The sequence below is a fragment of the Drosophila kikkawai genome, chromosome X, assembly GCF_030179895.1.
Source record: "Drosophila kikkawai strain 14028-0561.14 chromosome X, DkikHiC1v2, whole genome shotgun sequence".
Lineage (NCBI taxonomy): Eukaryota > Metazoa > Arthropoda > Insecta > Diptera > Drosophilidae > Drosophila > Drosophila kikkawai.
Window position 1 is genome coordinate 32,406,903 of NC_091733.1, and position 143,742 is coordinate 32,550,644.

General features: G+C 39.3%; 9 protein-coding genes and 1 long non-coding RNA gene across 18 annotated transcripts; 5 read left to right on the forward strand and 5 right to left on the reverse strand.

Annotated features, from left to right (window-relative positions):
• Positions 1-14,365: 14,365 nt before the first annotated feature.
• Positions 14,366-17,249, reverse strand: LOC108071083 (uncharacterized). 4 transcript variants are annotated; one of them, XM_017161773.3, is made up of 3 exons: positions 17,145-17,249; positions 14,696-15,094; positions 14,366-14,624 (listed from the first exon to the last, which is right to left on the reverse strand). In XM_017161773.3, the coding sequence occupies exons 1-3, from the start codon at positions 17,222-17,224 to the stop codon at positions 14,519-14,521; spliced, it is 585 nt and encodes a 194-aa protein (XP_017017262.1). In that variant the 5' UTR covers positions 17,225-17,249; the 3' UTR covers positions 14,366-14,518. The 4 variants fall into 4 exon arrangements, with proteins under 4 accessions (XP_017017262.1, XP_017017269.1, XP_070144385.1 ...); XM_017161780.2 differs by lacking the exon at positions 17,145-17,249 and adding an exon at positions 15,503-15,581; XM_070288284.1 differs by lacking the exon at positions 17,145-17,249 and adding an exon at positions 15,268-15,492.
• A 39-nt stretch (positions 17,250-17,288) lies between these two features.
• LOC108071077 (serine-rich adhesin for platelets) lies at positions 17,289-32,800 on the forward strand. Of its 4 annotated transcripts, none has more exons than XM_070288280.1 (6): positions 17,289-17,327; positions 17,635-17,844; positions 20,417-23,542; positions 23,610-23,697; positions 26,753-26,840; positions 29,690-32,800. In XM_070288280.1, exons 3-6 carry the CDS (start codon positions 20,842-20,844, stop codon positions 30,767-30,769), a joined length of 3,957 nt encoding a protein of 1,318 aa, XP_070144381.1. In that variant the 5' UTR covers positions 17,289-17,327; positions 17,635-17,844; positions 20,417-20,841; the 3' UTR covers positions 30,770-32,800. The 4 variants fall into 4 exon arrangements, with proteins under 4 accessions (XP_070144381.1, XP_017017247.1, XP_070144383.1 ...); XM_017161758.3 differs by lacking the exon at positions 17,289-17,327 and adding an exon at positions 17,336-17,435; XM_070288282.1 differs by lacking the exon at positions 17,289-17,327 and adding an exon at positions 17,336-17,435 and having other exon boundaries at positions 20,423-23,542.
• Positions 32,801-55,774: 22,974 nt separating this feature from the next.
• LOC108070842 (metaxin-2) lies at positions 55,775-57,163 on the forward strand. The gene has a single exon (XM_017161475.3). The coding sequence runs from the start codon at positions 55,887-55,889 to the stop codon at positions 56,892-56,894; it is 1,008 nt and encodes a 335-aa protein (XP_017016964.1). The 5' UTR covers positions 55,775-55,886; the 3' UTR covers positions 56,895-57,163.
• A 6,187-nt stretch (positions 57,164-63,350) lies between these two features.
• LOC108070885 (uncharacterized) lies at positions 63,351-64,380 on the forward strand. Of its 2 annotated transcripts, none has more exons than XM_070288200.1 (3): positions 63,351-63,615; positions 63,793-63,972; positions 64,076-64,155. In XM_070288200.1, exons 1-3 carry the CDS (start codon positions 63,588-63,590, stop codon positions 64,084-64,086), a joined length of 219 nt encoding a protein of 72 aa, XP_070144301.1. In that variant the 5' UTR covers positions 63,351-63,587; the 3' UTR covers positions 64,087-64,155. The 2 variants fall into 2 exon arrangements, with proteins under 2 accessions (XP_070144301.1, XP_017017023.1); XM_017161534.3 differs by having other exon boundaries at positions 63,367-63,615; positions 64,103-64,380.
• Positions 64,381-72,388: 8,008 nt separating this feature from the next.
• Positions 72,389-82,904, reverse strand: LOC108070779 (uncharacterized). Its single transcript, XM_041774966.2, has 2 exons — positions 82,523-82,904; positions 72,389-72,846 (listed from the first exon to the last, which is right to left on the reverse strand). Exons 1-2 carry the CDS (start codon positions 82,762-82,764, stop codon positions 72,510-72,512), a joined length of 579 nt encoding a protein of 192 aa, XP_041630900.1. The 5' UTR covers positions 82,765-82,904; the 3' UTR covers positions 72,389-72,509.
• A 7,270-nt stretch (positions 82,905-90,174) lies between these two features.
• On the forward strand, positions 90,175-90,812 carry LOC108085253 (barrier-to-autointegration factor-like). The gene is made up of 2 exons (XM_017181804.3): positions 90,175-90,371; positions 90,552-90,812. The coding sequence occupies exons 1-2, from the start codon at positions 90,240-90,242 to the stop codon at positions 90,696-90,698; spliced, it is 279 nt and encodes a 92-aa protein (XP_017037293.1). The 5' UTR covers positions 90,175-90,239; the 3' UTR covers positions 90,699-90,812.
• A 3,192-nt stretch (positions 90,813-94,004) lies between these two features.
• LOC108085243 (glutamic acid-rich protein-like) lies at positions 94,005-95,009 on the reverse strand. The gene is made up of 2 exons (XM_017181793.3): positions 94,894-95,009; positions 94,005-94,700 (listed from the first exon to the last, which is right to left on the reverse strand). The coding sequence occupies exon 2, from the start codon at positions 94,691-94,693 to the stop codon at positions 94,187-94,189; it is 507 nt and encodes a 168-aa protein (XP_017037282.1). The 5' UTR covers positions 94,694-94,700; positions 94,894-95,009; the 3' UTR covers positions 94,005-94,186.
• A 24,065-nt stretch (positions 95,010-119,074) lies between these two features.
• On the reverse strand, positions 119,075-119,775 carry LOC108085236 (uncharacterized). Its single transcript, XM_017181779.1, has 2 exons — positions 119,170-119,775; positions 119,075-119,083 (listed from the first exon to the last, which is right to left on the reverse strand). The coding sequence occupies exons 1-2, from the start codon at positions 119,773-119,775 to the stop codon at positions 119,075-119,077; spliced, it is 615 nt and encodes a 204-aa protein (XP_017037268.1).
• Positions 119,776-135,434: 15,659 nt separating this feature from the next.
• LOC108085061 (uncharacterized) lies at positions 135,435-136,455 on the forward strand. Of its 2 annotated transcripts, XR_001771082.3 has the most exons (5): positions 135,435-135,600; positions 135,865-135,979; positions 136,054-136,110; positions 136,182-136,242; positions 136,331-136,455. It is a non-coding gene; the product is annotated as an uncharacterized lncRNA (long non-coding RNA). The 2 variants fall into 2 exon arrangements; XR_011445670.1 differs by lacking the exon at positions 135,865-135,979.
• Positions 136,456-140,205: 3,750 nt separating this feature from the next.
• Positions 140,206-141,534, reverse strand: LOC108085059 (uncharacterized). The gene is made up of 2 exons (XM_017181521.3): positions 140,983-141,534; positions 140,206-140,908 (listed from the first exon to the last, which is right to left on the reverse strand). Exon 2 carries the CDS (start codon positions 140,905-140,907, stop codon positions 140,467-140,469), a length of 441 nt encoding a protein of 146 aa, XP_017037010.1. The 5' UTR covers position 140,908; positions 140,983-141,534; the 3' UTR covers positions 140,206-140,466.
• Between the last annotated feature and the right edge of the window lie 2,208 nt (positions 141,535-143,742).

Below are 143,742 nucleotides of genomic sequence, written 5' to 3' on the forward strand. Positions count from 1 at the left end.
CATATATATTCTTGATCAGCATCACCAGGCGAGTCGATCTAGTCATGTTTCGAAGAAAACCAAATTTTTAATTTTTTTTTTTAATTTCATGTCTTAAAAATGTTTTAAAATGGTAAACAAAAGGTCAAAAATTTGAATCTCTGGAAATATTAAATTTAGTAAGCAGCTGTGTTAGCCTATTAAAAATAAGCATAAAAAAGTTTACCGAATTGAATTCGGTGCTTTTTTGGCTTAGTTATGATATTTTTAAAATTAAAATTGTCTACAAATTAAGACATACAAAAACATTACAATATTTAAGGTCTTTGTGAAGGGTTTTATAATTTTTTTTAGTGAAGGAGTCATTTCCGACCCCATAAATCATATATATTCTTGATCAGCATCAACAGCCGAATCGTTCTGGCCATGTCTGGAGAAAAAACATTTTTTAGCCCTTTTTCCAAAAAATGATAAGGGGTTACATCGTTGAAATTCTCAAAAATGTACAAAAAAATTAAAATCTTTAAAATGTTATACGAAGTAAGCAGATTTGTTAACCCCAAAAAAACCAACACAAAACAGTTTTCCGAATTGAATTTAATGAATTTTTGGAGGAGTTGCAGATTTTTTAAGTTTGGATTTTAGTCAAAAAAATTGCTCAATTTTTTGTTTAATTTTATAAGAGGTACAAAAAATTCCCTTACCAGTTTCCTTTCCTCTTCCATAAATATAAATAATAATTCGCAGTGTCTTGCTGTCCATCTCTGAGCTGGTAAGTGGACCAATTTGGAGAAGAATTCCTCTATTGGTACCTGGTCTTACCTGGTCTTACCTGCTGCGGCTGCTGCTGCTGGCGAGATGTGGACCTGGAACTGGACGCAGTGGTGGATGTGAACGTTGCACAATGCCTTGGCGGCGGAGGCGCATTTGCATGCCACACGAACGGGGCGGAAAGTAAGCCAAATGGTCAGGAAACTGGCACAAAATCCAGATTCATGGATGCACTGCAGCATCTTTTAGCTGCTATTTTTTGTGCTCTCTCTCTCTCTGTGTCTCTATTTCTTCCAACGCACATGTGACACATGTGGGCCAAATGCAAAATGCAAAATGGTCCAGCTATATGCTAATGATCATCGTGAGCTGCCCAAGAGCTGCCAAGAGGCTGCAGGCCAGAAACCCGATCGAACCAGGTGACATCGAATTGGGTTGCGAGCAAAGTGCAGTCGGGCATTCCACACGATCTGGAAAAGAAGTGGTGAGATGATGGACCGGTATGGACAGACCTGACAGCATGGCCACTGGCAGGCAGCTTTGGGCGATGGAAGCAGGTACGGATTGATGGAAACGTGTACGGAGGTTCAGTGACAGAAAGATATATAGATAGAAAGATGGATAGATAGGTAGACAGATATACTGCATATAGAAAGATAGATAGTTAGATAGTTAGATAGAAAGAAAGATAGAAAAAAAGATAGATAGATACACAAAAAGATAGATGGAAAGATAGATAAATCTACATACATAGAAGGTGAGAAAATAATTAAACAGAAAGGTTTTTCTTTGCAATTTCCGTGCTTAAATTAAAATTTAAAAATTATTTTGTGAGAAATTTCTATATATTTCGTTTGTTTTTTATACCCTTTCCCAAATTCAACATAAAAATTCGCTTAAATTTCGGGCCTCAGAAGCCGCCAGCTGTTGCTATTTGTGTCACCTTGATCGCCACCTTGGGGACCTCGCAAGCGAGAAACCTGCAATTTTTTCGGTCATGTCAAAGCGTCGGGTTCACGGATTGATCCATGTTCGATCTTGCCAAACAACGAACACGGCTAACAGCCCTCGCCCTCCTCTTCTCCCGCGATTGTTGTTAGCCAACAGCGAAAACAGGCAGTTGGCAGTTGGCTTGTGGCAACATTTAATTAGAAAATCGCTGGTGCAAGTGGCTGGGAACGGGATCGGGAATGGAAATGGGAACGGGAATGGGGATGTGAATGTGAATGTGGTTGTGGATGTGGATGTGGATGCTCGATGGGCTTGGCCATGAAGCTTCTTCGGCCACGTCTTGAGCTTCAGCTCCTCGGCTGCCCATTGTTACGCTTGCTTGACTAGGCAGTGGGCTAGTATAACTAGTAAAGACACCGAGAGAAATCTAGGTGAGTTGTTAATTATTTTAGTTTACTAAAAAAACAAAAATAAAGCAACTAAACGATAATTTTAATATTTTGTAAACCAGTTAAAGCTGGAACTTAATAAATAAATTAATATATTTTATATATTATAAATATAATAAATAAAATAAAAAATATAATTAATATTTAAAATAATCTAATTATATTTTGTACTTGTAAAATATATAGAAAGTACTCTTTAAGCAAAGATTTGATCAATTTTCTTGAAAGAAAGTCTTCAAACCTTTTTTTTTACTGTGCATCTCAAATGGCCACGTGCTGGTGGCTCCGTCCGTCTCCTCCTCCAAAGCGACGCCCACCAGGTAACTAGTGGCCAGTGTGGAGTGACCACAACAAGGAAATCAACTCGGCCAGGCGGGCAGGCAGGCAGGCACACGCAACAAGTTCGGCGGAAAAGCTGGGAAAAGCAGGGAAAAGCTGGGCCCACTGCTGGGAGAATTTAGGACGCAGCCAAGCAGAGCAAATTGCTGCATTTGATGCTGCTGTACGATCCCGGGAAAGCAGCCAATTCCATCCCAGTCCACACACCAAGCCACAGCTCGCTTCATTTTCCATTTAGTGCTTTATTATTTTTAATTTCCAGCCCAGGTCCCGAGATTAATGTTCTGAGTCGCTGCTGCCTCTGGGGAGATTTACTTACCTTCCGGATTTCTGTTTTCCTTCTCCCTTCATGCCAGAGGCTTTTCCCCCCTCCGGGAAAATCTTGGGGCCCTCGTGCTCCAGTTTGAGAATTGCTTTCCCGAAAATCAATGGGAAACCCGTCCGTCTCGATGATGAGGTTTTGATTATGACAAAATGAAGATTAATTCAAAGTGATTTCCGATATTAATGAACTGCTGACCCAGTAAATCGTTGGCTTCGATGTGATATAATGAAAAATGAACCGAGATAAGCGATATTTAAGCGAGTAGTTGGGAAGGGGATGCCAAGGGAATAGGATAATTGATTGCGAGTAGAATCGGTAGATTAAACCAAAGAAATTTAATAGTAAAAATATTTTAAATTCAATTTTATTGATTGAAAACTCTCAAAAATTACTTGGGGCAAACCACAAATTGTAGGGAAACTCCGTCAAGTGTTTTCGTTTTCGTAATCTTTTTTTTGCAACAATTACGCATTGGATAACATCCGACTTGCCTCCTCCTCCGCCTCCTTTGGCGGTTGCACATGCTTATGATTGCGCAATCAGGAGGCGCACACAGAAAGTGATTGCAGCGTGCTACTGGAGAGGGGGCGTGGCAGGTTGCGCTGGCCAACGCAAGGGTTAGGTTCTCCACCCTCCTGGGGGAGCTAGGTAACAGTAAGAGAAATAAACAAAAAGCGTAGACAAAAGCCCAGTGAAATGTGTGGCATGAAACGAAAGTAAAACTCTTGTCTTTCGTGGGGAGGTCTGTCTGGGAGGGAATGAGGTAGGAGGTAGGAGGATAGGAGCAGAGCGGAGCGGAGCCAACCACCCACCAGATCCTACAGTGGGCACTTGTGCCCCACTGACAAGTGGAGTGCTCTTTTGTTGCGCTTTTGATATTTGCAATCATTTCATTTTTGGACACTAATGACGGTGATGAATGCAACCGCCGCCGCCGTCGGATGATGTCCAGAGCGGCGGGCGAGAGAATCCAGGGCTTACATAAGCCAGTAGTGACTGTGTGACAGTGGCAACAATAAACATTGCAGAAACAGAGAAAAGCAAAATCACCAAAAGGGGGAAAAACAAAGCAATTGACGCTGGCGAAGAGAGGGCAGCTGCCGTGCACTCAAAATAATCCGAAACTGAATAAAAGGTGAGGAAAACAGGCCATGATTTATCTATAAAATGTATGTATAAAATTTCGAAAAAGGTTTTAAAAGTCACCTTTTAAAAATCTTAGAAAATTTACAAAAAGTAATAAATGCCAAGAATCATTTTTTAGTCGTTGAAAAACAAAAAAATAATACAGAAAAGACAAGTATGTCGTGTTTTTTATATTAGAATTTTCATTTTAATTTATTACATATTTTATTTATCAATTTATATACCTAAAACAAGAAATACATATCTAAAAATTATTTATAAAATCTATTATTAAATTGATTTATTATTAAAAATAAACCTCTTAGTGTAATATCAGTTTTGAGCCTCCGTTGGGGCTCTGCTACTAACAACTAGATCAGGTCGCTCTGGACAGAGCCAGCGTTGTGGATTGTGTCACCTTAATGGAGCAACCGCAGCAGCTCATTTGGAGCAGAGGCTGAAAGGCTGAAGAAGAAAAAAATGCCATCGAGATGACATGTTTCATCTGCCTTGGAAAACAATCATTTGTGGCATTAGCACACACCGCTGTCTGATCCGCGCGACCCCTGTCGGGTCTGGCCCTAATCATTCCATGCCGCCGCGAGTTCGTTGCCTGAGTCTTTCGATTCCACATAGAGAAAGAGAGAGAAAGAGAGAGAGAGATAGTGAGAGAGTTCGGGAGAACGAGGGGCAAATGACCGGAGAAATTTGCATTTAATTGCTTCTTCACTCCCCCACACACTCAATAAGAGTTCAAACTTTTGGCATTTGTGTATTCTGACCACGAAAACGAATGCCTCTGCTCCTCCTCCCGGGCGCCTTGCCAATTTGACAATTTTATTGATGGCCCAGCAGTTACGTGCCCATTGCCCATCGCACGCACCAGCCACCAGCGCTCCAACTTTCATTTTGATAATGATAATTTAATGAAGAAAGAGTTAAAGAGTGCTGAAAGCCAGCCAAGAGATGGAATGCCTTCAGAACTTGGGAAATTGCCAAAATTGTGGAATGCTTAAGAAATATATAAAATAATATATGATCAAATATAAAATATTTAATATAAAAGTTATATAAAATTTTATTATATTTAAATTCAGAAAATAATATACATAAAACCTCAACTAAGTATTAGATTATTTTAAAATATAAGGAAACTGCAGCAACCTCTACATTTTTATTATATTTTTCTATAATATTTTAACAAAGACACTTTAAGTTTAATAATTTCTTTAGACTTGACATCTCTTTAATATATTTTTTTGCCCATACTTTATACCTATATGTATAAACCCATTAACAACATTATTATTTCTCCTTTTTTTCACAACTTTCGGCGTATCAATTTCATTTAGAAATTCTCGAGATTCTTTTATGGCCGCACAGCCCATTCAATGGCTATGTGGGTCTCCTCCTCCTCTCCCTCTCCCTCGCCATCTCCGATGAGCTTCACTTTCGATCCGGACAGGTGTCAAGTGCCCTTTGCTGCCATAGCAGCAGCAGTAGTAGTTGGAGTTCGAGGCAGTGACGCCTCGTTAGGCTGCTAAGCGGTGCCCATCAGCGGCGCGGCAGGTGAATTATTAGAGACCAAAGAACGAAAGCCGGACCCCAAACATGGCTAACTGTTTGCTCAGTAGGCTGCCTGCCTGCCTGCCCGGCCAATTAACGCATTCCGGAGCCGACTGTTTCTCTGCGAGAATTATGCAAATAAATTTCTTGGGACTCGCCTCCTCCTCTACTTATGATTATGGCTTTGCCGAAAAGTTTCTAAAACAAAAAAAGAAATACGGAAATTTCAGTGTCTCGGCTGCTTCGACTGCTGATGATTCAGCGGGTCAATAGACGCCCAAAAATCAAAGTTACACTGGAAAATAAAATGGTTGAAGTTGGGAAAAAGTGTTTTTCACATTTTTCCTTTATTAAGTTTGTGGTTTGTTCAGAAAAAGGTGTAAAAAAATTAACGCCTTTGAAAAGACTTTAAAAAAAGGCTCTTATTCACATTTTCATCTCTATTTGAAATATTTTTTTATTGTTTTGTAGATATTAGCCGTTTTATTATTTTTTTTTGTGTGCATCTTTGACCAAAAACAGAAAACGAAAACAACGCCACGGCAATTTCTGTGTCAATAATTTATTTTAGGAATTGGAATTGGAATTGGAACTAAACGAGGTCGGGAGAAAGTTACCACTGCACAGAATCGGGCTGAATGGCAAACGAAAAAGAAGCACTTGTCGCTGTTTGTTGCTAAATTGACTGAAATTATGATTAGCCGCGAGGATTGCGATTGTTGTCAGCGAATCGAGCCGTGTGACGATTGGCCTGAAAGTGCACTGAGTGCAGCCTAAAAATCCAGAGCTTGCATTTGCCATTTCCGCATCGCAACGCAGCAGCAGCAGCAGCAGCAGCTGCCACTACCTGCTGCAACGTGAAAGCCATTCGCCGAGATGTGCCACAAGGTCAGCCAGCTGACAATCGGGATGTGTCAATTGGCCAAAAACGAAAGAAACGTGTCTGGGAATGGGAAAAGCAGGCAGGCACAATGGCGGCAAATAGCAGCAGCAGTGCTGCAACGCTTATCTCTCGAAAAATCAATAAAAAACCAACAACTTGACGTTGAGGAAAACGAAGTTGGTTTGCCCTTTCAGGCAAATATTTGGGGGAAAGTTAGCACCAGCTTGGGAAAGGTAAAGCTAAGCTAAAATGTGAGTTTTTATATTTATGAAAAAATATTCATTTAAGGCTTAAGCCAGATGTTGTAACTAAAAGCAGTGATTCACAGCTTGGTTACTATTTCTCATCCCCCCTCTATTTCTGCAAAATATTACCAAACAAGTTTGTGTCTCAAGTCTTTTGATTAGACCATGACTCATAGAGTATGAAAAGAGCCTCTTAAAAATAATATAAAATATATATACAACAATAATAATTATTTTAAACCAATAAAAATGCAATTTTGAATTCGGGGAGACTGAAAATTGTGCAATGTCCCTGCCAAATGCAGTTAATATAATTTACAGTGCCGTCCAAAAACTGTCAGCGTTGATGACCCACTCATTAAAAGAGAGGCTACAGATACAATACAGAAACAAAAAATAGATATACACCGAAGAAAAACCCCTTGACAAATGCGTGAGAACCCCTCACTAGCGGAGTGGCTGTGAAAATTGGCCAAAAGCTAAATGCAAAGACTGCAGTCAACAGGGAAAACAAACAAACAAACAACAAAAAATGTTGCCAAGACAACCTTGTGACTTATGACACTGCGAGGTGTAAGACACAGATGAAAATATTAAAAAATAATATTTTTTAGAAGGGGAAAAGTATTTAAAAATAATATTACATATTTTTAAAGAGGGGAAAAATATTAAAAGATTAATATTACATATTTTTAAGTAGAGAAAAAATATAAAAAAATAGCCTTATATATTTTTAAAGAGGGGAAAATTATTAAAAAATAATATGAAACATTTTTAGAGAGGGGAAAATTATTAATAAATAATATAATATATTTTTAAGAAGGAGAAAAGTATTAAAAAATAATATTAGATATTTTTAAGTAGGAGAAACCTATTAGAAAATAATATTACACAATTTTAAGTAGGGGAAAAATATTAAAAAATAATATTGCATATTTTTAAAGAGGGGAAAAGAAGATAGGAGTGTAGCTGGTGAAGGAGTTGAGGTCCTTTCAAGATTATTTCAGACAAAGAATTTATCAAAGTAATTAAAAATATATCATCACGATTGCCTTTACCCTCTGAAACTCAAAAAGAGAACCCTCCAGATTGCTCGCTGGGAGGAGAAAGTGCTCAGAAATCAAGATCCGAGGTTGACTTTGATGTGACCCGCCGCAAGATGCGAGCGGGGATAAAGGCAGTTCTGTTGACAAGCCAGCCAAATGAGACACAGAAATCTAGTCTAGCCTGAAATTGGCTCATTTATGCTGCCTGCCGATGGCTATCATATCGCCGAGGCCAAAGCTGGATTGAACGCTGTTTGTGCCCAATGTGCAGCCAAGAAAGTTTCGTTCTCGCTGTCACTTTTGTGCTATCAGCCCACATGCATCTCCGAATGAGAGAAACAGAAAGAAGAAGGGCTTAAAAAACCGATTCGGCACATTCCCTGAATTTTTGCTTTGGCTTTCCACCGACTGTATCTTAGTATCTAAGTATCTTTTGCCTCCCCTTGCCTCATGCCTCTTGCCTCTTGCCTCTTGCCATTGACAAGTGTCACTCTCTGAAATTACTTAATAAAAGTGAAATTATTCGTATCTCGCCTCCTCTGCGAACAAGAAACAAGTTTTATGAGCCACAACACAACTCTTTTTAAGCCCAGGTTGTAGTCATTTCTATGCAGAAAACGAGAGTGAAATTTGTAGTTAAACCAAGTCCACAAATAGCGGAAGTGGTGGGGGGTTTGGAGGTGTTTTCCAAAGAGTAATTAGTTGGCTTAGTGCGTCACCTGGCATTCTTCGGCTTTCGTTTGGTCTGAAGATGTAAATAAACAAAACGAGTTTGTGAAATTAAGTTGGATTATCCCCCTTTGATTACCAAAAATGTATTTTATAATATTTTATATTTGTATATATATTTTTTAGCATTATAATTTATAATGTTCGTGTGTTTTCTTTCACGAAACCCCTTATATTCTCCTCTTCATTTCAATTACGCTCAGGTATTTTTTGTTTTCTTATTTTTGGCGGAATGTTTGACTTTTAGGGCTACTCGAAAGAGGTCAGCGGACGCACAGAAGACACTGGGGAATATATATATATATTTTTTTTTGAAGAGGATTCGGGGTAACTTTCACTCCGCACAAACGCGACGCGGACAGGGAAATTGAAATTTATTAGCGAATTATGATTTCTGTGCACACAAAACCTCGGCCCAACTTGGTTCAGGCCAAGTTGGCCGTTTAACAGGCCAGAAATATGAAAACAGAAAGAAATATGCGCCTAGAAAAAATGTTAATAACTCAAGAAAATCAAAAAAGTTAAGGGAATTGTACTAAAAATAAATATATATTAATTACTCTACCTATAAAATTTCTATATATTTTTTTTTCCAGTGCTGGGCCACCAACAATTGCGGCAAATGAACTCTGAGCAATTGAGGGCAGGCCAAGGAACGTGACTGAGAAGCCGAGCGGCCTTAGCCAGAATCGAGGAGCGGATGAAGGAAAGTTGCTGCACATTTCACCCCCCCCTCATGACACAAGGTATGAAATGAAATGAAAACGAAAACAACAACTGTGCAAATACGCAGCACAACACAATTTTCTCGAATTTCTCGCTACAGGTTTTTTTTTGTTTTTTTTTTTTTTGGCCGAAAAAGAAAAATATTTGCTTAACAATTTCTACTGTAACAAATAAATAAACGCGGGCTCCGCTCCGCTGGCTGTCCCCCGACAATAATGCACATTAATTGTTGCGATGGATGATGATGAAACTCGGAACATCGGAACAGAGCCAAGCCATTGTCTACGGAGGCTGTGGACGGACTGAGGCGATGCTGCAATCGTTGTCACCCACGTAAATGGAGTCATAAAGAAGTCGCAGGTCCAATGAGGATGACTCAAAAGAAAGTGAAATTTTTGGTAGGAGAAAAATACAGAAAAAAAACAGGGAAAAAACTAAAGAAATAACCAGAAAAAAAGACAACAAACAAAAACAAAAACAGAAACCAAAAACGCAGGCATGAAAAGAAATTGTGCGATGACAAGAAGCGAAAGTGAAATGCTTTCGCGGCCATTGATGATTCAATCTGCCACGCCCTCCCTGGTTGACCACTGGCCAACGCCTTCCCAAAAACCCGGCTTGTGAATCAGTTAACACCCGAAAAAATGCGAAAGTTTTTGTCTGTGTGTTATCAATCCCGCAAGAAATATTTCTCATACATAAAACCATCATAAAACCTAAGCAGGGGATGTAGTATCTTCCCCGGGTATTTTACAATTCCGATGAGGACCCAGCGATGACAAGCATCTCTCGATTGCATAAGTCTAGGCTGAGATTTCGGTTTGAAATTGGAGATCAAGAGATTTCATTTTGGATAAACGAGATGCGATTGTTTAGGGATTTTTGTGCTGCAAGTTGGGCATACTTTTTTACGAAGGGCAAGTTATTATTCTCTTGGCAATTTCTTGGAATTTTATCAAGAGACATAATTTGGTTCTTTGTAAAATATTTAATAATTAACTTACTTCGGGAATCTCCCGACTCAGGCTTCAATTACAGCTAGCTGGAGTTTGGCTCTCCTCCAGAGCCTCCAGTGCCTCCCGTCTTGGCCATAATCCCCTGCAGGAGTTTGGCTTATTTACAGGTTCAGTTTCTGCTATTGATTGGCTCTAACAGTCTCTCAGCCAAGCGGATTTGGACTGGGTTCGAGATTGGCACCAGGATCGCTGTTGGCATGCCGGGCACGTCGTCGTCGTCGTCGGAAAGGCTGAGCATTTAAGTCGACGCCAGGCGCAGTCATGGCCATGGGCGTCCAAATGGCCAACTGTCAGCTGCCAATTTCCAACCGTTGTTTGCAGCCGCCAGCAGCGGATGGATTGCATTACCATAGGCCAAACGGCACACAAAATTAAAATAAGCCGTTAAGATGCGGCCAAGATAGCTGATTTCAGTTTGCAGTTTTGCAGTTTGATGCCACATTAACCCCGAAATGCAAGAGACGCTTATGGTGTTTATTGGGTACAGAAAATATTACAGAATTTATTTAAATTACCTAAATTACAGGCTCAATGAAATAGAAATTAAGTCTAATGTCTTGACTTGAATATAAACTAGAAAGCCTTCGATTTATATATTTTCGAGTTACACATTTATTTAATTTTATTCTTATTTTTTTCAGATAACCAAAGGCCAAAGGTCAGACGTTTCACGCATTTCAGGTCTCAATCGCTTTTCAGCAACAGCTTCAACTCCACGCTGTGGATTTGTGTGTTAATGGGTCTCAATCCAAGATGACTGCGTCTTCGTCTGCGCACTCATTACGCTCGATAAATGCGAACGGCCTCGGAGCGTACTGATTCCATTCGATTCACGGCAAAGAAAGCGTTCCGCCGAATGCCGAACTCCATAAAAGGGCCACAAAAACAAACAAACCTGGCAAATGGATCTCTTTGAGGTCAGCAATTGGAGTGTGGCCAATGGGCAGGCAAGGCTCTTCCTCTCCGGATTCAATTAGGTTGTCCAGGTGTCCAGGTATGCGCATTATTAATTTGTGAAAAGTGCGAATAAGAGCCAAAAATGTAGAGCCTCTGTCACAGACTTTGTTAAGAGCACTGAGCGAAAATAATTAAAAAGAAATATTAAAAGAATTATTAAAAGTATTATTTAAAGGTATATTTAAATAAATACTATTTAAAGAATTATTAAAAGAATTTCACAGCTTTAAAAATCAAGCATCCTTTCATCTACTCTCACCTATAAATATGCAAAATAATATTAATTTAATACATGTTTCTGTACTTTGCAGTGTATCCAAGAAACAAAGCCGCAATACCCAATTGACAGATGTCCGTTCCAAAGTCGAAGTCAGGGTTAAATTTAAAGTGCAACGCATCAAACGAAAAGACCAAGACCAAGTCCAGCTGAAATCCGAAGACCAAGACATTTTGGGAGTGTCGCCCGAGGGGACTCGCCTCGAATTCCACCGCGTAGACAATTCCACAGAAGAAAGAGCCAGCAGAAAGAGGAGAAATGCTTACATAATCTGGACAACTGGCATTCGTTATTTATGCGAATTATCGTGCGTGTTGCATGATCAAATGAATTGAAAAAGATTTGGCAGGCAGAACAGGTGAGTCGAAGCTAAATTCAACGAAAGTCGAAGTCTGAACTCCCTTGAAGAATCTTTCGATCGAACACAACTTACTCAGAACAGCCTTAGTTTCACTTACCTTTACAAATAATAATTAAGTATATGATAACAAAACTGCTTACTTAGTTTTGTTTAAATACTTTAATATAATTTTAAGTAATTTTTTAAACACTAATTGGCAGAAAACTAATTTTTCAAAATCCCATTACTCAGCCAAAAATGCATGAAACTTAATTTGGAAAGCTGTTCTGAGTTAGTTTTTATAAGCCTAACAAAACTGCGTACTTAATTTAATTTAATTAAATACCTACCAATAATTTCTATAATTTTAGGATCGGCAGAGATGAAGCTGGAGGAGCGAGCAGCTGGCAGGACAGACCTCAACCGGATGGCAGTAGAGGACGGTGATCGGATCGGATTTTGGCTCCGGGCTATGTGAAACCCTGCAGCAGGCGTAAATAATTAAAATATTTATAAATACAATTTAAATATGCATATGTAATTTAAGGAACACACAAATATAAATCAATAAAAGAACGTGAAATCCATGTGAAAGGTTTGTTGAAGTCGGCATTTATTTGGGGGCCTTGGGATAGTTTTGGGTAAAAATCCAACTGTTTTAAACGCAAAATCAAAATTTTTTTAATTTGTTTCTGATTTTTTTACATTTTTTTTCGAATTTTTTATAATTTTTTTAAAATTTTAAATTTTTTTCTAATTTTTTAAGATTTTTCTGAATTTTTAAAGTTTTTTTCTGAATTTTTAAATTTTTTTTCAGATTTTTTAGAGTTTTTTACATTTTTTTAGAATTTTTTAAATTTTTTTAAATATTTTAACTGCCAAATTTGAATTTGAATTTAACTGCCAAATTTGAATTTGAATTTAACGACGATCAGTTGCAGTGTGCCCAGGTGCAGTTGTAAAATATCAACTAAATTTGGATTCAAAAGGTTTAAGTCTCCGCTTACTTGCGCCGGCTCCTAAATGGTTTGAAACTTGGACTTTTTATAACAGTTTATACCAGTTTTCAGTTGCTTGCTGCTGGTTTCTGTTCGCCTGTTACCCCAATTTGCGAAACGGACAATTTGTATGGAAAATTTCAGAAATTTGGATGGGCTGTTTTAGGGATGTTGTTGTAAAGGGGTTGTTGTTGCAATCAAGTGGTTGTTGCCGGCAGAAAAAAGGTATAAATGCATAAAATCAAATATAACAGTTTATACCAATTATTATTTCTGACCAAAAGTTTTTATAACAGTTTATACCAGTTTTCAGTTGCTTGCTGCTGGCTTCTGTTCGCCTGTTACCCCAGTTTGGGAAACGGAATGGAAGTTCCAAACTTTTACAGTTTGACAAGCACTGGTCCAAGTGAGATTCTATTTTTACAGTTTGACAAGCACTGATCAGAAACTGTCCAGTGGCTCTAAAACTGTAAAAATCGAATCTCACTTGGTCCAGTGCTTGTCAAACTGTAATCTGAACTTCCGCCTAAAAGATGCCACATTTTTAAAAGAAATCCCCAAAAGTATGCTTTAATTTTTTAATTTTCCTATTTTCACTGCAGTTATATATATGTATTGCAATATTGGGAGAAAAATTCATCTTACGTTCCATCCGTGATGCCCACCCAGCTATACAATAAATAAATAAATAAATACAGTATAATGGGCATACTTTCCACCATATTTATTCAATTTTCATAAATAAAATTGTACAAAAATCGTAAAAAAATAGTAATATTATTGCATATGTATAATTTATAATTTACAGTAGGGCTGGTAAGGATCCCTCGAAGCAGCCACTGCTGGCAGCTTGATACTGGAGCCCTGTTCCGCCGCAGCAGCCGCCGCAGCAGCCGCCGCAGCCGCCGCCGCAGCCGCCGGCGCCCTGCTCCTACTCCGCCGCAGCCCTGCAGCCCTGCTTCGCCGCCGCTGCCCTGCAGCCCTGCTCCGCCGCGGCTGCCCTGCTCCTGCTCCTGCAGCAGCCCTGCTCCGCCGCCGCTGCCCTGCTCCTGCTCCTGTAGCAGCCCTGCTCCGCCGCCGCTGCCCTGCTCCTCCTCCTGCAGCAGCCCGGCTCCGCCGCCTCCGCTGCCCTGCTCCTGCTCCTGCAGCAGCCCGGCTCCGCCGCCGCCGCTGCCCTGCTCCTGCTCCTGCAGCAGCCCTGCTCCGCCGCCGCTGCCCTGCTCCGCCTCCTGCAGCAGCCCTGCTCCGCCGCCGCTGCCCTGCTCCTGCTCCTGCAGCAGCCCTGCTCCGCCGCCACTGCCCTGCTCCTGCTCCTGCAGCAGCCCTGCTCCGCCGCCGCTGCCCTGCTCCTGCAGCAGCCCTGCTCCGCCGCCGCTGCCCTGCTCCTGCTCCTGCAGCAGCCCTGCTCCGCCGCAGCTGCCCTGCTCCTGCTCCTGCAGCAGCCCTGCTCCGCCGCCGCTGCCCTGCTCCTGCTCCTGCAGCAGCCCTGCTCCGCCGCCGCTGCCCTGCTCCTGCTCCTGCAGCAGCCCTGCTCCGCCGCCGCTGCCCTGATCCTGCTCCTGCAGCAGCCCTGCTCCGCCGCCGCTGCCCTGCTCCTGCTCCTGCAGCCCTGCTCCTGCTCCTGCAGCAGCCTGGCTCCGCCGCCGCCGCCGCTGCCCTGCTCCTGCTCCTGCAGCAGCCCTGCTCCGCCGCCGAAATCCCTGCTGGCGCGGATCCTTCGGAGAAGCCACTGCTGACAGCAGGCTGGAGCCGGTGGCTGGCGAGGATCCCTCGGAGCAGCCACTGCTGGCAGCAGGCTAGAGCCGGCAGCTGGCGAGGATCCCTTGGAGGAGCCACTGCTGGCAGCAGCCTGGAGCCGGCGGCTGGCGAGGATCCCTCGGAGGAGCCAGTGCTGGCAGTTTGCTGTAATTAAATTTAAAAAAAAGGTCAAACTTTTGAGGAAAAATTTAAATTTCGAAAATCTTTAACTTAACTGAAACAAAATCGAAAAAATTAAATCGTTCTCCGTCTCGCTATTGGCATCCGCTTCCAGTTCCTGGCTGTGCCTTTCGATGTGCCGAGCCGCCGGCTGTGACTCCGAAGATGGAGCTGTGATGGCGGCCAGCGGAGGCGCTGTGGCTGCTGCTGCTGAAGGAGAAGCGGCCGAGACGACACTGGGCACACTAATGGGACACATGCAGGGCACGATCTGGATGCGAGTGCCCCTGGCGCCCTGCTCCGCCGCCGCTGCCGCCATCATGTTCTGTGGCGCCTGGTAATTAAAGTAGTCCGGATACGGATACTGCAGCCGGGCGTTGTACAGGTTGCTCACCCGCCGGCTGGAGGCGGCGGCTGGCGAGGATCCCTCGGAAAAGCCACTGCTGGCTGGCTTGCTGCAATTAAATTTTGAAAAAAAGGTGGAGAAAAATTAAAATCAGCCCATAAAAGATGCATCCCCTTCAGCTTAGGAAGCCTTGGTATCGCCTATGGCTTTGTCAGCGTCGGCTTTGGTTGCATTTTAAAGAAGCAACAAAAAAAAAAATAATAAATTTTTGAAAAAACAAACCAAAGGCAATTTAGCAGGAAATTCTAAGGGTTAGCTGTGAATAAAGTTAATTCTGGGAAAATATTTCAAGTACAGCGAATTTGTTTGATGTGAATTTGCAGGAGCTAAAAGAGACTCTATGTACAAATCAATGCCTAGCCAACAATAATAAAAATATCTTGTCAGGAACAGCTCGGACATCAGGGGAGAAGCAAGACCTAGAGAAACTTTTTACAATTGCTAAAAGAACTTGTACTTATCCAGCGAAACGGTACTCTTCCAGGGGTCTGCCAGATGAGGTGACATACACGCGCTATTGTTAAACCGAACACGAGGGAGAGCGCGCACTGACTGAAGCTGCGGCGGCAGCTGTACGTGTATATCAGGTAGCCAGAGAAAGCTTGAGCGAGAGAGAACTTGATCGACTGATACACACTAGCGGCGAGAGCGAAGCTGATAAGCTTAGCTCAGCTCTCAGTGTGTGCGCTCTCATACAAGCAGGTGTGTGTGGGTGTGTGTTCGCGAGCTGGGCTCGCTTATCAGCTCTGCTCTCAGCTCTGCTCTCAGCTCTGCTCTCAGCTCTGCTCGTAGCTTTGCCTCAGCTCAACCTCTCTCCCTTGTGCTCAACTGTGAGGGAGAGGTAGATCGAGTGGGAGGGAGAGGTAAGACTTAGGGAGAGAGAGCATTCCTGGCCATGCATTTATGGATAATTCATCAAAACACGCATGAAATGCAATTCGGAAAGCTGTTTTGAGTTGCTTTTTCCAAGCTTAACAAAACTGCATACTACGTTTTCAATGTAATTTTTTATCAATTTTTGAGAATTTTAATGATGGTACTTTACATATTTTTGCAAAATTGGATCGATTTATTTTGACATTTTGACTAATTTTCAAATGTTCATAATTCATCCAAAAAAACGTGAAATTTAATTCGGAAAGCGGTTCTGAGTTCGTTATTCTCCGCTTAACAAAACTGCTTACTCAGGTTTACTGAAATTTCTACCTGTAATTTTTAAAGAATTTTTTAAACAATAAGAAGCAAAAAACTAATATTCAAATTCAGCCAGAAAAAGACCTCATTTTCAAATGTTCATAATTCATCCAATAACGCTTGAAATTCAATTCGGAAAGCTGTTTTTAGTTGCTTTTATTCATTTCAAAATTTGTTTTAAAATATTTAATTTAAATTGAATACGCATATTTATTAACCTTTTAAAAATGAATTGAATTTAAGGCATTTTTAGCCGAGTTACATATTTTTTTAAAGGATTTCGTTTGCATTGCAAACTGTTCCCAGTCTAAATTCAGCGTAAAAGTATGCTTTTTATTGATACTTGCGCTTGTTGCTAATTAATTCAGCCCAAAAGATGCAGCATGATATGACTTGCGCTTGTTGCTAATTAATTCAGCCCAAAAGATGCAGCATTGCAAACTGTTCCCAGTCTAAATTCAGCGTAAAAGTATGCTTTTTATTGATACTTGCGCTTGTTGCCAATTAATTCAGCCCAAAAGATGCAGCATGATATGACCAGAAAATTCTCAATTGCATACTTTCGCGGTGCACGTACTTTGCTTTGTCGGTATGAAACCAGGCTATTGTTTATCTAAGGTTCAACGAAATACCGACTGGTGGCGCCACAGTGAAGCACTTCGCTTGTTCTCCATGAAAAGTTTTAGCCGGGTTACAAGCCGCCAAAACTCTCCACTGGCAGGCGCGTGTCCTTGCCAACACTGGCCAGGGGTTCGTTAAAGGGAATTCATGCCGTTTTTTTTTTATGGTGACTATCGATGATGTGACAACCTCGATAAATAAGCATAAACATAAAACTCGCTTACTTACACAATAATTAATTAACCTCTCCCAATTTTTGTTGATAATTAAATAATAATATTTACCTTAATTTCCAAACGTCGTTGTTTATTCGCGGTTTCTTGGAAAACATCGGAAACATTAATCGGAACATCGTCGTGAACATCGATGTTGCTTCATCTCTAATGTGCCGAGTCCTTTAAGCCAAAGGATGCTACGAGTTTTGCGCAGTTTGCGTGCGGTTTTCTGAGCAAAAGGACGCAGCAGCGGTAAAGGCAGAGGCAGCAGCAGCAGCAGTAGAAACAGCGGCCGTCAAAAGAAACACAGCCTGAAACGAATCAAAATACCAAAAAGGATATAGGATAAGGAGGAGTGTTGTGAGTCCTTAGCGTCCCTCTTACCATTCCTTGCCCCGCCACATCCTGCATCCTTTTAGCCCCGTTTCCGTTCCAACATTTGGCGCCTTTTTGCGGGGCGTTTCTTGGCTTTTAAACGAGCTCAGCTTCCGGTTTCTCTCAGTGTTTCTATCGGTGAACCAATGCTGTTTTTTTTTTAGCTCTACCTTTTTTTTTGCAGTGAACATACAAAATACAAAATAAATACAAATTAAACAAACTGTATTGGTGAAATCGCAGACACTCGCAGTTCAAAGTGAGTGGAAAATTTCAAAAATAAAAACAAAAATATTTTTGTTTTGCCGAAGTTTTGGGCTCTGCAAGGACCCTTGGATTACCTTGCGGGGCGGAATCAGGATTCGGTAACGGCTTTGTAATCGCAGGAGCACCGGTGAGTGTCTATGAAAAACCATAAACAAATGGGAGATGGCCTGAAAATAAAAGAAACAAACGCTGTTTTTATTTTATATAATTTTTAAGTTGAACCATAAATAATTAAATAAGTTAAGGAAAAATATAATTTAATTATTTATATATATTAGTGTAAATACTTTATTTGAATAAATTGTCTGTCCTCGATGAATGTTTTCTGATTTATTTAAATTTATTTATTCATAGCTTTTGTTTATTTTTAGTAATTTTTTAACCATATTTCCTTAGAATTTCTTATTTTTATTGATTCCATTTTTTCTTATAATTATTTCCTGGTAAATTTATCTTATGGCTTATGTTGAGAAATCTCTTATTTCGTTGGGTGTTATAATTTATTTTTTCCAGTTTTAATTGTAAAATAATGTGAATAGTATTCTTGAAAAAATAAAAATAAAAATTTACCAGTGAAAGAAACATTACTTTAGAAACAAGAGTGTAACTATATAAATACAAAAATCCGATAAAAGAAATAATTCAATTAAATACTAATATAAAGACCTTCAACTCACAAGAAAGTGTTTTTTAAAGTATAATTGTATACCATAAATTGCCGTTTTCAGGCATAAATAAATGTAATTAAACTATTATAAGCAAATTGTTTAATTTAAATAAATACAGAGTTCGTTATAAAGTCTAGTCTGAGAAAAGCTTAAGAATTTTCAATTAAGGGGGGGGTAAGGTATTTAATTTTTTTTTTCGTAAATTTTTTTTTATTTTTTATTTTAAAAGTTCAATATTTTAAGAATATTGTGTCCAAGTTTTACATCAATCATAGTAAAATTGACGAAGTTATGCGGAGCTGAACGAAGGTCGGTAGGTGTTCAATGCATGAGAATCACAAAGTTTAAAGCGCTCTCCTGAAAAATGACATTTTGAAAATCGGTGTACACGATAACTAAAAATATACTGAACCAATCGGTTTGAAATTTGGAACATAACTTCTTTAGATAATTCTACAGGTATTCTCGTCGAGCTTTTTTTAATTTTTAATTTTCTTATATTTTTTATTTAACAAATTAACTTAATTTTTTAGTCAAAAATCGGGGTTTTGACTTCAAATTTTGATAAAAAATAGGGAAAAAATTTTAAAAATAAAAACGCTTCGAGAATACCTCGGGACACTTATCCTTTAACGAATGAGGTATAATTTTTGTAGATCGGATGATTCTGTGGACAGTTAGGATGTACACCGCAAACCAACTTTTTTTGGAGGCGACTCGGGAGATTCCCTATAACTCCTCTACCTCTAAATATTTTTCAATACAAAATTTATCACAAACTGTTCAAATGTTGTGTTATTATATGGTATTTAATTCGTTAAGCTAGCTTTAGCCGTTTCGCCACATTTTTTTGAAAAGTGGGCATTTTTGCACCGAATTAACCTTACCCCCCCCTTAAATAAACCCTTTTACCATATCTAACGTTTAAATTTGGTTTAATCATCCTTAAAATATATGTATTTTTTATACAAGCCATCATTAAAAAATAAAAATTTTAAGGAACTTTAAAATTGTAGCAAAGAAGCTTACCCTGAATTAGTATACTTCACGACACCTCTTTTATGACAAATAAAAAAGTATCCCTATTCCTCACACACCCATACCTGGATTTATTATTTATTATTATTTCCCCGCTTTTTGTGGCAGTGTATTTGTGGATTTATAGATTTCCCTGCCATATCATTACGGCCTGCCATTATCAGCGCCTTTATTGTGCTTCCGCTTTTATGTGGCGCCGATTCGTTGGTATTTGTTTTCCCTCCGCCGCAAACTTTTCCCTTTTTCCGTTGCGGCCTTTGATGTTTTATTTTGTTTTTTTATTTCCAACAATAGTTGGCAAATGAAGGGGTCAAGAGAGCGAGCCTGGGCGATGATAAGCGACTGGTTACGATGACCACGATGATGATGAGCGAATTGAAAGCCCTTCTGTCTGTGCCTGTGCCTGGCCCTGCGGTTTTTGGCCCATTTTCTAGGGCCCAAAGCGACCTTTTTTCCCACACACACCCACACACACACCGAGAGTGGGCCAGGAATCGAATCATTTTGCAAGGCTTTATATTTAATTTGCATGCTTTTTGGCCACGGCCAAGGAAGGGTTCAAAGGAGCGCTCATCCCTCATCCTGGGTCCTGGCCGCTGCATGCTTGGGTTTTGAAAGTTGACTAAATTAAATAAAAGCGGAAAAGGGGCGGCAGTTTTGCGGTTGGAAGATAGAGAGTCCTGGCCTCGCAGTCCTGGATTCCGAGTCCCAAGTCTCGCGGAAGCTGTGCAATCTGTGCCGTGCGCAGAACTACCCAGGGAAAGGGAGAAAAACCCTAGAGAAATGTTCAATAAAATCTGCTGTTCAAGGCCAGGATTTTTCTGTTTGCCTCTCTCTATTTTTTGTATATTTTATTTTAGCCTTGAGTATTATCCTTTCTTGTTCCTTGCTGTCCCTTTATTTTCCCATTTATTCCCCCCTTTCATAACACTTTTGCCACTCCCGAGTTGCTTCATTAGTTTCATTGTTTTAAATTTCCATTTCATTCCGAAGGAGCAGCAGCTGCCCCCACAAGGATACGAGCCATTAAAGCGTGAACCGATAATAATAAAAAAACAAGCAGGAACACAGCACAGAATGGCTGCCACAGCAGCAGCAGCGGCTGCAACAGTGCGGCACAAATGAATGCAACCTGCCACAGCTGCGGCGCAAGCTGCTCGAGATTCCAAGGATGCCGGCGATGATGCTGCTGCGGCAGATGATGACGGTGATGCTGCAGCCGATGCCCAGTGCCAACCACAAGGGATTCAACTAAGTGCCAAAGGCCACACACACAGTAGCGAAACGCAACAGGAGCCACTAGCCAGCAGCCAGGACTCTGCTCTCTCTCTCTTCTCTCTCCGCAGAACCAAAACTAAATATTAACTGGGAAATCCTCCAGATATCCTTTTTTTAATCTCGCAAGTGGCGCAGCCAACATGAACGCCTTTTGGCTGCTGTTCCTGCTGGCCAACGGCGGCTGGGCAGCTCCCCCCGCCGCAGGGGGTAGCCATCACCAGCATCACCACCTGGAGATTGGTGTAGAGGGTGATATGCCCACCCTGGTGGATGCTCCACTGGATAGCAAAATATTACGGACCACCAGCGCCAGCACTAGCACTAGCACTTCCCCAGGATTAGAGCTCGGCTTGAGTAAGACTTTAGAGAGCAGCTCATCCACCACCGAAGGGATAGGCACCTCCCCGGAGAGCAGCACTGAAAGGAGCAGCCAGAGGATCACAACTCCAGAGATCGGCACTTCTGAAGGAAGCACTCAGAGGAGTTTCCCCGTGAGGAGCAGCATCGAAAGCAGCTCCGAGAGAAGCACCACTGAAGGAAGCATGGCCATTCCACAGAGCAGCACTTCACCAAGTAGCATCTCCGCCAGGAGCACCTCTAATCCACCGCCAGCCACGAGCAATGCCACCAGCAATGCCACCACAGTAGCCACCACTCAGAAGGCCCAGACAGAGCTCCCAGCTGGACAGCTTCCGGCGATGCAGCTGCTCGATCTGGAGCACACGGCGGCTCCACCGCCTCTGGACAGTGGACACGATGGCCTCAAGCTCACCCGCAAGAAGCAGCTGCAGCAGCAGCACTTTCTCCCGGCCACTACAGCCACCACGGCACCCAGGAGCCTCGAGACGGAGATGGAGCGAATACCCACCACTAGCACCACTAGCACCACTAGCACTACTAGCAGCACCACCAAGGCGCCGCACAGCCACCACAGCGGCTACCTGGGACCCATTTTCATGGGTGAGAAGACCTTTAGCGTGGTGCATCCGCTGAAGAAACCTCAGCCGGGAAGCAGGAGCCACCAGCATGTGGCCTCCATTGAGAACCAGCTGAGAAATGGCCAGCTGGTGGAGATTCTGGCGCCCACGGCTCTGCTAGAGCAGCAGGAGGCGATCTCGAGCACGGCCATGCCGGCTCAGGGACAGGGACAAGGACAAGGATCTGGTGGAGCGGCTGAAGCCAGCTCGGTGTCCACTACCGTGTTCCAGGTGCCCGAGCTGCAGACCAGCACCACTCGCCTGCCCATTAGCGGCGAGCGCACCGAGTCCAAGATCTCCGACATCCAGATCGAGGTCTACGACTCCACGGTGGACTCCATTGTGGCCTCGACGAATTTCCGCGACAGCGAGGGCTTCTATCCGCCGCCTGCCCAGCCCCTGGAGGTGGTCACCTCCCGGCCAGAGTCGGTGCCAGCACGGCAGGAGCTGCCCCAGGAGAGGTTCACCCAGTATGTGATCGATCGGGCGGATGTGTCCACTCAGCCGGCCTCTGGTGGGGGCCTGGCTTCTCCGCTGGGCCAGCCGGAGCCGGCGGCCATCGAGATTCACATCAATGTGTCCGAGGCCTTTGGCAGCGAGAGCGAGGACCTTGAGTTTTCCTACCGGCAGCCCGAGAAGCCCAGCAAGCTGAGCGACGAGATCTTGGTGGTGGAGATCATCGACAGCGGGGCGGACAACAGTAGTCAGGAGTCGGGAGGAGGAGGAGGATCTACCTCCTCTTTATCCGGTTCCTCCGATCCGATTTTCACCTTCCGCAACTCGGATGCGGCGGCTGGTGCTCCGCCAGCGGTGCGTCCGCCGCAGCAGTCCTCCGTACAGGATGCGGACGAGCTGTTCATGGCCGATCTAAAGGATCTCAAGGAGGGCGTGGGCTCGGTGCCGCGGCCACCGCCACCACCGCCGCCGCCGCCGCTGCCCAGGAAGCCCAGCATCGACCGCGACTCAGACACCATCTTCTACATCTCCAACACGGAAGTCAAGGTGGGCGAGAGCCTGCCCACCAGCCTGCCTGACCAGCAGCGCAAGTTCCAGCTGGAGAACCAGTTCTTCCCCGCAAGCTACGTGATGGATCAGTCGCCGAGATCCTCGCCGGCGGCCCAGGAGGAGGACATCATCCTGTCGCCGCACCACAGCTCCGACTCGCTGAAGATCTATCGCTCGGACGATGGCGCCCCGCCGCTGGATGTCACCTACGTGGGCGAGTCGGTCATCGAGGTGGAGCAGCAGCCGGCGATGGGCTGGAGCAGCAGCTCCTCGACGTTGTCGCCGCCGCCTCAGCAGCAGCAGCAGCAGGACATAGTTATCCAGCCCGCAGTGCTTCCTGACCTGGCCATTGGCGTGCCCGTAATCGGTGAGCTGCCGCCACAGATCGAGCTCAAGGAGATCGACTACATGCCCGGCGAACTGGGCATGGGCGTCTACGAGAACGACATTCAGGGCAACAGCATCGACAGCGAGCCGGATGTGATCGAGAGCTCCATTCAGTACGGCGGAGATCTGATAGACGATGGCGCTGGCGGGGGCTTCGATGGCGTCGAGGGCTCCTATCCCTTCGAGAGCCCCGCCCACCGACAGCAGCAGCAGCAGCATCAGCAGGGATCCGGCTCTGGCCTGAGTCGCCTGCCCAGCCGCCACTCGGCCAGTCATCTGCATCGGGAGCAGCTGCCGGTGGCCGAAATGGTGAATGCCACGCTCCTCCAAAGGCTGGACTCCGGCTCAGGATCCGGTTCCGGTTCGGGTTCAGGATCAGGCTCTGCCTCGGCCATGGCTCCTTTACTGGCTAGTGGCAGATCCTCCTCCAATGCCACAGCTCTGTCGGAGGATCCTTTGGCTGATTATGAAGGTGAGTTGGCGGGAAATCCTGTTCTCAAGGAGTTCTCTTTGATGATGATACATTTCCTTGCTTGCAGGTTTCTTCAATCTGTTTGCCGTGTCCATTGGCCTGGTTATAGTAATCTTGCCGTCGGCTCTGCTGGTGTCTATGTACTGCGCCATCAAGTGAGTAGAAACCTTCTCAAAAATCTCATATGTATTGCAAGGACCTTGCGAACTTTAAAGCTCCTTTGGGCATCATTTCCTCCCCAAGGAGTGTCTTATCCCCCTGTTAGTTATCGAACTCTGGCTCTTAATTAGAAGCTAGGAGTCCTCCCTCCCTGGAAATCTTTCGTCCTGGCTAATTGGTTACGCCTCGTGTGGCGCTTAATCAGCTTAGACGTCGGCCATGTTCCACACAAATCAAAAATAATTGCGGGAAATTGCCAGGCCAGCAGCCAGGATGCCTGCCAAACAAAAGGAGTGGAGGGGGAAGAAAGGGAAGGGGAGGATGAGCCGCCTTTAAGTAGAAGCCAGGGAAGAAACCACCCTGGCAGCCGCAACCCTTCTCTGGTAAAGGATTTCAAGGATTTTTTTTTTTTTGGCGAAATTTGTTGCCTACTTTTCCGGGCAACCCCACCCACGCATGGCATTCCACAGAATGCACTCAATCTAAAGCAATTTGCCGAAGCCACCACCTGACCTCCAACTCCTGCCACACCCACACCCACATCCCATTCCATCCTCCCCAGTCGCTGGCAGGGCGTGGCAAATCGCATTTATCAGCCTCATTCGTGGCATTTTATTTCTCATTCGCATTTGCCGGCGACAAACAGACAGTCAGACGGGGGCAGGAATAGCAACAAAACATTGACAAATCTGTGACGTAGTGAATGGGGGAAGGGGAGAGGAGGGGGGAGTGAAGCAAGTCCTTGGGTGAGAGCGCACAGCCTTTATCGCCCGCAGTCTCTGGCCCATACATAAATCTTGGCCACGCCAACGAATTTCGCTGAAAGCTGATGGGGCAAAGCTGCTGCGGGTGCTACAGCCAAGCAATTGTATATGTACAGAGAGATCTATACATATATAATATATAATATATACTATATATATTTATATATTTAAAAATAGAAATATATACTACATTATTTTATATTATATATTATTTTTTGTGTTGGTAACAAATATTTAAAGACGGAAATATCCTCTTTAAGGTTTTCCCTTTAACAAAAAATATTATTAGAAAAATTAGTTTATTCTTTTCAAAGGTACTTTTACCTAGATTTTTTTGAACTTAATTAATTAATTAATTTTTGTGTTGTAAAAATGTATATAAATACGGTTCTTAACTCCTTCAAACTTGAAGTTGTTTTAAAATATTATACGAAAATTACTTTTGGTTTTTGAAGGGTAATTTTCAGTACTTAATTCCCTCAGTGTACTCACATGCTAGCTGGGGACCAAAACCAAATGCCAAACAAAATGAAAGCAGAGTGCTATCTGCCAGCAGGTTGAAGTGAAGTCTTAGGGCAACCTCGCGACGTCTGCCAAGGAAACCAAAGGCGCAACAAATCAAGGCGGCTGGAAAACGGAAGTCACATTCCCATTCCCTCGCCCTTTCACAGCCACATCCTCGGATGATGTAGATGCCAGGCAGCTAACAAGGCAGGCGCTGTTTTGGGAAGGTGATCCCTGGGCCGCAGGAAAAACGCATAAAACGGAAAATGGCAGCCGCAAACGTTGCCACCTCGCAGCACCACACCCACCCACCACATCCACCGCCGCACAGAGAGTCAAAATAAAAAGGGAAACGCACAATTTATTTGCCTTATTCTTCGTCCTTTCTGGCTGGCCAGGACACTGGGCGCGTGTGTGCGAGTGTCTGGGAGGAAATTGCACAATAAACTCTTGAGACGAGAAATTAGTTGTGCGTGTGGCTCGTTTCGGCGGCTTCCCAACTCGAAATTTGTTGAGTGCCAATGGCATTACGAGAGTTACGACACAGGACGCAGGCTCGCAGGACGAGGCCCTAGCAACCACAATGCCTATACACTCGCCCTCGCGAGTGGCGACCGACTTTTCCCATGGAAATGTTTAATATTTATGGAGCGAAATTCATTGTAATTTCCATAGTCGGTGGGGTGAGAGGGCGGACACTTGAAAGGCAAACATTATTCTTACGGGAAACCAGGACATTCCGGCAGAAAAATTATAATGAAGCCGGGCGATTTCCTAGACAATCATTTGTAATGTTTTTCTTTGAATTCCACAGTCATACATTTAATCTAAACTCGAAGGCATCAAGTTAATGATAGGGAGAAAGGAAGTTAAATATTCATCTAATATATTTATAAAAAAAATATAATAAATAAAGTATATTAATGCAAAATTTAATGTTAATATAATAATAATAGATAGATAATAATAGATAAATTATATAAATCAATATTTATACAACTTTTAATAATTTCTTCGGTAAATTTCTTAGTTTTCCACCCTAAATAAGTATAGGTTCAAATAATAGTACAGAAAAATGAAAATTAAATGTTTATAATTAATAAATTAATAAAAAATAGCAATTTAATGTGGATAAATATATTCTTTGAGTAAATTAATAGATAAACTTCTTGGTAATTAATATTTAAACAATTTTATACCATTTTTTCGATTAATTCCTACGTTTTCAACTCGAAACCTTCAAGTATAGGTTAAAATCAATCGAATTGAGCTCACTTGACGTGCTACACACACACACACAGACACAGTGGGGTCCTCGTAACCGTAACTTTGCCAACTGAGGGCATCGTCTGGGTAATTGCAGTCAGCCGCAAAGTAGGCAACAAAATGTTAATTTGAGTCGCGGCATCATTAGAAATGCATTGGATTTTGAAACTCTGAGCCCGAGAGCGAGCTCGCTGGAGCTCAGCTCGACTGCTTAACAACTTTGGCACCTACAGCAGCCGCAGCCTTTGCCTCAGACTCAGACTCAGTCTTAGCCTCGTGTTTTCGTTTACACTGTGGGAAAAGTGATGCAAAATATTTGTTTAAAAAACACTTGAAAATGTGACATCAAATATAAGCTAAGATTTTTTACTTTAAGATAAAGGAAATATCTTTTTTAATTTCGAATTTTCAATTAAAACATTTAAAATTTGAGATTTATTTACATTTAAATTAATATATGTTATAAATATTACCTCAATTCCTACAATTTTTTACCAGTGTCCTTCTCCCCTTGCAGGTATGTGCTAAATAAGAACTCGATGGCGGGCGCGGGTGGCGCCCCAGGCGACGACAGCGAGCAGGGCCAGGACTCTGCCAAGCATGAGGTAAGTTCGCTGTTCGAAAAGGATGAATGGGACAACATCCCTCCAAAGCCAGCACCCAAGACCCCCCTACCCCCCCTGTAACACCTGACCTGAGCTAACCCTCCCACCAATGCGCCAACACCCACCCCCTATGCGTGAGCTTCGCCAGAAGAAAACTGTGAAAATTGTGAAAATTGTGAAAATTTAAAAGCAAGCTTTGTGAATGCACTTTGTGCTGCTGCTTTCAAGATTAAATTAAACAATTTTATTATTAGCTAACTGGGAATATTCACGTATATCTGAATATATATTGTACATATATAAATATAAATATATCTGTTGGCTCTCAAAGAACATCTTTTAAGGAGTTTTTAAAAAGTCAAAACTGTCATTAAAAATTGAATTATTTAAGTTTTTTTTTGTTTAATTCAATTCTTTGCCAATTTAAAAATTTTGAATCAAGGGTACATTTTTTAAAATCATTTTTGGGACTATCAAAATTTTAAAAAATCTATAAGTAAGCCTAAAATGCATTTAATTCACTTCGGAAAGGTGTTCTGAGTTAGTTTTTTTCGAGGTTAATAAATCTGCATATAAAGAATAAATATTTAACCAATTTAAAATTTTTCGATTTTTCTTTACCTCCTTAGACAATAAAATTAAACATAAAATTAAAAAAAAAAATTAAAATTTTTAATTTTCTTGCAAACATGTCTAGATCGATTCTGTTTTTAATGCTGATCAAGAATATATATGATTTATAGGGTCGGAAATGAGTCCTTCACTGATTTTTGGGCTTCGGGCTGAAATTATTATACCCCTTAAGGTGTATTAAATTTTAAATATTTATTCCTAATTTTATATGATCATTTTTGGGCTTAAAAATTCAATAACTAAGCCAAAAATGCATTAAATTCAATTTGGAAAGCTGTTCTGAGTTAGTTTTTTTATGGTTAATAAATCTGCATATAAAGATTACAAATTTAACCAATTTAAAATTTTTCGATTTTTCTTTACCTCTTTAAACAATAAAATTAAACATAAAATTAAAAAAAAAAATTAAAATTTTTAATTTTCTTGCAAACATGTCTAGATCGATTCTGCTTTTAATGCTGATCAAGAATATATATGATTTATAGGGTCGGAAATGAGTCCTTCACTGATTTTTGGGCTTCGGACTGAAATTATTATACCCCTTAAGGTGTATTAATTTTAAATATTTATTCATAATTTTATATGATCATTTTTGGGCTTAAAAATTCAATAACTAAGCCAAAAATGCATTAAATTCAATTTGGAAAGCTGTTCTGAGTTAGTTTTTTTATGGTTAATAAATCTGCATATAAAGATTACAAATTTAACCAATTTAAAATTTTTCGATTTTTCTTTACCTCTTTAAACAATAAAATTAAACATAAAATTACAAAAAAAAATTAAAATTTTTAATTTTCTTGCAGAAATGGCTAAATTCACTTAGCTTTTAGTACTGATCAAGAATATATATGATTTATGGTGTCAAAAATGAGTCCTTCACTGCTTGGCGAGCTTCAGACTAATTTAACTTAATTTAATTAATTTAAAATATCTAAAAAAAAAAAAAACGGTAATCCAGTTTTCAGTTAAAGTTCTGGCTGATCTTGGGGCTACGTAGACATGTGAAATATGGGGCTTCTTAGTCAGAGTGCACAGCCCGGCGAACGCCTTTTGAATGCCAAGTTGAGTTGACATTTAAATGAATTCCCTTTTGCCGGTAATGAAATTTCTGTGCCCCAGTGTGTGTGTGTTGTGCCTGGATGTGTGTGCGGGTGTGCGTGTGTGGGTTGCATTCCTTTTTTTAGAATACTGAACACCCGGCTCTCTGCCGCCCGTCTCTTGCAGTCCTCTGCCGCCTCTTCTGCCTCCTCCTCCTCCCCGTTCTCATCGTCATCTGGCGCTGCATTCGCCTCCGCCAGCGCCACCACCAGCACCACCATTACCGCCACCTCGACGGGCTGTCCGCGGAGGCATCCACAGCCAGAGGACCACCCTCCCACCCGAGCTGCTCCCCTCGGCAGTCAAGGCCGCTTTCTGGAGTGCCTCCAGTTTCGATTCGACGGGGGGGATGGGAATGGGGATGGGGATGGGGATGGGGATGGGGATGGTGGTGGTGGTGGCGAGGTGGTGGCTCCCAGAGGGTCCGTCACCAAGATGACGCTCAAAGATAATCATCTGATTGTTGTCACCGAGGAGCGCCACGTAAGTTCGTTAGTCATCCGATCGGGCCGAGGTCCGAGGTCCTTGGATGTGTGTCCTTGTCGCTTGTCTGTGTCGCTTCGCTCGTCAGGATGTCGCCTGGTTGTTGTCGTAGTTTGGTGCCTGTTCCTGCCTCTCAAAACCTAATCTCAGCCTGGCTTCCTCTCTGTCTCTGTCCTGTCTCTGTGTGCCTCTGCATCATCTTCTCTGCCTGCGGTACTGCTTGGGAAATTGCATTCGGAAAATGTTGTTTGTGTTAGCCACTAAAACCTGCCATAGATGTAAGCCTTAGCCCTAAGCCTTGAGCACTGTCTTGAAAGTTGAACACAGCCTGATTTTTAGTTAATGTCCTTTTTGGTTATTTGGGTAATAAGGAGGAGACTCCTCCAGTGCCGGGAGTGTGTTTCCTTTGCCTGTGTGAGTGAGAGCCTCTGGCGTGTATGCAAATTTCGACACTTGTCTGCTCTATCGCCTCCTCCTTTAACCACCTCTCTCTTGTATTCTTGTATCCTTGTTTCCTTGATGTTGTTGTCGTAGCCAATTATCTGTGTGTGTTCTCACTTGCTCACCCGCACCCCTGCTCCCCCATCTCCATTTCTATCTCTCCCTCTCAATATGTGCTCCTCTCGTCCCCGCAGGACATCTCGCGCAACGCCCGGGAGACCAAGATGCACACGGACAAGGACGGCGTCTTCGTTGTGGAGGTGGCCCGCGGCATTGACTCCGGCTCCAAGCAGCCCGCTGAGCCAAATGTCACCGGACTGGATGCCACCGAGCTGCCCTTTGACACCAAAATGACCGGCAATGGGGTGCATCTCCTGGCCGAGCACTCGCTGCCGCCGAGCCATGAACAGGTGCAGATCCATGCTCCTCCCCAGGACTTTGCCGGCGGCCATGCCGCTGCCCCGCTGCATCTCATCGAGGAGGCCGAGGAGCAGGTCATTGAGGAGCAGGCAGGACCTCCGGCAGCCGAGATTCGTGCCTGCACTGGCCTCTCGCAGTCGGACCTAAGTTCAACCTCGTCGGGTGATTCCAACAAGCGCTACTCCTACGGCAACCAGGAGCTCTATGTCATCGAGCAGCCCGGCTATGCCACCAGTTCGCCCACAGCTCAGCCCATCCTAGCCAGCCCAAGGCCCGAGCAAGACCAGGAGATGGAGCAGTCACCCGAGCACGAAGAGAATCCGCCAGAAAAGCAGTCTGCAGGCGAAAGTAACGCAGAGATTCCACCAGCAGAGCAGCCGGAAAAGTCACTTGACCTCCCAGAATATACAGACACGCAGCCGCAACTCAAGGTGGCAAGGAATGAGCCCACCAAGGAGCAGCCAGAGCCAGAGCCAGAGCCAAAGCCGGAGTCCGACATCGAACCTGAGGCCAACTACGACAGCCTGATGAGCCTGCCTGCGCCACCATCCACGGACGAGATCAACTCGGAGCTCGGCGACTACGCGCTCCTGGAGTCCAATCAGCTGGACAGCCTGCCCCCGCCGCCGCCGCCACCTTCGCAGGAGCAGCTCATCACCACCACCACCAAGCCAGCAGCGGAGGAGGAAAAGCCCCTTATCAGCAACGGGAAGGTGGAGGCCGAGGAGCCGGCCACCTTGACGCCACCAGCATCCCCGCCAGCTTCGCCGCCGCCGTCGCAGAGCGGGATCTACGGCAATGGCAATGGGCTGAGCAACGGGATGCACTCCATGGTCGATGTGAATGGCAGTTAAGAAAGGCGGCCAAGTGAAAAGGTGAGCGATTAGCGGCGTTTTTTTTTTTCTTATAGGGGACCTCAGAGAGGTCGAAGGAAAAGAGTTCTTAAAAACACACACACACACACTGAGCAGAAACTTTTTCCACTTACTGTTTGTTGATTTTCCAAATATATCGAGATAAAAATAATATAATAATAGTAATTAAAGAGCGATTAATGCGAGTCATAATTAATTGTTTATTGTCTATTTGCGGCTGGCAGCCTCTCCCCACCTGCATCCACCATCTAACGAGTACTTCAATGTCTATAACTACCATTAACAGTAACGAGTAATAGTAACAGTAACGAGTCGAGCAAAGAAGTGGCAAGTAGCCAAGGAAAATGAATAGCAGTAATAAGTAAAGCGAAAAAGTAACGAGTTAAAGTAAAGCGAAAAAGTAACGAGTCAAAGTAAGGAGGAATACAATTAATACCAGCAAACCACAAACAGTTATATGTAATGAAGCGTATTTAATTAGGCTAATTATTTACACACAAAAGCCAAAAAATAAGAGAAAACATCCACAAGGAGCAGACATTGCATGGACATTAAATTACAGCCAAGAGTGTGTCCTATGTCCTGTGTCCGGAAGGTTAATTGGCACAGCATACGTGGGTTTCAAAACGTTGAATTGAATATGGCCAATTTCCAGTTGTTCATCAAGTGAAAAATACATTCAAAAATCATTAGATTTCCTGGAAGAACTGTACTTTTCCCTGGGTAAGGGATTCAAGTTAAGCCCGGACATGGATTAGTACACTCAAAATAATAATAAATAAAATTATAATAATAATAATTCGCAAATATTACAAACACAGACACACACAATTCACAACTTGACAAAATCAAATGTGCCGAACTTTTGTAGCAAGCCAAAAAAACAAAAAAAAACAAAACAGAGAAACACAATTTACAAGAAACGAACAATTTATACAATGCCAATATGGTGATTACAGCAGAATATATATACCTTTTAAACCGTAAAACCCAAAGGAATAGTAATAGTTCTAGTCAATATATATTATACATATATTTTTTCTTGTGTGCGAGGACTCGAGCTCCCGGGCTAACGATAGACCTAAGCGATTAGAAAAATGCTAAAAACGAAAAGAAAATATTTCCGTATATTTGCCCCACATTAAAATACAAATACATACACATATACATCTATATATATATATGTATACCCCTATATATATAGGTATATATGGTATATACACACCAATTGATAAAGCATAGAAAAAACTTAACTCTCTTAGCATTAATAAATACAAAAATAAAGTCAGACCCGCGCACTGCAAGTGGCGCGTAAGTTGTAAGTAGTAGGAATTATCCAGCGCCCCGATTTCTTCGATTAATTCCGATAACTTCGATAGACGGGCGGCACGCGTTTAAAGGTGGAACGATTGACCACTGTTTTTGTTGTTTTCGTTCACGTTTGTTCCAATTGTTTTATTGACAATTTTAGCCCCACGGAGAGAGGGATGAGATGCCAATGGGAAAGGAATATTAAGAATATTAATTAAACTATAAAGAAAATAATGGATAAAGAACTTACACTACTCGTAAATCAAATATAAAGGTTAGGAAGAGCGTGAAAAACTTTTTTTTGGGTCGAAAGAAAACAAAAGAAAAATAAGTAAATGTGATTGTTATTTAACCTTAAGTTATTATTAAACGAAAATGAGAAAAACTTAACTTAAACTGAATATGTGTGTGTGTGAAAAAGAAAACAAAATGGAAAAAGAAAAATAAAAATAAATAGAAACCAAAAAGGCCAAACGAAATGAAGCGAAACAAAACGATACGAATGGCAATGGAACGCTCAAAGGCAGAGGCACGCGATTAACGATTAACAATTAACGATTAGCGATAGCTGGCAACTAGAGCGGGGCATAACCCGATCAAGAAAATCGATAAAAAACGATAAATGGTAAATGAAATTCAATATTAAGAAAGATTGCAACCGAAACAAAACGAGAAATACACACACGAAAGCAAAGTCAATCGAACGCCTTTTCCTGGGTCTCTTTTTTGGTTGGGGTTTTTCCTGGAATTTTTCATTTTGTATCTTCGACGACTCCTCCCCCAAAACTATGACTGCAATGCGGGAGGGACCAAGGGAGCGAAAGGATCCAGGGAAAGGAGCTCCTACTGGAATGGCAACACAGCACTTGGCTGGACGTTTTGAATTTCAGCCGGGGCCAAGCGATGGCTACAATCGCCATCGCCATCGCCCACACCTAGACAGCACCTACAGCTGGCCACCAGCCGGGGAATGCTACCCTGCAGATGCCAAGACTACGTTTCGATGGGTATGTATCCTCGGTAAGGACTTGTGTTTCTATTCCGTGTTTTAAGGGGGAATATACATCAGCTTCCAGGGTATCCTTCAGGCTGCTCCTCGCTCACAGGACTCTACTCTCCTCGGCTTCGCTTCCACTTAATTGCGGGCCAGCTCATGTTGTCTTCTCGTTCCGTTCGGGCTTTAACTTTTCACTAATTTTAAATGGCGCTTCCGAGCGGACTTTGAGTGTGCTCTGGCTAGGATAGAAGTGGAGGACCAGGACCTGGGATCTGCTGCTGCTGGTGGCGGCTCTTGTTGTCAAGTGCTGTGTCCTCCTGTGTGTGCTCGAAAGTTGAGTCGACTTGAAATTTTAATGAAATGCGCTGCTGCTGCTGCTGCTCTCGAGGTGGAGCTGGAGCTCCCATCTATGTCGCCCGTCTGCATTTCAAATTATTTTTAATTGTCATTTTCTGCGGCAACGATGGCGGGGCCTCATTTTCGGGGGCCAAAGTACTCGCAGAGCCCAGCCCGAGGCTCTCTCAGTGTGGTTGGTATGCGGTGCCGTTGGTCCTGTCAAAGGCAATGGCCTGGGCGCATTTGCGGCAATCAAAATATTTATGCCATGGACAGTTGATTAACCGCAAACAGGCAAACGAGCCTGCTTCTGCTGCTGCTGCTGGTCGCGTTCTCGTTCATAATTAAAATCAAATTAACCCGCACACAGGAGGAGCAGAAGGAGGAGCAGGAGCAAGAGCAGGAGTAGGAGGAGCAGAACCCCCTGTCGGCTGTGGTTCGTTATGGGGTGCTGACTATTGCCATAATTTTACATTTCGGTGGGCATTATGCAATTTGTTGAGCCCCCAAAATTCCCTTTCTGTTCCCCCCACCCGTCAAGTGTCCTTTTCGTTTCCCCCACCCCCCAAAAACAGCGGCAAAACCAAAGCCAGGCTGCAATCAGTGCAATCGACGAACTGGATACAATTTATTCAAGCCGCAGGGCGGCCCAAAATGAAATTGACATTTGGACGGGCCCAAAAGCTAATGGTGGCCCTGCCCCGGAACGGTGCCAGGCAGCTCAAAGCTGGGACACAGGATCATTAATCAAAAAACAGGATAACCATTGACAGATTTGGCAACGAAGCTTAAGTACCTCAAAAAGTAGCCCTAAGAAATAAGTTAAATAAAATATCCTAGAGCCTTTAAACTTGTTTAAATTTAATGACAAAAAAAAACAGCAACAGAGTTATTATTTATTTAAATAAAAACCTTTATTTTTTTCAGAGTGAATCCGATCGTTGACTGGGCAACAAAAACATAAATGCATTTTAACTGCGCTTAAATTGATGAAATTAGTGCGACAGATTGGTTTTTGGCACGCCGCTCTGAGTGATTGACTAAATGATTGATTGATGGCCAGCCGAGAATTTCGATAAATTTACGGGCCAGTGGTCACTGGGAGCATAATTGAATTTAATATGTTACACCTCCCTCCCACTCCCACTCCCACATATGGATGTGTGTCCTATATATCGCCCCCCTAATGGCTGGCCGGGAATTAACTTCATCTCGACGCTCCTCCGATCAGTTCGGGCTTTTCGATTCAATTAACTTTTATTAATTCCGGGAAGCGCACAGACACGAAACCCGAATGCGACAAGAGCAATATTAAATAAATCAAAATAGCTCGCTAAAGCCGATGCGTGGCCAGAAATTTAATTGATTCGAACAATTCAAACGATTTGCACATTAAAAACACCGCTCGCGGCGATGGCCGGCCGGCAAATCAAATTGAAATGCCAATTGGAATGCGCGTCCCCGAAACTCTGTCCGGCATGAATTTAATTTTGATTTTTATTTGGATTTTTATTTGGTTTTAAAACGACGAGCGGAGCGATTTAATTGAATTGCTCACGGTCCAGTCGAGTCGGGGTCCTCTCTCTGTCCTGTCCTGTCCGGGTTATTATGCAAAGTGGAGGCGGAGGCGGAGGCGGTGCTAATTTCATCGCCGACCACGTTCCCTCCGGCCAGAAATCAAATTAAGCGAGTGGCAGGAGCAGGAAGAGGAACTAGACTCGGACTCGGACTCGGACTGAAACTGGAACCGGAACCGGAAAGGGTCGAGTTGCTGGTGCCTTGCCTTTTTCATGTTGCCGCAAATTGAACAAGCCGGATGCGGGCTATTTCGAGTGTACGTACGGGTGTATTTATGGCACACAAAGTGCATGTATGCATGCCACTCTCCACCCTCCACCCACTCTTGCGACTTTAAGTGGCGTCCTTAAAGCCAACATCCGGCTGCCGACATGCCAAGATGTCCAGCCGAGTGTCCACTTCCGTCAAACGGTCGCCATTTCAATGGAAATCTCAGTTTCAACTTCTGCCTCGTGTTGATTTGCCTAATTAAAATGGCTCGCTCGAGTGGAAACTTGAGAACGGACATACACAGGGATGTGTCTCTAAGGGTGTATTCAAATATCTGTGTTTTTATTTTTTACAAGAGTTTTGAAATCGCTGTAAAAAGAGGTCAGCAGGAGGGTAATATTTAAATATTTTATTTTATTCCTAATAATTTGTTGAGCTCTGTTTAAAGTAGATTTCAGATCACTAGATATTTTATTTAAATTATTGTAAAGAAGATTTGAGCCACTTCAACTGTAAATCAACATTTTCAGCTACATATGTGACGTACCTTTGGAAATAGCCTTAGACAAGTCAACATAATTCCAACAATCGTGTGTTTGTTCTGACCAATCAGCTGCAAGAATGTGGCAAATTGAGGATTTAAGAAAGCATGGCCAAGACATAACAAAATTTAAATAAAATAATAAAGCCAGGGAACAACTGAAGATAACTCTAAAATAATGAAGAAACAAGAAAAGCTCTACTTAAGCGACAAAAAAATAATATTGAACAAGAAATGTAAATGAAAGGACTCTTAAGAGCTACAAAAGCTACTGAAGTGAAAGCAAAAACATGGCAAAATGATAAAATTGAACAAATTAAATGGAAGTTATGAAAGAAAAATGAAATCAATTAAATGGAAAGTAGTCAAAGAGCTGGGCAATGCTTTTCTTTGGAATGTAAAGTTGTATATATTGTAATAAAATTGCAAAAAATGTACAAAATGTATCTAAAATATATAGAAAATATATAGAAAATGTATAGAAAATATATAGAAAATTTATAGAAAATATATACAAAATATATACAAGATTCAAGACTTTACAGCATCTGCTTCCTGCCTCCACCGATTTGAATAACATATCCTATTCCGTATTATATCTCGCTTAGCCTCGAACTCAAACCAATTAGTCAAAGCCCCTCGAAGCCCCTGAACAGCTGATGTATGTACATTACCGCCCACACACATTACTTAACAGGCTGAGCGACAGGCAGGAGCAGCTGGGGGATCCGAAAAAACCAGCAGGACCAAGCAGAGATGTCCTGCGTATGTGTATGTCCTTTGTCATTTATCATTTGGTCCTGGCCCCGGCAACAGCGAATCCTTTTTGCACTCGCCAAGTGCCTCCGTGCCCCTCCTTGTCCTTGATGCGGGTCAACGGAATGGGCGCAGTGTCACTGCACTGCAGCCACGCCCTCAGCTGCAGGACACACACATGGCAGCAGCCAGCAGCCGGCAGCCGGCAGCTTCCTTCCACACCCCTTGATCGGCTCGCACAACAAGCTATATTACCCTGTTCACACACACACACATACACCCTGCCCCTCGTCCGGCTGTTGTTTAATCGAAACCTTCTGTCATTTTCTTGTCGCTGTTTGTTCGCTGCTGCTGTTCTTTCTTCGTCCTTTTTTTTCTTTTTTGGTCCTTACTGCGTTTTTATAACTGCTCGATGGCTGCAGGGTGGGCATTGCGTATACGACTAGTGTGACACATTAAGAACAACATTTCTTCTGAGAGCTTTACTGTCCCGAAATTTGTAACAGGAGTTAAATATTTGTTTTCAAAAATTTATATATAAAATAAATGTATATTTTACGGATTTCATAGGACACTAAGTTATATTTTTAAGTTATTTAATTTTTTGTCCCAAAACTAACTCTTTCCAAAGGGTTTTACTAGTCCTAAAATTGTTTAACAGAAGAAAAAAATTTATTTAAATAATCTATACCCATATTTTCGAATATCTTAATGTTTTCATTAGACATTTAGTTATATTTTCAAGTTATTTAATTTATTTTGTTGCCCCTAAATTAAAGGGTATGAATAGTCCTTAGTTCTCTCCCCTTCCATCCTTGTTTTGTATTCATTTCCAGTTTTGTTTTTAATGCCAACGTCGGGCATTATTGCATCGTGACCAGCGCGGCGTATACGCAATTTGTGATGGCAAGGGAGAGAGGGGAGGGCGAGAGCGGACCTCCACCTGACTGCCCATTGTTGTTACATCCTTCTGCCAGTTTTTTTGTTGCCTTAATGCACCAAAAAATGTCACAACAAGCAAAAAAGTACAAAAAACACAATAAAATGGGGAAAAACGGTAGGGAAAAGCAGAAAAAAAAAAGAGAAAAACGATCGCCAGCAGCCAGAAGCGAACGGAAAAGGGGAACTGACCTCATTTGTGAGAAAAACACACATACATACAAACACAGAGACTCCCAGCATTAGTGGGCGTGGCTCTTGCCTGGCATTTAATTGCAAATTTTACGCTCGCTCTAAATTTGTTGCCGGAAAGCTGGCGAAAAACCCAGTCATAATTGCAAAATGCACTAAAAGGCAGCCCCACCCCCTCCCCCCCATCGATGGCAGAGACCTGTTCATTAGCCATCCTTTTTATCCTGTTGGCCACCTCCCTTCCTCTTCTTTCATTTTTTGACAAACATTTCCAGCAGCCGCGCACAAAAGCGGTTTTACTCGTCTTCCTGCTTCCGGTTGGCTCATGGAAACCCATGATTTTTCCACCCAAACAATAACAACAACAACAGGGGCATAAGAGTGACAAAAAACCAAACAAAGGCGACACTCCAATCGCACAGGGGTTCCAGTGGCCATAATGGTTAAATGGCAAATTGTTGAGTGCGTCGGGAGGAGAAGCCCCATTTCGGAATTATTGGTATTAAGAGGAGAGGAGGAGAGCAGGAGGGATGAGGACTTGCCACCCGGATGCGATTCATCATTCTGGAAGCATTACCAAAACACATTTGCAATTGAAAATCCAGCACAGGCACTGGTTCCCCATTTGTATAATTATCGGGAGGGAATCGGAGAGAGGGGTCTGAGAGGGGTTAATGTGGTAAAAAGTTTGCAAATAATTTTCCACATAGTGTGTGCACTTCAATCATGGATGCTGTAATTAAAATATGGTTTATCAACGACACAATAAATAAATTAATCATTTTTCTAGGCTTTTGTATAAATTAATGGATCTTCTTTGCACTCGTGAAAATGTTTACCTAAGAAAATTGTATTTTGAGGGCATTGTCTTGATTTTAAAATAAATAAATAACCCAATAAATAGCTTTTTTCTTTTAGGAGATTTTTCGTAAATATAGAAAAATATTTTTATAAATGCCAGACAATCATTCAATTTAAATTAAACTAAAATAATTGAAAACAGTTGTATCTTAGGGTTAAAAAAAAAAACACACAACGAAGAGAGATATCTTCTAGCATAAGACATCCTCCACTTGAGGAAAACATTTCCCCTGGAAAAGCGAAACTAAATAATCGATGAACTGTAAGCAATGCCGAGCGATTGCTGTTAATTAAACATTGATGTTGGCAGTTGAAGCGACACAATCGAGGAATAACAATGGCTATGCAAGGACTCGGATCTCGGAGCTCCGACTCTCCGTTGTTTGCCCAACGTGAGTCCTGTGAGTCCTGTCCTCCCCTGGCCCGGGCCGAGTCAATTACACAGCTCGAGAGCTTGACTTTAATTGGAGCCTCCATCGCTTCTAATAAGCAAATAAATTTCCAGTTCAAAGGCCTCTCTTCGCAGAGCATAGAAAATATGCAGCTCGAATCTAATCCAATTGGATGTTGTGTGTATTTTGATATATGTATATGTTTAGGGAATGGGGGGGAGAAGGGCGAAGAGTGCGGAATCTGGGAAGATGAAAAGCAAACACAGGGACAGGCATAATTGCCGGCGGGGGAGGGACGAAATTCCGTATGCCAAATTCCAAAATTCCTGCCAAAAAGAAATGCAAGCTGAGGCAATGCCGAAATGAAAATATTCCGCATCCGCTGCACTCGCATCAGCATCCCCATCCCCCTGATGCGGGTTTGTGTATCTAATAGATATGCAGTGACAGCACCTGTATTTATGTGTCTGCATTTGTATCTGTTGCCTGTATCTGTAGCTGGCACTCGGCATATGTAGCTATATCTGCATTCCAATCTGCATTCGCATTCGCATTTGTATCTGTATCTGTTTCTGTCTATGTACATGTATCTGTGCCTGCATATGTATCTGCATCTGCATCTGCATCTGTATCTGTATCTGTGCATGAGTTTGCATAGAAATTAAATAAATATTTGCGTGCAACTAAATTGGAATTGGAATGCTGTGGATTCGGTTTTGGATTCGGTTTCGGATTCTGATTCTGATTCAGATTCCGGCTAGCCCCAGAACGATTGCGAATCGAATTTGCATCGATGCAAATTCCTGGCCCTGTCATAATTATTATCAGCAGCAGCAGCCAGGATATCACTTCTAATTGCCAACCGCAATAAATACGAATAATAATATGCACATTTTTCATTGCATTTTGACTTGACAACAAAAGGAACTTGCAACGCAAAATGGTAATTCGTTTGGAAATAAATCCAGGGATATTTGCATGCTCCTTTTTTTCCCCGCACAATGCCCGGCGGATTATGGGTTAATCATGCTGACCAGGACTAAGCACTCTCCAAAGGATTCACCAGCATTTGGCGTGTCAAGTGGTCGGTCGACCATTGTTTGTTTAGTGGCAGGCAGGACACCCGAAGGACCCGACACAGCCAATGACGTTGTCAAAGGTTTCAATGTGGAATTATGCGCAATTATTGACATTTAAACGCGGATTGACAAAGGGGGCTTAAGCACTTATCGACGTGTAATCACACACACGAGCTTATTGGGGTTTTTTTTCTAGCCGGGTTATTGCCCTCTGACCCGCTTTCGGTATTTATTTTGCTATTTTATTCAGCAGGGCTCAGCACTAATAACTTATTTTTGTGCCATCCGCCGGACTGCATACAAATTACACCTTCGGGGTGGATATATATGTTGAATTTTTAATTCGGTATTTATTTATAAAAACGAACGGGATGCGATCCATTAAGCCCAGCACTTAAAACATTAATACAGTGTCATAACTGCAGCTTTCTTACTTGCTCAGTGTGCATTTAACACTGCAAAATACATTTATTTAGTGGTTTCATTTATTTATAATTAAATGTGCTCAATAATTGTAAATTAAATTATAAATTAATTAAACCATAAATTAAATAATTCAGTGTTTAATTTATTTATAATTAAAAGTACAATAATAAAGAGCATTAAATTATAAATAAATTAAACCATATATTTAGACGTTATATGTTATATATATTTTAATATATTTCTGTACTTAAGGCAAGTACTAAAGAAACTGCAGCTATGACAGTTTAGTTACATAGAAAGACCCTAGAAATAATGAATACGTTTCTTGCCTCATTCTATTCATTCAATAAACTTTAAAAACACCATTAATACCCATATAAACTATATGAATCTGTCATAAATCCGTTTCCAGAACCCCAACAAAAGCACTTCCCTTTAAAGTTCCCTTTCAAAGAAATTAATAACCATATCTATGGCCCTGGCCGAAGGGATTTCCAAGGAGCTGCTGGCCAAAGGAAGCTGCCCCGAAGGCAAATGAAAACGTAAAGCAGCGTATTTAGCCAAATAAGAATGTGGCCAGCAGAATTGAATGAATTAGGAGAATGTGAAAAATGGGGAAAATGAGACCGAGAAAGGGAAATCGTGCTGGCCCATGCACGGCTGCCTGTGAAGCATCCCAGAATGCGTGTCTCATGCCCGGACGGACCTTTGCTGCCTGGCAATTTCCCGGCTTTTCTTTCCCCGCCCCCTTTGCCTGGCTTTCTCTAGCCTTTCTTCCGGTCTTCCGCCGCCTCTTCCTCCATTTGCATGCTTCGAGAGCCCAAAAATTGCTCTCCAATGCGTGACAAAGCCAAAGGCAGAATGGAAAACTAGCGAAAGCCGACTCGATAAAAGAAAAGTCTAGCAGGAGACAGGAAGGGGTGGGCTGAGGGGCTGTTGGTGGGTGGTGCTTTCGGGGTGAATGCCTGGCATGCTGCCCTAACGATCTATTCACCGTCGAGAGGCGTCTCGAGGCGTCTCGAGATTCCTGGCGACGACAACGAGAACTATTGAAGCGTATTAATTCTTTTTAATGCCAAAATAATAACGACGCCATTATGCCGGGCAACGGCAATGTATTCACCCCTCGGAAAATACCACCTACCCACCCCCACCCCCCTTTCTGTTTTTCTCTTTTTTCTGCCTTTCTGCTTTTCGGTGGCGCCCGGCGGTTTGGCGAGCGAGACGGCGACCAAAAGTCTGCAACGAAATGTTTTCCAATTGACCAAACAACGCAAAAATAAAAGCCAGCCAACATCAGGCTGAAAACAGCAAAATTTGGAAAATTAAAGGCTGTGGTTAGGAGAAGCTCTAGATACCCTACAAAAGGAAGCCATCAAAATTATTTTAATGAATGAGAACTGTAAACATTTGTAATCTTTTTAATAATTATGAAATATAACAAAATCTTTGAATAGAAAAACAAATATATTGGTAAAGGTTCTATGAGATTTAAGAGTTTTTAGATATACAAAAAAGTGTATATTTAAATTGATTAAATTGGGGAACTTTAACTTAAATTAAACTCCCTAAAAATATTAAAAAATATTATTAAGAGACCTCTAAGTTCCCCAAAATGTTTCTAGCCATGTCCTGTATAAAGAGTGAAATTCTGCTAAAAACTATTATTTTAATAACAGAAAATTGTTATAATTTTAATAATTATATAATATAATATATTTGTAATAATTTTTAAATAAAAAAAAATATATTTGTTAAGGGTTTTATATGAGATTTATGAGTTCTTAGCTATGAACTAAATTAATTAAATCCAATTTTTTCTCTCAGAAAGCCGTAACTGGAATTTAACTCCTCACAAAAAAAAAATAATAATAATAATAATACACCAAGAAGCTTCCCCAAAATTTTCCAGATTTTCCTTATATATATAGACACTAAATTCTGCTAATACTGTACTCTAAAACCCAACGAATTAATTGAGTTTGAGAAGGAAAGTGTATTTATCGGCAGGGCAGAAATGCGGAGGAGTGCTTGTGTGCATGTGTCCGATGCTTATAAACATAAAAACTGATAACGAAATCAAAACGTCGAGCCAAACGATTTGGAAATACTCGGACAGGAGCAACAACAATGCGAAAGGCAGGACAACAATGGCCGTGGCCGTAGTCGTAGCCGTAGTCCTTCTGTCCGGCCGTAACATCAATGTAACGGCCATACAACATTATTATCATCGCAAATGGCAAGTTAGACAAACACATTGAGTGCCCATTTAATGGCCCCCATCCGAGACGGGGCCTCCTGCTCCGGCTCCTGCTCCTGCTCCTGCTTCCAAGTCCGGACCCAACTCAGGGGAGGCAGTGAATCAGCACGGGATGGTTATGGGTCTAGGCACATAATGACCAAGCTAAACAGCAAATGAACTTTTAAACGTATTGAATTGACGTTCCACAGACAGAGGTTCCCCCTACCCCCGTCCCCTCTCCGAATGAGGCGTCAAAAGCACCGCCGGCAAATGGGATGCTGGAAGGGGATGCTGGCCAGGAGCTGGAGGAGGAGGCATTAATGGGTTGCCATGGACAGGCCCTCCGATATAATGTCTGCTCTGGCCAAGTGTGTAAGCCCACGGCTGATGGCTGCATTGAAGGCGGCTCAGCAGAAATCCCCAAAAGGAATACACAAATGGGGGGAGTATGTGGAGTAGGGAGTACGGAAGGAGTCCACAAAAGGACACAATCAATAAAGAAGAATGCAGGGAACACTAAATGCCAAACCAAAAATCTGTGAAAATTGTTAAGTAAATAAAAGGAAGGTTAACTTTATCCCAAGTTAAAATTTAATAAAATATTTTCATAATCAAGAACTTCAATTAGGCGGCAAAATAATTTAAATAAAAAATCAAACTGCTTTTATTATAATATATAATTGTTAAAAATTAACAAAACAGTCAGAATTCAGATTTATTTACCTTAAAAAAACTAACTAACGGATTTATAAGGCTTTATTAACCCCCTTAGAACCGTCTGGCATAAATCTGGCCCCTTTTGGCACGCACAAGTGGAAAATGGGGCTGGTGAGAGGGGAGAGGAAAGAAAGAGAGCCTTGACCACTGAATAGACATGGGTAAATGGGTAACAAGGGGAAGGGTATGGGTAGCTACCAGAATTAGGAAAGGTTTGAATGGATTCCAGGCAGAGTCAACTCAATATATTAATATATATATCCTTAAAACTAATAAAAAATGTTTTCCCTTCATCAAGAAGCAATCAGTTTCAGCAGTTAACTGTTCTACACAGATCGCTGTTACGTCACTTTATATAGAATATATAGAACAATAAATAGTCTTGGCTTGGACTTACCCGCAGTAGAGGACACTTAGTTGCCTCTCATCGCCACCGCAGACTTGGCTGAGTTGCATCGATAATTAACTCCCTTGATTGCAGGGTTTCTTGGAGTATTTGCAGAATTTTAGTATCAATTCCAATATTCCGGCGATCATCCAAATGGGTTTACATCCGCAGGTGAATAATTTACACAACTCTAGTGACTCGGCACTTTTCCGGCGATCATACGACGATTTGTAGACATTCACACGCGCACGCGCACAGATGACCGCGAGGGGAGGGGCGAACACATACTGAGGCAGCGGCGGTAGGCGTGCCTCTATTTACAGGCAGCTGGAGGGAGAGAGGTAGATCGAGAGGGAGAGAGGTTGAGAGAGAGTATTAGAGTGAGGCCTTACTTAAAGCAATGATGTGAGCAGAGGTGAGCGAGAGCTGCGAGCAGAGGTGCGAGCAGAGCTGAGGGCGGAGCTGATAAGAGAGCTGATAATGTCAGAGAACACGAACGAACACTCACCCACAAACACATACACTACGTGTACGGTGAGCAAGAGCTGCGAGCAGAGGTGTGAGCAGAGCTGAGGGCGGAGCTGATAAGAGAGCTGGTAAGAGAGCTGATAATGTCAGAGAAACAAACACACACACAAACACAGACTCTAAGTGTATGCTCTCATGAGAGCGCCCACACAGAGAGCTGAGCTGAGCTGACTAATTCGCTCTCATATTATTGCTTATCATCATCGCTCTATGCTCTGCTCTCAGATTAGAAGTTATATATGTACATATATATGTATATGTATTGATCTATAGATGTTAATATATCTAAATTAATGCTTGTCATCTGCGCTCTCAACTCTGCTCCCAGACTAGGAGTTCGAGTATTTATGTACATACGTATGTATATATTTATATATATTGATGAATAGATGTTAATATATGTAAAATGAATGTGTTTATTTAATTAAATAAAATACATCGGCACTTGTAATATATTTGATATATTAAGTTGAAGACTTTATTTTAATTATTATAAATATATATATAAATTGATATACATATATATATTATATATAGGTACACACAATATATTAATATATATATCCTTAAAACTAATAAAAAATGTTTTCCCTTCATCAAGAAGCAATCAGTTTCAGCAGTTAACTGTTCTACACAGATCGCTGTTACGTCACTTTATATAGAATATCATATATAGAACAATAAATAGTCTTGGCTTGGACTTACCCGCAGTAGAGGACACTTAGTTGCATCTCATCGCCACCGCAGACTTGGCTGAGTTGCATCGATAATTAACTCCCTTGATTGCAGGGTTTCTTGGAGTATTTGCAGAATTTTAGTATCAATTCCAATATTCCGGCGATCATCCAAATGGGTTTACATCCGCAGGTGAATAATTTACACAACTCTAGTGACTCGGCACTTTTCCGGCGATCATACGACGATTTGTAGACATTCACACGCGCACGCGCACAGGTGACCGCGAGGGGAGGGGCGAACACATACTGAGGCAGCGGCGGTAGGCGTGCCTCTATTTACAGGCAGCTGGAGGGAGAGAGGTAGATCGAGAGGGAGAGAGGTTGAGAGAGAGTATTAGAGTGAGGCCTTACTTAAAGCAATGATGTGAGCAGAGGTGAGCGAGAGCTGCGAGCAGAGGTGCGAGCAGAGCTGAGGGCGGAGCTGATAAGAGAGCTGATAATGTCAGAGAAACAAACACACACACAAACACAGACTCTAAGTGTATGCTCTCATGAGAGCGCCCACACAGAGAGCTGAGCTGAGCTGACTAATTCGCTCTCATATTATTGCTTATCATCATCGCTCTATGCTCTGCTCTCAGATTAGAAGTTATATATGTATATATATGTATATGTATTGATCTATAGATGTTAATATATCTAAATTAATGCTTGTCATCTGCGCTCTCAACTCTGCTCCCAGACTAGGAGTTCGAGTAAGAGATATATTTATGTACATACGTACATATGTATATATTTATATATATTGATGAATAGATGTTAATATATGTACAATGAATGTGTTTATTTAATTAAATAAAATACATCGGCACTTGTAATATATTTGATATATTAAGTTGAAGACTTTATTTTAATTATTATAAATATATATATAAATTGATATACATATATATATTATATATAGGTACACACAAATATAAATATATATGAACTTAAATTTTTTTTTTTTTTAATAAATCTATATATAAAAACACCTACATTTAATTTGCAAATTTAATAACATTATAAGATAAAAGCCCTTTGGATTTAGTTATGATAAATTTCTACATCGATGAAATGATTTATTTTTAATTTAATTTCCTTTATTTTTAATTGCCTTAAATTATTATTGCAAAAGATATATGTACATACCAGCAGCAGAGCTCCCTTTCTTGTTTAGAAATCAAATAAGTCATCGATTCTGGTCATAAATTAATTCCTGAAAAAAAAATCAATATGCAATTAGAGATCATATATCAATGATATATTTTATGTGTTCAATTTATGACTTTAATTAAGCTAGAAAATATGATATGCAAATTTAGCCTATGAAAGATGGCTCCGTGATTAGGATTTTGTATGAATAAATAAAAAAAAATTAAATAAAATCCTGAAAAGAAATTGAGCATGCCTGCCTAAAGCTGTAGGATATTATCCTCAGATTCAGGATCTGCCCTGGACCCCAAGAAAAAACCCACTCAAAGCCAACATAAAACGCATATTTGTCTGGCGACTGATAACTACTGCAATTTGGAAACGTCAATTTCCACGCCCCTTTGTGTATGGAGAGAAAATGGGGAAAAATGCCGACAACAAATCACAGTTTAAGCGCCACTATTCCCTCGAATTGAAAAGAATGAAAGCCTCGTCCTGGTCCTGGTCCTGGTCCTCTCTCTCTGGCAATTTATTATGGTCACGATCGTTCGTCACCTCGTTCGCCCGCTTTATGGTCGAAAATAACAAAACAGCAGCACATGACCCGCCGCTTTGTTTAGTTTTTTTCTATTTTATTTTTTCCATTTTTATTTTCCATTTTTGCATTTTTATTTATTTTTTTCTGCTCTCTTTTTTGAGATTTTTAAGCGGCACTAACCTCTTGATGGCAGGACGTGACCGGGCAGCTGTGGAAGCTCCGAGCTCGAGCTCGAGTTCGAGTTGATTTAAACGATCCAGCAACATGCAGATGAGTTTTTGATTTTCCATTTTGTGCGTTTGCAGTTCTGTGTTTCCCGCTGTTTGTTTTTACGAGCTGACAAACTGACGGGCGGCGGCGGAAAAGCGGAAAAGCCGGGGCGCCGGGACGCCGGAGATAGTGCCAGGGGGCCACGCATAATTTAACATTCGACGGGGGGAGGGGGAGGCTGGCTCTGTCTGGGCCGTGTTTGTGTTTACATTTCGTCTTAAGCAGCGACAAGATGCCGCCATATATTTGTCACATGGACGCCACTTTTACGGCGGCCTGCCGAGGGGGTGCCAGAGGGTTGCAAGGACAACAATCGACGAGTGGATATCGCCAGGCACTGGCACAACAAAGGCGCACAAGGCGCAGGGCCAAGAGGGCCACGAGGAGTTGTGTGCAAATAACCTTAAGCCGGAAGCTCGTCAAGTGACTTTGCTGCCTTCCTGCCATTCAGCCAAAAAAGGAAGTACAGGAAAAAAATTCTTCAGCCACTACAACCTCCAGTTGCACAGGAAAAAAATATTGGAGATTAAATAATAGTCCTAATTTATGTTAATATTTTATAAATAACAAGAATGAAAGCTAACTTTGGCCAGCCAAAGTTTGTATACCCTTGCAGGTAACAATTGAAATATATCATAACTCAGCCAAAAATGCATTAATTTCGATTCGGAAAGCAGTTTTGTGTGAGTTTTTATTAATTTAAAAAAACTGCATACCAAATTTAAAATTTTAAGAAATCGAAATTTTTGGCCATTTTTGCTAATTTTAATGATGTAACCCCTTATCAAATTTCGCAAAAATGGCCAAAAAATCGATTTCCTTCTGACATGTCTAGAAAGATTCGCATGTTAATGCTGATCAAGAATATATATGGTTTATGGGGTCGGAAATGGTTCCTTGACTTAGAAAATTATTATTTTGTATTATAAAATCTGATTTTTTGTATTAAAAAACTTCTTGATTTTTTAAAATTAAAAATATCATAACTCGGCCAAAAGAGCATTAATTTTAAATCGGAAAACTGTTCTGTGCAAGATTTTCTACAGTTAATAAATCTGCATACTTCATTAAAAAATTTTGAAATCAAAAATTTTAATGATGTAACCCCCCTTATCAAATTTCGCAAAAATGGCAAAAAAATCGATTTCTTTCTGACATATCTAGAAAGATTCCCCTGTTGATGCTGATCAAGAATAAATATGGTTTATAGGGTCGGAAAGGTCTCCTTCACTGCGTTGCAAACTTCTGACTGAAATTATAATACCCTGCAAGGGTATAAAAACCTAATATTACCTTTCATATTTTAATATATTTATAATAAATAATATTTTCATGCTAAAAAATATCATAAAGCATTTATAAACTAATAAAACAGATTTAAAAACTATTCCAGTCAAGATCTTGGCTTTTTTGTTACATTAAAATTACTTTTAAATATCTACAATAGATTCTATTTTTAAAATATATATAATAAAATTATTATAATAAACACTATTAAATCCTTAAATTATGTAGCATTTCCTCAAGAAATTTCCCAATTATTTAATAGATTTTTTCCTCAGTGCAATCCAACCCGCAAATGCTGCTCCATCATCAACGTATCCAAAGTATTTGCATTTTGTATCACTTAAGCAGCAGCTTTTCCATTGTTGCCACTGGTCACAGGAGACATTTATAGTCGAGCACACACACGCACACACACACACACACACACACTCTCATACGGTGGGGCATAAAACTTGCCCTTGGTTTTTCTTTTCGTCGACTTTTCCCCATTGCGTGCCTTATTTGCGACTCAAATGTTAAGTAATGGAATTATTCGTGTGCTCAAGTGTAGGCTCCATTTGACCAAGAAACCAAAGACGTCGAAGCCCGAGTTTCCAACAGAGTTTTCCCAGGCGTTTTCCCCGGCATTTTCCCCAGTCTCCACCCTGTTTGACAATCAAATTTTGCTTGGCAACAAATTTCGGACAGCGCCGAAGGAGGCGCGTGTAATTGCCAAGACAAACATTGTGTTAAGTGGGCGCCCCACACAAACAAGCGGCTCATACGCCGCCGAAATTGTGGCCAAGACAGCTGTGCTAGTCTCTCTCTGTGTGTGTGTGTGTGTGCGTAGTGTGTGTGTTTTGGTCTATTTGCCTTGGCTGCGCTGACTTTGACTTTTTGGCGGCCAGCTTGGCTCCTCATATATGATGTGCAGATTTTCCTGGTTTGGCAGATTTTTCTTTAAATTTAAATATATTTTAAAACATTTCTTAGATGCTAAATTTGAATTGAAGGTTTATTAATAATATATTAATGATATAAAGGGTAGAGAGCAGGGCTTAAGTATTTCAATTTTAATTATTTTTGATAAATTTGATTCCTCAAATTTTCCTTAAAAAATTCTAGTGATTTTTTTCTATATCCTAGATGTTTCCTTAATTTTTTCTTGATAATTTCCCAACAATTCTGTGATTTTCCTTAAAGATTCCTAATTTTTCCTTGACTTTTTCCTAACATTTACTAAAATATTTATTATATTCAACCTTGACTTGAACTTTAAACGAAAATATCTTTTGCTTTATATTTTTATTAAATTAACTCCCTTTTTTCCACCTCTTTCACTTTATTTTTCCCTTGGTCTCCCTTTGGCTTTCTGTCGAAATTTTGACTTGTTTCGCCTTTGATTAGTTTCCCCTAAAAACTAATTTCCTAATGGCTTCTAATGGGTTTCTAATTGATTTTGATTGACTTGATGGTTTTCCTCCTGCATGTGAGTTACATTTTCTGCAAGCTTATCAATCGATTTGTTGAATTTTTCTGAACAAGAAAACTTTACAGAACTTGCAAGAGCAAGAAGAAAAAAACAACATCCTTTGTTATGAAAGTAGTTGCACTCTTTTTTTGCGATTCTTTTCATTCTTCAACTCCTCGTTATTGTTTTCCCTACTTTCCGTTCGTTCGCTCATTATCCTGCCGGCCTCCTTAATTTCCGCCACTCCATTTTCCTCGGTTTTCCATTTCCCTCTCCCTCCCTTTTTCCCCTTTCCCCCCTTTTTCACCATTTTATTTTCGGACATACCTACTTATTTTAATTTAACCTTCACTTGTACTGGGAGGCTGGGCAGGGGGCGGGACGGCGTCCTGGCTCAGAGGGATACGGTCGAAGTGTTAAGCCATTGTCGCCATTGTGTTGGCATCTGCTCGGCGCTCTGCCACGCCCCGTGCCCACGCAACTTTTACGCCTCCGCACAATGGGAAAATATGTAAGGAAATAATGGGATGAGTTCAAGGGGAGAGGAGAGAGTGCACTGCAAAAAAAATAGCCAGCACTGAAAGATTACTACAAGTTAAATTTAATCCTGTTCTGATTTTCTTTTCGGTCTCTTTTTGTTGCAGTGTAGACAGAGAAAGCCCAGACGAGGGCACAGAATTTCGCAATTAATCACAATTAAAAACGGCCCGAAGATCCTTTCTGCTGCCATGTACACCTCAACTCCTGGACACACACACACATATATTCGCCTTTCCTGCACCCTTTTGGCCACGTCATCCGCATTTAATTATGGAAATGTTAATTTGCTTAGCACTTCAGGCCAGGCCGCCACCTCCCCCTGTATTTTCACCACTTTCTCCCGCCAATTTCCCCGCTGGTCATCCATTTTCCCGGCGTCACCTGGCCGCGAGTCAGCGAAAATGTTCATGTTTAGTTTTTTCTCTTATTTTTTATTATTTTCTTTTTGTGTTGCCATCGCGCCATTAATTTTCAATTAACACTATGCCAGCAGCAGACGCCGTGGACACAAGATCACGGTCTGCCGGGGGAGGGCAGCTCCTGCTCCGTCTGGGTCAGCGTTAGTCAATGGCACACAGTCCTAATCAGGACGCCGCCAGGATAAGTGGAAGTGTAAGTGCAAGTGCTAAGCTGCCGGAGACGGCGCGTCAAAATTGATACCCTGTAGGGGCTTTCTTAGGGGGTTTATGGGAACGAGTTCTGTCTCTCTAACTCTTTTTCAAATATTTCAAAACTCTCTCGAATAAATCCCACACAAAATTAAATCCATTCATTTTGCATTAAAAATAAAAAATAAAATAACCAAAATGAAAACCTATATTCTGTTCAATTAAAAATAATAAACAAGAGCATCCTTAAATATATAAAATATATAATAATTCCCAGGTAACTGCCAGTCTTAGCCTCTTGCCCGCCAGTGTTATTTCTTATTTATTGCCTCGTTCGTGCTCTCATTGGCACCCAACTTAACCCTGGCCAGGCCAAGCCCAGACCCAATCCCGAACCCGAACCCCAACCTGGTCCCAGGTACCACCTGTAGTTCATTTCATTTATCGCTCGTCCCCACCAACAAAGTTCAATCCTTTGTTGTTCCCTGCTTACGCCATTAACTTAAAGTGCCATTGGCCCCGTTCTGTGCCCGTCTGGGGTTCCCAGCTCCCAGTTCCCAGCTCCTGGATCCCGGATTCTGCAGCCTGTAGCCCGGCGTTCCAGGACTCGTCGCATAAGCAGCATCTGGCCATCTGCGTAGTCTGGGAGCACTTAACTTAAGCGCTCTAATTGTATTAAAAGCGTGTCCTGTCCCGCCTACGGCACTCCCCCCTCTCCTCCCTCCCTTTTATTCCCATTTTGCAGGACCAAAAACCGGAAAGGGACCTCCGCCATAGTCGAGTTGAGTCGCCGCCTGACGTTGACGCAATGTCTCGCCTCTCGTTTCGTTTTGGCCTGGCCAGCATCTCGGTTTTTGGGCTAATTCGGCTAAGTGATTTCAATGAGTGCGTGCCTTATCTGACTTATGGTTTAATTAGGGTCAGGCGAAAGGGTTTTTCCCTGGTAATTCCTGCACTGCAATTAGTTCCGATTAACCCAAAAATGCCAGAAAACTTTTTGGTGTCACTGCCGCTGCGCTTGAGTAAGCAAAGGCCATTTGAAAATTATTACAAAAGGTTTAGTAATATTTCTTAAAGAGTAAAAGGTGCAATTTACTAGTTTCTTTGTAATTTTTAGAAAGTTAAACTGTTGATTGTAAAATTTATAAAGTTCTCCAAGAGTAACTAAACAATTTCCCTAGGAAAAACACCGCGAAATGATGGAAGCTTATGGCAAACTCTAGTTGGATTTTTTTTCCTCCTTTTATTGTTCGTGGCTTTGTGGCTTCACCTTTGGCCCACTTTTGGCCGTGTCAGCTTTAGCCCCTCACTTGGCCCCGATTCGTCCTGGCGGCTGCTGCCTATTTTTGGCCTGCAAGGAGTCCGGGGTTCTGCCTGCCTGCCTGCCACATCGTAGACATTCCTTGGCACTCGGCTTTCGGCTTTCGCCTGGCTGGAGCCCCGGGTAAATGTTAATTAAGCATCATTTACGCATTCAGGCCGCCATAATTTGCAGCGACAATGACACTGACAGCGCCACAATGTTGCGACAACTTTGACAAGCCCCCAGGCTCCGCTGGCAGCCAAAGACGAGACGACCCAGGACCCCACCCAAAGACCCTTTCCCATCGCCCAGGCATCACTCGGCACGCAGTCAAATTTAATGTAACATAAAAGGTTTTCCATTCCGTTTTTTCATTCCAGGAATGTAAGGGAGAGAGGGAGGGGGGAAGAGAGGTAATGGTTCCATCAGGACAACCGCAAAATAGGCGTTGTAATGCGTCAGGACGAGACTGCATGATAGGCAGCCCTCGACAACTCGGAGAAGAGTGATCAAATCAATAGGAAACTCTGTTCAGAAGGGTCTCGTATTTTTCTGTATATATTTTCCTTTATATTTTTTCCCATATATATTTTCCTTTTTATATTTTATAAATGTTCAAGGGAATTTTATAATTTAAGGTTTTCTGAACATTACCATCTCGAATTAGGCCAATATATTTATTTATTTCCACGATTACTTAAATAAATGTTATTATTGATAAACAAAAAACCCAACCCAACCTGCTTAAATATGTACTAACAAGTGGGTCCGTCAGCTGTGATTCCTCCTTTATGTCCTCCCGGCTGGCCACTCCCTCGCCTTGGCCAGTCTTGGCTTTTGTCCGAGTGCCCGCTTATCTCCTCGAGACAAAGGACAATACGGCCGTGGATTAGCTCAGCCAAACGGCTATTTAGCGGCCTCCAGAGAAAGGAGTCCTATGCTCCGCCGAATTCTAGCCACAAAGCGGCCGGCGAAATGCGCCCAACAGCTGGCCAACAATATCCAACAATGGCCAACTGTGGCAACAAAATAACAACACAAAAATGAAACAAAAAAAAGAGACAGAAAAAGAAAGCGAATATAATAATAAAGACAAGCAGCCGCGTGGAATGGAGGAGCACAAAACCGAAATAGCAAATAAAATTGCACAACAAAGATGGAAACGGAGCAGCGAATGCAGGAGACGAAGACAAAGGACGAAGCCGGGGAGTCGTGCGAAAGAATTACGTTAAAAGCCAGGACTAACGATGCCATCGGACGGGGCAGGACTGAGCCAGGATATACCCTGATGTCTTCAAAATATCAGGTTGAATTTTAGATAAATAAAAAATAAATATACATACAGGAAAATATAAAGGGAGAAAAAAAAATAAAAAAAAATAAAGAAAAGGTTTTTAAGAAATTATAGAAAATATTTTAATCAACTATTTTAGCTGAATTAAATGCTTTATATAAAGTAACAGAAATAAAAACAATTTATATTTTAAATATTACAGATAACAGTAGAAGGTTTACATAAAAATGTTAAGATAGTTTAGGCTTTTGCTCCCAAAAATTATCATACAATATTATAATCCCTCTCTAGCCACCCAGGACCTGGCAGGACCTCCGTCTAGTACAGGGTATCCCGTATCCGGATAAGCAAAAGGCCAAGCCCGGGCCAAGCCAGTCGCAGCTCACACATTTCTCACACCAAATGCAAATAAAACGACGCCTCGGAATTGAAATAGAAATAGAAAATTGCCAAACAAAAATGGCAGCATAAACTTTTGCCGTTTCCCCTTCACTTCCGTACGTCATTCGTTCTCCTTTTTCGCCGGCACTTTCTCTGCTGTGGTGTCTCAGTGTCTCAGGATCCAGGCTCCTGGCTCCAGGATGTTAGCTCCTGGTTGCTTACTCCCTGCTCCCAGATCCCCCTCCATCCGGAGGTCGTAATTCTCGAAAAGTGAAAGAGACACAGTGGCACACATATACGCAGAGAAAGGGAGTCTGCTGCTGCTGCTGCTTGTCGACATTTTGGTAATAAATTGAGTTTTATGGCAGTCATATTATTCTTTATTAGTGGGTAAGAATTGTTGCCTTTTGTTGGCTTTTGTTGCCGAAACGATGTCTCAACCAGCCACCCCAAAAATCCATCCTGCCACCTGAACCACCAAGGCTGGCGATTTGTTGTGTGAAGTGGCTTGCAGCAGCAGCAGGGCTTAATTAATTTGGCAGGAGCAGGACTATGAGCAGCACTGAGACTACAACGAAGCCTTGAGAAATTCCCAAAAGTCCTTGGCCAAAATCAATCAACGACAGGGAATGACCTCGAAACTAGGCTAGGACCTCCTCAAATCAAAAATTCGCCTCCAAAACTCGTAATTCAGCGTTAAATTAGTCCCAAAAGGCAAAAGGGAATATACCAAGCGGGCCAAGGCAAATGGCCAACTGGGATAATCCGTCAATCGCACATCTGATATTCTTGGCTGTCAGCGGCCGAAGTGATTATGGTTGAGTCCTTTTCCTCAGAAGGGAAATCCTAATACTGTTAGTTGGGGTAATTGAATATTAAGGCTGTGTTTGGGTTCGATTCTTAGGGATTAACTTGCCTTATTCAACATAAAATTTTAATTTATTTTATTAACTATATATTTTGAAAATTAACTACTTAAATATTTATGAATTAATAGAATTAAATTAAATATTAAATAAGTAAAAATAATTAAATATGTTATTTTCTTCTCTATATACGCTTAATTTACTTAAAAGTATTAAAACATGTTTATGATATACAAATAAAGATTATAAAATTTATTTTAAGGCTTAATTTGAATTATTCAACATTAAATTTTAATTTATTTTATTAAGAATTTATTTTGTTTGATTTATTTTGAAGATTAACTAAGTAAAGATTAGATTTCCTTCCCTATATTCACTTAATTTGCATAATTCTAAAATATATTTAATATATTTATAATATAAATTATAAAATATATTTATTACCTACAAATACAAACTATAAAAGCAGCCCTTTTCACCCTCCTATTCCCTTAACCCTCCTACCTGATGATCCTTGAAACTCCAAGCCTAGGACACACTCCGCCTCTCGACTTGCGGCTCAGCGCCGGAAACACTCGCTGGCGGAGTCCTCAAGGCCTGCATAATGTTCCGCTTGTGTAATTTATCATCCTCGATGCCAAAGTCCGCGAATCTGTCTGCCAGAGGGGGACCGAGATGCGGGGCAAACCTTTTAGGCCAACGCTGAGTGCTTCTCCTGGCTCCCTGCTCCCTGCTCCCGACTCCTTGCTCCGCCCCGATGATTAATTGCCGGAATGTCCATTTGAGCGGAAAATTCACAAAACATTTTCATCATCAAAGCGAAGCCGAAGCTTCAACTGAAACTGAAACACAAACTGAAACTGATTTCCTCGGCTGCAGGAATAATGCCCGCCAGCAACTGTTTAAATAATTGGCTTAATTGCAAATATAGTTTTATTTGCTCGCCGCTAATTGCATACATTTCCCGTTTAAACTCCTTTTATTTAAGGCGAAAATTGATTTAAGCCTCTTGGCTGAAGGCCAATCAAGGCCTGTTTGAGCGCAAATAATGAATAACAATCGAGTTTTCGAATTACCAGGAGTAACAGTAACATTTTCGATTCATTTCCACTTCATTTGGGAAAATATAAAATATATAAAATTCATTTTCCAAAGTCAACCACATTTTCCCCTCGAAATTACCGTTTTTCCAGCCATGAATCGAGAGCAGAGTCTGACCGCCGCCTTTGGGCAGTCTGGCCAGGCGGCCGAGAAGCCATCATTGGATGACCAGAATGATCAGCTGGAACGGCCGCAGGAGCAGAATCAGGATCATGAGGAGCTCCTGGAGGAGGGCGAGCAATCCTGGCCGGATGTAGTACAACTGCATCAGCCGCCGGAGCACAGTCAGCTGCTCCTCGCGGAACGCACTAGCTGCATTGCCGTCAGGACATACCTGCGCCTGTGCCGCCTGCCCTTTGCCGAGAAGACCAGCGTCCATGCCGAGTTCATGACCCAGGGCGGCCGCCTCACCGGCCTGCCCATGCTCCGACTGGGACAGTTTGACATTTTGGCCGAATTCGAGCCAATTGTGAACCATGTGGTGACCACCAAGCCCTCGAAGGCTCTGGGCCGTTGGCTGTCGGAGGAGCAGCGCGAGGATATGCGCGCCATGGTCAACTACGTGGAGACCGTCTTCACGCTGGCCGAGACCCATCTCAGCTACGTCGATCCCGTCAACTATCGGCTGTACACGGCCCGGCGGAGCGGCGGCGGTCATCCCTGGCTGCTGAGCCTGATCCGACGATTCTATAAGCAGCGCCAGGCCATGCGGCTGCTCCGCGTCTACCAGTGGCATCATCTCAGCGCCGACGAGGTGCTCGACGAGGTCAGCGAGTGCTGCGAAGCACTGCTGGAGCAGTTGGAGGAGCAGGGACATGGCTGGGAGGGTTACCTGTATGGACCGCAGCCCTGCGAGCTGGACGCATTGGTCTTTGGCCATGTGGTGGGTATAATCAACACGCCGCTGCCCAACCGGGAGCTAACCGAGCTGCTGTACACCTATCCGCGACTTGTGGCCTTTTGCCGGCGCATCGACGCCAGCCTGTATGGGGGGAAGCTGCTAAACGAGAGGGAGGACTCTGGATCTGACACCGAGGAAGAGTGTTTCCAGGAGGAGGAGCAGAGGCAGGAGGACAAGGAACAGAAAAAGGAGCACGACTAGGTTTCCAGGAGGAGCAGGAGGAGGAGCAGAGGCAGGAGGAGGAGCAGGAAGAGCAGAGGCAGGAGGTTAAGGAACAGGAGCAGGAGAAGGAGCAGTAGAAGGAGCAGCAGCTGGAGAAGGAGCACGACCAGGAGACAGCACAAAATTAAAGGAGACGGAGGAACAAAGGATTCTTATTGTTTTTTTATTTGGCCAGGGTTCGGGAAGCCAATCAAAAATATGCAAAGCATTTACAATAAAAAGCGGCAGACAAGCCGGCGGATGGAGGAGCCACAGTCCTGGGATTGGAAAGGGCCTGTGGAGCAGGTCGGGCCAGAGATAAGCCAGAGCACAAGGCCATAAAATACAGCAACAGACCAGGGCCGAGACACTGCAAAAAATAAGACGAATTTGCCAAAACTCCTTTGGTTACCTAAAGGATTTTGGTTTTCTTTTATTTCAATTCTTTTTTCTTCCAATATCTAAATGGTTGCCCAAAGATTACTGTTTATAAAAAAAAATACAAAAAATTATACAAATTAAGTTTAGTCTTAGTGTAAATAGTGACAAAGGTCCTTTGGCAAAATGATGGCATTCAATTTAAGTTAGCCTTCGACTTGGACTTGGACTCGGAGCTGGACTTCAAGGTAGTCTCCCATAAAACGTCAGTTCGATTTTATGACTGCCCCAAAGTCACCGCCAATCCCGGAGAAGGGTCTCCTCCGACGCTAAACCGGGTGACATGGCCGCATCGTTCGGACAATCAGGGGCCATCATCGGTGTACCCGCTGCCCTTTCCTGTTATCCACGGTCCTTGTTTTCTTTTTTTGTTTGCCCGACTTTTCCCTTTTTGACTGCTTTGCAATCAGAAACTCATCATGGCCTATTGATGATTTTTTTCCTTGTTTTTTTGTTCTTTTTTTGTTGTGCCGAGGATAATGTTCGGCTGTCTCTGTTCCTGTCTCTGTCGTAATTTATTGGAATTTTCCAAAAGGATTAAGTACGCCAATAAGCGTTGCTCAACGTCAATAAGCGTCCTGTTCCGCACTTGGGGACCGGCTCCCTGCTCCTGTTATCGTCATCAGACGCTGCCGCCGGCCATTTTCCAGCCCTTTCTCTGTCTGTTTCCGCTTCCGCTTCTCGTTTGTGTGTCTGTGTGTGTGTGTGTGTGTGTGTGTGGCGAAAAAGGAAAGGAAAAACCAGAGAAAACACTGATAAATGCTGCGCGTGTCGAACGGCAGCCTGATTTGTTTGGCTTAATATTTCAATTTTTCGGGTGGGAATTGGAAAATAAATGGTTCTCGTTACTCGTTACTTTCTACTGGCAACTGGTAACTGGCAACTCGCCACCAGCTAGTCGTCACTCCCAGGTATCAACTGTCCCCTCCTTACTCCTCCACTCCCTGCAAGCCACTCGCCACAGTCACTCAATTTGTGCTGAAAACTCCGCCGGATACGGAAGCAGTGACTCGCTGAAATCACCTCGCTGTAAACAAAATGAACGTCGTATTTTTTGGAGCCCCAAGTCATTCACCAAGCTTCTTTCGAACTTTTCTCCATCACGCTGTGCTTTATCACTTTATTCGGAGCTGAGTCGCCCGATTATCTATCATCCGGCAAAGGAGTCGGCGTCCTGAGTCCTGTGTCCTGTGTCCTGCGTCCTGTGTGTCCTTTGTCCTCGTCATCAGCATCACCGAGAACGAGAACTAGAACGACCTTCAACTATCGCTCTCGCTCTCTCGCCAGAGTAACCCTAATGGAAAGTGTATAAAACACAATTTGTTTTCATTTTGTGCTGAGCGACTTTCCCCGACTTTTCCCGCCGCCGGCTTCGAGTTTTCAGCGCTTTATCTTGCAGATCCGCCAACACCAACACCACGACCACGACCACGGCCGGCAGAGCACTCCATCCGAATCCCATCCCGAATTCAGCATTCTGTCAGCTTAACCGCTGCCACTTGCCATTGTTGGCTGTTTATTTTGGTATTTGTTGGTGGCTCTGCGAAAACTTTTGCACATGCCACGCCCAGGCTCGCCCCTCGTCCTGTCTGACTGCCTTAGGGCCACTAAACAACAGATAGACTCTAAGCGGGCCAAGAAAAAAAGAAGAAAAAACAACACTCTGTAGGTGTATATATACATTGAGATATATACACAAAGATAACTGCAAATACAGGGAGAGAAATATGGAGCAGAGAAAAGCTATTGGCAGGGCTAGGAATAAGTTTTAAATGGAGTCAAATCATTATTATTTCTGACATTAAAATTAAATTAAAATCAGATTTTATATTTAAGTTATTAAAATCTTAGCTGAATGCCATTACAAAAAAGAGGAGTTACTAACATTAAAATGTATCTTAAAGTTGAAATAATTAAAGAAAAGGTCTTCGACCTTAAAAAGAAACTTTTAAAACACTTATTTAAATATATAAAATATATAATATAATATGATATAAATAAAGAAAGGGTGTTTAAGACTAAAAATATATATATAAAACACTTTCTAAGATATTGATTTATTATTTAACAACTCGAACTCATTCCCTAATTTTCCCTGTGCTTACCATTTATATACGGAAAAGTTCTTACGCCCAGGCTAGGTCCCAGGAAGAGGTTTGCGGACGGCGGCTCGGAAACTCGGAAAAACTTTTGCGTAGCCTACAAATTTTCTTTTTCGGCTCCAAATTGGCTGAGGGAGGAAACTTTTGCTGGCGGCTACTTTCGCCACTGCTGCCCGCTGACGCCGGCTAAGATGTGGCAGCAGCAGCATCAGCCAGGCACTGCCATGTCCTGTGTCCCTGCACTGGATCCTGGCCCAAGGAGCAGTGATTAGGCAATAATTCGGTGGCACGCAAATGGCGCACATATTAACCCGGCCCGGAGGAGAGATCACGCCCCGGGAAATATTATGGCGTGTCATTGGACAACTCAATACAGCCGAGGACGAGGACGAGGACTCCTTCGCCTTCGGGTTGTTAAGCAAATCACGTAAATTTCTTTAAACGAATTACTTTCAAATTATCGGGAATGTTTGCTTTACTTTTTTTTCTCAGAAGGCGAATCCGCTAAGCAGGTGCACGTGTGTGTGCCAGAGAAGAAGCCGGAGGTGGAGGAGCATTCCCCGAGCCATTTGGCAGAGAGTTTTAAATAAATATTATTGCCTGGCTCTTGGTGAATGCCAAATGGGGCCTCCTTCACGCCTCCTGTAATTTATATGAAAACTTTTTCCGGGCTTTGAGCGTGTGGTGTGATTTTCCGGTTTTCCGATTATCTGATTTTCCGATATCTTTCGATATTCCCTACACCTTTTGGCCAAGAAAACCCAGTCGACGGGGTCAATTTATGCAGCAGCTGGTGAGAGAGAGACTACAACAAAAGCGCTCTCGCCGGCAGTTTATAAAGTAGCAACAAATAATTGACCACCCACCAACACACACATACTCTCGCACGTGTCCTGGAAAGCATCCTTGGGGTTGGAGAATGCTGGCTGGTTAGCTGGCAAAAAAATAAAAAAGAATAAAAAGCGTAGCAAGCTCGGCGCAAAAAACCCGCTCAAGTGGCAATCATCATGATGCCGCTGCTGCTCACGATGATGATGATGATCACCACGCCGGGCTGCACTTGGCAATTGTTGCCACCAAAGACCCCACCATTTCCCAGCTTTTCCAGCAGCCCCGCAGCCCCGTACCCTTCCCCGCAGCCCGTGTCGCCCAGCCGAGTGCTTAAAAATACATTGCACGTTCAAATTGAAGTGGAAATGCAACGAAATGCATATAAAAACATGCTATGAGAGGGGCGGTGCTGAAAAGCGATTTCTCTGGGAATTTCCCGAGAGGAAAATCTCTATAAAACTAGTTTAAGAAAAAACAAATAAATAATTAAAATAATAGAAATAATAACATTTTAGAGAATTCTTTTACTTTTAAATTTTTAATAAAATAAATTGTTTCTTAAAAATAAAATTAGCCTTATATATTTTCTTTTTATTTTTTAATCTTTACTTTTTTAATTTTGTAAATTTTTTCCTTTTAAAAATATATTTTATTTTTTGTAGTTTAAGAAATACTTTTAAGTACTTTTCCTTGTATTTTTATGAAGATTGCTTTGATAGTTTTCCCTGGGAAAGCGTTTATCGGTACGTGGTCAGGGCAAGGATATATGGGCCTGTGTGCCCTGGCTCTGCTTGCTGGTTGTTATAGTTGGACCTTTCCCCCTCTCAGCTAGAGCCACACCCTACACCACCCCCTCACGTGGCGATAACAAACAAATGCAATTATGGATTTACGCGGCGTATACGCGATATTTATATGTTTTTTACGCCACCACTTGCGGTTGCCTTACATTTTAATTGAGTTGCCGCAGACAACGAAAAATAAAACGAAATATAGCCCTAGTTGTGTATCTATATCTACGATCTGGAAACTGCTATCTATAGGGAGTATCTCCCCTTTTTTTCGTGGGGATTTCCCGAGCAGAAACAATGTGAAATATGGAGGGGACTCCGGAGGAAATTGATGCGCTTCGGGTGCAAAAGACATCAAACACTTGAAATATTTTGTGTAAACTTGAAAAATGACATGAAAGCGGCCCGAAATAACACTGTAGAGAGGGGGGGAGTGTGTGTGTGGGGGGGTGTGTGTGTGTGTCAGAATGGCATGCAAAAGCAAACAAACAATTTGCGGGTCTTGTCTCTGACATATGACCAAATATTTCGCCAAAAGGAAGGCGGAAGGCGAAAGAAGCCTCCTCACATCTTACTCCAAGTGTGTGTGTGTGTGTGGGCAGAGTGTGCGGCGGGGTGTGCAAAGTGTTTCTGAAAGATGATTGATACGATTTGAAGTGCTCGCTCCGCTCTGCCCGCCGCTCAGGCCGCACCGCTCTGCTTGGGGGCGCCGCATAAGCGGCGGCGTAATGAAGCGGAAATCGATTTGGAGCGGGCTCCGCTACCTCCCTTTCTCCCCTAGCCCCATCTTGGCATCTCGGCAGCGTGCCGTCTTCAACCCGTGCCGGGAAATCGCTTCGCCGGCAGCGGGCGTGCGTGAAAAGTTTGACAGCACAGCAGCCAAGGAGCAAGGAGTCGAGCCCAGGACGACACCCACTCGGGTTGATGAACAACGGGAGGCCACCAGTCAGCAGCGCCACTCATTCAGCGCTCCCGCGTAGCGCAAGGCCCTAAGGCCACACAGGAAAATAATATTAATATTACAAAAAATATATTATAAAATATAATATAATAAAATTAAATTCAAACTTATAGTTTTTTCATCATTTTCCTATTTCTTTTAAAATTAAACACAATTTGGATTAAAGTTCCCCTTAAAGTTTCTCTCAGTGCACTCCCAGCCGCCCAACGTAAACAAGAAAATATTAAGCTGCTGCGAGAGCAAAACAAAAACGTAACGCAACCGAAAAAAAAAAACAAAAACAAAAATAAAAAAAAAAGCAAAGCTGAAAAAGAGGAAAACGAAATGCGCGAAGGAACTTTTCGGGGGTTTACGCTGGGAAAACAAGCAAAATAAAATAAAGAAAAGGGAAACATAAGAGTCAGGGGGGAAAAAGCGATTTCCGCCGCTCGCTCGTAACTTTTCACTTAAGCATTTTTGTCACGTCTGCCATTTCCATCTCCATTTCCCCGAGCCGCGCCTATCCGCCCGAGTCCCGTGTAATACATTTTTGTAATATTTACTCTGCGGAGGAAGGTGGGGAGGTGGATGCTGCCCTCGATCGGGCCACATCCACTGGGGCATCCAGGCGGGGCCTGGGATAACCTGCAACTCTTCTGGGCAGGGCATTGCGAGTTCGCCCTTTTTGTTTTCAAGATGGATTTCGAGGGGTTCGAAAATGAAGTTTGCTTTTTTATGTACATATAAATATACAAAGACGCATTTGCTGTTGTTTGTTTTGCGCCATCCTGACTTGGCTGGTGTCCTTTTCCGGCCAGTTTCCTAATTTCTTTTCGTGTTGTCCTTTTATTTTTATTTGGGAATGCGTGCCGCCAAAAATCATATTTTATTGTTATCGAAATTTAGTGGGGTTCCCATAAACTTCGATTGTGGGAGGGCACTTTGGTTTAGCCTGATTCCGAGGCAGTGGAAAATTAGCCGGTGAAGCCATGCCTCCGGTTCACGCCACGCCGTAAGATCGTAAATTGCAGCTAACACAGAGTTAAGGGAAGTAGCCACTATTCATCCTGGGTCTATTTATGCTGCTCCTGCTCCTGCTCTTGCTGCTCTAGGAAGATAAAGTCTTCCCTAAATCAGACCAGGTGAAGAGGAATCTATTTAAATTGCCTGCGGAACCCAGAATAATCGAATAATCATTCAAGCCTTCCATGAAGCTGCTTCAAAAGTTTCTTTTCAAAGGGGGTTGAGCTTTAAGATTGTGAACTCAGTAACCCATTATGTTCTTTAAGAAAATCGTAAAGCAAAGTAAGCTTGTATCTTTGGGTCATTCGTATAGTGTCACCTGTTCTAGGAGCTCACAAAACAAACTCACTTCTGATTCGATCGTCGTACAGTGAACAGCTCCAAAAAGTGCTCTCAAAAAATTTAGGAAGAAAGTTTGTAGGAAAAAAAATATATAGATAAAAATAAAATAGTTAAATGTTTCGAGTAAAAAAATATATAGGAAAAAAAATTATAGGAAAATAATTTGAGTAAACTATTTCGAGTAAAATATTTAGATTAAAATAAATATAATAAAATATTTTTCAAAATGCTGCTGGACAAGCTTTTGTGGTTAAGTAAGTAGAAAGCCTTCTCTAAGAGAGTTGCAAACACCATTCACTAAAAAACAAGTACACTATACTAAATACTATATATTAATTTTAATATATACCATATTATAATGTAAATATTATAATATTATTATTGTAATATGCACTATATATTATTTATAATGTTTACTATATAAACACTAGCTGCAATCGTTGCCATTCTCTATGGCGCCGGGACTCGGGCTTTCCCAGCTCTGGAGCGCGACTCCCGTTTTGACTTTTCACTGATGATGTCCCAGGAGCGGATTGAGAATATTGATGAGGGATTCTGTGTACAGCCTAAGCCGAACACTGTTAAACCAATGGAGAATGACGATACAATGGGTAAGTTAAGAATCAAAATAAGCTTCTAAAATATTTTTAAAAGGAATTAACATATATTTTCAAAACACTTTCATTTAAATTCCGTTTTGAAATATATCCCAAGGCTATCTATAATGATTTCCTTTCCCAGACTGTGGCTCTGGAAAATCATCTTTGACCATGTCGCATATCAACAGACTGATGGCCTTCGAGGAGATGCTCTTGAGCAAGGATTTGAACTCTCTACTGGAACTGAAGCGCGAGATCGAGAGTCGTATTCCGCAATTGGAAACTCACAAGACTCAAGAGAAGTAGAGACTTCCAGGAAGTTTAGACTCGTAACTGATTCCATCTTATGGATCGTATAAAAATATTTGTTATATCCCTTGAATATTATTTCATTAAATGTATTATATTTTGATTATCAAATATTTTCAGTAGTTGCCTTATTACTAAAATTTTCATTTATTATTATTAAATGTATTATATTTTTCTTATCAAAAAATTCTTAACAAGAAAGAAAGCTAACTTTGGCCAGCCAAACTCAGCCAAAAATGCATTAATTTCGATTCGGAAAGCAGTTTTGTGTGAGTTTTTATTAATTTAAAAAAACTGCATACCAAATTTTAAATTTTAAGAAATCAAAATTTTTGGCCATTTTTGCTAATTTTAATGATGTATCAAATGTACCTTATCAAATTTCGCAAAAATGGCCAAAAAATCGATTTCTTCCTGACATATCTAGAAAGATTCCCCTGTTGATGCTGATCAAGAATATATATGGTTTGTAGGGTCGGAAAGGTCTCCTTCACTGCGTAGCAAACTTCTGACTGAAATTATAATACCCTGCACGGGTATAAAAATTACCTTGGGCTCGCCATGTTGTGCTTGCTGTGAGTGTGTGTGTGTGTGTCAGGAGGTGTTGTATATTATTTGCTCTTTTGTTGACCTGTAATCTTTATGACCTTGTTAGGCCACTCGCTGAAAGCCCTCGGGCTCTCGCTCGGGTAAATCAACAAATCATCTGAGCAATTTTAGACATTTTCATTAGCCACAATTTGGGCATTAAGGGCGTTGTTTTCTCACCTCTCCATCGCTGGCGCCATCGTATTTTACGGGCCTCGACTCGACACCTTACCCGGAATTGGTAGCATAAATTGTCGAGTGCGGCAGTTAACTGGCTAAAACTAAGCCGGCAATCCATCAAACCGCACCGAGTGCGCCGACGACCACCGCAAATGTGCCAAATGAGAGGCTTTCGGTTTTCTATTAACTGTCAGCCGTTTAATTTACAAGCCCGGCACCTCCAAGGGGGGGTCAATAAGGGGTCGCAGGGGTCGCAGGAAGCAACGTGGAAGGTGCCCAATAAATTAACCAACAGACGAGAACGGAAATGAAATGTCTGTGTGCCTGTGGCGGAGATCGGAGGTGCGGTTTTCGGTGTGTGTGAGTGTGAGTGTGACTGTGCATGACTTCCAGTTGCAGACTTCACCATCACCACCACCACCCCCCCGTGGCTTTTCCACTTTTCCGGCAACTGACATTTTGCTGGCACCCCATGTCCATTCCCATTTCCATTCCCATTTCCATGTCGCATGTCAAGCGATGCGAATTCTAATTAAAATTTAATTGTTTACACTTTTCGGCCAACGAGCGGAAATGGGAGCGGAAGCGCCAAAGGCTTGCCACCAGCACCTCGATTTTCCCAGCCATTTTCCCACCCACCGATTGTCCGAGGTCCTGGCCAGTCCAGGTCCGTGGCCATTAGCCCTAAGTATTGTCGTGCTTGGCGCGTTTAATTGTCGCTTGGCCTGATTTACATGGACGGCGGCAGAAGTTCACAAAACAAACAGTCAAAAGGGGGCGGCGGCTTTTACACTGCCCAAAGAAAAGTTTGGTAAAAATATTAATTTACTTTTTAAAAAAAGGAAATACCTATTTTTCTTCATACTATTTACTTTATTCTCATAAAAGTTATAAATAAATCCCTTGAAAGCTAGAAATCCCGTCAAAAACACTTAACTAAACATATATTTCTTTCAGTGCAGCCTGTAAGGATGGTCCACGAACGCGAACGTGCCTCGCATGCCAATGGAATGCTTATCAAAGTGTATAAAATTCATAGAAATTATGACGCGAGCCCAGAAAGTTGCAAGAAAAAGACGTTTGACGTTGACACAATGTTGTTGTGCCACACAAACACACACACACACACACACTGTGGGGGGTGTAGGGTGTAGGAGAATTGGGGGCCATGGGTGGCTTTGGCAAAGTTGTGTGCTTAAGCGTTTTATTGTCTTTAAGCTTCATTAAGTCAAATGGCGCAAACGTTTAGGGCAAATGAAAAGCAAATCACGCAGCGTCACGAATTAAAGCAGATCCTGAAGGTATATATATAAAGACATATTAATCTGTATACTAAGGAAATTACAGCATATACATTTACATATTAATCTATATACTGAGGAAATTATCCCAAGGATTTGGTTTTGAAGGGAAATCAACTCCAAAAGGTGGTAAATTAACCGAAAGACATACTTCCTCTTCCTGGGATATTATTTAGATTAAACATAATTTAATTAATATTATTTCCTTGGACTATAAACTCATTAATTTAATATATGTTTAAAGAATCTTTTTGCTACATATAATCTATATACTAAAAATTTCTCCAAGGAGGTGTTTCAAACGGAAATCAACTCCAAAAGGTGGCAAATTAACCGAAAGACTTAATTCCACTTCCTTGGATATTATATAATTTTCTCAATGTAATTAATATTATTTTCCATTATATAATATTTATATTTATTTGTTAAATATATTTTTACTGAATGTCGTTAATAGATAAGAAAATTAACCCAAGAACTTCTTTCAAATGGAAATCAAATCCAAAAGTTCGACTTTCCTGGTTTATTATTTAATTTTCTTTTTATACTATTTCCCTTAAAAAATGTATAAATTTATCAATATGCTTTTACAAAATCCCCTTAGTAGTCCAAAAAATAACCAAATGTAGTCCCTAGATTATTTGAAGGACCTCTTGTCCCTGCATTAGTGGCGACATGAAAATGCTTAAGAAAAACAGGGAACTACTTTAGCGAAAGTTAACCCCTCCCTCAGCTGTACCCCATCCAAAGGAACTGTTTATTTATTAACACTTCCCCCACACACACACACTTGCCAGGACTTGCCAGGACATCGTATGTGGAATGTGGACGACGCCTGGCAATTAAAAAGTTGTCCCGCGAATCGAGTTAGAAGAAGGCGGCTGCAAATGAAATTAAGCGAAAAACTTTGTAGCGTTTCAAATTATTGAGACAAGCCCTTGAGAGAGGGAGTGTGGAAGGTTGTTTTGAAGGAGAGGCCATTGCACCTCGCATTGCACAGGTAATAGGCAATATCCTTGCCTGGACATTTAAGATCCTCGGGACCTTACTGCGTATAAGTAACGATGATTCGGAACGAAGCACACGGGAGCCGGGAAAACTGACTGCTGATATAACAGATTATGGCTCCAAGTCAGGGCCAACTAAGCTCGACAGCTCCTCCACTCCACTAGTTTCAAGTTCCAAGTTCCCAGCTCCCAGTTCCCAGTTCTGCCGAGTTACAGAGTTACCGAGTTTCCAGGACAAAAAGCTGACACAACGACCAGGACCAACGATGATGAGGACGATGATGGAGTTGGGGCTAAGGTCGCAACTGGGCTGCTCCTTCTGTCATTTGTGGCTGCTGGTCTGCTTCATTGGTTTTTGATTGTGTTTGGCTGCTTTATTTATTTATGGGCAATGAGTTTCAGGGTCCACAGAGGAGGAAGGGAGAGGAGGTGGGGCAGGGAGGTGGTTGGGAGGTGGCTCGAAGTGGCTGCCAAGGGGCAGTGGTTGCCAAAGCTTTCATAAAATATTATATCTTGTTTTTACTCACTCCGGGCCACTCATACACTGATAACGTGCACTGGGAAAAAACAACTAGGTGTTTATAAATCTCAACTGGCCAGAAATTTGCTTTGTATTTTGCATTTTTTCCAGTGTATGCTCACATAAGCTTGGGCCAAACTCATGAAGAGGCTGCCTCGCTCACAGCAAAGTTAAATTGCAAACAACAAGAACACACAGGATGAGGAAGCGGAGCCGAAGCCGGCGCTAGGAGCAAAAGCTGGCTAAAGCGAGCTGGGAATAGGGGAGCTCAGGAAAAGCGGTGGGCGGTGGGCGGAGGAAAGCGTGGAAAGCCGGGAAAGAGCTCTATGTGAGAGCGGGGCAAGTCGTGTGGCGAAGTTCGCTGGCTTTTTGTATAACTTTTGATTAATAGAGCGACGACGAGGCTGCCAGGCAGCTGTCGTTGGCATAATTGCACCACACACACACACACCACACACTGCCTGACCCTCCCCCCCCCCTGACCGAAGAGTCCTTCTCCCCCCTTTGGCCCTGCACATGACAAGAACTTGCGCTGGGAACTGGGAACTTCTTACGCTAAATTGATTCCGTTGAAAACAAGTGCCCGCTGTACTAGTGTGGGGAAAATGGGGGAAAATAGGGGAAAATCTCTGGGTATGTGTGGGTGGAAATGGTTGAAAAATGGAGCTGGTAGATGTGCGAAACAAAAGCTCGTCGGGATAACAGACAAATGCACTTATGCAACGCCGACACCGAAAAGAAGACAGCTGAAGACACCATAAAAACAAACAACTTTGGCTCTATCCGATTTCCATGTGCCCATGCCCATGCCCAGGCCAAGACATTTCCATATCCCATCTGCCGGCATCTGCGGCGGATGAGGAACATTCCCCAAAAACAACAACAACAAAAAAAAAAACAAGAGGCGACTACACGCGCACATCAAGACCGCCGTGAGGCAGGGGGCACAAAGCCAGGCTGTTACTCCTTGGCAAGGCATCTCCTCGGATCCTATCCTTTCCGTTCCGTTCGGTTCGGTTCCGTTCCTGAAAATCCCCGGACAGCGGATTAGGGCCACGGATTTGGGGTCGTGTGTGTGTGGTTGTGTGTGTGTGTGTATGTGTGGAAGCCAGGATGAGCTGGAGTCCTAGGTATTAACGCTTCAGCAGAGCCGTGAGATTCATAGTTTCGTGTCCAATAAGGCGGGACTTTTAGGGTCAAGTTTTTAATATATAAATGCATATTAAATAATAAACTAATAAATATAAATATATATAAATATAAATATAAATAATATTTAATATAAATATATAATAATATACATAATTAATTAATAAATAATTACTAGGGAAAATGAAATCTTAGTTTAATACAAATAAAGGCTATTTCCTAACCCGAACTCTTGGTTTTCATAAATTATTAAGTAATTATCCCCTGGAAACATTTTCCATTTAAATGTTAAACCATACACTGACATTTTCTGGTTTTTTTCAGCCGAGATTTGTGCTTGATTTGGAAGCATTTAATTGCATTTGAGCCGCGCTGTCAGTTGGGTCAACACAACCCAAGTGGACATGGACATTTGGCGGCGACGTGGCTTAAATCAAATTTAAAGCCGTGCCCTGTGCGAGTGTGTGTCCTGATAAATTATCCATGCATGCATATTATACGCGGCGGGGAGGGACGGGGCGGGTCCTGCACATGGCATAATGCATGCACACTTAAGGCCTCAAGAGTGCCAGCCAAATGGCATGACAGAGACGGATGCTGGGCCAGATAGCGCGAGCAACAGAGATGCCAGCCAGCCGCCAGGACCTAAACTCGAAAAACCCGGAACCCGGAGAACCCCGAACCTCAAGCCCCAGCCCAGCACATCTCATCCCAACTCAGAAAGCTTAGCAAAATACTTTCATAATAATCTTTATAGCACAACGAGGAAAATAGAAAAAGGGCGGAGGGAGAGGGGGCGGAGCACAGAGCGCGAGCAGGGGAAATGGGCAAAAATTGTTACCAAAAAAAACCCAAAAACGGAAAACACACGGCTAAACGAACTGCACTCAAAGATTTTTATTTATTTGTTATACATTTTTTTATTGATTTTAAATGGCGTAAAGAGAGAGATTCAACTTAAGGCCTTCACCGAGGTTCAAAGGTCATTGGTAATCTTTCAAAAAGCCAAAGGATTCCCTCTTATTTTCTAAAGATTTAATATGCTTTTAAGAAAATAAAAATCTATGAAATACAAGGGGTTTCCTTATTTTCTAGGGACTTTAAATATTTTTAAGAGATTAAAAATATATAAAAGCCAAATTACTCCCTGCTTTTCTAGGGATTTAATATATTTGTTAAGAGAATAAAGATCTATCATAGTCAAAAGATTATTCTAAGGATTTCAAATTTATTTTTAAAGATATTAAAAAATCTATCAAAGCCAAGGATAAGGATTAAAAATATTTCTTAAGAGAATAAAAGTCTATAAAAGAGGGCTTAAAATATTTTTTTTTTTCTAAAAGCCAACAGATTACCCCTTATTTTCCAAGGATTAAATACATTTCTAAAAAATTTCTAAATTCCTAAAACTCTTCTTATAACTGTTCGACCTTTCCCATATTTATTTTTCAGTGTAACCGCCGTACAAGGGCAGCTGAATGGAAATTTCCAGGGGCGGGGCTGTCAAGGGGGCTCAAGAAAAGCAAAAAAAAAGAAGTGAGTGCGCGCTGTACACTGTGATTTGCCTGCATGTTTTCCTGCTCACTTTTTTTGTTGCTGTTGCTATGCGCACTCCATGTAGTTGGTTTTTTATGAAGCCAACGGCGAGCAGCCAAATGTATGCACACCTACACACACACGCACCCCTTTGGAGAATGAGGAGCAAGGTGTAGCTGGAGGATTTTCAGGTTTGACGTGTTTTTGCGAGATTAAGTTGCGATAATAAATCGCCTGCTTCCTGAGGAAGCAACAACTTACCCGGCAAATCCTGCGAATAACTCAAATACAGGCAGTTTGCATTACTTTTTTAGCATTTCCTTGATTCCGCCGGCTTAAACAAATAATCGCAAGATTTGGCAAGAAATGACATGGGACTTTAGAGGGTCCTGAAAGAAAGGATTACCTAAAATCTAGCAAAAAGTAGGGCAGAAAAATCTAGAAAATCACGTGTTTTCTCAAGATTTCAAATATATTTTTTAAGAGAATAACAATTTACAAAAGCCAAAGGACTCCCTTATTCACTAAGGATTTAAGATATTTCTTAAGAGAATAAAAATATATTAAAGCCAAAGGATATAAGCGCTTTCAATCCAAAAAACTGATTGTATAAGATCTTTTTTTGTTGCTTTTGGCCAGTGTAGCGGCAGGATAACTCCTTTTTGGGGCTGCCATTTTGTTTGTCTTGCCAAATGCTAAAAGCAAAGTTGGATTATGTGCGGGCAAATATGTGCCGGGTGTGTGTGTGTGTGTGTGTGTCGAGATAATACAAACGAATCTGGTGTCCGCCGTATGTGAGTCCCCCAAAAGTTGAATGTGCTCCACAGCAAGGTGAGCTTTATATGCAATAATTTTTCTCCCTATTTTCTGTTTTTCCCCCCTTTTTTTTTTTTTTTGTTTCCTTTTTTTTCGTTTTGTTTTTTTGCAAGCGGCTTGCAGGAGCTGGATTTAATAAATTCTAATGTTTGCTTACCTTGCCCGAAAGGCTTTCAACCAGAAACCGTGAGCACACACACCACACCGAGAGAAATCAGCAGCCTCAAGTCCCAAGGATTTTCCCCGTATATATATTCAAGATCTGGGGGTTAGGTTACGGTGTACGACAGCTGGTTTTCGGGGTCGGGCAAAGGACCTAGGCAAGGACTAACAATGTAAGGAGCCAGCCAGCCGGAGTTCGGCGCCAGAGCAGATTTACTTTTATTGCAAATTGCAATTCTGCATTCCCGCCGTCGACTCCTGGCCTGCTCCTCCTGCTCCTCTCCCCCTTCTGGCCACATGATATAGACATTTAAATGAATGAATAGACAGACACACACACACAGGCAGGGCCCCCGAGGGCTAATGTGCAACTGGAGCTGGCATGTGCATCTTCATCCTTATCCTCATCTCCGTCTAGTGAATGTGAATCTGCATTTCATAAGCGCACCTCTCGCCTGTCCGCCACAGTGACAGCTGGTTATGATGGACAGACCGAGCCACATATAGTAAACAGCAACCACACAATAAAATAGAAAATAAATGGAAATTACTAGACAATCTTGAAGCCTGAAAATCTTGTAAAAATATTCTAAAGAAACGGACTTGATCCAAATGCCGACAGATAAACTTTAACACAAATAACTAACCCCAAGGACTTGTAAAAATGTTCTCTTCAGGAGCCTGTCTCCTCCCTCTGAAAAGGAAATTTCAAGCCAAATTGAATTTTTACCAAGGCAGCTTGGACACTAACAAGTGCACTATCAATTTCCCCAAAAGCGGAGCCAACACTGTGGCCAAGTCCTGTGGAAATTCCCAGCACCTGACGGCAGTTAAATGGATTCTAGTTTCTGCTTTTAATTAATATAAAGCCATTTCTTTATTCGGTCTGAGGCCGCTCTAGCGAAGGCCTCCGCTGTTGATGGTTCGGTTTCGGTTTCGGCTTGTTTATGGGAGGAGTCCGGAAAAACCGGTATAAAAATCCTACTTAAACCAGGTCCAGGGCCGCCACCAGCTGCGCTGCGAACGCTGCTGTTGCGGCGGCTTAGCGGGACGTGGCACTGGCTGCGGCGGCACCACTGGGATCATAACGGGCTCCGTGGCCGACATGTCGTCCACGCGCTCTTGGCTGGCCCGGAGGACGCACTGGCGGTACTGCTCCATGGCCGGAAAGCACTCGCAGGAGCGCTGGCGATTTTGATATAGGCAGTCCTTCAGCCGATTGGCCAGACTCACGCAGGGCATCTCGGCCACCTTCTTGATCTGGCCCTGGGCGTGGATTAGCAGACGGTCAAACTCCTGGTAGATGGCCTCCGTGGGGCTGAAAAACAAAAATCGAGGACAATTTTGTACAATTAATAATTATTAATAATTAATTAAGGATCCAAATTCAATAACTAAGCCAAAAATGCATTAAATTCAATTCGGAAAGCTGTTCTGAGTTAGTTTTTTTAAGGTTAATAAATCTGCATATAAAGAATAAATATTTAACCAATTTAAAATTTTTCGATTTTTCTTTACCTCCTTAGACAATAAAATTAAACATAAAATTAAAAAAAAAATTAAAATTTTTAATTTTCTTGCAAACATGTCTAGATCGATTCTGCTGTTCATTCTGATCAAGAATATATATGATTTATAGGGTCGGAAATGAGTCCTTCACTGATTTTTGAGCTTCGGACTGAAATTATTATACTCCTTAAGGTGTATTAATTTTAAATATTTATTCCTAATTTAATATGATCATTTTTGGGCTTAAAAATTCAATAACTAAGCCAAAAATGCATTAAATTCAATTTGGAAAGCTGTTCTGAGCTAGTTTTTTTAAGGTTAATAAATCTGCATATAAAGATTACAAATTTAACCAATTTAAAATTTTTCGATTTTTCTTTACCTCCTTAAACAATAAAATTAAACATAAAAATAAAAAAAAAAAATTACGATTTTTAATTTTCTTGCAAACATGTCTAGATCGATTCTGTTTTTAATGCTGATCAAGAATATATATGATTTATAGGGTCGGAAATGGGTCCTTCCCTGATTTTCTGGCTTCGGACTGAAATTATTATACCCCTTAAGGTGTATTAATTTTAACTATTTATTCATAATTTTATATGATCATTTTTGGGCTTAAAAATTCAATAACTAAGCCAAAAATGCATTAAATTCAATTTGGAAAGCTGTTCTGAGTTCGTTTTTTTATGGTTAATAAATCTGCATATAAAGATTACAAATTTAACCAATTTAAAATTTTTCGATTTTTCTTTACCTCCTTAAACAATAAAATTAAACATAAAATTTAAAAAAAAATTAAAATTTTTAATTTTCTTGCAAACATGTCTAGATCGATTCTGTTTTTAATGCTGATCAAGAATATATATGATTTATAGGGTCGGAAATGGGTCCTTCCCTGATTTTCTGGCTTCGGACTGAAATTATTATACCCCTTAAGGTGTATTAATTTTAAATATTTATTCATAATTTTATATGATCATTTTTGGGCTTAAAAATTCAGTAACTAAGCCAAAAATGCATTAAATTCAATTTGGAAAGCTGTTCTGAATTCGTTTTTTTATGGTTAATAAATCTGCATATAAAGATTTCAAATTTAACCAATTTAAAATTTTTCGATTTTTCTTTACCTCCTTAAACAATAAAATTAAACATAAAATTTAAAAAAAAATTAAAATTTTTAATTTTCTTGCAAACATGTCTAGATCGATTCTGTTTTTAATGCTGATCAAGAATATATATGATTTATAGGGTCGGAAATGAGTCCTTCACTGATTTTTGGGCTTCGGACTGAAATTATTATACCCCTTAAGGTGTATTAATTTTAAATATTTATTCATAATTTTATATGATCATTTTTGGGCTTAAAAATTCAGTAACTAAGCCAAAAATGCATTAAATTCAATTTGGAAAGCTGTTCTGAGTTAGTTTTTTTATGGTTAATAAATCTGCATATAAAGATTACAAATTTAACCAATTTAAAATTTTTCGATTTTTCTTTACCTCCTTAAACAATAAAATTAAACATAAAATTTAAAAAAAAATTAAAATTTTTAATTTTCTTGCAAACATGTCTAGATCGATTCTGTTTTTAATGCTGAGCAAGAATATATATGATTTATAGGGTCGGAAATGGGTCCTTCCCTGATTTTTTGGCTTCGGACTGAAATTATTATACCCCTTACGGTGTATTAAATTTTAAATATTTATTCATAATTTTATATGATCATTTTTGGGCTTAAAAATTCAATAACTAAGCCAAAAATGCATTAAATTCAATTTGGAAAGCTGTTCTGAGTTAGTTTTTTTATGGGTAATAAATCTGCATATAAAGATTACAAATTTAACCAATTCAAAATTTTTTGATTTTTCTTTACCTCTTTAAACAATAAAATTAAACATAAAATTTAAAAAAAAAATTACGATTTTTAAATTTCTTGCAAACATGTCTAGATCGATTCTGTTTTTAATGCTGATCAAGAATATATATGATTTATAGGGTCGGAAATGAGTCCTTCACTGATTTTTGGGCTTCGGACTGAAATTATTGTACTCCTTAAGGTGTATAAATTTTAAATATTTATTCATAATTTTATATGATCATTTTTGGGCTTAAAAACTCAATAACTAAGCCAAAAATGCATTAAATTCAATTTGGAAAGCTGTTCTGAGTTCGTTTTTTTATGGTTAATAAATCTGCATATAAAGATTACAAATTTAACCAATTTAAAATTTTTCGATTTTTCTTTACCTCCTTAAACAATAAAATTAAACATAAAATTTAAAAAAAAATTAAAATTTTTAATTTTCTTGCAAACATGTCTAGATCGATTCTGTTTTTAATGCTGATCAAGAATATATATGATTTATAGGGTCGGAAATGAGTCCTTCCCTGATTTTTTGGCTTCGGACTGAAATTATTATACCCCTTACGGTGTATTAAATTTTAAATATTTATTCATAATTTTATATGATCATTTTTGGGCTTAAAAATTCAATAACTAAGCCAAAAATTCATTAAATTCAATTCGGAAAGCTGTTCTGAGTTCGTTTTTTTATGGTTAATAAATCTGCATATAAAGATTACAAATTTAACCAATTTAAAATTTTTCGATTTTTCTTTACCTCCTTAAACAATAAAATTAAACATAAAAATAAAAAAAAAAAATTACGATTTTTAATTTTCTTGCAAACATGTCTAGATCGATTCTGTTTTTAATGCTGATCAAGAATATATATGATTTATAGGGTCGGAAATGAGTCCTTCACTGATTTTTGGGCTTCGGACTGAAATTATTATACCCCTTAAGGTGTATTAATTTTAACTATTTATTCATAATTTTATATGATCATTTTTGGGCTTAAAAATTCAATAACTAAGCCAAAAATGCATTAAATTCAATTTGGAAAGCTGTTCTGAGTTCGTTTTTTTATGGTTAATAAATCTGCATATAAAGATTACAAATTTAACCAATTTAAAATTTTTCGATTTTTCTTTACCTCCTTAAACAATAAAATTAAACATAAAATTTAAAAAAAAATTAAAATTTTTAATTTTCTTGCAAACATGTCTAGATCGATTCTGTTTTTAATGCTGATCAAGAATATATATGATTTATAGGGTCGGAAATGAGTCCTTCCCTGATTTTTTGGCTTCGGACTGAAATTATTATACCCCTTAAGGTGTATTAATTTTAAATATTTATTCATAATTTTATATGATCATTTTTGGGCTTAAAAATTCAATAACTAAGCCAAAAATGCATTAAATTCAATTTGGAAAGCTGTTCTGAGCTAGTTTTTTTAAGGTTAATAAATCTGCATATAAAGATTACAAATTTAACCAATTTAAAATTTTTCGATTTTTCTTTACCTCCTTAAACAATAAAATTAAACATAAAAATAAAAAAAAAAATTACGATTTTTAATTTTCTTGCAAACATGTCTAGATCGATTCTGTTTTTAATGCTGATCAAGAATATATATGATTTATAGGGTCGGAAATGAGTCCTTCACTGATTTTTGGGCTTCGGACTGAAATTATTATACCCCTTAAGGTGTATTAATTTTAACTATTTATTCATAATTTTATATGATCATTTTTGGGCTTAAAAATTCAATAACTAAGCCAAAAATTCATTAAATTCAATTCGGAAAGCTGTTCTGAGTTAGTTTTTTAACGTTAATAAATCTGCATATAAAGATTACAAATTTAACCAATTTAAAATTTTTCGATTTTTCTTTACCTCCTTAAACAATAAAATTAAACATAAAATTTAAAAAAAAATTAAAATTTTTAATTTTCTTGCAAACATGTCTAGATCGATTCTGTTTTTAATGCTGATCAAGAATATATATGATTTATAGGGTCGGAAATGGGTCCTTCCCTGATTTTCTGGCTTCGGACTGAAATTATTATACCCCTTACGGTGTATTAAATTTTAAATATTTATTCATAATTTTATATGATCATTTTTGGGCTTAAAAATTCAATAACTAAGCCAAAAATTCATTAAATTCAATTCGGAAAGCTGTTCTGAGTTCGTTTTTTTATGGTTAATAAATCTGCATATAAAGATTACAAATTTAACCAATTTAAAATTTTTCGATTTTTCTTTACCTCCTTAAACAATAAAATTAAACATAAAAATAAAAAAAAAAATTACGATTTTTAATTTTCTTGCAAACATGTCTAGATCGATTCTGTTTTTAATGCTGATCAAGAATATATATGATTTATAGGGTCGGAAATGAGTCCTTCACTGATTTTTGGGCTTCGGACTGAAATTATTATACTCCTTAAGGTGTATAAATTTTAAATATTTATTCATAATTTTATATGATCATTTTTGGGCTTAAAAACTCAATAACTAAGCCAAAAATGCATTAAATTCAATTTGGAAAGCTGTTCTGAGTTCGTTTTTTTATGGTTAATAAATCTGCATATAAAGATTACAAATTTAACCAATTTAAAATTTTTCGATTTTTCTTTACCTCCTTAAACAATAAAATTAAACATAAAATTTAAAAAAAAATTAAAATTTTTAATTTTCTTGCAAACATGTCTAGATCGATTCTGTTTTTAATGCTGATCAAGAATATATATGATTTATAGGGTCGGAAATGAGTCCTTCCCTGATTTTTTGGCTTCGGACTGAAATTATTATACCCCTTACGGTGTATTAAATTTTAAATATTTATTCATAATTTTATATGATCATTTTTGGGCTTAAAAATTCAGTAACTAAGCCAAAAATGCATTAAATTCAATTTGGAAAGCTGTTCTGAATTCGTTTTTTTATGGTTAATAAATCTGCATATAAAGATTACAAATTTAACCAATTTAAAATTTTTCGATTTTTCTTTACCTCCTTAAACAATAAAATTAAACATAAAATTTAAAAAAAAATTAAAATTTTTAATTTTCTTGCAAACATGTCTAGATCGATTCTGTTTTTAATGCTGATCAAGAATATATATGATTTATAGGGTCGGAAATGAGTCCTTCCCTGATTTTTTGGCTTCGGACTGAAATTATTATACCCCTTACGGTGTATTAAATTTTAAATATTTATTCATAATTTTATATGATCATTTTTGGGCTTAAAAATTCAATAACTAAGCCAAAAATGCATTAAATTCAATTTGGAAAGCTGTTCTGAGCTAGTTTTTTTAAGGTTAATAAATCTGCATATAAAGATTACAAATTTAACCAATTTAAAATTTTTCGATTTTTCTTTACCTCCTTAAACAATAAAATTAAACATAAAAATAAAAAAAAAAATTACGATTTTTAATTTTCTTGCAAACATGTCTAGATCGATTCTGTTTTTAATGCTGATCAAGAATATATATGATTTATAGGGTCGGAAATGAGTCCTTCACTGATTTTTGGGCTTCGGACTGAAATTATTATACTCCTTAAGGTGTATAAATTTTAAATATTTATTCATAATTTTATATGATCATTTTTGGGCTTAAAAACTCAATAACTAAGCCAAAAATGCATTAAATTCAATTTGGAAAGCTGTTCTGAGTTAGTTTTTTTATGGGTAATAAATCTGCATATAAAGATTACAAATTTAACCAATTCAAAATTTTTTGATTTTTCTTTACCTCTTTAAACAATAAAATTAAACATAAAATTTAAAAAAAAAATTACGATTTTTAAATTTCTTGCAAACATGTCTAGATCGATTCTGTTTTTAATGCTGATCAAGAATATATATGATTTATAGGGTCGGAAATGAGTCCTTCACTGATTTTTGGGCTTCGGACTGAAATTATTGTACTCCTTAAGGTGTATAAATTTTAAATATTTATTCATAATTTTATATGATCATTTTTGGGCTTAAAAACTCAATAACTAAGCCAAAAATGCATTAAATTCAATTTGGAAAGCTGTTCTGAGTTCGTTTTTTTATGGTTAATAAATCTGCATATAAAGATTACAAATTTAACCAATTTAAAATTTTTCGATTTTTCTTTACCTCCTTAAACAATAAAATTAAACATAAAATTTAAAAAAAAATTAAAATTTTTAATTTTCTTGCAAACATGTCTAGATCGATTCTGTTTTTAATGCTGATCAAGAATATATATGATTTATAGGGTCGGAAATGAGTCCTTCCCTGATTTTTTGGCTTCGGACTGAAATTATTATACCCCTTACGGTGTATTAAATTTTAAATATTTATTCATAATTTTATATGATCATTTTTGGGCTTAAAAATTCAATAACTAAGCCAAAAATTCATTAAATTCAATTCGGAAAGCTGTTCTGAGTTCGTTTTTTTATGGTTAATAAATCTGCATATAAAGATTACAAATTTAACCAATTTAAAATTTTTCGATTTTTCTTTACCTCCTTAAACAATAAAATTAAACATAAAAAAAAAAAAAAAAAATTACGATTTTTAATTTTCTTGCAAACATGTCTAGATCGATTCTGTTTTTAATGCTGATCAAGAATATATATGATTTATAGGGTCGGAAATGAGTCCTTCACTGATTTTTGGGCTTCGGACTGAAATTATTATACCCCTTAAGGTGTATTAATTTTAACTATTTATTCATAATTTTATATGATCATTTTTGGGCTTAAAAATTCAATAACTAAGCCAAAAATGCATTAAATTCAATTTGGAAAGCTGTTCTGAGTTCGTTTTTTTATGGTTAATAAATCTGCATATAAAGATTACAAATTTAACCAATTTAAAATTTTTCGATTTTTCTTTACCTCCTTAAACAATAAAATTAAACATAAAATTTAAAAAAAAATTAAAATTTTTAATTTTCTTGCAAACATGTCTAGATCGATTCTGTTTTTAATGCTGATCAAGAATATATATGATTTATAGGGTCGGAAATGAGACCTTCCCTGATTTTTTGGCTTCGGACTGAAATTATTATACCCCTTAAGGTGTATTAATTTTAAATATTTATTCATAATTTTATATGATCATTTTTGGGCTTAAAAATTCAATAACTAAGCCAAAAATGCATTAAATTCAATTTGGAAAGCTGTTCTGAGCTAGTTTTTTTAAGGTTAATAAATCTGCATATAAAGATTACAAATTTAACCAATTTAAAATTTTTCGATTTTTCTTTACCTCCTTAAACAATAAAATTAAACATAAAAATAAAAAAAAAAATTACGATTTTTAATTTTCTTGCAAACATGTCTAGATCGATTCTGTTTTTAATGCTGATCAAGAATATATATGATTTATAGGGTCGGAAATGAGTCCTTCACTGATTTTTGGGCTTCGGACTGAAATTATTATACCCCTTAAGGTGTATTAATTTTAACTATTTATTCATAATTTTATATGATCATTTTTGGGCTTAAAAATTCAATAACTAAGCCAAAAATTCATTAAATTCAATTCGGAAAGCTGTTCTGAGTTAGTTTTTTAACGTTAATAAATCTGCATATAAAGATTACAAATTTAACCAATTTAAAATTTTTCGATTTTTCTTTACCTCCTTAAACAATAAAATTAAACATAAAATTTAAAAAAAAATTAAAATTTTTAATTTTCTTGCAAACATGTCTAGATCGATTCTGTTTTTAATGCTGATCAAGAATATATATGATTTATAGGGTCGGAAATGGGTCCTTCCCTGATTTTCTGGCTTCGGACTGAAATTATTATACCCCTTACGGTGTATTAAATTTTAAATATTTATTCATAATTTTATATGATCATTTTTGGGCTTAAAAATTCAATAACTAAGCCAAAAATTCATTAAATTCAATTCGGAAAGCTGTTCTGAGTTCGTTTTTTTATGGTTAATAAATCTGCATATAAAGATTACAAATTTAACCAATTAAAAATTTTTCGATTTTTCTTTACCTCCTTAAACAATAAAATTAAACATAAAATTTAAAAAAAAATTAAAATTTTTAATTTTCTTGCAAACATGTCTAGATCGATTCTGTTTTTAATGCTGATCAAGAATATATATGATTTATAGTGTCGGAAATGAGTCCTTCCCTGATTTTTTGGCTTCGGACTGAAATTATTATACCCCTTAAGGTGTATTAATTTTAAATATTTATTCATAATTTTATATGATCATTTTTGGGCTTAAAAATTCAGTAACTAAGCCAAAAATGCATTAAATTCAATTTGGAAAGCTGTTCTGAGTTAGTTTTTTTATGGGTAATAAATCTGCATATAAAGATTACAAATTTAACCAATTTAAAATTTTTCGATTTTTCTTTACCTCCTTAAACAATAAAATTAAACATAAAATTTAAAAAAAATTAAAATTTTTAATTTTCTTGCAAACATGTCTAGATCGATTCTGTTTTTAATGCTGAGCAAGAATATATATGATTTATAGGGTCGGAAATGGGTCCTTCCCTGATTTTTTGGCTTCGGACTGAAATTATTATACCCCTTAAGGTGTATTAATTTTAACTATTTATTCATAATTTTATATGATCATTTTTGGGCTTAAAAATTCAATAACTAAGCCAAAAATGCATTAAATTCAATTTGGAAAGCTGTTCTGAGTTAGTTTTTTTATGGGTAATAAATCTGCATATAAAGATTACAAATTTAACCAATTTAAAATTTTTCGATTTTTCTTTACCTCCTTAAACAATAAAATTAAACATAAAATTTAAAAAAAAAATTAAAATTTTTAATTTTCTTGCAAACATGTCTAGATCGATTCTGTTTTTAATGCTGATCAAGAATATATATGATTTATAGGGTCGGAAATGAGTCCTTCACTGATTTTTGGGCTTCGGACTGAAATTATTATACCCCTTAAGGTGTATTAATTTTAACTATTTATTCATAATTTTATATGATCATTTTTGGGCTTAAAAATTCAATAACTAAGCCAAAAATGCATTAAATTCAATTTGGAAAGCTGTTCTGAGTTAGTTTTTTTATGGGTAATAAATCTGCATATAAAGATTACAAATTTAACCAATTCAAAATTTTTTGATTTTTCTTTACCTCTTTAAGCAATAAAATTAAACATAAAATTAAAAAAAAAAATTACGATTTTTAAATTTCTTGCAAACATGTCTAGATCGATTCTGTTTTTAATGCTGATCAAGAATATATATGATTTATAGGGTCGGAAATGATTCCTTCACTGATTTTTGGGCTTCGGACTGAAATTATTATACCCCTTAAGGTGTATTAATTTTAAATATTTATTCATAATTTTATATGATCATTTTTGGGCTTAAAAATTCAATAACTAAGCCAAAAATTCATTAAATTCAATTCGGAAAGCTGTTCTGAGTTAGTTTTTTAACGTTAATAAATCTGCATATAAAGTTTAAAATTTTAAACAATAAAATTAAACGTAAAATTAAAAAAAAAAATTTTAATATTTATTCATAATTTTATATGATCATTTTTGGGCTTAAAAATAAATCTACATATAAAAATATTTAAAAAATTAAAATTTTTAATTTTAATTCGTTGTTTCATTATCTATTTTCTATTACTTACAGTCGCTGAATATCCTCGATGGCGGTCATCAGGTTGCCCGCCTTCGATCGACGCCTCACTAGCTTGGGATATCCATTGGCCACCAAGTGTGGCTCCTTGTGGTGTTCCTGCTGATTCGGCAGAGTGGTCTTTGCCTCCGATTCTGGTTCCGCCTTTGGCGAAGCTTTGGCTTCCGGCGATGGCTCCTGCTGCTGCGGAGCAGTTGCTCCCCCCTGAACTGGATGCGATTCGTTGGCTCCCATTCTGCTCCCTGGCTAAAATCAGCTTCGTATGTGGCTTGCAGTTGTTTTGGGTTTTTGGTGTAAGACTTGTATGAATTTTTTTGATTTTGTGTCAAAAAGATAAAAATTTCATGGCTAAAGAGATGTGCAAAGCTGCCAAAAGGTGAAGCTGTTCAAAGGGGGACCTCAAAAATACAGGCAAATAGGCACGAATGGGTCTCACAATAACAGTCTTCTTCGATAAATAAATGTATTTTACTAGAGAAATAAATATCTTTTGTTTTAAATATTATTTTCATACTGTTTTTTATATTTCAGATGTAAAATAAAATTATAGGACCCTCACGTATAAAACAGGAAACTTTTGACTTAAATAAAAGCCTATAAACAAGGGAACAAAATATAATAAAAATTCAGAAATATTTTAAATAAATGTCTACTTCTAATAATAATAAATAATATATATCATAATATATAATATATATAATAAAATATGTATTTTGCTAAAAAAAAAAAATAAATATCATACATTTTAATTATTCTTTTTATAAACTCTTATTTTATTTCAGGTGTAAAATAAAATGATTCTCTGTATATATTTATTCACAACTACTGAAAAATACCACCACAAAAATGCCAGAGCAAACTTTATTACTAAATAAACTGAAACTTTTCCTATATATTGTTGGCCAACTTAGTGCGCATACTTACCTACAGACCGGGCCTTGATTCCATGCAATTAAAGTTGCGATTGCTCCGCCTTTGATCCCATCCTCCCTGTGAAGCCGCACAATTTTTCAACATTTTAACTTGCGCCTCCATTTAGGTGATGATCCACAATCTCATCCAAAAGCGGAGCTGGAGCCGGAGCTGGGGGCTTGTGGAATTTTTGCTTAATTGCGAATTAGGGGGAAAAGTTTTCCTGTTTCCTGCGAATGGCCACAACGCAACACATTTCGAAAGTTCCAGCCAGCCAGACAATTTGACGAACAAGCCCCGTTGTCCGTTGTCCGTCAATTGCAGGCTGCATCAATGTCCGCATCCGGAGACGGATCCACTCCCCACTTCCCCCCACTAATCAGGCCAAAGTGACCTGGCTACAGGTGCACAGAGGCAGGTCCGAAAAACTTCTCCTGCCCTGCGGGGCATAAAAAAGTCAAGAAGTTTGTTGGCCTGGCATTTCGTTATTGGAATTTTCATTGGCCACAAAAATACTTTTTCGATTAAACTTTAACGGCGCGTAAAATGCCAGGCCGGTGACGCCAAATGGCCGGAAAAATGCCAGGGAGTCCAGGGAATCCGGGGAGTCGCTGAGAGCCCAAATCAGAAAATGATTAATTACAGAATGTTTTCCAAGGTCTCCTGAATCCAGCAACCAAAAGCTGGCAGCTAGAGCTGCTGCGTGGCCTGCCAAATGCCAATTAGCGGAAATATTTCACGTGGCCGACGTCGCCGACTAATGGAAATAAATTAGTTTCGCCTCCACATCAAAAATGTTAAATACGCAGAGGGAGAAAAGGGCCAGATTGGGTCCAACTCCAGGCCCTCAAGGGGTCTGCAAGAGAGAGAGTCAGGACTTGCAATCCTTTTTTGAATTTTTTGTATGGATATACAGAAAGTTCTCTTTAACATTTTTCAAGGAAATTTAAAACCATTTAAGGTTGTATTTAATATATTACTTTTATGGTTCCATCCTAATTTAATTGCCGACATATTTAGCCGCAGGTCCTTGATCAGCCTGCAGAAAAAAAATATACTCGCACACAAGGATTACAATCAGCATGAAAATCAAGCGTCAAAAAGTTTTTACCACCACGTAGTAATCCGCAGCAGCAGTTTTTCATCTTCTGAGCGGGGCGGCATGCGAGTGCCACGCCCACCGATGCCCTTCCTGGCCTTGGCAGTGCCGCCAGATGTGCTGGTGCTGGGGCAGGATCTGCTGGAGAAGCAGCAGCCTCAGCATTAGCCGAGCACGTTCAACTTTCCAGTGGAACGCGAAACCGCACAAAATGTCGCCGCCCCACTTGCAGACCTCTTACTTCATCACACCCTCTCGCCCTGGTCCTAGCACTCGCACTCGTCCTGGTCCTCACACTCGTCCGCGTACTCATCCTTGCACTCGTGTATTCGCACGCCCCCTGCCCCCCCTTGGCCCAGTCATGCACTGCAAATTTTTCGCACATTTTTGTCTTTTTTATTTTTATTTTTATTTGATATCCCTCAACTGGCTTAGTGGGAAAGGGTATATAGCTTCGGCTACTATGGGAGCTTATAGACTGAATTTTGGAAGGGAAACTAATTAAATTCTGGCGAATATTATACTAAAATTTCAATAAAACAAGTCTAGTTTTGCTATTAATAAAGAATATTTAAAGTAAAATAAAGAAACAAATACAAAAATATAAAAAAAAAACAAAAATAAAGGTAAAGGAATAAAATTTGGTATGTGCAAGCAAATGTAACTATAGTATGTCCTTCAGCAAATAAAAATAAGCAAAAAAAATTAATAAATAAACAAATAATCCAATCAAATAAACGAATATTTTTTTGGGACAAATAAAATTCTAAATAAAAAAGTCACAACTCTGCCTAAAACTGCATTATTAAAACTTCGCATACTCAATTTAGGGTTAATTTTTTAATTTTAACGATTAACAACAAATAAGCTAATCAAACCTTATCTTTTATTCCTGAAATTTCACAACCAGCTACTTTTCCAACTCTACCAAAAGCTTCTCTGATAAAACCTTATATCTTTTTGATAGTTCCTACAGCCATATCGCAACTAGTTTGAAATCAAATGAAGCCATTCCATATTTTTATAGCCAGGATCGTAAAGAAGATGGGGAATCCAGGCGCTACTACTGGGTATTTTATGTTTGCCAAACTCTTTTATGGGTCGCGTTCATTCTTTCTTTTCTTTTCCTTTTTTTTTTTTTTTTTGTGGCCGCTGGCTGGTTGATGTTGGTGTGCCACTGGCTTCGCTCGCTATATTTTTCAGCATATAAATTTTCGTTCAAGTTGAAAAGTTTCACATACTCCTGTCACGTAACGCGCAGTGGGGGCTCCGGCTCGGTCCTGGCCAGGAGGAGGAGGAGTAGTCGCTGGCTGTCAGCGGCGGCGTGGGTCGCGTGCTGAGCTGAGGTCATGCCACGCCGGCGGAGTGCCCGAGTCCCGGAGTACCGGAGTCCCGAGTCCCGAGTCCGAGTCGCTAATTTATGGCCTGACATTAGAATGCAATCATATTCACTTAAAAAAGTGCATAACTTTTGGCTTCCGCCGCTGCCGACTTGCCAGACTTGTGGCTGTCATCGTTGTTGTACAGTTTCCAGCTCCTGCTCCTGCTCCAGCTCCAGCTCCAGCTCCAACTGCAGGGCCCTCCGCTGCATTGCGAATAACTTTTATTGCACTTGAGCTTAATTGCTGTACAAATTGCTGCTAATCGCGCGCGTGTTGCGTGGCAAAGTTGGGTTAGGGTTATGTTTACCGTCGCGCAGCGTTGTGACTGTGCAAAGGTCAATTTAACGATACGATTGTCGATTAATTGCAACGTCACAAAGAGCTAAAAGGTTGCATTAAGTATCCGATACAATTAAGCATACGATTCCCGTCTTTTTAATATTTATATTTCAGTTATAAGGCAAGTATAACGACGATTACCTTACGACACTATTACGATAACGATATATCTATTCCTCCCGTAATTTATATGGGGTTTCTATAGAGCTTTTATATTTAACATAATTTTGAATAAAAAATAAAATAAAATAAAATAAAACATAATAAATAATATATAAATAAGCATATATTTCCAACTCGTAACAAATCCAACTCTTTTAAAAAGCATCAACTTAAACCCCATTAATTTTTGATTAATTATAGTCTTCAGCTGGCAACATTATAAATTATATTAAATAATTTGTTTAACTGCCAATGATCAATCATTGCCATGATTTTCCCAGGACTTGTGTATGATTAATCACCGAGATGAGCATGCGGTTGGGTTCTGTTTATATTAATTTAAATTAAATGGAGATAATTGATCACCCGATGGAACTGGCTTTTTAAAGACTAAAGCTTTCGACTAAATTAAATTATATTTACCCCTAAATCCTTCCGCTGCATATTTTTCACTTATGACAGTCCCCTTGGTGGCTCTGATGCGAACCATTTATTTCCCGATGTGACACCTAGCTTAAATTCCACATCGCCGGCAACTTAACCCGGCCATAATCGTGGCTCACAAAAAAAGGCTACAAGAAAAGGGGGGAAGGGGGCGGGGACGGGAACGGGAACGGGCGAGAATCAAATAAATAAATCTCATCATAAGCATGCATACATATATGCAAATGAATAAAATCTAAACCGAAAAGTGTAAGCCGGCGGCGGCAGCAGCAGCAGCAGCGCCACTGACCCGTAACATGTGTCGCCCGTCCCAGCGGACACGCCCACTGCCGCCCATCTGGACCCGCATCTGGCCGGCCAGGATGGGTGGGTGTTGGGTGGGGATGGTGTAACATAAGCCGCAAAAAGATTTTCGACAACGGCGGCGGCAGAATGTGGAAACCAAAGAATTATTGCCTTGTCGCCTGTCTCTGACCTGACCCTCTGCCGCTTCAGGATTCGGGTACGGGTGGGGGTGGATGTGGGGTTGAGGGGAAGGGTATGACTGCGGGTACGAACTCCGGCATAATCTTTGTGCCAACGCCAGACGCCGACGTCGGCGTCAACGTATCCCCAGGCTGGCAGTTTACAATTTTGCAGCCGCCACCGGGAGTGCTGACAGCTTGGCTGCACTTGAAGATGGCATGGAAATTTTTCAAATTTAATAGCTGATATTTTAAGCTATTTTTTAATGTTTTTGAAATATTGGAAATTATTTTAAATTTTTAAAAATAAAGAAGACTGCATGAAAATGCTTCTATATTTAATGGATGCAATTTTGCTGGTTTTTGTTTTATATTTTATTTAAGCATTTTTATTTTGAAAAATTCCAAGGAAAATAATAATAACAAATTAAGAATATATTTAAATTTTTAAATTTTAGTTTTATATTTAATTTTAAGCACTTGTATTCAAACATAAAATTAACTTTAAACTTGCTTAAGAGTCAATGCACAAAGTTCTACTATTCAAGGGCCTGGAGGTTATAATTTTTTATTTGAAATTGTAAAATAATTTCTTAAAATTAACATTTTATAGTTATTATGAAATGGACATTTTTAAGATTTCATATCTGAAATTGTAAGCTATTTTTTATGTTTTTAAAGTTCTGGAAAGCATTTTAAGTTTCATATTTTAAAACAAATAAAAAAGACTATATTTTAGGACGCATGAACATATTTTAATCTTTAATATTTCCAAGTTTAAAAAATTCTCAATAAATTAAAGAAAAAAATAATAAAGAAAATGAAATTTATATTTCATTTTGAGCACTTGTATAAAGAAATAAAAATAACCTCAAGTCTTGTTTAAAAAATGCCAATAAATATGGTCTCCTATTCATTATAATTTTGTACTTAAAATTGAAACACAAACTAAATAAATTAAGAACTCTTAAAATGAATAAAGTTATTATTCAATTATTATTTGTTAGCTTTAATAACAGCACTATCTGGGCCCGTTTTGGCCTGCTCCTACGCTTGTTTTCGTTGCTGTTTGCCGTGTTGATGATGTTGTCCTCTTTTGCGTGTGTGTACGTGTGTGTTGGAGTGTCCTTTTGCCAGAGTATGCATGTGTGTGCGTGTGTGTGTGTGAGAGGTGTTTGGTTAAGCACATAATTAATACGAAATTTGATTGCCTCTGCCGCGTGGGGACCGGAAGTTGAAGAAGCAGCGGGCACAGCGCCGGATGCGGGCGCTCTCTTTGAGCGAGCGAGTGTGTGCGAGTGTGTGTGTGTGCCAGGGAAAGTCAAATTAAAGTAAACTCGACTTGGCAGGTTCACTGCCACCCTGCGGTTTGCCGCTTAAACGCTTGTGGTTTAATTAATCGACTCATAGCTGCATAGTCCTCGCATTCCCTTAAACCCCTTGAAATCCACACCCACTCCCGGGTCCTTGGTCCCTCCCAGTGACTTCCTGTCGCTGCGGTTTGCCTGTTGACGCTTTCTTTTTTTAATAATAACTTGGCCAAGGCCTGGGCGCCAGCCCAAAAGTCTGAAGTTGGCCAGATAAAAACTTTAACTTGGCCCTCGCTCTGCGCTTATGGCCGAAGATAAATCAAGCCGCAACTACTTTTGCCCCGAAATGATTAATTAACTGCATTTTATGCCCGACCACGTCCGATGGCAGAGATTCACAGGAGGGAATATAATAAAGGAACCCTTTATATGGGTGTCCTTGCTCCGTATAAATATCCTAATTATCCTGATTGTCCCGATATATTTTCTATATATTTTTTTAGATTTTTTTTTTAAATATTAATAATTATTATTGGAAGCTTATAAAAGCTATTAAATACATATATTGAAGAGTAACCCTAATTATCCTTATTGTGCCGATAAATGTTCTATATATTTTCTTTATATTTTATTTTTCTGGATTTTGTAGCCAAAGCCCCACTGTGCCCAGTAAGCTGCCAATGGCCAATGGTCCATGGGCGCCACTCGAGCGTCTGCCTGCGATATTATTAATGTGCTTGTTAGCATTGGCCGCCGTAACTGCTGTCCGAGTGCCATGAATTATGTGCTCTTTTTGCGCCCGTTGCCATCACAATTAACCGTAAGTGATGAGGCGGAGTCGCAGACAGGACACCATATTCCTTGACCCCAAGGATATTGTAATAATCCCCCGATTGTTTGAGTTGAAATCGAAGCTCTTATTTCTCACAAAAAATATTTACCCTTGCAAAAGTCTACTATTTATTTATCTGGAAAAACTCCATTTGCAGTTTGGCTTTAGGATTTTATCTTTCTGACAATGATCGGTACGAATCGGATGAGGGCACAGGTGATGGCGAAGGTCAACAGAGTGTTCCGGACTTGCTTCTGTGCGCGGTTCTTCTCGTCCTCGATGGGTATCGGGCGATTCATGTTGATCCTGTTACAGATGCGAATTTTACAAAATTTTTGGATAAATTTCCAAAGCCCTGGCTTACGTTTAAAAGTAATTTGGTGCTTGTGGAATTTTTACTTGAAAAATGAAATGGAAATGAAAAGGTTACTGCCTCCTACAAAAAATTTACTGAAGTATTTTAAGCCTCCTTTGGATAATTTTTTTCTAGTCAGCTGTTGATGCTGATCATACCCCTCAAAGAGCTATTTAAATAAAAATTAAAATCTAAAATGTTATAGAATTATTTTTGGTTTTTAAAATATACGCAATATATCGATAATATCGTACGATAGGATAGGATTATTAGGAATTTAGTGTGACCAAATTCTCGCTCTGTCTACAAAGCTTTTTTGGCTTCCGGCTGGATAAATCTACTGGCACACTTTTCTCGGCGATTCGTCAAACTTTATCTGTCTGAACTCGAATAATAAAACAAATATAACAATGACTATTACTTCTACTTCTATGAAACACAATAATTTTGTGAACGAGCCGATGGGCGACAAGGAGGTGACCGAATTGGCAGGCATCAGCGAGATGCTGGGAGAACGCCTTAACGAAGCGGGCTACGACAAGGTAATACAAATCTAACCATGGGGTTATAATTTTAGTAGCTTGTACTTTTGCAATGCAGGGAAGGGGGTCTTGTTCAGCATTAGCAGCCGAGTCAATCTAGCCTTTCCAAACTGCATTATTAGCTTTTTGTTTGCCTTCTTGATTATAATAATCTCCCCTAAATTATATCTTTCTGTGTAGGCCTACGTCTTGCTGGGACGTTTCCTGGTGCTGAAGAAAGACAAGGAGCTATTTAAAAACTGGATGAAGGAGGTCTGCCAGGCCACCACCAAGCAGGCCCACGACTGTCACAAGTGCCTCAGCGATTGGTGCGAGGGATTCCTATAAGTGGAAGCGCGCACGTGGTCGTCGTAATAATTTATAACAAAAAATATACACAATTCACTTATACAAATGGTTTAGAAGAAACTATCAAAATATTATATTTTAACCAAACATAAACAGCAACTTGTTTCTCTTTTTTGGTTAAATTATTCGCTTATAATTTCATGATATTTTCGCTGCCATTTTGCTGCAATTGAATTTTTTCTTTTTTGCCGTAGATAAAAGTCCCGGATAGTTGGCCATTGTTCGGAGAAATCCAATTAGTGCTGGCGGAGGAGGGATACCCAGACCAAGCCCCGCGGGATAATAAGCAGCTTAAGCTGCGGCTCCGAACTCCGAGCAGTCCACAGTCTGGACTCCGGACGGCAGCGTATAAAGAAGTGTAAGGAGAAAACTTGTTAACGCCAAAATCGAAGCCGGAGGAGACGGGCAAGGGAGCTGCAGGAGCTACAGGAGCAGAAGCAGCTCGAGCCAAGCGCCGAGCATTATACAGATTGAATTGAGACGTTGGGCGATGGAGAGCGATGGAGATTTCCCTCAGGTATCGCAGGAGCAGGAGCCAGACAGCAGACAAGTGTGGCTGGATATTGGAGCTGGGACAAGGAAACACGAAGCTGGGCACTGGAAACCGGGAAACCTGGTAGCTGGTAGCTGGAAGCCCACTCCAGGAGCCCCCCCTGGCATTGTGTAAGCCAAAAATGGCAGCTCCTCGATATGATAATGATACAATTTCGATGAAGCTTAACAAGGATTAGGCAAGGAGACGAAGGATGCCCCGTGTAGCGTCCGTGATGGTGGTGGTGGGAGCGATGAACGATGATGGCAACTAATTGGCAATGGGTTCCATCTGCCGTCCTCTCTATCTTGCTAGCATTGCCCACTAACCAAGTGGCCATCAACCATAATGCCACACTGAAGGAAACAAATTGTTGCTAAAAACCTAAATAAATTATTAAAATATTTTTTAAGCTATATTTTAAAGATGTTTCCAGCTGTAGAGCTTCATGAAACCTGCTGAAATTTTTTTTATACTATTTATAATTTCAGATATCCCCCTCTTAGCTGGTAGTTACTCCCAGTGCAGCCTCTCCCGGGGTCCAGAAGATGCAAGTGACAATTTATTAATAAACAGCAGCAGTAGCAAACCGAAGGAGTAGCAGCAACAAGGACCCAGCTGAGGGGTAAAGGAGCGTCTGTCAATTACCAGTCGGGGCTATAAATTGCATGTCAGTGTTGCTGGATAGCGAGAACCCGGTCCCACAACCCATGCCTCCCTCCCCTGCCAATAGCTGGCGAAGAATCGAATGGAAGGGAGTGGCGCTGCGTTTAATGGGCCCGATAAATTCTACAGGCTGTCAAGGGGCCTTGCAGATTGCCCAGGGGGAAGGAGTAGAGCACTCCCAGCTCCAGCCGAATCTCAGCGAGAGAATTACGTAGCCATTGATCCGTCATCAATCTGTGGGCTCCACATTTAATTTCCAAGAAAAGAAGAGAAATGAACACGTATTTAATTTTTTTAAAATTTATAAACAATTCATATTCCCCTAAAGAGCTCAGTAATCGTATTTGATTGCTTTGAGGTAGAAGCCTTTTCCGCAGAGGAATCCCCCCGGGAGGAGGAGGAGGAGCAGTGTGACCAGGCCACTCAATGCGGCTGCCAGCGTGGCCAGCTAAGCTGCGAGGACAAACACAATCAAAGCCCAAGCGCCGAATGCGAAATCAAATTAAGCAAAGTGCGCAAACATTGATAAGGCAACGGCCACCCGGGCAGATTGAGGACGGGATCCATGGCCGGATTCCGGAATGCAGCTCCAGAGCCCGGGAAATGCTTTGCTCCGAACGGAGCCACAACCGCAACCGACGAGAAGGAGGAGCAGCGAGGTTCTTTGGGTTGTCAACTGTAAAGTAGGGTAGATTACATTGCTCTGAATGATGCCGAAGATGCCGGAAAATTCCGACCCACAGAAGCGGGTAAGCATCGACCCTTGAGATTCCCCTCAAATTTAAAAATAGGAAAGAGTTTCTTTCCGACTTAATTAACATTCAAGAAATAACTAACACAAAACGACAGACTATAAATGCTGCCTTCTTTGGATTCGGCTTCATACTTTACAAAGAGATTAGTGGCAGATCCAGCTTCTGGAAATTAAGGAGCTCCCTATCAGATCAGATCAGATATACTCCCAGTGGAAATTCGGAATAGTGCAGGTCATGGCGCCAGACCCAAGGAAAAATCAACAGTGAAAGGAAACAGTGGATGGAGGAAGCGGTAGCAGGGACCAGGATGAGCAGGAGGAAGTCCAAAGAATGGCAAGACATTGCCTTTTCGCATAGACAAAACCAAAGGACAACGCACAGCCAACTGCAATGGAGAAGAGACAAGGGGTTATAGCCCTCGCCAAATACCCTGCAATCAGCCTTGAATTTAAAAGTTTAAACTAATCTTGTTTAAAATAAGATACAAAAAGATATAAATACCTAGAAATGGCAGCTTAAGTTACGTATTATTTAAAATAAATACAATTTAAACCAAGTATAAAAAAATATATAAATACCCAGGAAAACCATTGGAAAACCCACTTGAGGGCATTGGCCAAGCGACCTGAAAAATTAAGCCCGGACCCGGACTTGCACTGGCCCAGTAACTCGAGTAATTGGTAGCACTCTGCCCCGCATTCCATCTCCCCCTGCTCCGGCTCCTCCTCCGCCTCCTCCTTCTCCTCCTGACAGCCCGTCGTCATTGCCATTGCTCATCTTCAGCGCTGTGTGGCCCGCAAATGTGTCTTTGTCAGTGCGTCAGTGGAGCGTGCCGCGTTGCAGTGCCAAGCCAGCATGGAGGGAGGCCAGGCCTCCACTCCTCTGCCCTCCTCTGTGGGCTGTACGCAAATGCTTTGGCATATCAAAAGTGAAACTTTGACATATAATTTCTCGCATGGATTTTCACTTTGACGGCATAAACGACGACAATGGCACATGCCTTTTGTGGCTGCTGCGAGAGACACGGATGGATACGGAGACGGAGATGGAGCTGAGCTGAGCCAGCAGAGACGAAGGCGGAGACGGATCCGGCCTTTGAGCCGAGGTGAACGAACATGTCGTAAGACTTTCCTGGCAGCGCCATCAACGGCATCATCAATTCAAACGCCTGTGAGAGCTGCTGCCTTCCCGGTGTCATTGCGGAATTGATGGGCCACCAGCCAGCCAGGTGGCAATCTCTGTGGGGAATATATACCATATATGTATACACAGAGAAGGGTTATTCGGATCCAAAATTAAACTAAATATATAAAGAAATAATTCAATTGGCACTTTTTTATATAAAGTTTAAAGTGGGGTTAATTTATTGATAAAAATTTGTTAATGAAAGTGTGTCAAGTATTTTTTGCAAGTGTTTGTGTGGCTGATATGAAGACTGTAGATTCCTTGATTAATTTGGATTACATATATCAAGCCTCCTTGGTCTTATTTGATTTTGAAATGAAATCGAAGCTTTAGTCCAGCTCATCCAGATCCGTCTCGTACTTCTCTCCGTCAATACATTCTGGCTGATTATCCTCCTTCTCATCAGGCTCCTCCTCATCATACTCCTCTAGCTCAGCAAGATCCTCCTGGTCAGCCGGCTCTTCCAGATTAGCCTCCTCTTCCTGATCAGCCTCTTCTTTTTCAGCAGTTTCTTCTTCGGCCTTTTCTGGCCCAGCCTCTTCTTTCTCGTCTTCTTCTTTCTCCGCCTCTTCTAGCTTGGCCTCCTCTTTCGTGGCCAGCTCCAGCTCGATCTTCTCCCGCTTGGCCTTCTCGCGTGCGGCCCTCTCCTGCATCATCTTGCTCTGAGCCAAGTTACTGGCATTGATCTCGTTCATTTCGGATAAAACCCTTTTCTTGGAATTATCGGGCGAGCTGAAGGTCTTGCGACCCTCGGGCTCATCGACACCATTGCAGGCATTCTCCTTTTCAGGGGAGGAATGATTAGACAAAGTTCCCTTGTTCTGACGATTGGCCATATTGTCGCTGGGAGAAGTTGGGAAGAACGAAAGTAATATAAGAATCTGAATTAGAAGGGAATTCTTGGAAACTGCAGACACAAATGGAAGTTTTATTCCTTTTTTTAAATTGTAAAATACAGCAGGAGTTACCCCGCTGTGCTCATCGCATTCACTACTTCACATATTTAACACTTTTATGATTTTATTATATTTCTCACCTTTTTTTAATTTTTTTTCTTTCACACACGTGTCGTTCGTTTCGCAAGAGACGAGTTAAGAGGTCGATAAGTCAAAAGCGATAGCGGAAGTCAACCTTAGGCACAGAGTTGCATTGAGCAAGGGTTGCATTTAAAACGTTTACACTATGCAACTATCGCTTAAAAATTCAGAATTGCTAAACATAAGTTGGTATTATGAGCACTAGGGGATTGGCCTTTAAAATACCAACTTCTTTGTTTAAATTTTTTTGTTATTGGAATACTATATATAAAATATATATATTTACTTAATACATTTTAATGAAAACGTTATATATGATATCGGTAAAAACCATAATAAAGTAAAGCACAAAGATTTTCAAATGGTTTTTCAGCATTGTTTTGTTTGTATAATATAAAAATGTAGTTAAACTTAAGAACAACTGCATTTTAGTTAATTTTATCAGCTGTTTGTTTGCTGTTTTGTTTGTTTTATTATTTTTTTTTTATTGATTACATCGATGTATTTCCCCAACAGAGATACTCCTTAACTGGCTACTTAAATACTTAATTAATACTAGTTTTTGTAATTTAACTTATTTTGTGCATATCATGCAAATAAGTTTATCGATAAACCATAGTAAAAATATACTAAAAAAGCTTTGGGTTAGCTCGTGTGTTTATCCCCTAAATAAGCAAATCTGGCCCAGTAGAAACGGGTGAATTCTTCCCCAGACGAACTACAAATTGATGTAACTACATACATATGTACATATGTGCAATACACATTTATGTATTCTACAAGCATGCGAGATATTTGTTGTTTGTTTTACTTATTAAATTTGTTGTAATGAAAACTCTTTCTTTTTGTATTCCCACAGTCTGGCGCTGCTTTTGAGAAAGTTGTAATTTCTTGGCGCAAAACGATATGGAAGAATGTATGTATGTACATAAATAATGTATGTGTGTATGTACATATGTACATATATGTACATCCTGTCACATGTGTGCTTCATTCTGCCCAAAAAGAACCAATTCCAAATTCCAATTCCCTTTTTCCATTGTCTTTGGGGGCCCCCAACTCCGTTTGCTTTTTGTATGGAAATTTAGAAATTATGTTTTCTTGTCTTTTAATTAATAATCTCAAGGGTGTTTGGGCCATGATGCTGAAGAAGATGGAGCTGGGAGCGGCAGGATTACTGAGCTGCCGAGCAGCGGGGCATATGTATGAGTAACATGCGAAAGCAATATTTTGTTTGTGTTTTTCCGTCGTCTACCCAGCAGGCAGGCAAGCAGGCTGCTGGCAGGCTGCTGCTTTTCCCACTCAGAGACTCGCCATTCCACAACCATTTTCCTTTCCCACTTTTCCATCCGCTTTCCCGCTGCTTTTGGAGTAACTTTTATGGCTTGCCTGCTGTTCTTCTTCTGCGAGTGTGTGTGTGTGGCTTGACAATGTGATTTACATTTAATTAAAATCGTATTTACTCGTTAGATAAACAAACACAGGACTCTCTGTGCACGGCAACAAAAAATGATAATAATCTCAAGAGATGATCTACAAAATAAAAAAAAAGTTTCCTAAAAAACTGTACTAAAAATATGCACAGAAAATAAGTACAGTTTTTTTTTAAATGAAATAAAAGCTGACACTGAAATGTTTTCAATTATATTTTTTGGTGGCGTGTACATCCTGCATCATTAGGCACTCGATGGCTCTGTCTCTCGAATGGCAAATGGCATTAGGAAGTCGGCAGAGGAGGAGGACGACTTGGGGGAGGACTCTCTTCAGCTGGCAGTCTCAGGTGTTGGCCTGCCACTTGGATGTCAGCGTTGTGTTGACGTTGACAGGGCGACATGTCAAAAATAACTCGGTGCCATCGATCGCCAAAGGCGCACCAAAAATAAACCACTTCATCTTATGGCCAGAAAGCACACACAGATGGAGAGTGGAAAATAACAATTTCAAGGATACAAGATACAAGATGAGAGCCACTAGGACAAGGCAAAGTGCGAAAATTAGTTCAAATTGAGATTAAAACGTAGAATGAAATGATTAAAATAATAAATAAATCAAAAGGATTGGGATATACTTGAGGATTTTTTGATTTATTTATTAAATAATTAAATAATAATAAACAAACAAATCAAAAAGTGGGGGATATACTTGAGGATTATTATTTGTATTTAATAAATAATTAAGGAGAAGGTTATCAACTAATAAATAAATACAAAAAATCCTTGAGATTATCCCACACTTTTTGATTTATTTATGTATTATTTTAATAATTTTATTCTACGTTTTAATCTCAATAAAAGCAGTTCTTAATAAATATGATTACTTAAACCTTGTTGAAACTCTCATAAAATATACTTTTCTTTAAAGAAATATTTATGTAACATTTCTTCATAAAAAAACTCACCTAATTGTATATTAAAATATTAAACCCCTATAATTTCTAATATTTATTCATATTTTTTAATGATATAAATTATGTTTTACCATGCAAAATCTATTTAATCAGAGAAAGATTTATTTCATATTTTTTCGTTTGAACCTCCCTAATACCTGCTCCTAACTATTATTTATAATTAACTTAACCTAGCCATAATTACCATAAAATATACATTTCCTGAGAAAAAGATTTATGTAATATATTCCCACAAAAAAAAAATGACCTAATTGCATTTAAATAAAGCGCTTGTTTTATTTATAGTCGATAGGTTGATAGTTGTTTACCATTTCGCTCTGGCCTGTGGGTTATCCGAGGCCAAATCAAGCTGCCAGGCGATGATGCTGACATGGACATTAATTGCAGGAAGTCGTTAGTGACAACCAACCGATACACACATATATGTGGCAGTCCTTTAAGGAAACCTCCAATCATGCTGCATTCAACACAATCAAATACGGTTGCCCTGCTTTCCCCTTTTTTTTTTGTAACCCATTCCGCCCCTTGTTTTGACTTGATGACCGAGTTAAACAAACACAGGCCACACAAACACAGGCCACACAAACACAGGACCCCCTCCCACCCCCGGATCCGGACTCGGATTCGGATTCGGACTGGGGTTCGATGCAGCCCGTGCCCAATTTGCATGGCCATTGTGGAGGCGGATTCCCCGGATTCCCCGGAATGCCCTGCATACCCTCTGAACACAGGGGAACGAGGAGTGGCAGTGGCTGTGAATCCATCGGAATGAGGAGCACATTTCCGGCATTTATCAATGGTAATTTCGTGTGTCAACTTTGAAATAATTTCAGTTTCAAGCGGAAGCGAGACCATTGAAGTGTGTAGTAGTCTCTCCTCTGCACAGAAATTAAGTATTCACACACACACACACACACACACATCAGTCACATCAGAGTGTGTATCTTAAAAGCCTTTGTTATTTGTTTTCTAATTTTGTACATTTTTGAGTTGATAATAGTTTTGAAGGGGTACAAAAATATTTTTGTGTCTGGGAAAAATATATAAAAATAATATATTAAATTATTTTAAATATCTAATAATAATATATTACAACAAAATGTATAAAATATCTATTAATAATTATTATTATATTATATTAAATATATAATAATGATATATTATATTTGAAACTCTATGTATACATCAGATTTTTATATACCTGTATTTATTATATTTGTACATTTAAATTTTAATAATTAAACGGAGATTTTTATTCCTTAAAGTCTTGAAAATAAAAAATATATATACTTTAAGGAATATTTATATGTATATTTCCCATTAATTATTAAAATTTTAATTTAAAAATAGAAATTTTAAACAAGACTAAAAACCTGATATAAACATAGGGCTTTAAATATAATGATAAATATATTTGTATATATTTTTATACCCTTGCAGGGTATTATAATTTCAGTCAGAAGTTTGCAACGCAGTGCTCTTTTGGCCGAGTTATGATATTTTTAATTTAAAAAAAAATCAAGAAGATTTTTAATATAAAAAATCAGATTTTATAATACAAAATAATATTTTTCTAAGTCAAGGAATCATTTCCGACCCCATAAACCATATATATTCTTGATCAGCATCAACAAGGGAATCTTTCTAGATATGTCCGGAAGAAATCGATTTTTTGGCCATTTTTGCGAAATTTGATAAGGTACATTTGATACATCATTAAAATTATCAAAAATGGCCAAAAAATGTGATTTCTTAAAATTTTAAATTTGGTATGCGGTTTTTTTAAATTAATAAAAACTTACACAAAACTTCTTTCCGAATCGAAATTAATGCATTTTTGGCTTAGTTATGATATATGTATTTCAATTGTTACCTGCAAGGGAATACAAACTTTGGCTGGCCAAAGTTAGCTTTCTTTCTTGTTTGATTTATATTATAGAATAACTTTACCTTAATATAAATACTAACATAAAAATCGTAGACAGTATTATATATAAAATCTATAAAATGTAATTAATTATATATAAAATTTATACAAATTCTTCCCCGGCTGAGGCTTAATTATAGTTTATTTTCTGAAATCTGTATGGCTTTTATTCATTTTCCCCAAAGCTTTAAAATAATTCCTGGAGCTCTGGCCCAATCGATTTTGCCTGATTTTCCGCCACCTCTTCTGCTGCGCCTTCATTTCCCCTCAGCCTCTCTCTCTCTATTTCTGTATTTGTCTCCGATTTTTCGGGGGAAGCAGGGCGAGGAGGAGGAGGCTGCTTGTAAAACAATGACAGGGACAAATTTGTGCGATAGGCAAACAAACAGGGGGCGGGGCAGGGGAGACAGGGTGAAGTGTCAATACAAATATAAATCAATGTTCTTTGGGCCAGGTTAGGCGAGCGGCAAAAAGGTAACATGCCTAAGCAGTTGTTGCCTTTGTCTTTGGCCCTATTCTGTTTCTGGCCGGCAATCAATTTTAACAAGCACCGATCCGATCCCGATCCCGATCCCGGGCATCCCCTTGGCCCCCAGTTGCATTCATCATGCTAACTTGGCAACTGGCCCTGGCTTACCTCAGCTTGGGCATCTTCCTAATTGGTTGTTAGTTGTATTTTTACACCATTATGCTGGGATACATGGCCATTAAAGGTGTTGCTATGGGGAATTTATAGGAATTTAAATTGAAATTTTAGGGATTTTGCTAAAGTTATGTTTTTGAAAAGAAAAAATTATTATTATTATTATTATTTATAGATTCTATGAAAATATACATATATTTTGCTTTTCCCAAATTTAATAATTTATATTATATTAGTAAAAGTTTTCATTACGCTTTTGATCCACTGACATCGCTGGAAGACTGTGCATTAAATACTTATGGTGGAGGCCAGAAAGTACGGGGCATAAAATAAAGTTTGGCCGCTCTGATTTTTATTATACTCCGTGTACTCTTAGTTGGCTGCCTAGGACAAAAAAAAAAAAAAAAAACAGGCAACTAAAAAACTTTGTAGAATTTCATTTAATTTGCTGTACCGCAGCAGCAGCCGCACCCCTCGCCCCACGCCTTCTCCCCTCTTTCTGCGCTTGACAGTTAACGTGTGCCGTAATTAGTGCGAAAAGGACCGATATACGAGAATAGGCCGCGCAAAAAAAGTTAGCAGACATTTTCATACACTTTTTGGAGAGGGTATACGGGCTGTATATATATCTAGAAAGATGATTTACTCCAAGTTTTGAAGATTTTTAAGCAACTACTGAGAGCAGTTTTCTTTTATTTATAAATTATTGTTATTATTACTTATAATATTCTTATTATTACCATTTTAATATTATCAATAATTTTTATATTTTATATTTTTATTTTTATTGTAACACAATTTACTTATAAAACAAAATAAAGCCCAACGAATTTATACATTTCTTTACACAATACAGACTCATAGGGTATCAATCCTTCGACTTCTCGATCTTACCCTTCTTCTACCCTTTTTTCTCCCCATTTTCTCTGCAGTTTCTTATGCTCCCCAGTGCCGCTTTTGTTGTTGTTTCGCCAGAATTTGTTCAATTTAATGTAACATGGAAGAGAGAACACAAAAAGCAGGCAAACTAAGAGAGAAGAAGAGCGTGAGAGAGAGAGAGAGGCGGGCGTGAAAAATGGGGTAACAAAAAATGCAAAAATAAAATAAAACACAACATGGAAAACTGAAAAGTTTGCGGTGACGCTGGAAAATTCCATTGAAGGCACTGCGGACAGCCTTTAAAGGACTTTAAGGGGCTTCCCCTACAACCAGAACCAGGACCAGGACCAGGAATCAGGCAATAGTAAGGCGATTAGGAATGGCAAAAGCCTACAAGATTCACAGGCAATCAGGAGATCCTGTGGTGGGCCTTAAAAAAAAAAACAAATAGAAAGAAAACAAAGAAATGAGAGCCATCAAAGGATTATCAGGGTAATTTGCGGTAAACGCAAGTCTCCTTCGATTGTTTAGTTTTTTCTTAAGAAGATTTATTTTGTATTGGTTTGATGATTAAAAAATTTAAATAAAACTTTTAAAAATTAAATTGATTTATTTCTATTTTTATTTTAATTGAAACATTTTGCAATGTGGGGTTTGTTTACTTAATGAGATTTATTTAGATTTATTATTAAGATTTATTTTCTAAAAGATTCTTAGATAATTAAAATTTGAAATAAAACAAAAGAGAAAAATTAAATTTTTAACTACTATTTATTATTCTAATTAAAACATTTCTCCAATGAGTTTAACTAACAAAAAGTACATCGCTTATTGTTAATTTAAATCATTTTTACTTATTCACTTATGATTCTTAATTATCTCCATTAAGAGTCGGACTCCCCTTCACTTATTTTGTTATTTTGATTATGCAACACATTCCTGGGAATGGCCTTAATTGCAGGGCATTTCGCTTGGGGGAAAGCACAGAGCTGGCTTCCAATTTTGCTGGCATTATTATTTATAACTTTATTTGTTTGTTTATTATTTGCACGGCTCGAGTGCTTCATTTTATTTTGCTTTATTCACTTCACTTGCAGCGTTTGCTGGGACTGGGGTCCTTGGTCCCAAGGACCGTCTCTGTGGAGTGGTCAACTACAGTCGTCTTGGCCATCAAGTTTTGTGTTTTGCCATAAGTCATGTGTCTCCCAACAACTGGCTCCCCATCCCATCCCCGCTGTTCCCAATTTTCTCCGCTTTTCCCCATTTTCCCCGCACTCTTCCCCCCCAACTGCAGCGCACAAACTTGTGTACTTATGAAAATTAGTTTCTGCTGCTGCTGCTGTGCTTCTCTGCTCCTATTTCTCATAATTAAAGTGCAAATAAAAAACTAACTGGCGGACAAACAATTGCAATTAAATGTTGTTGTTGCCCCTGCTGATGCTTTTATTGCTTCATGTTTGTTATTCACATTTATTTGTTGTTCTTCATCTCAGCTCTTCGTGTTTTCCATATCCATGGATTTTTTTTCGATAAGATTTGAGGGTATATTGGTTTTGATTAAAAATATCAATAGTATTGATATATCTTTAAGTTCTTTTAATTTGCATTGTCTAGTAATTATTATATATATATATTTTTTTTTTTATTTAAAAATCAGTCACTAATTAAGGGATATCCCTTGGTCTGAAGCTAGTTCCGTTGTCCTCTTCCCTTTTTTTTTTGCGTTCGTTGGCGCTGTGTGTGCGGGCACATAATTCACTTTTTATTATCTCATATTTTATAGAAACTTCCACTGCCTGTTAGAGGGGGTGGTTGGGTGGGTTGGGCTTGCTTTTCGGGTGGCTGTAAGCGGGCGCCGCTGCGCCGCTTAATTCATTTAGTTTATGCTTTTAGCGCTTTATTTGCTCAACTGCAGTTTGCATGTGCGAGAGCGGGCATAATTGCGAGCACGCAATTACTCCGCTTGACAAACAGCAGCCACAACAAGGAGCCGCCAGAGCCCAGAGCACAGAGCAGAGAGAAATTAATCAAAATATGAACAATTCAAATGCAGGAGGTCTTTCCCACCCCACCGAGCAGATGCTGTCATTGCCGGCTTTCTGCTGTTTGCCAAATATCCGCAAATTTTGCATTTAAGCCAAGTGCAAACATTTTAGCCAGACAAAGAGACAACGCCTTTGCTCATCGATTTCTGCAAACTATCAGAAAGTAAGCACAAGAACATGTCAAAATTGTTTAGATTTGGTTTTAATTAACATTCTGGCAGGAGCTTAATCCTCTAAGGTTATTACATTAAACACAATTCCGTATATTTTTAGCAGTTAGGAATATATGCTTAATTATTATTAATTATAATAATAACAAGAAAGAAAGCTAACTTTGGCCAGCCAAAGTTTGTATACCCTTGCAGGTAACAATTGAAATATATCATAACTAAGCCAAAAATGCATTAATTTCGATTCGGAAAGCAGGTTTGTGTGAGTTTTTATTAATTTAAAAAACTGCATACCAAATTTTAAATTTTAAGAAATCGAAATTTTTAGCCATTTTTGCTAATTTTAATGATGTATCAAATGTACCTTATCAAATTTTGCAAAAATGGCCAAAAAATCGATTTCTTCCGGACATGTCTAGAAAGATTCGCATGTTAATGCTGATCAAGAATATATATGGTTTATAGGGTCGGAAAGGTCTCCTTCACTGCGTTGCAAACTTCTGACTGAAATTATAATACCCTGCAAGGGTATAAAAACTAAGTTATAAAATAAGTTACATATATCACAACCGTAAAACTCTACACAAAATTCTACCATATATCAAATACTCATTATTTATATACATAACTTAATATATTGTTTTGATATATATATTATATAATTTAATACACACATAAGGTGTTTAAATAAATGAATTATTACATTAAATAAACCTAAAAAAGTCAAAAGTAATGTTTATATAACATAAACAGTATTTCATTTGGCCACTAAGCAGCCAAGTTACCAGCATTAACTACTTAAAAAATTCAAATAAAAGTAAATAACATTATAAAGGAGGCATCAAAACAAGTTCAGCTGCCAAGGAATCCCGGCAAAAGGTGACTGACTCCCTCCCCCGAGGGGGCAAAGTGAACAAATTTAGAACAGATTCGTATATAAAATATATACACAGGCACACAATCGTAATTGCTACAGCTGCTTGGGTGGCTTTTTTCTTTGTTGGCTTCTATTTTGCACATTTTATTTTAATTTTTATTGTGCCTCTCTGCTCGCCCGGGCGTATACGCAATTTTTTATGAGCTCCTCCGACGGCTGCTCTCTGCTGTGTGTGTGTGTGTGTGTGCTTCTAGGTCCTTTTTTCTGCTCTGGTTTTTGTGCGATTTCGCTTTTCGATTTGCCATTTCGAATTCACTTCATTGAATTGTTAATTTTATCGCACATGGGAGCGCCATTTAGAGGGGGGCAGAGCCATTGCATAACTTTGATTTTGCTCTTCATTCTTTATTGTCATTGCCTCTGCCAGCCAGCCACTTTTATTTGTGGTTATTACACCCCCGACCCCTAGGCCGATCAGGATCGGGATCTGGCTCCCTCCCCCTCCCCCCTATATCATTTGCTCATATTAAATTTTATTGCTCGCGCGGCGGCATTCGCTCATAAACATTTTCGCTTTCCCTTCGCTTTCCCCTCGCTTTCCCGCTGCCAATATGTTTGATTACGCTGCGAGGTGGGCGCGTAATGTTCAGCATCCTGCAGGGATATACGGGTTATAATGGCCGATGCTTTCTGGCTTATTGCCTGGGGCCCTGGCACTGGCCAACAAATTGTGGCCATATTATTATATATACACACACATACACACATACACTCACTAGCAGAGGCAGAGGGAGCGAGAAGCTGGTCCTGCCTGGTGACCACTGGGTGGCCTGGCAGGAGCAGCAAAGAACAAGTTGAGCCGGAAGGAGTACAACTGGCAGGCAGCCGAGAAGGGTATTAAAAAAGGTATATTACCGCGTAAAGAGTGTCGGATATCTATAAATAATATATCAGATATCTGAGAGGTTATATTAACCTTAGCTAATTATATATTCTGTGAAAAATATTATATAATAATTATATATTTATAATATTATATATTATATTATAAATTTTAATAATATTAATGTATATTAATTATTTTGTGGAAAATATCAGACATTAATATTAATTTAATAGTTTTAATATATATTCATTATTAATATAAATTATTAATCAATATTAAAATTTAATAAATTTATATATTATTTACGATAGTTCGGAGAATATCCCCCTAGCTACCCTGGGCCATATATATAAGTCAGCGAAGATTTCCGGCTTGACTCAAAGGAGAAATTTGCATTTTTTGCAGTAAATTCAATATTTTCCTTTATGATTTTCCGCTGCTGCCTGCTGTCCATGTGGGGCCCTCCGACTGTCTTTGCCAAGCACAGTGGTTTGAAGAGTGCGGAAAGGGTACATAGGCATTAAAAGTTCCTAAATATTCCTAAAACTTTCTAAATAAAAATTCAAAAAATTCCTGAAAATTCGTAAAAATTTCTAAAAAAAAAATCCTTTAATTAATATTTTTAGATATATTAAATGGTAATTTTTCTGATTAAAAAAATCATAACTCAGCCAAAAAAAAGCATTAAATTTAATTCGGAAAGCGATTCTGTGCTAGTTTTTTTAAGGTTAACAAATCTGCATACTGAATTTTAAATTTTAAGAAATCTAATTTTTTTCATGTTTTTTGGGGAATTGTTAACCAATTTTAAACCCTTAAAAAATCGAGAAAAAATTGGAAAACATTTTTTTCTTCCGGAAATAGCTAGATCGACTCGACTGTCTTTGCCAAGCACAGTGGTTTGAAGAGTGCGGAAAGGGTACATAGGCATTAAAAGTTCCTAAATATTCCTAAAACTTTCTAAATAAAAATTCAAAAAATTCCTGAAAATTCGTAAAAATTTCTAAAAAAAAAATCCTTTAATTAATATTTTTAGATATATTAAATGGTAATTTTTCTGATTAAAAAAATCATAACTCAGCCAAAAAAAAGCATTAAATTTAATTCGGAAAGCGATTCTGTGCTAGTTTTTTTAAGGTTAACAAATCTGCATACTGAATTTTAAATTTTAAGAAATCTAATTTTTTTCATGTTTTTTGGGGAATTGTTAACCAATTTTAAACCCTTAAAAAATCGAGAAAAAATTGGAAAACATTTTTTTCTTCCGGAAATAGCTAGATCGACTCGGTTTTCTGTGCTGATCAAGAATATATATAATTTATGGGGTCGGAAATGAGTCCTTCGCTGACAAAAATCATAAAACCCCTCAAGAAAATCTAAAATATTCACTTTTTTTAATATTTCAAAAATGTCCAAAAATTTCTTTAAAAAAAAAAATTTATTTACTCTTCACCGATCGGAACAGCGTAACATTTAGAAGGCTGAAACTCTCGCTGGCTACAAGCAGAATTGGGAATGTGATCCCTGCACCACATAGAGTTCCACTCCGAAAGCAAATATCATACTGGAAGAGGGTTTCTTTCTCTTTTTTTTCTGCCTTTTACTTCCTGCCCCTGCCAACAATTTCTCCGCTTTTCCCCCGCTCTTTGAGCCATTTTTTGCTGGCAGCACTTGGTTCCGAACAGCTCTGCGAGTTCTGCATGTGATATTAAGCCAAGGACCAAGTCGAAGACAAACATCGTCTGGCTACAGGACACGGGAAGCACACACAAACAGGCGCGGGAAGCTGGGGACGAGGCAGGACGCGACTGTCATTTGCCTGATAGACGGCGTCCTTTGGCAAGCGCCTCTGTCAGTGGCTCTGCCAGAGCCAGAATTTCTCGCAGAGAGTCCCTCCAATCCCCATCAACGAAATATCCTTTCTGACTTCAGATTTTCCCCTTGAAGGGGAGTCCTTGATGGTGGTGGTGGTGGTGCCGGGTAGGTGGGCCTTTTGTCCTTGGCTTCAAGTGCTTGTGCCTGATTTCGGAAATTGGTTTGCATTAGAAATCACTTAAGCGCATAAAGTGGTCGTGAGTTATTGCCGCAGGATGTGCACCAGGACACCCATGCCCTGGCATGTATATATGCTTTCGTTCCGCCCCGTTGCAGCCATTTTCTGCCAGAGAGCCAGAGAGTCTATATATTTTTTTCGCCGCCCCAAATTAATTAGAATGAGCAGCAGGCTCTGGGTATATTATATATATACTTTTGTTTTTTCTGGCTCTCCTCTGTCTCGTCGTCATCTCATTTCAGTAATTAAGACATTTTGCTTCATGAACTTCAAAGAAAACATAACTTGCACGCTCCACTGGCTCGCCAGATGGATGTTGCAGCCGCCTGCTGCCCAGGGGGTGGCGTATCCCAGGGAATGAGAGTCCCTGCAACTTTTTGCCCACACAATGCAACACTGGCGGCTTAGATGCTGCTCCCTGCAACTTCCGCTTCCGCTCTCTCTGCACTTCCTGGTATCTCCCTCTCGACCTTTCCTGTCGCCGCCTGGCCGGCTGCGTTGCTAATTTCCTTCATTAAGCAGCTCAAGCATTTAATGCGAACAGAAGACTAAATTGTTGCTCGAGGTAACGTGGCAACAGCGACTACAAGCAACTACAACAAGAGGAAACAAGGGAAAGAGTAGTGGAAAAGGGGGAGGGAAGGGGTGACACGACACGACTATTAAATACCTGGGTTCGAGAGGGAGTTATAGCTGCCTTAAAATATTTTAAAAATAATTCTAAATTGCTATATTAATTAATACTTATAAATATTTTACAAGTCTTATTAAATTTCCTATTAAATTTCTAATAAATATAAAATATTGAATATGTATTCAAATCCCTTTAAAATATTTAAAGAATAATTCTACATAATATATATTTTTTTCTTGTTAAATCAGACAGATTTCCCCTCTGCTACACCTCCCTATTCTACCCTGCACCCAACATAAAAGCAATAACTACAATGCTGCTTTTTAACTACAATGAAGGACAATGAAGATCCTGGAACCAAGGACCCGGCTCGCGTGTTGCAATCCCAGTGAGAGAGTGAGATTATCAAACTTACAGATACTTTGCTTGTAAGGGCACCTGGCTTTGCTTGATTGATCCATGAAATAATTAGAGGATATTACAAAAGTGTGCTAGTTGTAAAATGAGGTATTAATTCATGGCATTACTACATGAGAAATTATTTTAAATAATAATAAATACTCAGGTTTTTTGACTATTTTTACGTTGTCATTTTGTGGACTTGAATATCACGCAATTATCCCATCGATTTGACAGTCAAACAATAATTTAAACTTTATAATCTGCCATATACTAACTCGCAACTCGAAACTCGCATCTCGCACAATTTATTCCGCCACCTCGATTGTTTCCAATCATGATTCATGCTCATGTGTGTGTGTGTAGGTTCAAACATTTATTTGCTGCCGGCAAAAGTTTGTGCTCTCAAATTAAATGGCATCAAATGTCAGGTCTCCCAGAGTTTTGAGCTCTCTTCTGTGGGGTAAACTTTTCTTTGTGGCTCAATCTGATAGATTACGCATACGCCGCGTTGTCGCAGCAGCAGCAGCGGCGGCGGCAAAATTTAACGAGCAAGAAAATCACTCAAAGCGATAACCGAGCCAGGACCAGGATCAGCTAGGACCAAAGCCAAGCCCGAATCCAAACCAAACTGGGCTCCAGTTCAGGTGGGCTGTGTGTGAGTGTGCCACGCCCACTGATTTATAATTTAATTTGTGTGTTGGCGGAAAAAGTTGGTGAAACCCTCTCGGCTCTCTGCCAGTCTCGGGCTCGGGCTCGGGCTCTGTTCGGCGGCTCTGCGGCTCACAACTTGAAACTCAAATAGAGCAAGGCAAAAACCCACACAACCCAAAAATATATATCAATATCAAAATGGAAATCTAGGAAAATTCATCGAAATTTAAATATGGAAAATATAAATAAATATAAATAAATATTAAAAAACAGGAAAAAGCAGACTCTTTTAATATGATTTCTTAAGTTTTATTTTAATTCCTTAAAATATACAAGAAAATCCACAAGTTTCTAAAATATTTGACATATATTCTTCTCTAGTTTTTAAGTGGGATATTTTTATATATATTTTTCTTTAGTTTAATGGGATATTTACATTCCTTTTTGGTATTTTTATCTTTTTAAAGAAAGATATTACTTAAATATATTATAATTATTATATTAATTATTAAATAATTTAATAATTATTTCACATTTTTTTTACAGTGCATTTTCCAGTTTTCCGCTGGCAGCTCCAGCTTTAGCAACAGCTCCATCTCCGGCTGCAGGTCGCTGTTTTCCAGGTTTCGAGTTCCCCAGCAATCCCGGCCAGCGTTCAGCGTTCAGCGCCAACTTTGTCCATTAAAACAAACTTTTTCGGGCAGGTGGAGCGCATCGATGGCTTCCCCTTTAAGCCAGTTCTCCAGCTCTCCGGCTCCAGCTGCAGTCACCGCCTCAATCCCGGGTCCATCAAGCTGCAACAAGGTAACCAAAAACTGATACGCCGAATGCAGGCAACCAATTTTGTAATGTGAATTTAATGTCAGTTTTGCGACAGGTGCGTTGAGTGGAGCTCGAGGAGATTGGGGAGGGAAAGCTTTCAGCTCGGACCGCCGCCTCCTCGTCCATTTTTCCAGGCTTAATGCATTGCATTTGCAGTTATTGGCAAAGTTTGCTGTGGTCCTGAGAGAGGGCAGAAGGGCAGCTGTTCGTTCGTTCGGTTTCGGTTCGGTTTCCAAAATAAATCTGGCTGGGAAATCACTAGCGACACTGAGCTATCCTTCTAATTAATGTATGGCAGCCGGCGCTTTATTTATTTTGTATTTTTGGGTCACATATCTGGATTGGTCCTGGCATCTGGGCATCCTGAATTGGCCTTGCGGCTGATTAATTATGGCGAATCCTTGAGGCTGACAAACGGAATGATTGAGAAACCCAGGCTATATATATTCTCTGTGAGCAAATTTCAGCTATTTAAATTAATTTCAAATATAAGAGCTTCTTTAAATATAAAAAAAAATTTAAAATTTTCGCTGTATACAAAATAATATAATTGACAACGCCTTTAAAAGAAAATTTTTAAATAAATAAATAAAAATAAAATTAAGATGAATTTCTTTTAATTTCGGGTACATATTTAAATTAATTTAAAATAAAATTGGAATGAATAAAAACACTTTTTTAAATATTCAAAAAAAAATATATATACAAAGGAATATATTTTTGACAAGTTCCACATATTTGTTCACAGCTGTTGAATTTTATACGAATTCTGGTGTTTGGCTGGAAAATTGCTTTCTGGCTTATTGTCCGTATTTTTCACCATTTTTCCTATTTGATTGAGGCTTTCAGCACTTTTGTTGTGTTTTTTTAAGCGAATAAATATGCCCTACCCGGTTGATCCTTTGACAAAGAAGGACATTGATTTCGCATAAAAAAATTCAATAAAAACTCTGTTTTTTACTTGAGTTGTGAAAGACTTGTTTGATTTATTGTTTACACTTCTTTTTTTTTTGACAATACACCTGCTGAGCCTTTGACCATAACCTTTTCACAGCTTTCGTCTCTTTTTTAATATATATATATTTATTTTTTGTAAAAAAGAATATTTGTAAAGCCTTTTAAAAGGAAAATACATAAATGAAATATAATATAAAGATATTTATATAATTTGTAATTAATAACATAATATAATATATTCTTTTTGTTATTTTAATAGTACTTTTATGTTTATAATTCACAATTTTTTTATTTATTTCTTTAATTGTAAAAAAAATAATATAATTTGAAATATATAGAAATTTATATTATTACCAATTTATACTATTTGTTTTTTAATATAATTTGGAATATATATTATTTATAATTTTTAAAATTCATTACTTTTATTTCATGATTTAAAACGTGCTTGAGTTTGTAGATTGTATTCAAGACAGACTGTCTCGAATTTTATCCAAGTAATTTCAGCCAGAAAATCCCATAAATTGAATAGCAAATATTTCCCTGTACTTAATATATATTTTTATACAAGTATTCCCTTTATATATCCCATATAGCATGTCTTCTAGGGGGTCTGCTCTACCTCTGTTTGCCGTTGGCAGTGCTGCCAGTGCACTTTCATTGCGTTAATATTGAAATTGGGTTAATGAGTTTTTGTTTATGGCGCGGGCACACACACACACACACACACACACACACATACACACACACACACACAATCCACCTGGGTAAAAACACAGCATCCGCATCCGCATCCGCACCTCCCCCTCCACTCCGCTTAATGCAAATTTTACCAAAAGGTGGGCGTGGCACGTCGTCGATGGTCGGATAATGATGACGATGAGATGATGCCGATTCCGATGAGGATGCTCCTTTTGGAGCGATGAAAACAATTTTCAGCTTTGACTACGTGATGATGCTCTCCGAAGGGTTAATGTTAATTAAAGTGCCAGGTAGCAGGCAGCAGGCAGCAGGAAGGTGTGCCAGGCAGTTGCAATCAATGCGGAAAACTCGCAGAGTCTGCTCTCAATATTGATTGTGCAACACAACCGCAACAAGCCAGTCTGTAAATCCATTTGTGCAATCAAAATATTGAAGCAAATTTAATTCAAATTGACGGAGAAAAAATATAGTGAAACCAGAAATTTGAGTTTCCCATTTCATGGATTTTTTCGTTTTCACCACACAGATGTTACCATGGCTATGATTATTATTACGGTTATGGAGTGTGTGTGTGTGTCGATAAATTCCACTTTGCCGTGTTAATTATGCATTTTACGCATGCCACGCCCCGCGCTCTTCGAGAGGGCGTTATTCCCAATGTACTTATTAGGGCGCAAAATTCAATTAATGAGCACAGCACCCGATTCGCGAGTTTTTGCATTGAAATATGAACAATGTTCAGGATGCAGAGAGAGGAATTATGGAATTAATATTTATTTTACAGTTTAAACATATATATAAAATATTTTCCCGAATTTTTTCACTTTCTTAGAAAATTTGCAATATTTTCTACAACAAAAAAAGGTCAAATATTATTATTACTATTTAACAATTCATTTGTTATGCATTTTAAATATTATTTAAAATGTTTATGGTCATTTTTAAAGCTCACAATGAAATGTTAAAGATTCTGGCCAGTTAAGAAATTAATATTCGAAAGATTTGTTTATTATACAATTTTCTAGTAATTTTAAAAGCTAAATGTTTCTAGTAATTTTAAAAGTAATTTTTAGCTTCATTCATTTATTTCCTGGCCATAAGAAACCATTATCCTTATTTATTTAAATATCCAAATTTACTGGATATAGTCCCTGAAATTCTTCAAATTTCTTCAAGTGTAATTGATAATTTTGTTGGAGTTTTTCTGCCATGTCCTGGCTCTTTCGTTACTCTGGCGCGTGGCATACTTTCGGGCTCAGTGGCCCGGCATGTCGGCCAATAAATTATGCAAAATTATTTGAAGTTGTTAATGGGCTGCGTTGTCGTTGTCGCTGAAACGCTGAAACACAGAGCCAGAGCCAGAGCCATAGCCATGGCCAGTGCCCCTCTGTGCGTAGCAGTGGCTGTCACAATTATGATTTAGTTGCCTCATTTACCATTGGGGCCTGGGCTGGCACCTCATCATCAGTTAGCCTGGGTTAGCACTGGATTCGATCCACACCCCCACCCCCTCTAATGCGTTTCGGCCGGGGAATTCAATTTGTTTTGGACCCGATTTTGCACAGCAAAGTTAATTACCCAACAAAAATAATGGTCCCAGCGGCATGATCGCATAAATATGAGCAAATAATCAATCAAGTTGAGGCGGAAATTTCCCATTATTATTTATGAGAATATATCAGAGAGCATAAAGAGAATATATGGAAAATATATACAAGAATAAACAACACAAAATGTCGTCTAAATTGCACATTTCCCGGGAATAGTTTTCCCCCGAAGAAGCACCAAGGCGCTCACTGCACTTTTCATCAGCTTCAGTTTCAGTTTCACTTTCAGTCGAAGGAAACTTTTCTTATTGCATACTTGGAAGCATATTTCATTTACTGGGGAATTTGCCCGCCTTGTACTTTGTAGTTTCCCAATTTCTATATAGTATTTGGCACTTTTTCCCCCCCGACGCATTGACCTAATTCAATTTCACGCTGCGCCACACACAAAACACGGCACGGAGCGGAGCGGAGCCGGAATGAAATGCCAAGATCGGGGCCGAGGAAAATAAAAGGAAATAATGGAAAATAAAAGAGCAAGAGCAAAGGCAGGAGAAAAGAACAGTGAGGAAAAGAAAAGCGCAGAGAGCGCAGCAGAGAATGGAAAATCAACTTAACTCAACTCGAATATTGTTGGCGGGTGTACAAAGGGGAGGAAAATCGTAGGAAAAACGGGGAAAATCAGGGGAAACAGCAGGGCAGGAGTGCGGGGAAAAATCTGCGGGGAAAAGGAGGCCAGCGACAAGCTGGGCTAAATTATGAAATACACTCTGGCTGGCACAGGAAAGCGCAATGGCCAAAGGGGGAGGACGGGGGGTAGGAGGTAGGAGGTAGGAGGAGCCGGGAAAAACTTTAGAAAGTCTTTGCCTGCCTGCAGATTTTTCTATTAACTGACACTGCAACAACAATGCAAACAACAACAACAGCCGGCAACTAATGCAATAATAAAGGAAAATTTCCAAAAAGAATAAAGAGGAAAGGAGAGCGAAGGGAGTTGCTATTCCGCATTTCCGAGCACCAAGTTGCCTTGGCGACACACGACGCTGCATGGCAAGAAAATTCTGGACGGGATCTTGGCTTAAAAATAAAATGTATAAATTAATTGGGCAATTTAATATTCATTTACATATATATTAATATTTTTTTAAATATTTATTTAATAAAAATAAAAAATATAAATTGGCGATTTAAATTATAAGTATATATTTAAAAAACTTAAAATGAGCTGCAAATAATTCTTAAAACTGTTAAACTCAAATTATTATATTTTATTTAAAATTTAAAATTTTTAAATTGTATATAATTATTTTAATAGGGAGTAGTTACCCTTAAAATGAAGCTGCTTTTAAGATTAATTCTCCAATCATTTGTAAATATTTTAAAACTACTTAAAAATATTATTGTATAATTATTAATGAATAAAACAATACAATAACTTACTAATTTAGTTTAATAATTAATTCTAATAATTTCTTATTCCTTGAACCATTTTTATTAGTGCTTTAGGCAAACAATTTTTAGTCATAAAAGACAAGCGGCAGGACAGAACAGGTTCCGCCAACGCAAAGGGAAAGCGTCCCAGGAAAATGATGAAAAGGAGTAAGGAAAACTGGGGTATGGGGAAAAAGGAAAAAGGGGAAATAGACCGAGAACGAGAACGAGACACGAGCTCACTTCCTGCTCATTATGACCTCAGCTAACGCTTTAAATGCTCTAATTAGGTTTCGGTATCCTGTCATAATTGGCAGCAATTCTGATTTGATAATCCGCCATTCAGATACATACATATACATAAATATATATAGAGTGTCCTGTCAATTTAATGCTCCAAGTCCGAGTTCAAGTGGAAGCCGTAATCAAACTAATTAAAGGCGTTCTCACAACACCCCCTTCGATATATATATATATTTTATATACTTTCCCATTCAACCCCGCACTTTTAAGCGGGTAATTATTGTGCCTGTTTATGACGTCAAAGCCAAATGCCAGTTGCCAGTTGCCTGGCCCTGTCAGCGTGTTTCTTATGCGCCAAAAATTGATTAATGCGCAATTATTTGCAGGCGCTCTAAATAAATTTTCCAATTACAATTAGCGAGGAGCGAGAAGCAGCGGCAAAATGGAATGGGGAGGAGGAATGGGGTCAGCCAAGAATGGTTTTTGGTTTTTCAGCCCAACTTTTTGGCCAACTAAGCAGGTGATGATGATGAATGAATTAAGGCCACCTGTAGCTATGATAGCAGGGCCCTTCGTTGTCAGCAATGATTATGATTGAAGACTTTTACTATTTCTTGTCTTATTTTAAATAATGTTTACTCTAGCACAAATATTATAAAATTAGGAGAATTTTAAAGAGATCTTAATGAATACATATTTTTAAACAAAATCAAAATCTCTTTTTTATATAATTCAAAAATATATGTAGCTATCATAAATGAAGTTATAAATAAATAGACTTATTCTTAGTAAACCTTTAAAATATTTTCTTATGTATATATTTATTTTTTATAAAACTTAACTTTGGAAAAATATTCAAAATAGTTATTAAGCCTTAATAATATCATTTAAAAATGTAATAAAAATATTTTCAGCATCCCTAACCAAGGCAATCTCAAGTATTGTAGACCTTAAAGAAAAACCTTAAGGAAAACTTCCCTTTGGAAAGGGTAGAAATCGAACCACTTAACCATGGAAAATTGAAATAAATGTGCTTTTAATTATGCCTCCAGTGACAGGCCACATCTACGTCAATCAATTAGAGGCTGTCAGGCTCTCGGTTCCAGGTTTGCCGAAATCTAAAAAATATATATAATAGTATAATATATATAGCTTAAATCTAGCTCTGAACGGGAAGAGAGAAAATATAAAAAAGGAGCGAGAGAAGAAAGACAGTTTAAACGCAACGAAATGAAATAAAATCAAAAAGTTTTCTTGTTGAAAATGGCCGCATAACGGAAAGTAAATTTACCCAGCAAACGAAACGAAATTGTTGCAAAAATATTTGAGCTGCATAAGCTCAAGCGACCCCCTCAAAAAAACGGGAAGAAAGAAAAAATGGGAGGCAGCAGCTGTCACACCCAGCTCTGAGTGTATTGGTGTGTGTGTGCATTTGATTTTATGACTGTCAACTGACGGCGAATGTTTGTCATGGAAACGGCGATGGCGATGGTGATGGCAATGGCGGAGGCAAAGGAAAAGCTCTGGTATAAACGAAGAAAAAAAAAACTGGCTACGTATTTGGCTTCCTGCCATTTCGATATATCAAAGCATCATAAATGCTGCCATAGTTCCACAGCAAACAACAATGCCTGGCCCCTCGCTCACGTACGTGAATAACTCCCATTTGGCTCCGCACGCCGGCGGCCCACGTTGCGTATGACGAATGAGTTTCATTTCCACATATCCACCATTCCGCATCCGCATCCACATCCACAGGACACCATCTAGCACATCCACTTGTCAGCGGCGTGGGCCGGATTATCTGCTGGGAATTTTCAAGTGCCTCCAGAGTGGTCCTAGGGTCGAAGTGGGGGTCGAGTTTGGGGTCGGGGTCGAGGTCTTTCGGGGTTCCCTTGGGTGGCAAGTCCTCATGGCCCCCATGACAGTCTCCCCTGCAATTACAGGACACGACGATGATGATGATCCAGTGGCATATGGGCCTAAGGAGGCAGCACTTTTCTAATTTCGATTAGCCGCCAGAAGCACAAAGGAAAGCAACAAAGGTTGGTGGAAAACTGAAGACACACCTTTGATTTCAGGTTTTAGTTTTGACTGGAATTCTAATTTGTTTAATTTCAAATTGTAGTCTCGCGAGGAAATAAATAAAATAAATGTAATAAAATTAATAAATATAAGTATAATAATGCCTTTGTAGAACGATTATTTTATCAAGATAGTAAGTATTTTATAAGATTCAAGTCTGAGTTCCCCTAACTTCCAGAAAAGTTTCATAAATCTTTAACTTTGTATCTCAATTAAATATATAATTGACTACTAAATATTCCTAAGCAATTATCATCTCTTTTATGAATTTTAAAATAATAATTATTTATGCATAATCATTTTATATGTCATAAATAGTATTAATAACAATAAAAACAATATATATACACTTTAAATATTTAAATTTTAAATTTAAACCAGAAATAAAGCCATGAAAACAATAAAAATGGCGTTATTTCTTGTTTAAATTTAAAATTAAAATATTTTAGATGTATATATCTTTGTATTTGTTTTAAAATTTAATATTCTTATTAATTAGTTCTCTCATTATTTCTGCCAGTGTTTTTTGCAGAACAATTGCCGCGCCTCAAATGTTATTGCATTGAAATTCGCCAGTCGAATTATTTGGCTTGCCACACACCCACCGAACCCTCAGCGACACTTGATTGGAGGGGCTGTTGGCTCTTGGAGGTTCGAGATTACAGGAGGGTTTGCTACATGTGTGTGTTGGGTGTTGGGTGTTGGGTGTGTGTGTGCGCAGGGGGCAATTAATTTACACTAACCACTTGGCAATTAAAATGAAAAGTAAATTATATAGCCAAGGATCGGAGTGGAGGAGGCACTATCCTAGCACAAATCCAGGACCATTGCACAACCTGACACACTTTTGTCCAACTATCCCTCTCTCTCTCTCTCTCTCTCTTCTTCTGTGGGTGTGTGTTGGGTGGGCGGAGTGTGTGCCAGTGTGGGTTGTTTTTAAAAGCATTTGCTGCAAATGTATCTCGAACTTCGCACACTTGACTGCCATTCAATTTGCATAGGAAATTAGTTTGTTCGCTTTGAATTGAAGTTGGTCCCACGGGGCCAAACAAGGCCAAAAGTACTGAGGGTTAGCGGTGGCCCTACGGGGGGAGCGGGGGGGTGGTACAGATAGCCCACACACACACTCGCATGTAACCCGGCCAAGTGTGTGTGTGCTGCGCCAGCTGTGTGTGTTTGTGCGCACATTTATGCGTTTTGTTGCTGGCTTTTTGAATGTGAGAGCAGCTAGTATCCACCTTGTACTTACACTGTAAGAAAAGGGAACTAGGTGAATGCACTTTTATATTAATATTAATATAAGAAAAAATTTATATATTTTTTAACATAAATTTAATTTTTCTCTATTTTTCCATTGATTTATTTATTTCGAATTTATTTCCTAGTTATTATTTTTGTTTTATTTTTTTTGCAGTATTTTTTATTCTTCTGAATTTCTTCAAGTGTAAAAGACAGCAGCTGCCACGTTACATCTAAGTGTGTGTTGTGGCCTGTGTGCATGTGTGTAGATTTTTGCATGTTGTGCGTTGCACTCCGGATCTTTTTGTTACTTAAGCAGACAACGAATGCGGCGGCGGCGGCGGGAAAAGGGTTGCCCATGACAAGCAGCAGGAGCAGCAGCAGGAGCAGCAGTAGGAGCAGGAGCAAGGACGGGGACAAGGAAGGATGCCATGTAAGCACCTGCCTCTGGGACAGGACAAGTTGTTCAAGCCTCTCTGGGGGCCTAACGATGAACACATGTACTCGCATTTTGGTCACATAAGCCCGGCAAATGTACAGTCTCGGCAGCGATAATTAATCGATTAACACAGTTGCCGATGGCAATAGCCGATAGACATTAAAATCAAAGGAAATCCTTTGATTTCAGTGGGGTAATTAAAACATTTTCAGGCATAGCTTCGAGTTACCCAATATTTCGGACCCTCTGATAATTGCTTTGCTTTTCCCACAAACACTGACGATGCTGCTAGACTTCTGGCCCTAATCGAATTACCCAGCCAAAGTCCTGTTTGGTCCTGCTGTGTAATTAATACAAAATTGCAATGCAGAATATGCCTTGGATGAATTCATTAAGTAAATTAATTTCTTTGACATGAACTCTTTGACGGCCGTTATTTTGGCCAAATTAATGTGATAAATTTCCAGCACTCCCAGGATATATATACATACATATATCCTATATATACATATATAATATGTATGTTTAAAGACACGCACATGGTATGTGATTAAGCTTGGCTTCAAATAGTATACCACAAGCCTCAGCTCGTCAACGATTTTCCCAGCTTGCGCCGCCGGCATTACGATGAGTATTATTGCCTCGAGGGCGTTGACAGCCCTTCAAGCCGCAGGGGGCGTGGCATTTTCCGCCCAACAAGACAGCCATGAAAATGGCTTAAATGGAAATTGCTGTACCACTCTCAATAGAAATGGCAGAGAGATAGAGAGAGAGAGAGAGAGAGAGAGAGAGAGAGAGAGAGACAAAGTGACAGCGGCAAACAGGTGCAGGTGGCCTGGGAATCGGTTTTTGGCATGTAATCCCCTTGTTGGGGTTAAGCGACAATCTCTGCGGGACTCCAATTCCCCTCCTCCTCACCCGCCCCACAGTATTCGGTAAACCCCCGACAACATGCATGTGTAGACGTTAATCGAAAACACCTCAGGATCAGCGAAATGGCTTTTTGGAGATATATATTCATTAAATGCAATATTTGGTAGAAACAAAGCCTGAGCTTCAGTTGATGTACCTATTGGGGTATAGTTCTTGGTGTAGTTGTTATACTACTATTGGTGCAACTGATAAGATAATTTGAAGAGTACTATCCGGGCTAAGAAGATCGAAATATAATAATAATTAACATAACTTGCAACTAAATTTAAGGAAATTTGTAAATTAAAAAAAAACATCGCCAACATGGTCCTTGTCCTTGTCCCTGCCCGACTTATCCCGGCGATCTCCCTTAACTACCTTCTCGGAACGTGTGGTTGGTGATGGCGCCAACTTGAGCACCAGGCGGCTGTAGATTTGCACCGCCAAGATGTCGAAGGCATCCTTCACATTGGCACCACTCTTGGCCGATGCCTCGATAAAGGAAAGGCCATAATGCTCTGCGTAGCGAACTCCCTTCTCCAGGGTCACCTGGCGCTCCTCCAGCTCATCGCATTTGCTGCCCACCAGCATGACGTTGATCTTCTTGCAGCAGAACTCGCCCAGTTCCTTCAGCCAGTAACTAACGTGGCGGAAACTGAGGAGCGACGTGGTGTCGTAGACAATTATGATGCCGTGCGAGTTCCGATAGTAATTCTGTAGCAACGGCCGGAACCGCTCCTCGCCGGCGGCATCCCAAATTTGTAGGAGGACCTTCTTCCCAGCCACCTCCACATGGCAATACTTGAACTCAATGCCCGCGGTGGGGTAGTAGATGAGGGTGAAGCGGTCGTCCACGAAGCGCCAAAAGAGACAGCTCTTGCCCACACCCAGGTCCCCAACGATCAGGATCTTGAACACGTAGTCACACATTTTTCGTTGGAATTTTAAGGGAAAGATTTCTCAACTAGAAACAGATGATCACTTGGACTGGGAAACTAGTGACATGGCCTGCTTTTTGATTGTTTTTTTATAAAAAATAATATATAAAAAGTTTAATCATTTTATATACATAAATATCCCTCTCTTTCTACAGTTTTTTCTAAGGAGTTTCTTAGCTATTTCAAGACTTCCATATACATTTTCTTGATGCACCCAATTGTTTTAATTTTCAGCCAAGAAATTAAGATGCATTCAGCTTACTCAGGCAGGAAACAAATGGCTTTACATCCTTGTTGTTGTATAATTTGTTGCATTATTTTTTGGTCGATTTCTTGGCGTTGTTATATAGTACTTTATGTTGGAGTTGTGCCGGTGAGTGTGTGTTGCCTGCACCTGCCACTTTCTCGACAGCGACTTTGTTAGGTATCCGAGACAAGAACTCAAAATATTTATGAAGATGCTCGGCAAAGTTGGGCCGGCAGGCTAAGGGGGCAACATGAAAACTTGTGGAAACAATCTGCCCGGCGAGAGCTACCCCCTAAAGTGTCTGGCCGGGCATATTGGCTTCCCCGAAACTTGCCTTGCTTCGGTTCCTTTGGTCAGCAAATGAATGGTCGTGGTATTTAATACCAAAAAGAGGTCACCAAGTGGTCGTGTGTGGTGTAGATGCGTTTGTGGACCAACTTTTCGACACGAGTGTGTGTCTGTACACACACATATACATTGGTTTATGTATATATGCTGCACAGAATTTCGGAGCGGAGTGGGTGTGGCGCCACATGTGGCAGGCAGTGGCAATGGCAATTTGAAATTTATGCACAAGTTGCAGTTCAACTGACAAACAAGCACATAAATCAATTTATCGGCCCGTGCGGGGTGTCCACCTAGGCGTGTATATGTATATGCTAGTTGTTACAGTTGGCTGCCAAATATTAGGTTTAAAAAAAAAATGGCTATTTAATTGGAGAATATATATGGTGCAGAAAGGTAATATTAATAATAAAAGGTAACATTAAAATTACTTATGTACTTTTAATAATAGTTGTCTTAATAATTAGCCATAGTTTTAATTATTTAATGTGACAACAACTCGACTTTCTTTTCCAACACCTTCTTTAACCCCTTCTACAGCTCCTTCTCCAACAGATTTTCCAGCATATTCTCCAACACTTTCCCCAACGCCTCCTCCAACTCTATATAATTACAATATTTTAGAAAATACAAGACGAAATTCTGGAAATACACACTCTCCAGTGCTATTATTTTGGCCACCATTGTCTGTGTATATGTGCACTAGCGCTTACAACTCCAGGGCACAATTATTGAGATTTGTTTCGGCCATACAACAACTTGGCCAAACTGCTCTTATTCGGTTATTGGCCACTAGGTGGCGGCGCCCACAATGCAAATGGAAATCGATAAAGTTTCCAGCCCCGAAACAGAGCCACAAACCACCCTTCAGTTCCATTCGTCAACGATTCCCCTACGATTCGCCATGGAACCGAAATAATTCCATGAGGATTCGCCATGGAACGTTCATACAACTCGGCTAGGAATTTCCATACAAAATGTGCTCCCAGCCTGTAATTCGAAATCGCCCAAGAATCCATCACGAATCGCACGGGAAGGTCCACGGGAATTTCGAAAGATAATCTTGCACGAATCGTCAAGGAATCGCTGGGGCGAATCGTCGACGAATCGCGCGTGAATCACAGGGGGAATCGTGGACGAATCTTGCGGGATTCGCTAGCGGAATCCGCCAGGAATCCCAGATGAAAATCTATAGAAAATTCCTGAAAAATCCCCCCCCTTCCTAGTAAAAATCCGATGAATTTATTCCTTATTTATTTATGGATTGCATTTTTATACCCTTGCAGGGTATTATAATTTCAGTCAGAAGTTTGCAACGCAGTGAAGGAGACGTTTCCGACCCTATAAAGTATATATATTCTTGATCAGCATCAACAGCCGAGTCGATCTAGCCATGTCCGTCTGTCCGTCTGTCCGTCTGTCCGTCCGTCTGTCCGTCTGTCCGTCCGTCCGTCTGTCCGTTTCTACGCAAACTAGTCCCTCAGTTTTAAAGCTATCTGAATGAAACTTTGCATATAGTCTTCTATATACTCTCACTGCTATATATGTCGGAACGGGCCGGATCGGACGACTATATCATATAGCTCCCATACAAATGTTCGATAAATTTTTAGAAAAAAAATTATAACTTTGCTGTTTTTCAACATTTTGGCACCATTTTTTAGATATGACCATTTTATATTATTTCTGAATTTTGGTAAAAATTTTATGAAAATCGGACGACTATATCATATAGCTGCCATAGGAACGATCGGGAAATTAATAGAAAAAAAAATTATATATTCGTTGTTTTTCAACGTATTTTCATCTACTCCGGGATATAAGCTTATTTTATTATTCTAGAATTTTGGTATAAATTTCAAAAAAATCGGACAACTATATCATATAGCTGCCATATAAACCGATCGGTAGATGTATACAAAATGTAAAGCTGGGAATGCAAAACTGTAACTGTCAAACTGTAAACATAATAAGTATAGGTAAAATGTAATGAAATAATATCTGCAAGGGTATACAAACTTCGGCGTGCCGAAGTTAGCTTCCTTTCTTGTTTTATTTATCTTCACTTTTTTGGTAGCATTACATTTTTCTGCAAAATTAAACATGTATATATGCGTGTCACGAGTCTCCTTTGCCGGCTGCTGGGTCCTTTAAGAAACTTGTTTTATCTGTAAATTAAATACATAAGTACATACATATTTTTTAATCAAATTGTAAATTGCAGTACATACCAACTTAAACTGGATAAAAAAAACTTTGTAAATCCGTACTGAATCCCATTCACACCGTCTAAGTTGAAGTCGCATCCATTTTAATCGTCAATTCTGCAATTAAAATTAATAATTGAATGCAAATAAGTTCCACTTACCTTATAATATTTCATTTTTACGCAACTAATACGCAAAACACTTCTGAATGCAACAGCAGTCAACTCAAAATGCAAAGAGAATTAGAAGACAAAACCGAACACCGAAAATTCTCGCGCGTGTTAGGGTATAGCCGACAGGGCAATGCCTTGCAATTAGATTCACAAAGGGCAAATAATCGAACATGAACATTTCGGCCATGTCTAAAGCACATTTTCTTACGTGCTTATATCCCACACGATTTTATACGTAAAAATTAATTAAATATAATCTTAAATATTTTTAGATAACTCTACTTATTTTAAAAAGGTCATTCTCACGTCGGTGCAATACTCTTTGTTTTTGACACCAGTTTTCTTTCCTCCCTTCCTTCCATCTCCATCTCTCTCTAATTTACGAATTCTCGCAACCGCTACTCCGAACGTAGATCGAAAACAATAACAAATATGAAGAACGAACTTCGTGAAGCCCTCGGCAGTAGCCGAGCGTAGGTAGAATTTGTTTCGGCTATTTTGTTTCGAACTTCGCTGAACGAGGCCCATGTAATTTGTTTTTGTTTTTCGAACATACCGCGAGGAATTGGACGGGCGAGGAATTTTGGAACTGCAGGGCATATATACACGTACAGATATACATATATATATATATATATATACCCTTCAGTTCCATTCGTCAACGATTCCCCTACGATTCGCCATGGAACCGAAATAATTCCATGAGGATTCGCCATGGAACGTTCATACAACTCGGCTAGGAATTTCCATACAACGGGTGGTCCCAGCCTGTAATTCGAAATTCGCCCAAGAATCCATCACGAATCGCACGGGAAGGTCCACGGGAATTTCGAACTCGAATCCTCCAGGAATCGTCGAGGAATCCCGCGGTAATGGCTGGCGGGAATCGTCGAGGAATCCCGAGAAAATCGTTGCGGAATCCCGCGGGATTCGCTAGCGGAATCCGCCAGGAATCCCAGATGAAAATCTATAGAAAATTCCTGAAAAATCCCCCCCTTCCTAGTAAAAATCCGATGTAATTTATTCCTTATTTATTTATGGATTGCATTTTTTTATTTATCTTCACTTTTTTGGTAGCATTACATTTTTCTGCAAAATTAAACATGTACATATATGTATGTACATAAGTGCGTGTCACGAGTCTCCTTTGCCGGCTGCTGGGTCCTTTAAGAAACTTGTTTTATCTGTAAATTAAATACATAAGTACATACATATTTATACCCTTGCAGGGTATTATAATTTCAGTCAGAAGTTTGCAACGCAGTGAAGGAGACGTTTCCGACCCTATAAAGTATATATATTCTTGATCAGCATCAACAGCCGAGTCGATCTAGCCATGTCCGTCTGTCCGTCTGTCCGTCCGTCTGTCCGTCTGTCCGTCTGTCCGTCCGTCTGTCCGTTTCTACGCAAACTAGTCCCTCAGTTTTAAAGCTATCTGAATGAAACTTTGCATATAGTCTTCTATATACTCTCACTGCTATATATGTCGGAACGGGCCGGATCGGACGACTATATCATATAGCTGCCATACAAATGTTCAATAAATTTTTAGAAAAATAATTTTAACTTGGCTGTTTTTCAATATTATTCCATCATTTTTGAGATATAGCCTTTTTATATTATTCCAGAATTTTGGTGAAAATTTTATGAAAATCGGACCACTATATCTTATAGCTGCCATAGGAACGATCGGGAAATTAATCAAAAAAATTATAACTTCGTTGTTTTTCAACGTATTTTAATCTACTTTGACACATGAGCTTCTGGTATTATTTCAAAATTTTGGTAAAAATTTTATGACAATCGGACGACTATATCTTATAGCTGCCATAGGAACGATAGGGAAAGTAATAGAAAAAATTATAACTTCGTTGTTTTTCAATGTATTTTCATCTACTCTGAGATATGAGCTTTACTTATTATTATAGAATTTTGGTATACATTTTATGAAAGTCGGACAACTATATCATATAGCAGCCATAGAAGCGATCAGATGTAGAGAAAATGTAAAGCTGGGAATGTATAACTGTAACTGTCAAACTGCAAACATAATAAGTATAGGTAAAATGGTATGTAACTCAGTTTAGTGTCTGTTTTCGGCATTATAATTTATGACATAAATATGAAAACCAATCTGCAAGGGTATACAAACTTCGGCGTGCCGAAGTTAGCTTTCTTTCTTGTTTTTAATCAAATTGTAAATTGCAGTACATACCAACTTAAACTGGATAAAAAAACTTTGTAAATCCGTACTGAATCCCATTCACACCGTCTAGGTTGAAGTCGCATCCATTTTAATCGTCAATTCTGCAATTAACATTAATAATTGAATGCAAATAAGTTCCACTTACCTTATAATATTTCATTTTTACGCAACTATACGCAAAACACATCTGAATGCAACAGCAGTCAACTCAAAATGCAAAGAGAATTAGAAGACAAAACGGAAGACCGAAAATTCTCGCGCGTGTCAGGGTATAGCCGACAAGGCAATGCCTTGCAATTAGATTCACAAAGGGCCAATAATCAAACATGAACATTTCGGCCATGTCTAAAGCACATTTTCTTACGAGCTTATATCCCATACGATTTTATACGTAAAAATTAATTAAATATAATCTTAAATATTTTTAAATAACTCTACTTATTTTAAAAAGGTCATTCTCACGTCGGTGCAATACTCTTTGTTTTTGACACCAATTTTCTTTCCTCCCTTCCTTCCATCTCCATCTCTCTCTAATTTACGAATTCTCGCAACCGCTACTCCGAACGTAGATCGAAAACAATAACAAATATGAAGAACGAACTTCGTGAAGCCCTCGGCAGTAGCCGAGCGTAGGTAGAATTTGTTTCGGCTATTTTGTTTCGAACTTCGCTGAACGAGGCCCATGTAATTTGTTTTTGTTTTTCGAACATACCGCGAGGAATTGGACGGGCGAGGAATTCTGGAACTGAAGGGTATATATATATAGATATATATATGTATATTCACTTATATATTCGGTTAGGGGGAATGCCGAGGTTCGAGAGTCAGACAGGCCAGGCAGCCAACGCCGTGGGCTATTTACAATTTGCTTTTGATTTGTTTCATCAACTTTCATTAAATTTTATTAAATTTTAATTCCCATGTTTACATAGCCTCTTGCTGCCCATTATCCCGCCTCCGACGCTCTTCTTTGTGACTTTGAGTCTGTGACTTTAGATATTTTTGGGGCCACTTCTCCAGGAGCGCCCAAAACTTTTCCCTTTACTCAATTCGGTTCAAAAATAAATGGCTAAATATTTGTTTAGTAGCGCAAAACATGTTAAAATATGTCAATAAATTGCCATGCTACGTGCTTAAATTAAATATTCTGGTCAGTAATAATATTTTAAATACATTTTTCATTTCCATAAAAGTTGGTAATTTGATTAAAATTTTTTCATATCGGTGGAGAATTTTTATAAGGATAAAAACGGTTGCGCTACAAGAAAAAATAGGACACAACTATAGCAGAAAAATATAGCAGCATAATAAAAAAAACCTGGGAAAATATGGCTACAAGAAATGTCACAAAAAAAATGCTAAATATTTGTTCAGTAATGCAATAATGGTAAAATATGTCAATATATACAATTCGCATGTCAAACAAAAAGCCATTCAATAGTCAGGTCCGATTTAACATATTTAAGTGCTTGTAATTTGATTGCAAAATGCATATAAATAAAATAAAATAAACCTATATAAATATAATGAAAAAACTTCCCATTCAACTTGGGATAAGAACCTGAAAATCTTTCCAAGAAGACATTGATTCAGTCTGACGATGATTAAGGCCATCTCCGTCTCCGTCCCCATTTCCAACTGCAGCTCCTTTTCCCCCACCCTCCGTTCGTTTAATATTCCCGGCAAGCAATTAAATTTTAATTACACTTTTAGCGTTTGCCCCCGATAACAAGCTTCGGTTCCTGCAGGACCCTGGGCCAGGAGCTAGGGGCCCTAGGAGTCTCATTTTAATGACAATTTATCGCCTTGGATGTCAGGTGAGACCTCTGCCGAGGTGCGTTTCGTTGCAAATTAGCCGCTGCACTTTTTCCAGTATTTCTCCAGCGCGTCGTATGCGCAATAAATAAATCTGTTGTAATTAAAGGCGCGCCGCCCTGTGCGACATCGCCTCAACTGTCATCCGCAATTTACGTGGCCTCTCTCTAGGTGTCCCCTGTTGTCCTTTCCCCCTCGCCGAATCCTGCTCACTCGCCCGTGCTGTTACCCATCGCCGATTCCGTTTTTGTTGTCCTGGCAGCGGCGGCGCACAAAATTCCTAGCTATAAATTACTTTGTTTCCCAGGAATTCGCCCGAAAAAAGAGGCAAAAAAAATATATATCAAGGCAGCTGAAGGAAGCCGAAAATGCCCTGGAGAAACATCCAAGAGATCTGATATGAGTCAAGGATAACCTAGATAGCAATTCAAGGTTAATATAAAAAATATTTCAAAGGACCTTCTGAGACTTGTTAAATTAAGCATAATTTTTAAAAATTAATTACCCTTTGCCTTGATACTTTTTCTACCTTATTTTTGGAGCTTTCTGAATAACCGGAAAGGAGTGTATTCCATGGTTTGGCGTCATGGCTTAAATATCCACCTGGGAGATCGGTATAGCCATTATTTCATTTTTGCTTTGGCGCAAAGATAACGCCAACAAAAAACCCAAAAACAAACTCGCCGGCAAAAGGCCAAAACGCGTCCATAAATTGCGGAATGAAAGCGGAGCCCCCAGGGGGAGCGAGGACGATACAGAGAACCCAAAAAGGACTCGGAGAGGGGGATATTTATTCATTTCTCATATCGAAGTGCGTTTGGGGATTAGTTTACGGTCAGCTCTCGGTTTTTTTCTGTTTGGAAAATGAAGTATGAGCAAATATTGCCCAGGTGGAAAGGCCGCAATGATTGCAATATGGTGGTTTCACGAGGTGAAAAAAGGGTTTCCTATGAAGCTAGAAAGGGAACGGGTTGTTATTGTATTTAATTATATAGTTTGTCTATTTAATAAACTAAAAAATTATGGTAATATTTCTAGCAAAGAGGCTGTATAAGCCTTACTTTAAATGCTTGAGAAGTACCTTCTGCTAGAAATATAATGCTTTAGTTTTTTTTTAAATATAATAGTTTAAGGTGTAAGAAATTGTAAAAGCTTTTTTATTACCTAGAAAAATCTCAAACTCAAACTCAGTTATCGATCATGTGCGGAAAGTTTCCTGTAATATTTCTTTAGTTTCTTTGTATTGTTAGCTCTCTGTGCCTTTTGCCAGCCCGGGATTTCCCCCCTTTTCTTTTCCTTTCTTGTTTTATTATGAAGTTCTTGGTTCTTTCAAGTCGCTGCTCAGCCTGAAGTTTTTTTTCACACTTTTGCTTGACAAACGGAAAAAAAAAAATAGTAAGCCAGTGCCAGGCAATGAGTGGCAGGATGCATGACACATGGCCACGCCCAGTGGAAATGATATCATTTGTATTTCGCTTTGCCTCCCAACGATTTCACGTTGTTTTGTATTGCATACTTTGCGGCCAACAAAGGCGCTCCAGGAGGCTGCCATTGCCGCTGGGGGCGTGGCCCATCCGGTACACGGTAAATATCAATGGCCACCATGGCAACGCCATTGTCCGCTTCGCAATAAGCCTTTGAGGCAGACCCGCCTTTTATTTATTACAGCCCTTTTCGTGCCATTTTTTTATTACAATGTAAAAACTACAAAAAACTGTCAATATTGACACGAGTTCTGCGTGGACTAAAAATAAATTTTAACGCTTTTTTGCTTTTCATAAGAATATTACAGTTTAGTTTTCTGTATTTTTGTTGTTTCAAAAATAATTTAAACATGTTAAATTTATTAAAATAAATCTGGGAAAGCTAGAGGAGAGCCTCTAATCAGAAGTTTTCAACGCAGTGAAGAAGTCGAAACGATCAGAAAATTTAATTAATTAATTATTTAAGCTGTTTAATTTAGATTTATGTTAATTTCTCCGTAAAATTGATTTCCAGTTCCAGTTTTCAGGCAGGAAATCAATGCTAAAGAACACCAAAAATGGGGAATCCACAAATGTGGATTGTATTCTACGATCTACCTTCTGTGAGAGAGAGCACAAAGCCTAACAAGAAGCAAAGCAAAGAGAGCGAAGGAGAGAGCAGAGCAATGGTATTTGTATATGCGTGTACACATATATGTAAGAAAACAAGCAAATAGGAATCAAAACAAATAGGAATAAAACGATCCAGTTGCAAACTGCAAGCTTCGACAAGCTTCGGCGTGTCGAAGTTAGGTTTTTTTCTTTTTTTTTTTTATTATTTATATTTCCCCATTTTTCCCTCTTGGTTTTTTTTCAGTGCACAACTCAATTTCAGTGCAAGGACCCGAATGCTCTTAATGGTTCGCGCAGGCTTCGTCACTTAGTTTGCCATTTGGCTGTCAGCTTAGTTTAATGTTTTCACCCCACGCCCCCACCAACGCCTCCCTCTTGGCCCCCGCTTAACCCCTCCGCCTGTGCTCGTGTCGCTTTCTTGTCTTGGCCAAGGCTAAAGTGTTTTCTGCTGCTCTTGATTGACATGATATGATGACAGCCCCGGGGGGTGGTCGGGCTTTTCCAGGATGTGGCAAGCAGCCAAGGAGATGTGGTAGAGAGATTCCTGTCTCTCCCCTGGCTTCGATTTGATTTGGCTCTCGCTTTTCGGCCCGATCAATGCGTTGAGCCAAAGTCAAATTGCTGCTTGACCCGCTAGTTGTTGTGGCTGCTGGTCGGTGATGATGGGGATGCTGCCAGCCAGGATGTTGCCAGGATAATTGAAATGTGCTCCGGGGCTTAAAAGCCACTCTTAAGGTTGTACTATTACTTATTTTCCATATAAAGCCATAGGAAAATTAATATCATTTTAAATTATAAAGAAATATATAAAATATTATGTTAAAATATGTTTATGTTTCAAAAAATACCCAAAAAAGTAGCTTTTAAAGGAACTTCATTGGTTAACCTTTAAGTACTAACAGCAGGGATAAAAGCTTATCCCCTTTTCAATTTGCTTTTCCGCCACAGTATCTGCATCTGCATCTGTGTAACTTTGTATCTCCGTTTCTGATGATTGCCCTTGTATCTGCTTGTTGGTTCGATTAAAGGATTTCCGGGCAAAGTTGCGCCGCTGCTCCGCCTGCCTGTTCTGCTCCTCCTGATTAAGCATAATTTATGTTGGCCAAGTGGCGACCATTAGCGCTGCGTCGCCATCGCTGGAGCCGGGAGTCGGTGCCGTGTCCTGTCCATGATAAATGCGTCGCATTAGCGTCCAATGCCAGCCAGCGATAAATCGCTCGCCCAAGTCCCTATTACCCACCCCCCGATACCCCCTATATTTGCCGATGTTTGGTTAATTTCGCTGCGGGAATTTTAAATCATCTTTAAATTAGGGTCATGCTAACTCAATAAACCAAGTTCGGAGCTCCTGTTCGTCCTCTTTCTGCACTAATTGAGTTGCAGATACACACACACACTCGCACACACATTTGCCACAATTTGGCAAACAAATCACGTAGCCAGCGGCAGGACTCTCGCTCATCCCCCTCCCTGGCCCAAGGCCATTTATACATGGCTCCTCATTTGGTGGCCATTGCATTGCATTCTCTGATTTCGCTGGGAGACAGCTGGTGCTCCTCCTGCTACTGCCGTTGCTCCTGCTCCTGCTCCTCGGTGGTTACAAAATATTTACGAACCAGATGCGCGAATGAGTAAGTGGCCCCGTATTCCACATACTTAATTGATTCAGCGAGAAGCCTTGAAGCCATCGGTCAAGCAGAGTCCTCATTCTGTTTTTTTTATGTTCAGTTTTTAGATAAGTAAGGAATTTAGTCACAATTTAACTTGGATTATTTTAAATATAGCAGTTTTTATATAATATAATCTAAGATAATAATATAATATATCTAAGATAATAATATAATATATCTAAGATAATAAAATATATTATAAAATAATATAATTTAATTATTATTAATTCAAACTTCATTAAGATCTTTCATATCATTTTAAAGCCCCTACTTTTCACTAGACCTAAAATTACTCTAAATACTATTAGCTGAGTAGTCAAGGCTTTACTTCTTTAACTTATTTCAGGTAACCTCTTTTTCCCGATCTTATCAATTTCAAGGTGCAACATAAATCGCAGTTATTCTTATCAGACGATGCCTTTTATGGCAGTGAACTATACCGTTATTCTTGGCGCTGAAAATTTACATTCATTTAATTTGCTGCGGCCCCAAGAAATGCAAATTCCGTCGTTGCAATGCGAAAATTCGCGCTTCCTCTCTCGTTCTTTTTTTTTCGTTTTTCCCTATTTTCTCGATTTTTCCCTATTTTCCCTTGTTTTATACCCTTGTTTCTGGGTATAATAATTTCAGTCCGAACCCCAAAAATCAGTGAAGGACTCATTTCCGACCCTATAAATCATATATATTCTTGATCAGCATTAAAAGCAGAATCGATCTAGACATGTTTGCAAGAAAATTAAAATTTTTAATTTTTTTTTTTAATTTTATGTTTAATTTTATTGTTTAAAGAGGTAAAGAAAAATCGAAAAATTTTAAATTGGTTAAATTTGTAATCTTTATATGCAGATTTATTAACCATAAAAAAACTAACTCAGAACAGCTTTCCAAATTGAATTTAATGCATTTTTGGCTTAGTTATTGAATTTTTAAGCCCAAAAATGATCATATAAAATTATGAATAAATATTTAAAATTCATACACCTTAAGGGGTATAATAATTTCAGTCCGAAGCCCAAAAATCAGTGAAGGACTCATTTCCGACCCTATAAATCATATATATTCTTGATCAGCATTAAAAACAGAATCGATCTAGACATGTTTGCAAGAAAATTAAAAATTTTAATTTTTTTTTTAAATTTTATGTTTAATTTTATTGTTTAAAGAGGTAAAGAAAAATCGAAAAATTTTAAATTGGTTAAATTTGTAATCTTTATATGCAGATTTATTAACCATAAAAAAACTAACTCAGAACAGCTTTCCAAATTGAATTTAATGCATTTTTGGCTTAGTTATTGAATTTTTAAGCCAAAAAATGATCATATAAAATTATGAATAAATATTTAAAATTAATACACCTTAAGGGGTATAATAATTTCAGTCCGAAGCCCAAAAATCAGTGAAGGACTCATTTCCGACCCTATAAATCATATATATTCTTGATCAGCATTAAAAACAGAATCGATCTAGACATGTTTGCAAGAAAATTAAAAATTTTAATTTTTTTTTTTAATTTTATGTTTAATTTTATTGTTTAAAGAGGTAAAGAAAAATCGAAAAATTTTAAATTGGTTAAATTTGTAATCTTTATATGCAGATTTATTACCCATAAAAAAACTAACTCAGAACAGCTTTCCAAATTGAATTTAATGCATTTTTGGCTTAGTTATTGAATTTTTAAGCCCAAAAATGATCATATAAAATTATGAATAAATATTTAAAATCAATACACCTTAAGGGGTATAATAATTTCAGTCCGAAGCCCAAAAATCAGTGAAGGACTCATTTCCGACCCTATAAATCATATATATTCTTGATCAGCATTAAAAGCAGAATCGATCTAGACATGTTTGCAAGAAAATTAAAAATTTTAATTTTTTTTTTTTAATTTTATGTTTAATTTTATTGTTTAAAGAGGTAAAGAAAAATCGAAAAATTTTAAATTGGTTAAATTTGTAATCTTTATATGCAGATTTATTAACCATAAAAAAAACTAACTCAGAACAGCTTTCCAAATTGAATTTAATGCATTTTTGGCTTAGTTATTGAATTTTTAAGCCCAAAAATGATCATATAAAATTATGAATAAATATTTAAAATTAATACACCTTAAGGGGTATAATAATTTCAGTCCGAAGCCAGAAAATCAGGGAAGGACCCATTTCCGACCCTATAAATCATATATATTCTTGATCAGCATTAAAAACAGAATCGATCTAGACATGTTTGCAAGAAAATTAAAAATTTTATTTTTTTTTTAAATTTTATGTTTAATTTTATTGTTTAAGGAGGTAAAGAAAAATCGAAAAATTTTAAATTGGTTAAATTTGTAATCTTTATACGCAGATTTATTAACCATAAAAAAACTAACTCAGAACAGCTTTCCAAATTGAATTTAATGCATTTTTGGCTTAGTTATTGAATTTTTAAGCTTTATAATTCCCAACCCGCTAGGGTATACAAAATTCGGCTTCCTGAAGTTAGCTTCCTTTCTCCTCTTTTTCTCTTTATTTTTGGTCTGCGTTAATGCATATGTATGAGACTTAAGCAGGGCCACGTCTCGAAGTGCGGAGTACGAGTCCTACCGCTGTCAAATTATCGACACTTAAAATGTTGCAAACGTCGCTTGTTTGCAGGACTCTCTCTCTTTTTCTCCCTCTTTAAGGCCCCCTCTTAGCTTTTCCTAGTCTTCATCTTCATCGCGCCGGGCCGAGTGTCGTTGTCCTGCCAAAGGATTCCCGGCGACGTTTATGTAATCTTAATGTTTATGCAGCTTATGCTTCATAAATTCGCCTTCATTCCTCCGACCCCTTGTCGCTGAAATCACCTCCAATCCGTAATTCCCAAGTCCCCCCCTCCCCTATACCCCCTCGAACCACCATTAAAAGACCCCTCTCCCATTCTACCGAACCAACGCCAGTGCTTTTGGCGCCGCGACGACGTCTTCCGGTGGCATTTTGCTGAATCTGGAGCTCCTTCTCAGTCTCCATTTTATACCCTCGGTAGTTCGGTAATTTGGCCAGAATTTCGCCTAAAAAACTTTTGAGATTCCATAAAGCCAGAGAACTTATGCCGACCGACAAAATATGAAAGCTTAAAGTTCATCACCTTTAATTACTTTCGTGACGCCAATGAATAAGCGATAGATTTGAAATCGAACAAGATGCAAGGTATCTGAGAACTTTTAAGGGTTTACTTTTTTGGAAGGCCTTAACAGATTTATTTTTAAATTTAATACAATTTAATTTAAAATATTTTTAGGCATTAAAAACTAGCAATAACTTTAAAACCCTTTCTAGAACATGAGCAACACTGCGTATGAGTAATATGCAAGTAAATTCGGACCTAGCCTTGAAAATACATAAAATTAAGTGGTTTATTTATATTTTATAAATAATATAATTTATTTTTGTAAACTAAATAATAATACCTTATGGACAAATATTTAAAGGGTAGCTGTAGTTCCTTTTCTCCTTATTTTGCTAACCATTTATTTTGTGTGTTTTTCTTCGCTTTTCAAGCATTTTGTTTCCTTTTTTTCTGCACATCCGTTGCCATTTGTGCCATTTGTTTATTGCCAGTTTCATTGCTTCATTGCGAAGGTTGGCGGGGCTATGTACTGCGCTTATCTGGGGCCCCGGAAAACCAGCTCCTCCGTGCGCGCCGCCATCTTCCATCTTCATCCGCTTCTCGTTCGCATAGCTCCTGCTTTATTTTGGCTGATGGAAATATTTTTACGACAAGTTTTTCGCGAAGATTTGCAACATTTGCAGAAAACAGGCAGTCAGCCAACGGAAGTGGAAGTGCCACTGCCACTGCCAGCGGTAGTGGATGTGGATGTGGATGTGGATGTAGATGTGCCACTGCCACTGGAAGTTGTGCGAATCAGCGCAAAAAGTCCATGCCAGCAGCGGAGCCCAAAATGAAACGCACATTCTGGCCATAAAACGCTTAACGTTGATGCGTTCACTTTGATCGACCCCTGACCCGGGGCCCACTGTCCAATGCCCTTCCGCAGAAACAAAAAAAAAAAAGATAAAGAGACGGACACCGACGCATCCGGAGGATGTTGTCAAGTTTTATGTTCAACATCGCCCCGGCACCAAGCGAGAGATGTACTGAAATGGAATGAATTCTCGTTCATGAATTTTGCATGCGCCAGCAGAATGCAAAATTATAATTAGGCAGCCGGCAGCGCCACCGCGTGATGCGAGCGAAACAAGAGAGAGATACGTACGGCAATGGCTTTTCGCATTTTCCCCCTTTTTTTTGCCCACAGAGGAAACTCTGCCTCCCCCCCATTTACCACATTCCCAGGATTTTGCCTGTCAGGACGCGTTTCTCGGACGCTTTCAGAGTCCATGCACGTTCCGGCATAAAGTACATTTTATTAGCTTGCCTTTTGCATTGGGCGTTACGGCGGGTCAGTGGTTCACTGGTTCAGTGGATGGTATGCATGTGATTAGTACACAGAAAAAATTCTGGTGGGTTAAATGAACAATTTCTTTTGGTTAAATAACAGTAAAGCTACTGTCAATGTATTTTGTTGTTGGATTTGGTGACTGCACGACAGTTTATATGACAGTCAATTTCAGTCACCCTTACGTACGAGATTCTGTGTGTTTTTTGTTGTTGGCTTTGCGAACTGTCGTAACTGTCAGCTGCAGTCAAAATACTGTAGGTTTAACGTAAAAAGTTTTATGTGTTTCTTTATCTTGTTTGGTATCGTGTATGTATTTTTGCATTCCCAAGGTAAGTAACATTAACATTTTATAATTTTATTAAATATTTTATGAAAATCCATTACTTTTTCTGCCCACTAAAATACTTTCTGATATAATTCTGGTATATATTTCCAAACTTCTAGTATATAGCAAGCGTTTCTTGAAAAAACGATTTCGGGCACACTTAAAAAGCGGCGTCGGTTTCGAGAAGTTGTGCAGCGAAAAAGTGAAGTGAAAAAGTTAAAAGTAAAAGTTCTGAGTGATATTGACGAAGTGGCTACCTTGGAGGATCTTCTGGAGGAGTGGGATTTCAGAGACCTATTACCCACATTTCTCGGTAAGTTCCCAAACAATCATTTAAAGTATAATTAGATCCGCAATTGGCATATGTACATATACATATGCATTTATGCATACATATAAGTACATATATGTATGTATGTACATATGCAAGTACACGTACGCTGCTGATCGCAAGAAGAAACGCTTTTAAAAGTAAAGTTAGTATACAGATTAAAATATATACATATGTACATATATGTAAAAACTTATATTTGGCACTGATCCTTGATTGCTTTTCTTTATTTTACAATTTGAATAGCGATCAGCGGACATGTACATGCATGCAAATGTATTTTTTGGCTTCTTGTTGACTTGCGATGGCAACCATCTCAGGCGAGTGCGAGCAAGATAGCTGGCACTGACATCCAAGAACCGTTTGTTTTATATTTTATTATGATATACATATGTATATAATTAAATCTTTTATACTTTTCTATTTTGTTTTCAGGTGAGAGTATTCACATGTAACTATAAAACATAACTATGTAAATGGAATCAACAAAATGTAAGTAAAATATTTGGCCGTTTTCTATTAATTTTAATAAACAAATTTATTTAAATCAATTTTTATTTCAGAAAAGCTATAGTCGAGACAAAAGTACCAGTTCGGATGTGAAATATGGACAAATATATATTTGTGAGTATTGATAATCATCGTTTGACTTAATATTTATTTATTAATAAATTTACAATTTTAATATTTAATTTATTTATTCATAATATAGGAAATATATATATATAAGTCCATAATATTATTAATTAAGACCCTCTGTAAATATTTTTAAAGAATAAGTAATTAAAAAAATATTAATTAAGACCATCTGTAAATATTTTTAAAGAATAAGTAATTAAAAAAATACTATTAAAATTTTAAAATAATTTTTGGTTTTATTTTGGTGGTAATATGAACTGCAATTACTGTAGTCGGGGGTAGTCTAGAGTAAAATAGTAAAATAGTGTATTTCACAATTTTCGTGGTTTGGCGCTTTTTAACCGCAAAATCTTGGTTCCATGTACTGTAGAGCAGTACATGTTACGTAACGCGTTACGTCGTTATACTGCAGCGTACAGTTCATGGAACCCAAGATTTTGGTTGTTACCTTTTAACCCACGAAATGGTTGGATTTACCCACGATAATTTTTTCTGTGTATGACCAGGTTTCTGAATTTTTAAAGAATTTTAACGAGTCTCAAATGGCTTATACTTAAACACATTTTATTTAAATATATTAATGTATGTATTAAATAAGGAATTTTTAATATATTTAAATAACATCCAAGTATGTATTATTATTTGAAATATATATATTTTTTTTTGTATGCAAACTGTTTACACTATTTCGGTAATAACTTTTATTTAAAAACAATATTTTAAATAAATAAAATAAGTTTGCACAGAAATAAAAAAAATAATAATAATATTTTGGTATTTAGTTTTATTTAAGAAGTCTTATGATATCCTGTGTCCACCCCTGAAAAAGGTCACACTTACTCTGATTAAAAGAGTGTTTGCTGCGCCCTTCTTTCCCTTTTATATGATTTGATTCCCAATTAGTTTCCGTTTTGCCGACTTTTTTTCTTCCCGCTGACATCGCTGCGTATGCGTAATAATTTTTAAGTTGCGCCACACCCGAGGGCAAATGCAAATAAATATTCAATTGCAAATGGGGGCGGTCCACGCCCCTTTTATGTCCAAGGGCGGGGTCGGAAAGGGCTACACGCGAAGCGGACGCGCTCAAATTGCAAATTGCGCTCGTTTACAAGCGAAATAAATGCGAGCGCGCCTCTGCCATTTGGCAAAAGTCAGCCACAAACACACACACACACAGACTCAGATCTAAAGCCAGATCCTGACCCACCGCCATTCCTGGCTGCCATTTCCCCCTCCCCTCTGCCGGCATTAGAAAAATGAAGCGTCGTGCCGCAAAAGACAACTTGGTCGGGCCAACCGAGTCGGCATTTTTGTGTTGCGTGCTTTTCGGCGCGTAATTAGATAAGCAGCCAGTCGCCCCACTCCTGCTGTCCCACATTTCCTGCATTTTCCATAGAAAAAAAAATAAGAGAGGGAAACCCCAACTCCCCGGCAAGAACGTTGTCACAACAAGCCGCTGACAGATGGAGCGTCATAAAAGCGGCAGCAACCTCAACTCCAACAACAATGCGCCGCAAAAGTCTGAGGTTAGGCCGCGGAATAGGGGAATGGGGGAAAAAGGTGGAAAAGGAAAAGCGAAAAACGAAGAAGCACCAGAGGCAGGCCAGGGGGCCAAGCTGGCGGGGATTTGTCACGTGGCCGGCAAACGCACCTGGGGACAAAGAGGCGGACAAGGACACAACATGCAATTATACGCAATCAACATAAATCATTCAAATTGCCGCACACACACAGAGGCAAAGGCTAACCAGAAAGAATGCCTCGGACAAAAGGCCCCGACCATGGGGATCCCCAGTAAACAGAAAATCTTTAGGGTAAGAGGTTTTGGAAATAAATATAGAATATAAATAAATTTAAAAAACAAATAAAAGGTTTCTAAGGGGCTTTGAAAATAATTATAAAAAAAAACATATATATATATATTTAAAGGAATTTAATTAAGGTACATGTATTCGAAAAAATATATATTTTTTTAAGTTCCAAAATAATTCATTTATTTTATGTAAAGATTAAGTAAAGAAATTTCAGGCCCTGACTTCATCTTTACAAAATCTCTACTGTCCCTAATATAATATTACGATTTCATAAGATATTTATAATAATAGAATAATAAATAGTCTTGGCTTGGACTTACCAAGTTGATGACAGTTGATGACATTCACCTACCTTTTTTCGCCATCGCAGCGTTGGCTGAGTTGCCTCTATTTAGAGGTAGCTGGAAGGAGAGAGTTAGATCGAGATGTAGAGAGGTTGTTAGAAAGAGAGCTAGAGAGTATAAGTGTTATGCCTTACTTAAAGCAAAGGTGTGAGCAGAGGTGAGCGAGAGCTGCGAGCAGAGGTGAGCGAGAGCTGCCAGCAGAGCTGAGGGCGGAGCTGATAGGAGAGCTGATAATGTCAGAGAACACGAACGAACACACACACACACAAACACTACGTGTATGAGAGCGCCGACACTGAGAGCTAAGCTGAGCTAACTAATTCGCTCTCATATTATCTTCGCTCTAAGCTGAGCGAGAGCTGAGAACAGAGCGGAGAACAGAGCGGAGCTGGTAATTTCAAAGAAACGAACGAACACACACACAAACACAAACACTACGTGTATGAGAGCGCCCACACTGAGAGTTAAGCTGAGCCGACTAATTCGCTCTCACATTATTGCTTATCATCTTCGCTCTAAGCTCTGCTCTCAGAGTAGGAGTCTGATTAAGTGATATACATATATGCATACATATTTATGTAAATATTGATATATAGATGTTAATATATGCAAAAGAAAATTACCCGCAAATAAACAAAAATAAATACAACAAAAAGTGAATATTTCAATTAATTAAAACCTTTCCTCCTTAAAACTAAAATCCCCTGCAGAATACACTGTTTGGTCCAGGGTACCTAAAAAGAAGGCATGCGGAACACTTCAGAGGGGGCGGCGTTTGGGGCGTGGCACCTGAACGTTGACGTTGGCTCTTGGCTAATTTGCAATTGAAATGCCCAAATGCTGTAGGCTGGCCGCATTACGCATACGCCGTGCTGGCTGCGTGGCAAAGGCTCCTTAAACTTCTGCCGCTGTCCATTCATCTTCATCGCCCCAGCAGCACCATTTCCCCCGTCGTAAAAACTGGGCTGACAAATGCCACAGGGGCACGTGAGTGGCCACAGGTCGGTTGATATTTAGCAGGCAGAAAGGAGTTTTTTTTTTTTTGGGAATAAAAAAAAAGTGAAGCCCCAAAGAAGAGGAGAGACAAAAGCAAACATTTACTGGTTAAAATATTAAATAATTAATTTATTAAAATATATGTAATATTACAAAATATATTACTTGTTAAAATATTTTTTAAACTTAATTTTCAGCCAGGTCTCTTGGTTTTTACGTAATTATTATTTAAAAGCTTAGATTAAATAATGAAAGTAGTACAAACGCTTGGCTTGTTTTCTAAACATGTCATATAAAATAATAATAATATAATAATAATATAATAATAATATAATAATAATATAATAATAATATAATAATAATATAATAAATAACAATAATAATATAATAATAACAATATTAAATAAAAAATTAAAACTATTAATTATTATTATTACCCACAATTTCAGCTTTAAAAAAAACATTTGAGACTCAATATTTATATAATATAATTAATTAATATTTTTTATGAAGTATTGATAGCTTTAAATATTATTTAAATATTAAATATAAAATTAAAAATATTATTAATTATTTTAAATGTACCCATAATTTCCCCTTTACTTAAAAAAAAACATTTGAGACTTAATAATCTATTTTTTGAAGTATTGATAGCTTTCGATACATTGTCTGGATGCGCGTTTTGCGTTTCACGAATAATCTTCGGGAAGAGGGTGCCAAAAAAATATGCCAAGTCCTCCACAGACCGGGAAAGTTCAACCAGTTTTCGCAGTTCCATATTATCATCGAAGCGAACATCAATATTTTCTGTTTTCTCGTGGATCTTGGTTTTGCTTGAATATGTTTTTTTTTTTTGCTGTTTTTTGGGTATTATTCATAATGCCCGGAACTTGAAATTTTGGGAAATACGTTTTTCATTTTTTTGGTTGAAAATCGTTCGAACATTTTTTTGGATTTTCAAATGGTTTTGGCAATAGATATTCCAGAGGGACTTCTTCCTGAACTTTATATGTTTGCTCTATATCCAAACCCAAGTTCGCTTTACTCACGTTAGCCTAATCCAAGAGCAGCTCCATGGGCACATCGTAGACCTCGGAGATCTGGAGGGTCGTGTAGGCCACAACGCCGCTGGGACAGAAGGCCATCGCCTCCTCCAGTGGTATCCATTTGGAGTAATCCTCGCCGGCATAGATCACATGCAGGTAGATGATACCGTTGAAAATCGCATGGGTTATGATGCCCATTATGTTGGTGCCAATGCCGCCACTTCCGTTTCCGTTGCCTACTCCTGAGTTGTCATTGGTATTTCCGTTTAAGTTAACGGTTCCCGTTCCGCCACCGCCACTTCCGCTTCCGGTTCCGCCAATAACGTTGGCACTTTGGTTAACGGCAACTCCGCCATTGCCAGGATTAACACCAACACCGACGCCATCACCGCTTCCATTGCCACTCGCATTGTAATCGCTGGCGGTGGCCGGATTTAGATTGATGACCATCCTGCCAGGATATGGGATATATATTATTATTAATATTATTAATAATATTATATTGCTTACATCTTGATCTCTTACCTGACTAGAAAAATTATCAAAAAGAAAAAAACTTGAAAAGATAATCCAGATTTGGGTTTTGAGGGCTGTCTGGTATCCAACTTCCTGTTTTCGGTTACCGTCTTCTGGATCTGATCCTCTCCGGGTTTCTCTCACTCTCTAGTTCTCTCTCCTTCTCTTTCTTTTTCTCTTTTTCTCTCTGTTCCTCCGTCTGTCAGCCCCCGGAATATCCTTGAACTGAAACCTGCGAATTTGTTCGTGTCCCTTTTCGTTTCGATGAAGTCCTGTGGCTACGGGTCACTTTCACGGTTCTGGTAGGGGCGCCCCTCACACACGTCTCGGATCTCCTATGATGCGATGACGCGGCGGCGAACTCTTCATTCAACGAACTAAATACTTGCTTTGATTTTTTCCCCCGTTCGATTCGTTTTCTTTTATTTATGTATATATTTTTTTTTTGCAAATTTTTCGCTTTAGAGTTTTTTTTATTATTTTTTTTGTAAATCAAACGCTGTGAGTGTGTATTTCTGTGTGTGTCGAATTGTGTGTGTTGACTACCTGCAAATTCCATAAAATTCTAATGACAGCGGCATCGTGGGCATGTTGATCAAGGCAGCAAGGCCTTCTGCGCGGGGGAGCGTAAATTATTATAGTTTACAAAATAAAGAAAAATATATGTAACAAAATAAAAAATCTGTGTGTGTATGAAACAATTTGGATTCTAAATGAAAATATTGAAGATTGGAAATAATATTTTCATTAAATACTCGAACTATTCTAATAACAGGGTTTAGCATAGTCTTTGATCATGGAGTTCCTGCCTTCTAAAGCTTTATTTTTGGCATTGGCACGTGTAAGGCCATTCATTCGCTTATTTCCAGTCGCCTGGCAACTGGCAACTGGTTAACACACACTGAACTTTCCTATTTATGTACCTATACGTGTACGTGCTAGATTCACATTTTCCATTATCCTTTTCCCCGTTGCCAGATTATTTTTCCAGCAACAAATGAAGCACACGGCTAAGTTGTTGACATGGCAGCATCCTCCCACCTGCACTGCCTTCACCGAGCTTAGCTCCTTTATTTCCAGCGGAAAATGCAGTAGCGGAAAAGCGGGGGCGAAGAGCTTAAGTCGAAGCAAGAGCAGCCAAAGCAGCCCCAAAGCAATTAAATCGCATTCGCTGTGTGGCGAGCAAATAGGAATACGAGTCCCGAATCCGAGTCCCGGGCGGAGACAAACAATCAAACGGAAATTAATTGCGGGATGTGTGAAAAGTGAAAGGCAAAAGCTGCTTGGTAAATGATTGTCAAGCAGCGACAGTGATGGCGATTTTTCGCTCCCCCCCCAAAACCACACGCACACAGCATTCCATCTCTGCTCGCGCTTAACCCCTGATTGATAGCTGGCCAACCATGGGAGCGTTGACTCTTGCCCTCTGCCAGCTAAGATGGCTACAGAAAGGAACGAGTAAGCAGATCGACGAATACTGAAGAAAGAGTAAAAAAGGTCGAGTTAGGACGACGAGTAATCAGAGCGGCAACCAAACAGAACAACGAGCAAACAGAAAAACGAGTAATAGTAAAATTCGAGTAAGCCAGAAAAACATATAAGATTTTTACAAGAGAAACCCTTATATTATATATATTTTTCCCCTAAGTGTACGTTGGCATTCTGCAAACTCACTGGAACTTATGCTAAACACAAAAATGTTCCAATTTCATGTCATGATGATGGGTTGTTCACCCAAAAATCCATTGAGCCATCGGCCATGGCTTAATTAAGACATCGTTACGTGCACATTTTTTTGTTCTGCTTATTATATATATATTTTTTTTTTTTGACAATGAGGCTGCGGCCTACCCACAGTCCTGATCCGTAACCGTAACCGTAACCGCATCCGCATCCGGCTCATAATAAGGCGCCTCATTGGAGCGACAAGTGAGTTAAATCTTCATGAAACATTTGACAGTTTCCCAGGAGATGAAAGCGGGCAGAGAGAGTGGGGGGAGTGGCTGTGGGCATGCACGCCTCGGTTCCCCCAGCACCCACACACACACACACTGCACACTCAGCCCAGCCACACCACCTGCTGCAGTCACACTCACTTCATAACGCTGTCAAGGCTGAGCGATGCTGAAATATTGAAGCCGGAGACCCTTAAATATTCACGAGTTCAGGTGGCCTGAAAACCGTCGAAATGCAGTCAGGCATCATGACAATTTGGTGGAAAATCAGCGGTTAAAATATCCATTTTAAAATCCTATTTTTTTTTTGCCAGGATCCTCTGCGAAAGCCCACATTTTATGCAGAGTCTAGTGCTGTCAGGGGGCAAGTTCAACGACTGGCACAAATATGTGCATGCCGGAGAGTCAGAATCTAAAAACAATCCACCAACATAAACAATTTATGGACAACAAGCAAGCCAGCCAGGCAGGACTCTTTTCTTTTTGCGGAAAGGCAAAGGAACAGGACGAGCAGGACGAACAGGACGAAAAAAGACAGCGAAAGTAGCTTTGGCTTGCAGCTAGCTAACTTTTAGCTTGGCTTGTTAGTTAAGCGTAAACAAGGGGCTAAAGTGGGAGGAAACTTCAAGAAAAGTGGGTGGAGGGGCGTGGAAAACTGGGGTGGATATATGTTGGTAAAAAAATAGAGCCAAGCTCTGGCTTAGCTTAGGTCATTTGAATACATGTTTGGCTGGACAGACCTCAGCTCCATCGATGATAAGCGAGAGAAGTCAACACGAACGCTGGCGGTGTGGCTGGCTTGCAGAAAGTGGGC

Bases quoted from the DNA above. Each gene is read 5' to 3' on its own strand.
- LOC108085236 (XM_017181779.1), bottom strand. From the start codon at position 119,775: ATGTGTGACTACGTGTTCAAGATCCTGATCGTTGGGGACCTGGGTGTG.
- LOC108085059 (XM_017181521.3), bottom strand. From the start codon at position 140,907: ATGGTCATCAATCTAAATCCGGCCACCGCCAGCGATTACAATGCGAGT.
- LOC108085253 (XM_017181804.3), top strand. From the start codon at position 90,240: ATGACTATTACTTCTACTTCTATGAAACACAATAATTTTGTGAACGAG. The intron at 90,372-90,551 runs GTAATACAAATC...CTTTCTGTGTAG, and splicing joins ACGAAGCGGGCTACGACAAG to GCCTACGTCTTGCTGGGACG.
- LOC108071077 (XM_070288280.1), top strand. From the start codon at position 20,842: ATGAACGCCTTTTGGCTGCTGTTCCTGCTGGCCAACGGCGGCTGGGCA. The intron at 23,543-23,609 runs GTGAGTTGGCGG...CCTTGCTTGCAG, and splicing joins TCCTTTGGCTGATTATGAAG to GTTTCTTCAATCTGTTTGCC. The intron at 23,698-26,752 runs GTGAGTAGAAAC...CTCCCCTTGCAG, and splicing joins TCTATGTACTGCGCCATCAA to GTATGTGCTAAATAAGAACT.
- LOC108070885 (XM_017161534.3), top strand. From the start codon at position 63,588: ATGCTGCTGGACAAGCTTTTGTGGTTAA. The intron at 63,616-63,792 runs GTAAGTAGAAAG...TATAAACACTAG, and splicing joins GGACAAGCTTTTGTGGTTAA to CTGCAATCGTTGCCATTCTC. The intron at 63,973-64,102 runs GTAAGTTAAGAA...TTCCTTTCCCAG, and splicing joins GGAGAATGACGATACAATGG to ACTGTGGCTCTGGAAAATCA.
- LOC108085243 (XM_017181793.3), bottom strand. From the start codon at position 94,693: ATGGCCAATCGTCAGAACAAGGGAACTTTGTCTAATCATTCCTCCCCT.
- LOC108070779 (XM_041774966.2), bottom strand. From the start codon at position 82,764: ATGGGAGCCAACGAATCGCATCCAGTTCAGGGGGGAGCAACTGCTCCG. The intron at 72,847-82,522 runs GTAAGTAATAGA...TTTGTTTTTCAG, and splicing joins ATCGAGGATATTCAGCGACT to CCCCACGGAGGCCATCTACC.
- LOC108070842 (XM_017161475.3), top strand. From the start codon at position 55,887: ATGAATCGAGAGCAGAGTCTGACCGCCGCCTTTGGGCAGTCTGGCCAG.
- LOC108071083 (XM_017161773.3), bottom strand. From the start codon at position 17,224: ATGTTCACGACGATGTTCCGATTAATGTTTCCGATGTTTTCCAAGAAA. The intron at 15,095-17,144 runs GTAAATATTATT...ATTTAATTGCAG, and splicing joins AACGACGTTTGGAAATTAAG to CAAGCCAGCCAGCAGTGGCT. The intron at 14,625-14,695 runs GTTAAGTTAAAG...ATTTAATTACAG, and splicing joins ATTTTTTCGATTTTGTTTCA to CAAACTGCCAGCACTGGCTC.